A 101,749-nucleotide genomic window follows, 5' to 3' on the forward strand; every position below is an offset into this window, starting at 1 on the left:
CCAACACTCTGTAACCAAGTCCTCCAGAGTCAACCTCTTAAATTGATTTTTTCATTCTGACCTCTCCTCCCTTTTCTCCTTCCCACCACCTGATACAGCCTTGTTCTCTTATCTGTTCAATTCCTGCGGAAGCTTCCTAATCATATTCCCCACTTCCAATTCCATTCTCCTCTAATTCACTCCCCATTTTACTGCCAGGAAGAGCTGCTCTTATTCCTCCCCTCCATACAATACTTTAGTGTTCCCATCATTCCAGAGGTACACCTCCATTGCATGTATGTGTTTAGATGTTCATTTTCTGCCTCAAAATGCAGGCTTTTACAGAGTAATATACATGTTCTATTAGTGGAGACCAACAGCTAGAGCATCTGTGAGATGTTAGTGAGGCATTCAAGGCCCTTTGCCTCGCGGCTCCCAACTATATCTCCAGCTTACTCCCCACCATACACCCCCTTTCCCCCAAAATGCAGTTCCTCTATGAGCCATGCTTTCTCACTTCCATGCTTTGCCTGAGCTTTGGAACAGCACCCACCCACACCCTCCACCTTCTACCTCCCCTGACCTCATAGTTCCTACCCATCCTGCAAACTTAGCTCACCATCACCTTCTGCAGGAGCTCTTTCTCCATTTGTTCACTCCACCCCAAAGCTGGCTCAGGGAGCCTTCTTTTTGTTCCCACTGCATTGAGCTCTGTCTCAGCACTTGTCAGGCTTTGTGACAATGGTTTGTTACACCAGACAAAGTTACTTGAGGGTGAAGACTGACTTCCAGTCACCTTTATGTCCCTGGAGTCTGGCCCAGTGCCTAGCACATAGCAAGTATTTAGTATTTGCTGAACCAGTGAAATCTGCATCGTACAGAGGCAGCAAACTGGCAGCCTGCAGGCTAAATCAGGCCTGCAGGCTAAATCAGGCCTGCAGACAAGTTTTATTTGGCCCACACAGTCCCTGGCTGAGCTAGATCAAATAGGATTGATTTAGGTTACAGGGCTGGTGAGACTGATGACACAAAATTGGCCTCTATTCTCTTCAGTTGACTGTCTAGCCAACCAGAGAGATGAACTCAGGCAATGCACGAGACCAAGGATGGGAAGTGACCACAGCTCCCTGAGGTATCCTCTGTCCCTTACAACAGAGATGCACCTGGAGCTCGGAAGTCTCAGCAGCCTCTACAAAATAAGGGTCAGTGCACTGGACCACCCCGGGCTCGTCGCATTTTATCCCATTCCTGAAGGACTGAGGTGAGTACTCCTGTACCAACAGTTGTATTCAAGCTGTATACTCAGGAGGTCCGACCATGGCCACACAAGACTGTCTATAAATCAGAAATTTCACATATACGTTTTTAAAATCCAGATGTCTTCTCTTGAAAAATCCACAGATCTGGCAACATCAAGCCTGTATCCTCTCATGACAAGTCACAGCTTTCCGCTTTGGACAAAGCATATGCTCTCTCCAGTGTGCCACAGTCCCCCACCTGTCTGGCCCAATGTGCTAACTTCCATTACAGCCTTGCTTCCACAGTCATTTGGGTCTAAAACTTCTAAAGTGCTTTGAATCATCCTATACTATTCTATTACCTTATCTCATTGCCCCACCCCACCACAGTGGTAGGCCTGCAAGTGGCAGGCCCTTCAGAGGTGAAGAAGTTGAGATCCAGAGAGGAGGATGACCCTGGTAGGTCACACAGCTTGTTAGCAGTTAAGGCAGACCTTGGGACATTTTATTTTTCACCACCCCATGCCAGTTATCACATAAACAAACTGCTGATTGCTTTCTCTGAAGTATTTCACTTCTGAAAAAATTGCTGTAAGGGTTTAACTTTGCTGCTGTAAGATTGTTAGTAGCCTACAGACAAGTTTAATTTGGTCTACATGCTTCCCGGCTGAGTTAGCCAAACAATGTTGACTGGTGCAAAGCTGGTGAGACTGATGGATGGCGTCGACTGATGGCCCCCATTCGTTTACTCCTTATGACAATCCCATAAGGCGGGTACTCTCATCCCCATTTTATGAGTTAGGAACTCAAGGCACAGACAGGTTAGGTGAATGCAAGACTGACTCTCTGACAGTATACACTACTTTGGTTCTATCAGTTGTTAAAATAATGCCACATTTCAATCACAGTCGGCAAAGAGCCCCTGCCCAGAGCTGCCTGGAGTGCCCTTCCCACCGCCCTGGTCGCTCCCCAGGGTCTGCAGTCTAGCGATGAGAGGGTAAATCCTGTACCTGCCACAGGAGCTTGTGCCAGCCCTACTTCCAGTGCTAATTCTGATTGGTTGGTGCCTGTGCTGAGGAGTTTGCATATTTCACCGCTGAGTGAAAGGTTCACATTTTCAATGGTATACAGTTTTAATGTCACAACAAACGAATGGACTCTGCCAAGAGCCCAAAGAGCTAATCAGTAGAATTCAGCCATCTACTTTGGGAAGTGGAAAATTACCAGCTGGATGTAAGAGGAGAGGTACTACCCAGCACTGCATAAAACTAAGGTCCTAACATGTTTCCTGCCCCAGCACCCCTGAAGGACACCACAAACTCTCAGCAGTGACAGTGACTCTCAGGAGCTGGCAACCAAGAGAGAGCGTGGAAGTAGTTCCAGCAGAGTCTCCCAGGGGGAAGGGGCATGTCCAGCGAGACACTGCCCCCACTCTAACCCCATGTGACTCACCGCTCAAACGATGCAGTCAGGGCCACTCTAGCAGGATGTCAGCTATCAGAAATGGTCTCTCAGGGTGGCTGTAAACTTTCTGGGCAAAAACCAGGGGCAGGTCCCGGGAGCTCACAGGAAATGGTCCTGACCTTGCCTTGAGGGCAAGCACTTACATTTCAGTGGGGAACGGTTGGTTTCTTTCTGAAAAATCTTCACCCTCAGCAAGCCACACCTCTCTCCACGGAGGGTAGATCCCCTCCTAAAGTTGCATCTCAGGGTCAGGGCAGGCCACACCCAGTGAGAAAGTTGGTCGTGCCTGGCTTCAATTACCGTCATGTTGGTCTCCTGAGTCCCTTTTCATAGCTGGGTTGAAACTTCCTCATTATGCCCCAACTATCTAAATCCATTTTCTGCACCGTGTGGCACCCATTCATGCCAAGGTATTAGCAGCTTAAAGCATGGTACCCTGAGGTAACTGGTAATTTTTTTTTTAGTAACAGCTTTAGTTAGATGTAATTCACATACCATAAAATTCACCCTTGTAAAACGTGTAATTCAGAGTGCTGCACCATCACCACTATGGAATTCTAGAATATTTTCTTCACCCCCAGAAGAAACCTCTTACCCATTAGCAATCACTCCCTCCTTTCATCTCCCCCCAGCCCCTGGCAATCATTATTCTTTGTTCCTATAGGTTTGTTTATTCTGGACATTTTCTATAAACGAAAGAATATGTGGTGGTCTTTTGTAACTGGCTTTTTTCATTTAACATGTTTTCAAGATTCATCCATGATGTAGCATAAAGCATCATCAGCTGATAAGACATCTGGGTTGTTGCCTCCTTTTGGTATTATGAATAATGCTGCTATAAACATTTGTGTACAAGTTTTTGTGTGGACATATGTTTTCGTTTCTTTTGGGTGTATACCTAGGGATAGAATGGCTGAGCCACATGGAAACTCTATGTTTAACCATTTGAGGAACAAATCGTTTTCCGAAGCAGCTGGACCATTCCCACCAGCAACGTATGAAGCTTCTGATTTCTCTACTTCCTTACCAACAGTTGCCGTTATTTGACTTTTTGATTCTAGTTATCCTGGTAGGTGTGAAGTGATATCTCATTGTGGTTTGGATTTGCATTTCCCTGATGACTAATGATGTTGAGCATCTTCTCATGTGTTATTGACCAATTGTGTATCTTCCTTGGAGACATGTCTACTCAGATTTTTTTTAATTGGGTTTTTTGTCTTTTATTATTGAATTGAAAGAGTTTTATATATTCTAGATACAAGTCTCTTATCAGATATAGGATTTACAAATATTTTGTCCCAATTCCACAGGTTGTCATTTTACTTTCTTGATGGTGTCCTTTGAAGCACAAAATTAATTTTGTTAAAGCCCAATTTATCAAATTTATTTTTTGTTGTTGCTTATGATGACATATCCAAAAAGTATTGAGGGCATCTAAAAGGAATCAGCTTCAGATCTTACTCATTTCCACTAATATCACCTGGAACGTCATAAAGAGCTTTTATTCCTTCTGCTTGAGACAGAGAACAATTTTTATTATGAAATATTTAAGATATACATAAAGGTACAAATAATAACATACATCTGTGTCCCCACTACCCAGCTTAAGAAATTTTGCCAGTAAAGTTGAAGTCCCCGTGTCCCCTCCTTACCTCCCTCTCCAGAGGCAAACATTACTCTGAATTTGGTGTTTATTGTTGTCATGCATTTCTTTATACTCTTATTATGTGTGTATCAATTTTTTACCAATATGTAGTATTGTTTTGTCTTTTTGAACTTCATATAAATGGCATCATGTAGTACAGATTCTGCAACTTGCTTTTTTTCCACTCCACAGTGTTGAGGTTTATCCATGTTGATATAACTAATATAAGTGTATAAATATTGCTCTAGTTCATTAATTTTCACAGTGGCTACACCTTCTATAAACACAATGTTTATCCATCCTATAGATGAACATCCATGTTGAAATAGCCAAAAACTGGGGAAAAATGACACTAAACATTTCTGAGCACGTAAACCAGTTTCTCTAGAACCAGGGCTTTCCATATCTTTTTACTGCAACCCACAGTAAAAATAAATAAAATACATTTTATATCTTGACCCTATGCACACATACATATGTTTGTGTGTAGATGTTTATCAGTATATAACAAAAGTTTCATGTAACAATATTGTCTCCTGTTGTTTCTATGTTGTTAATATTTCCTTAAATAAACAAAAGATGGTTTACAGACACTGAACTGATTTCATGACTTCCCTACCTAGGCTACCACCACAGTTTAAAAGTTGCTCACGGGTATCATCCCAGATAGTGTAACTGCTGGGTCATGGGTGTCTTAGTCAGCTCCGGCTGCCACAACAAAATACTACAGAGTAGATGGCTTAAACAACGGGCTTTTTTTTTTTTTTTTCCTCACAGTTCTGGAGGCTGCAAGTCCAAGATCAGGGCGCCAGCATGGTCTGATTTGGATGACAGCCCTCTTTCTGGCTTGCAGACAGCTGCCTTCTTACTGTGTCTTACATGTAAGGCTGAGGTCTCCTCCTCCTCTAACAAGAGCGCTAACCCCATCATGGGGGCTCTGCCCTTAGGATCTCTTAATTACCTCCCAAGGGCCTTACCTCCAAATAACATCACACTGGGGAGCAGAGTTTCAACATATGAACGGGAGGGAGGGGAGACCCAAACCTTCAGTCCATAGCTTGAGGTATACACATATTCAGCTTTTTACTAGACAATTCCACTGTTTTCCAAAATAATTGTAGCAAATTATGCTCATACAAGAAGACAAGTGAATTGCCATTGTCCTGCCTCCTTATTGTATTTAAATGTATTCCTATCTGATTCTGCCTATGTGAAATGGTGTCCTGTAATGTAAGTTTGCATTTCCATAATTAGTAGTGAGCCTGAGCATCTTTTTTATGTTTACTGACCATCCACATTTTCCTGTTCCATAAACTATGAGACAGGGAATCTATCTACGGGAAAAGTTTCCAAGGCCATTCCTGAGTTGAGTTGAGAGGCATATGCAGGTGTGTGGCTCTGATGTTTAAATCTGTGACCACGTGCCCAAGAAAAAAGGGAACCAATCAAACATTACCTTCTCAGGAAGGCTTCTTCCAATTCTTCTCAGGCCAGAACAAAGTAGAATCAGCAGCAATAACAATGAAGGAAATACCAGGTGGAAAAAAGAGGTTTTGTTTTCCTTAAAGCTAAAAAGTCCTAATTTGGACCATAGAAAAAATCTACTCTTGCTAAGTCGAGCTATGTAAATCTGGATATGTTATTCTTCTGTTCTCAGTCTTCCAATCTGCAAAATCAGGATAACAATCTGTACCACTTCTTACCCCCATGTGAAAATTTTGAAATACATATTCTTTTAAAACTTTGAAAATAAAGAATTTGTAGAAATTCAAGGTTTTGTGGGCGTTAGTCATCCAACGCCTTCCAAAAGCTTAAGTGAGATGATAGAACTGTAGTCCTTTAAACAGCTTTCTGGAGTGAGCCACTCTCCTCAATTCCTGCCTGAAAAGCGACGGCTCTGCAGAACAATGAATTATTCCCTAAAATAACACAGTCCTGTCTTTCAGTCTCCGAAAGTAAATCTTAGAAATTCTCCATTTTAAGGCATAGAAATCAAATCCCTTAGCGGTCAGATAGTCTTTCTCTGGAGTCTCCTCCTCTCTGGTTCAGGCTTTTTAAACATCAGTCCCTCTACCCTGTGGTCTGATTTCCCTCCTGTTGCAGATGCCAGGATCCATCCTAAAGTCACACTTGCCTGCTTTAGACTCAAGCACAAGAGTGAGGGCTCAATGGTCCACAACACTTCACCCTCCCACTCTTAGGACAGAGCAGCCATGGAAAGGAAACAAATGACTCCTTCGAGGTGTCGATTATCAAAGCACAAAGGAAAAAACTGGTACCAAATAGTTTCCTTTACCAAAGAATAAGAAGTTAGATCAACAGAATTTACAACCAAGAGGTGTTCCCACCCTGAAGGCCAGGACCTATGAGCAGATCACACAAGCTGCTGCCGCCACCTTCTTTCTGAGGGTTGACTTCACTGCCAGCACTCGCTCTCATCCTTTACTAACATCCACCTACCAAATGGGATCTCAAGGCTTGGCAGAAAGGAAAGAAAGAAATGGTGAATCCTCATCACACAAAGGGATCCCTGCCTAAAGCCATCTCCACCTAGAAGGCATGCTACCCGCAAAGTAGTGCAATGGCAGTGGAACTGAGCCAACAGTGTCACAGCCTCTGTTGGGCTAATGGATGCTCTTTCCACATCACTATCATGTTCATGACCATCACCCGCATCTTTTTCTGAGCGCATTGCTCCTTCCAATATTTGACACTGCCTTCTTTTGCGCCAGGCATATTCTCCCAGCCAAAGCTCCACTGTATAGCCCAGGAACTTCTCTAATTCTGTAAATCAGTGCTCTCAAACACTGAGTCAAGAAAGTAAAGAAAATCATAACTACCAGTGACCTAGGAGGATCACTCCATAGATCAGCAATATGGTTAAAACAAAACCTAAACCTAGAAGAAATTCACCTTACTTCAATTGCAAAATTGGAGCTGAAGAGATGTTTATATATTTTGTAAAGATTTATGTAATTTTTCTGTTTGGACTAAAGTTATAAATAGCTGTCATCTACTGTGAAAAACATACAAACAAGGGAAGGCAAGGCCAAAAGCCAGCAAAGAATAGAAAGAGGAAGCCAGAATGAGATTAAGTACTAGCCACAGATTATTTTACTTACTCATGCTTTGTCTATTCTTCAAAAGCAGCATCCAAGGGCAAAAGGGTTCAAAAACAAGACCCTAAGTAAAAAATTTTCTTCTAGAGCCCAAGAAAAGAAGTTTCTCATAGGCACTAACATGTCTAGGTCTCAGATACAAAGTAGCATAAAAGAACCATTTCCAAAAACTAAAAACACTTCCTAACTGTTAACAGTGTACTTCCTAATTGTTAACAGATCTCTTTCCAGTGCAGGTAGGACTAAAAATTTGATGAACATAAAGAGATCCAGGAGTGAGTATTTTAATAAACACAGGCTTTACTCTGTCTGGTTCCTCATTCTCCTTTACATGAAGTAAGTTACAAAAGTCATGAGATGTTAATGCAGTAGTTCCTGTCATTTTGATAACCAAATAAAAAACCTGAAAATAGAACCAAATTAGGAGGAAAGTTCTTTGGGCTATTTTTGAAACACCCTGTATTTGCTTCAACCACGAGCAAAGTGCACACAGTCACAGCATCTTACCCTGGCACGTTGGTCTCTGGGAAGTAACTGTCAGCTGAGTTTTGTTCCCAGGAGCAAAGGGGCCTAGCACTAGGGAGCCTTTCGCCAGCTTTGAAATCTCACTGGTTCTAACTGGAAAGGGAAGTGGGGGCTACAGGAAAGCTAATGCAAAACTCTTTTTATCTAAATCTAACACACTAAAGGCCACCTGCAAAACATTCTAGGAGTAGGATACAGCTGTTGCTTGGAAAAAATCAGGCAACTTTAACAATAAGATCTGATAACAAAATATAATTCACTTTCACATCCAAAAGCTAACTTGGGAGCTGCTCCAGGCACCATCTAATTAACTGAAGCAGATAGAAAAAAAAAATCCTCAGAAATTATCTTTGTTTAAATACACTCTATTTTATTTTGTCTTAAAATAGTTTAACCTTTATGCTACAGACTTATTTCAAAAAACAGAAAATCTTATCTTGCACCAAAAAATATATATATAACACTCTGTTTTATTATTTTTTTTCTCCAAAGACCATTAAATACTAAATGGAAACAAAAACTAAATAATGAATGTAAAGAAGAACCAAATTTTGTTTTAAAAACTAGAGTCACACATTTTAAAACATTAATTCTAAGCAATGATTTGTCGTCACTGCATCAAGTCCACGCTCACACTCCAGCAACAGCAGATCTGTTAACCACCAAGTGCATTGGTTCCTAGCCATACAATGGCTAACATTTCATTTTCACGGTAAGAGGAGCAAAAGGCTTCAATGACTTTTGTACTCTTTAAACAACAAAAATATTTCCTAGTTATCCAGTGATTTTTTTTTTTTTAAGATCACTACCCTTTAAAACTTGTTAAAAGAATAAGAAGTACGTAGTGTTTTAAATAAAATGAAAAAATACAACAGCATTGGACTAAAATACGTGATTATTTTAAACAAACAGTGCACAATCTGAGGAAGTTTGGTTAGGGCGCAATCATTTTTATATATACATGGAAGTCGCATCATACACATACTGAAAAACAGGGATGGAGGGGAGCTCTTTGCCTTTAAAAAAAAACCTTTAAACTGAAAGACAATACTGTGTTCCCAGCTTTTTCAAAAACCTTGTGACACAGTATAAAAAGCAGGCAACAAATTCATTTTTAAATTGCCTATGGTGCTAATCTGCTAAAAGTAACAATGAAAAATTGACTAAATTAGCAAATCAGATGGTTCATATTCACAATTGATAATAATAAGAGCAGAGTTTATGGGATGCTCAATTGTTACGAATAATGGAGTCCATTCAGTCCGGCCCCTTCCATCAAAATGAAGAGACAACTACTGGCGAGCAACAGCTACGTATCAATATTGCTGTACTGATGCAACAGCTAAGTTACCGCTCTGTGGTTTCAAATTGGGGGAAGGGGGGCACTTAACCAAGTTAGTGCCATAAACCAATCTGCGACCCAAGTGTACCATTTTAGTGGAGATATTACTTTGAAGAGACGGTGAAGCATAAAGTGTCTATGCTACCAAATGCAAAACTTTGGTTAAAAAAAGACCCCCTTAAAAGAAACTTTAAATGTCAGAATTTTAAATTTACCACAGAATTTTATCATTAATACCTTGCCAGAAACCACATCCCTACTCTCCTGGATCTGGCAATGAAAGAAGAGTTGAAACATAGTCTCTCTATAGTTAGTTAGTAGGTGGAAAAGTCCCAACCTAGTAGGGAGAAAAGCTATCTCTACCATCCCTTCCCCTCCCCGCTTTTTGCATATTAATTTTTGTTCTGGTGCATCAAGCCAGATAGTCAGGGTGCTGGAAAAGGGACAGGTGAGGGCAAAGTGTAACCCAATATAAAAGCAAAAGGCCAGAAAAGAGCTTGGTTACAACTCCGCTCTCCGCTCCCAACCCACAGTGCACACAGCACACCCAAAGAATTCTCCTTAGAGGATGACTGTTAGGGACTAAAGAAAATATGTCCTGGGAAATCCCCTGCTATACGGAATTGGACAAAACATACTGCTAACGTAAGAACAGGTAATGCAAAAATGTTCTTTAAAATGGGGCTCTGCCCTGATAGTGGGGGGGAAAGTAAGCTGCAAAAACTTCAAGTCATATAATCCACTCTATTCTTTCCCTAATGATTTTCCTGGAAAATATAGACCAGAAATTGTACATTTCTGCTCTGTCTAGCATTTTAATTCAAGTCAAAAACAACGTGTAACAGTAAAATTCAATAAATTAATCCTAAAGTAAAATGTGAAGGTCCAAGGATACACCAGTAGTGAATCTGCAGAAGGTCCTATTTTGCTCTGGCCTCTGGGTCTTTGGTTTTTGTCTAGAATTGTGGCCACGTGAGAGACTTGAGACACGAGGTGCTAAAACTGGAGATTCACGATCTCTTTAAAAGCCTGATCTATTAAAAGCAGAATGACAGGAAAATTAAAAGCTGATGAAGAACAGAGGCCAGATCAAATGCGATGTTATCAGAGAAGGTGGAAGAACACATCCTTAAATACACTCCCATGGAAGAGGTGTACGGACGAACTAAAGCAGCAGGAAGAAGGGTAAAGGAACAAGCGAGTCTTTACACACACAGGAGACAAGGCCAGGCAGCCGGAGCCAGGCAGCCGGACGCACGCACATGCGGTGGGTGTCCTGTTCTCTGCAGCAGCCCCGCAGCACCACCACAGCGCCTTAGGCAGAACAGGCACTTGGTATAAATGTGTGTCCGCTGAGTGGAAACTGAAAATGGTAGTTCTCATGCTCTTATGATAAGGAAGAGCCACCAAGGCATTTGGGAAGGGAGGCAAAGGGCTACAGCCCCATTATATGGTAAAAATGGAAACAGAAGCAAACAAAAAAGCAGACAAAAACTGTGGAAAAACAAAAAGTGAGGTCTTCTAAGCCAGCATTACTTCACTCCTCCCTGTGCACAGTACATAGTGTTCTAATTCTAGGTATTGCTTGTAAAATAATTCACTAGTAACTACAATGTTATAGTAAAAAAGGTAGTAACTAATGCCACAAAACTCCAACACCGGCATTTCCTGAATTCCCTGATGCTCCTACTACCCTTTGTTATTCCTGTTAGATACTGTAAAACCTACAGGGCCATTAATGTGTTTTGCATCTGGTTTCTTATGATGTATTTTGAATTTTCCACTTTTAGAAGGTAGAGGAGAAAAATACCCAAATATAGCAACAGGTCAACTTCAACTCAAGTATCAAACAGTTGTCATTACATCCTTTATGGAGAGACCAGCTATAGAAGAAGGCACTGCCCTCTCAGATTTTTCAATTGCCCATAGCCTTAGAAGCCACACAACTTTTCATATGCTACCTAAGTAACAGGTTCTATGTTTCTCCCATTATTTGAAGAAACCAGGGGGAGAAAAGGGATCTCTCAATACTCTCCTCAGATGCCCAAACCTCATGGTGGGTTATCTATCTGAAATGCCTCTGCCCCACAAGGAGATATTTTCCAGAGTTATGAATTATTGCAACAAGGAGATCAACTAAGTCACCTTAGCAGTATTTATAAACACAAAGGGTCATGTCAATTATTTGTGTTGTGGGAATTCAGCCAGGAGCAAAGTCAGGAAAGAAGGCAGAAGACTTAAGCTAAAAGAAAAGTAACACTTCTGTCTTCTATTTTTAAGGACAGGTTTTCAATGCACATGCCCTACTAGGTGCCAAAAAGGACCTGACTAATATGTGTGCAAATGCCCTAAGGTAGGAGTGCCAATGGGTGGGCTGACAGTGGTCAAGTCTACATATTAATTTTATTACACAGAAAAATAAATACAAGGTTCAAAAACTGAAATCCATTTCACCTGGTAATTAAAATATCATTCTAAAAGGAAGGCAGTTTCCTAAGATTGAAAGTCACCAAGTAAAATGAAGTTGTCTAATAAAATTCATCATTCTCAGATTCCTACTGAGGGAAAGAAGAAATTCTTTTCTCTGTGATAAGTTACTTTCCTAAGTGACTTCTTTTAATTTAAAAAAAAAAAAAAAAGGAAGGGGGCAATTTTCCATGAGTTTCAATTACACAAATGCCACAAACAGCTTCTGAAGCTGAAGCTATGACAATGAACTTCCATGTCACAAAGAGGAGGAGGAGTAAGTGGAAGGGAACAGGGCAGAGGAAACACAGTGACACTGCATTACAGTAGGTATTTGCGTCTGCTATCCTCATCCAACGTAAGGTCAACAACTTCTGCAGGTGACGCCCAAGTCTGCTGGGGAGTCACAGCAGTCCATGACTGTGTTGGCCGGGTGCTAACATACTGCGTGCCAGAGCCATGCTTCCATGAAGAAACACTCTGAATCACACCTCCTCGAGGATGAACACACCTGCAATTGAAATGAAGAGCAAAAGCATGGTTAATCCTGCAGAAGGCAATATAACTTCAGTTGTACTGACCAATACTTTTACTAAGATAAGCCTAATATGCAAGTTCATCAAACCCATAACCAATATCCTTCCCCCTTTTCCTCCTTCCCTCCATGTCTGTCTGTCTGTCTGTCTGTCTCCCCACCTCTCTCAGTTTAGCCTTAAAAAGGCCAAGACTCCTGTCTCAGCCACAAAGTCCTGAGTTATGTCTAGATCTGTTACTGAAAATGGATAAGATGATGCTTCTCTGAATTCATTTAAGCCTCTGGGGTCTTCAGGATAAGGCAGCATATAAATCCTGAGCAAAATTAAGATGCCCAGACAATCTTAGTCTCAGCTAATGAAACAGTAAGAAATACAGATGAAACTTGTTCTTAAAATAAGTTCTGTCCCATATTTGTTAATAGTACTTTCAAAAACAGAAGTAGTTAATACCCCTTTTACAGATTAGATGTCTAAACGTCTTTAAGTACTAGGTCATGAGTTAAAGATCAATTTCCCTCAACCTGAAGGTGACAAGAGAGAAACACCTGGTTAGTTCATCACAACCACTTATGCTTTAGTTCAGTGAAAATAACAAGGCTGAAGTACTCAGTTTAGATTCTCTAAAAGTATCCTATAAGAGGGACAGAACTGCCTTGCTGACAAATCTCATGAGTTCATTGTTTGGGAGAGAACTGTTTCAGAAATACCTACATGTTGAATTCTACATTCCAGTCAAATGATAGAACTGTGAACCTCCAGGATGAACCAATGAGTAAGTTTTGATTCATATGAGAGGAAGGAAGGCAGGCAGCTCAAGCTATCAATTCTCCTGATGTCCACACATCTAAATTATAGACCTGTCTCCATGCAGCATATGTGAGAAGTGACAAGTGGCATGACTCTAATCACACAAACTACTACAATGGATCATGAGCAGCTGTTCTGACAACAGCTGTATATGCTGAGTGATGCTGAATCACCTAAGAACTCCAGCTTCGACCCCATGCTACCTGAACCTCTAGGTTCAAAAGAAAACATCAGAGTAACAACAGACAAGGCTTAGCTGCAGAACTGCCCTTAAGAACCCTTAAGCTTATGGAAAGAGGCCCTGCTCCTACAAAGGCTAGCCTGAAAATGACTCCCTTACCAAGAGAGGTGCCGAAAAACAGATCCCTTGGGGCCAGAGTAGGGGTAGGATGCAGATTTGTTACAGTACCAGAGGGCCATCATCTTTTCAGAAATGGGCTAAGAGTAGCTACTAACCCAGAGGCGACCATATTTTCAAAATTAGCTAGTAAAAAGCATTAAAATAAGACACACAGGGACTTCCCTGGCGGTGCAGTGGATAAGAATCCACCTGCCAATGCAGGGGACATGGGTTCGAGCCCTGGTCCAGGAAGATCCCACACGCCACGGAGCAACTAAGCCAGTGCGCCACAACTACTGAGCCTGTGCTCTAGAGCCTGTGTGCCACAATTACTGAGCCTGTGTGCCGCAACTACTGAAGCCCACGCGCCTAGAGCCCGTGCTCCGCAACAAGAGAAGCCACCGCAATGAGAAGCCTGTGCACCACAACGAAGAGTAGCCCCCGCTCGCCTCAACTAGAGAAAGTCCGAGCGCAGCAACGAAGACCCAACGTAGCCAAAAATAAATAAAATTAAACCTCTAAAAAAATAAAAAGGAAAACAAGTCCAAAGTCTAATCCAAATCTGTCCACCCCTTAAATACACTCAGATTAAATGACCAAGCAGTCACAGAACAATGTCAGCCAAACGAGTCCATCCAACATTTTAAAGAAACGGTTTTGATGACTGATGACAACAGAATACTAAAATTATTAAGCAGTTTCTCCTCATCTGGCACGCCCGACAGACCTATGAGGTAGATGTGGAAGTTCTTATCCATACTCTGACAGGGAAACTGAGGATTAAAGAGGTTACATGACTTGCCTAGGGTCATACTGTTTGAAAGTATAGGCAAAGGAACTTCAGGCCAAGTCTGATTTCTGGTCCAATGCTTTCCACATCATGTTGTTGCTTTACAAACGTGTGTATTAAATGCGGTAAGGAAAAACACGGCAAGAGTCAGCAGAGTGCAAAGACAGGCCCAGAGCAACAATTTAAAAATATAAAGTTCTTCAACAGTTCAAAAGCTCATCTGTCAAGTAGTTACTGAAGTAAAGTTGGTTAGAAACTTAGAAAAATCAGGGACTGAATGACTACCAAAAAAAGTCAATGTAATCATTGACAGAATTCCTAGAAATAACTCTGAAATAAAAGCAGTATTTAGTCCCAATTGTTACTCTGCACTGCTCCTTAAGTAATCATACAATGTAACATCAGGACATCAGATAGTGGCTTTAAAAGGGATCTGATCCAATCTTCCCATTTTACAGAAGAGAAAACCAAAACCAAAAGACAACTGCCCAGGGTCTTAAGAAAGTAAAGCATGGAACCAGAACAAAATCAGGTCTCCACTGGGGAGTTTATTTCCAACTATGTGTTTCTCAGACTGCTCCCAAAGTACTATACACTATGTTTGATTGTAAGGGGAACTGCCTAGCCCCTGGGGGTAGTACAATAAAGAGCAAAGCAGATTCTAGAAAGTGTCCAGAGTAGGAGAGTGAGAGGTTTAGAGATGGTATTTACTAATAAGGAATGGTTGAAAGAGATTATAAATAGTTCCAGTTACTGGAAACCAAACTGGGCTACGTTAAGCAAAAAAGAAAATTTACTGGAAAAGCACCTTTACTTGAGTACCTCAAAGAACCTAACGATGCTGGAACAACTAGGCCTCATTCATTTGACTCAAGCCCCAATCCTTAGTCTGTTTCTCTTCAAAATTTTAGATTCTCTGGAGAATGTGATGATCCTATCTTTGGTCAAAAGCATTCCTGTCTCCTATTAACTGCAACTGGAAGGGCAATTGCCAAAGAAGTGAGAATCATCATGGAAGGCAGCTCCTTCACCAGTACAGAGATCTTGAGAGCAGAATAACAACCATGAATCAGTTTCTAGAAGGCAACTTTTGGATGATCATTACTACACAACAATTACAGCCACTACAAAATAGAATAATCTGCCTTTTAAACATTCAAGCAATTGCTGGGGCATCTGTCAGGAATGTTAGTAAGATTCTGAATACAGGCAAAGCTATCCTGTTAGAAGTCAGGATAGTGGTTACAGGAGGCAAGGTGGAGCCAAGAGGGACTTCTGTTTCTTAATCTGAGAGCTGGTTACTTGGGTATGGGTACAAAAGCTAAAGCGTACACTTATTACTTTTCTGTGTGTGTTATAAGCCAATAAAACATTCAAAAATTTTTTTATGATTTAATGACCTCAGCCACCTTGAATAAAATGATAGCTAGGAGATGGATGAGGACAGAACAAGGCTTTTAACACATTTTTTTTAAGTACAGGGGAAAAAAGGTCGAGCTCTATTTTATAAGATGGTACATTACAGAATAACTTATACCAGATGCAGAGGGGGAAAAAATTTCAGGAGGAAATGGGACTACAACAATTGTTATAAGCCCTACAGAGATGCCCTATAAAGAAGGATGTGAGAGGCTCAAAATTTTGTAAGGCAACTAACAAAGCACAGTTTCATGCATTATCACATATCCTTTTTCTATTATGAAAGATATGGGGTGGGAACATACTCAGCTGTTTTATAATTGGTCCAACAGATTCTAGTGCAGACGCAAGCTTTTTTCTCACAAAGCATTTAATCTGCATATGACTGGCAATAGGTTTGCACAACTAGAGTCACATTTTGAGTACTATAACCAAGAAAAACTGCTTAGGCCTCACTTCCATAGACCGCCCCCCCCCATCCACTATTTATAAACAATAAGTTTTGATAGAATAATTTCCTGCTCTTCATATATTAAAACCAAAAAAAGGAGACTTCAGAGTAGAAAGGAAGAAAAACACAAAAAGAGGGCAGGCTCTGATGATCAGCTGTTGATACAGTTAACCTACTATTCTAAGAAAACAACATTAAAAATTAATCACTTTTGCTCTCATTTACAGATTCTGAAGGTGACCTCTTAGATAACATTCCTACTTATTTTTCCTAACTGAAGGTAGAGTGAACCCTTGTAGCTTCAGGGAAATGCTTATCTGCCTCCCTTGCTTTTTTTAGGGTTAATGTTAGCAATTGGTTCTAAGCAGCAATCAGTCTTAAATGCAAAAGCCTCCCCACATCAATTCTTCTGCAGAGGGGTGAACCAACATTACCCAATGGACCATAGGACCATGTGAAAGGAGGTTAAGGGTCTGATTATTCATAAAAGCTTCAGAGAACAGGTACTGAAAGAACTGTTCAGCACAGTTCCACAACATAAAGATACATGCATTCATCTTCCTAGGGCAATTACCAATGAAGCTTGCAGAAGAAAAGAAGGAAAACGGAACAAGGATAAAGACAAATATTAGCAACAGGGTCATAAGTTAAAACTTATGGCAAAATTAAGTGGGCACAGAAGAACTAGAGATGATGGAAAAGTCTCCATCTCACTGGCAAAGAGCATCTTGTGAAACTGGACTGTCCAAAAATTAACACCTAGAAATGACATCTAGGTAATGACAGGAGTTCATCACAGCAATCCAAGGCAGCCATAAAAGATGCGTTCAACCATTAGTTAGGAAAGCATGCCTTCTAGTTTATGACTAGAAGAAACACAGAAGCTAAGTGAACATATCAAAATCTAAAAGAAAAGAGCAGGGGAAGATGTTAGCATGCAAGAAAAGAAAAACAACTGTTTAACAACAACAACAACAACAAAAGAGGCACATCACAACTAGAATTACTGATGTAAAGGTCAACAAACCGGAATGCCTCCAATATGGAAAAATGGCACCCAAACGCAAGTCAGAGCAACCACAGTCCCCAAGAGAACAACTCAAGAACCAAGTCTGAGTTTTTTGAAGCTCTCAGAAAGCCCACAAGGTAGAATACCAAAAGGAAAAATAAGAACAGGACAACTAAATCCAAACAAAACATCTATGCATGCAAATCGAATTAGAACAAAAAGATGCGGATCAAAACCTAAAACCTTCTTCCAAGCGATAACCCTGCCAGAAGCCCATCAATACTTCATAACTGCAACCCTAGACCTGTAAAAGAAATAAATTCCAGATGAGACACAGGCAGCTAAAGGGGCAATTCCAAAGCAACCAACAAGAAAGGCTCTCCCCCCGACCTGCTTCTCAGCTTTTTAATCTCAATGTTTGAAAGATTATCATGCTTCTACTAAAGAAACTGCTGAAAAATTTTTCAGAAAGACACAGCAGAGTCAGTGAGATCCTACTCAGTCCTACACCCAAGGGCCAAAGTATAAGATCCCCTCAAAATGACACAAGAGTCCATTCAAAGTACTCCAACAGAATTTGTCAACTCTACATTCCATTTTATTGACAGTTATTAACCACCACTGAGATTTCAAGATAGATCTGTCACCTCCAAGATATGATTTCTACAGGATTCAAATTAAAGGATCAGAACTAAAAAACCCAAAAAAACACATCTTTATGCTTCAGAACCTGTAAGAAAAAGTCCTTGAAAGTAACGTTATAGCATGTTATTTAAGATGTACCCAAAGTCACCTGACTTAGTTAAGAGTGAAACAAAGATGTTTATAGGGTAAAATGACAATCTGGATAAAAGACTTTAACAAGTTCAGAGAAGGGTGTACTAGAGATAATCTGTGTGCATGTGTGTGTGCTGGAGGTGAGAGAAACTTGGAATTTAAATTTCCAAGTTTTAATGGAAATATAATAATTTCAACTCCAGATAACAAAAATATTGGTAGACAAAGAAGCTCAAGATATCATTATGGAAGGAAAGTTTAACAAAGAATCTGTAAAGAAGGGTAGCTCACTCTGTAACATTTCTAGGCACAAGGAGGCAATAAAGAAGAGCGAGTCAGTAGGAGTTAATAGAGAACTGGACCATACATATCACTGATATGTCTCAGAACAGAGTAAGAGATTAGACAGACAACACAGGTTATAACCTATTCTTTCCTACTTAAATAGGAACACATGAGTAACACTGAATTAAAATTTGAAAAGTTAAGTCAAGAGGAAGTTGGTAACTGGATAATGTGCTCCTGGCACAACTGAAGATAATTTACCTACATCATCTATCAGTCAATATGCAGAATAAGTTTTATAGTACACAGTCTGAAATGAAAAATACTGTAATATTTTAGAAAGATCTTGGCATGGGGCTTAAAAGTATAATAATGTCTTCTATACTTATATAATGCTGAAATAAAATAATGACAAACGTATACTGAAGTAAAGGAAAAAAACAAGAGTTCTATCTTCTTCATCTCATGGATAAGTCAGCTTGAAGGAAATAGATGGGAAAATGAAAGAGAACTTAATAGGAAAAAGTTTTTGACTACGGCAGAAAAAAAGAGAAAAAAGAATGAGGTAAATGAAAGATTAAAGAATGAAAATTCTTTCCCACCAGAATAGGGGAAATAACCACTTAGAAAGAAAAAAGGAAGCAGCTATGCAGGCATACTTACAGCATAAATATAGGATAGAGGATGAAGTACTGGGACAATACTAGTTCTGATAAAGAATTAGCCACTTCTGGGGAGATGGCATGTTAAATTATGACTTAAATCTACATCCTTAAAGTCCCAATTGTTTAACTAAAAAATGCTTTCAGAAAGTATAATCAGTTCTCATTAGAAGAAGGCATCCTCAATTTATGTGCATGTGTATTTTGCCCCCACTCTCCACTCCTAAATTCACTTTTTAAATAAGCAACAGAAGAATGCTGGTGAATGTCTTATTACCTGCCTAACCAAAGATTAAAATCAGATCTAAGAATAAGGTAAGATACGATGTTATATACCTACTTGAGGAAATCACAAAATCACAACTTAACTCTTGTGGCATAGGAGAAAAATTCTACATAGAATACAGATTTTTCCAAAGACTAGATTTTGTTGTGTATATATGTGTGTGTGTTAAATGTTCCTCAGGTATACCTCTGAGAGGGGTGTAACTAATTCTTAGGACTGTATCTTAAAGCAAAGGTCAGTAAATTTTTTCTGAAAAGAGCTAGACAGTAAATATCTTTGGCTCTGCAGGCCCTAAGGTGTCTGATGAAACGTCTCAATTCTGCCACTCGAGTGCAAAACAGCCATAGACAATACGTAAGTGAACAAACATGGCTCTATTCCAACAAAACTTTATTTATGGATAAATAAATTCTATTTGAATTTCATATAATTTTCACGTCACAAAACATGTCTTCTTTCGATTCTTTTCCCCCAACCATTTAAAAATGTAAAAACCATTCTTAGCTTGAGGTCCATATAAAAACAGGCAGCAGGCCAGATCTGGCCCATGGGCTGTAGTTTGCTCACCACTACCTTAAAGAATGACAAACCTTATAAAATTATTTCCATAATACTGTACACTAATTTGATGTCTTGTGGCTTTTTTAAAAAATTCCTAAGAAACAAGATTTCCTAAATCACACAAACATCACTAGAAATACACTATTGGAACTGACCAAAGTAACTTGCAACCTTTCATGAAAGATAAAGAGAGGTGCTCTACCAGGACATGGAAGCAACCTAAGTGTCCATCGACAGATGAATGGATAAAGAGGATGTGGCACATATATACAATGGAATATTACTCAGCCATAAAAAGAAACGAAATTGAGTTATTTGTAGTGAGGTGGATGGACCTAGAGTCTGTCATACAGAGTGAAGTAAGTCAGAAAGAGAAAAACAAATACCGTATGCTAACACATATATATGGAATCTAAAAAAAAAAAGTTCTGTAGAACCTAGGGGCAGGACAGGAATAAAGATGCAGACGTAGAGAATGGACTTGAGGACACAGGGAGGGGGAAGGGTAAGCTGGGAAGAAGTGAGAGAGTGGCACTGACATATATACACTACCAAATGTAAAATAGATAGCTAGTGGGAAGCAGCCGCATAGCCCAGGGAGATCAGCTTGTGCTTTGTGACCACCTAGAGGGGTGGGATAGGGAGAGTGGGAGGGAGGTGCAAGAGGGAAGGGATATGGGGATATATGTATACATATAGCTGATTCACTTTGTTATACAGCAGAAACTAACAAAATAACGTAAAGCGATTATACTCCAATAAAGATGTTAAAAAAAGAGGTGCTCTAGGAAGAGGTATGATGTCGAATGCAGATTTCTCAATTATTTGCTCCCAATATATTTCAAGATAAAGTGAAAGGCAAGAAAATATGGATTGGGGGTGGGGGGGAGTAAGGTGATACTTATGCCATAACAGAAAACTCAGTCAAGCCACCTAGACATTTGCTAAAAATAAGAGACAAACATTAGTTCTGGTTCACATACATGTTTGACCGAGATGTTCTTGATATAAGACAATATGCAACACATTCTGAAGCTCATACGTGTCTATAATCAAAATGTATTTCTTAAACCACAGGAATTTGCGAAATAGCCCCACCATTCATGCCAGCCATGCCATGGCATGCCATACCATTTTCTTCTCTCCAATTAATATCCTACCTTGCATGTTCCTGAACTCCCACAATCTCCACTTCACTATCTGAAGAAGCAATATTAATTTCTTCATTGAGTGGTGCATTGCCAGCAGATGTTTTGTCACTTGCTAGGAATCCTGGATCCAAATGACCTGAGAGAGAAAGGGAAAAAAATAAGCACTACATTTTGACTCCTTATAAGCAGCAGGAACAACTCACTGACAGATTTCTCCTCCCAGTTTAATCACTGAAACAGAATCTCCTCATGAAAGCTTGCCTCCGCGAAACTGTTACCCATGTCAAGGAAACTGGGCAGTGTTCTGTTAAAAAAAAAAAATTATTAAACAGAATACATGCACATTGTTAAATGAATGTTGAAACAACATGGACGTATATAAAAGTAAGAACTTCAAGTCTCTCACTTTCTACTCGCATCCCTTAGGAGAAAAAACTTTGGAGTACTCTGACAAATATGTATATCCAGCTATAGGTATATATAAACTGTAATTATACTCTACTTCATTCTGTAATGCTTTTTGCATTCAACTCTAGTCTGCTTTTAAATGACCTGCATATGACAGGTTTGCCACCACTTAGAGGTGTCAATGGGGTTCTCTACTGCTTATCATTTTAATAGAACAAAATTCTAAACCAGAAAAGCTCAAAAGGGGACTTCCCTGGTGGCGCAGTGGTTAGGAATCCGCCTGCCAATTCAGGGGACATGGGTTTGAGCCCTGGTCCGGGAAGATCCCACATGCCATGGAGCAACTAAGCCCGTATGCCACAACTGCTGAGCCTGCGCTCTGGAGCCTGCGAGCCACAACTACTGAGCCCGTGCACCACAACTACTGAGCCCGTGCACCACAACTACTGAGCCCATGCGCCACAACTACTGAAGCCCGCGTGCCTAGAGCCCATGCTCAGCAACAAAAGAAGCCACTGCAATGAGAAGCCCGCGCACTGCAACGAAGAGTAGCCCCCACTCGCCACAACTAGAGAAAAGCCCACGCGCAGCAACGAAGACCCAACGCAGCCATAAATAAATTAATTAATTAATTAAAAAGCTCAAAGGCACAAATGGAGTAAATAACAGAATCATTAATATCATATTTATACTGGGATGCCTTATGAAAGACTTTACAATCTTCTCTCAATTTTAACAATTTTCTCTTAAGGAATGTAGATTTGACAAAATCGGACCCAAGGGAGTTCTCTGGCAGTCCAATGGTTAGGACTCCAAGCTTTCACTGCTGAGGGTGTGGGTTCAATCCCTGGTTGGGGCCAAAAAAAAAAAAAAAGGGTTAAAATTCAACCTATGTACTCAGCTCTTGAATGTTCTGACTTAAAAGGATGAATTTTAGAATATCTAGGAGTTAACATGGAATAAACAGAGTTGCAACAGGTACAAATTTTCATTTACTCTAAAGGCTATTTTTATTTGAATATATTGTCATCTGATACAAAATTATTTCTCCCTATTTAAAAAAAAATCCCTTGTGACACATCATAAAAGCTAAACCAATATAAATAAGATTTTATGTACACAACTCTCTCTTCCGCTCTCACCTCACTCACTTCAATGCTTCAAGGTCATTAAGAAACCTTGTACTTTCATGCTCCTGCCAACTTCTAGCATAACCCTTTTGGAAAACCATGGACATCCCAAAGCAAAAGCCTTACAATTTTTACACTCTCTGACCCTATAATCCCATCTCTGAGAATTCAGCCTAACAGAAAAAACTTTAAATAAGCAAAGTGTCATGATGTCAAACAATAGTCACTGGAGTGCTATGTAGAAATTTGGGAAAAGTGTATGTACAGCATACAAAGAGTTACATATAACAAGATAAAAATATGTATGGGCTAGTTAAAAGCTATGAAAAGTAATCAAATTTGAATATGATTGTGGGTCTTTTTTACAATTCTTTAATATTATTTTTACTTTTTTTCTTCAATTGAAAATGATGCACATATGAGAAAACAGAAGATTAAAAAGGCTTCTAGGTACAACTGGTGATTGAGATTGTATTACAGTCTGCATAGGCTTGTTAACCTTCTGTATTAAAAAATAATCTAGATAGGATTCTACGTGGTGTGGGCAGTGGTGTTGAACCCTACAAGCATAGAAAAGGTGGCATCCACCAGACAAAACCCAGTTTTGTTAAATCTAGGGTGGTTACTTAAGTGGAATTGGTTAAGTCTGGATTTGGTATACCTAGATTCTTGCTCTGACTCCAATACTTTGCTTGCGGCCAAGTCTTTTATCCAATTTCTACTTCAATGTTGTAGTTAAGACTGTCGCCATGCACATGGTTCCTACTGCACTGCTATGGAGGAATACAAATTGATAGACTCCCTTTTTCCCAAACCTTCAACCTCTCCATATTCAGTATTTCGAGCAGCCTTGCTTTGCACAGCTATAACAGTCTACTTTATCTATTTGTTTCTAAAATAAATAGTTGTTTATGATATGCTGTGCACTGTGCTCAGTGCCAGGAATACTACAGGGAATAAACAAGGGAGGCAGTTTCCACCCTCAACGAGCTTACAATATAGTCAGGGATAATAAAAAAGCAGTCCATTGCATTATGGCTTGAAAACTAGTCTGATAGGAGGTAAATAATAATGCCCTGGGTGCACAGAGAAAACGAACGTTTCCTGGACTTGAGGATAATCAAGGACACTGAGCTCTCGGGGAAGAGTAGGCACAGGTGAAGGGAAGTACCATAAGCAACACTGTGTGCTCTTGAGGGTATAGAAGTTTGGTGAGATTTGGGATAATGGTAGTAAAAAAAAAAAAGTAATGAGAAATGAGCTGGCAAAGTCAGCAGAGGTCAGATCATGGGTAAGGAGCCTGGACTTGACCTTGAGAAGTAGGAAGCCAATGAAGGATTTCAGCAGAGGAATGACATGATCTGATTTTGTATTTTGAAATTTTTCCTTTTGGAGTATGGAAATGGAACCAGTAGCAGGGCAAGAAATACTGGAGGCAAGGAAAACAGTTAGACTGCTATAGTTTCCTGGGTGAGAAACGACTATGGCTGAACTAGAAAAGAAACAAAAGGAGGAATATTGTGTTTCTGTAAGTACAAAGGGTGAGTAATGTTGGGAATCAGGCAAAGTAAAAACGATGCCTAGGTTTCTGATTTAGGTAACTGGATACAGTGCCATTCAGTGCACCAATGAACATGTGAGGGTGGTTGCTTAGGATGATGATGTGCTTTTGAGATGTCCAATAGGCAGTTGAAGGTACTACCGTTCTAAAGCTCAGGTCAGAGGTCTAGAGAGGAAATAACAGATTTGGTAAGTCCTCCCAATAGGTGGGGAGATAAAGGTCATCCAGAGGAGTGAAGGGGGCTTAGAACAGAACCTTGATAACACCAATAATTAAGGGATGGGCACAGAAAGAGGAGCTCACCAAGGTTCAGCAAGAGACAGAGAAAGAAAATCTGAAGATATGAAGCCAGGGCACCATAAAAAGAGCATTTCTAGGAAGAAGTGCTTAACAATGCCCAATACAGAGGCACAATAAGAGGAGGAACTAAGTAGAGGCCACTAGAATTGGTGATAAGATGACCATACATGACCTTGGCCAGGGGAACCTCAGAGGAATGATGGGTCTGAAGCTAATGTAGCAAAGCAAGCCGAAGAAGGACGGAAGGGAAGGAAGAGCAGACACATTTTAAGAAGTCTGGCTATGGAGGAAAAGGCAATAGACGGTACTGAGAGGAATATGGGTTTGAGGGAGGGGGATGTGTATGTGCATGTAGTATTTTTACTGGCCATATTTAGAAAAAAAGGCAGAGAATAGCTTTGATGGCAGAAAGCTGAGGTAATCTTGATCTGTAAAGAATGTAGAAAGGCCATCTGCAGAGCACAGGTGTGGGTAGGGCAGCAGAGTTGGTTTAGAAAAGTGAAGTAGCCACTGTGAAGAAAGAATGCTGCCTAAGGAAAGGGGGAAGGTGCTGGGCAGCACTGAGAGCCAGGATGAGATTGCAGATTAAGAAGTTAATATGACCCACAACTTTCCAACTACATGAAAAATCATCTCCAGTGTGGATAAAGGCTGTGAGTGTGCATCCAGAGATCAGACGTGGCCAGATGGGTACAACAGGAAAGCCAACTATACGAGGAGCTGAGGATATCGGTAAAGGAGAGTTGGGCTTAACATATGCTAGATAGGGAAAGAAATGCAGCTAGGGGGAGCTGAAAAAGGACTGGGTGATAGGTTCAATGAGGTAGAGGAATAGTGCAGTGGAAGTAACAGTATGAGTCCAAAAACGCCACCAGTGCGAAATGAGAAAGCATTAGGAAGAGGTAGGAGGAAAACCAATGGTTATGAGAAGTAAAACGTACTTCCACCCTCCTCGCCACCCACAAAATATACAACCCTCTGGGACCATCCATTTGTCTGTCTTGTCCCCTACTCAGTTGTTATTCTCCTTTGCTCCAGCCACCTACTACTCCCTTCCTACAATTTTTCCACTCCACTGCCCTCTGGAATGCCAGGTCTATGGAAAACGGCACTGAACCTTCTCTTCACCTCCTTGTGGAAACCTGACTTTCCTGAAAATGCTGCCTCCCCTGCAGGCCTCTGACTCCTATACCTCAGGTTGGGGATCAGGATCACTTACAAATTACTGTCCTCCATCCTCATGTACCAACACCAGCAGTCCTTATCTTCCAAGAAGTCTTCCTTTCACTCTAGAAGTTTCCCTCAATGTGAAACATTATTGGCACTTAGTTTCTTTCTTTCTTCCACCTCTCTCCTTCCCCTCTCCACTTTAAGTCCTGCTATCACTATTACTCATTATTATATGAATGCGCATTATTTGTATGGACAGCCACCCCCAAGCTCTCCATGCCTACTCACTAAAGCAAAGAGTAGAGAGCCCCAAGAGACACTTAAAACCCCCTGTGGTAGACTCACAGCAAGGGGCTCAGCCCTAACCAGCCTAAAAATAAAGAAGCTAATTGAATCAAACCAAACTAAAAAGGCAAATTGTAAGAAGTCATGGTTGCTATAACCAAACTCTTCTTCCTTGATTATTCAATGCTTTTAAACAACAGAAATTAAGAAAACACAACAAGAACATGACAGAATTAGTTAATTCCTAGTAGCTCTGTGCCCAGCTCTATTTTCACAGTTCTAATTTATAATTCCAATGTGCGGAATGTTCTGTGAAATGTCTCAGTCATCAATATTTCCAAATAACGAGTCTTCATTGATTAGGCCCCTCATCCTGACCCTATCACCTACATAGCCTCATTTCAGATCAGGAAGTATCATCACTCTGCCTTTTTCTTTTTTAAAGAGGGACAAATTGAAAAATTACTATGCTACTTTTGCTCATAATTTTGTATCTTAAGAAAAGCCATCCCTGGTGGCGCGGTGGTTAAGAATCTGCCTGCCAATGCAGGGGACATGGGTTCAAGCCCTGGTCCGGCAAGATCCCACATGCCTCGGAGCGACTAAGCCCGTGCACCACAACTACTGATGCGCTCTAGAGCCCGCGAGCCACAACTACTGAGCCTGCGTGCCACAACTAGTGAAGCCCATGTGCCTAGAGCCCGTGGTCTGCAATAAGAGAAGCCACTGCAATGAGAAGCCTGTGCACCACAATGAAGAGTAGCCCCCGCTCGCCGCAACTAGAGAAAACCTGCGCGCAGCAACGAAGACCCAACGCAGCCAAAAAATAAATAATAATAAATAAAATAAATATTTTTTTTAAATCTTAAAAAAAAAGGAAAAGCAAGTTAACTATCACCAAAATTTAAGATTCTTCTAACTTTATTCATCCATTATGTATTCAGAAACTAATAATTTACATATTGCTTTTACATTATCAGATCAATCCAAACCATTTTGGCGGTGCAATTTTGGCCATAAAATTTATAATCCAAACTTGCTGGCATTTAGTTTTGTTAAAGAACCTGTATGATGCTCTAAAACTGATCACTTAAAATCAGAGTCTGCTCTTGTAGCCATTATCTTTATTGCTTGGTCTAAAAGTCAGTATAAGATAAAACAGGGGAGGCGGGCAGGGCGGGGGGTGAGATGGAGTGGGAGGGTACAAATTTCCTGGTGAGTGTTAACAACTCTAGACTAATGATGTGAGTGTTCTACCACATTTCCTCTCAGAGCCATTAAATAAAATGTGCCACTCAGGTAACAAGTCAGCTGGGATCCACACCAAATCTGGGGGATCCCATGCTCTATAAGAGACACCATGGCATTCTCCAACAGCCAGGAATGCATCCCCTCCTCTATTTCAGAGCCAGGACAATTAGTCCTTTTCTCTCAATGTAACCCTCTTCAGCAAGTCACACATTCTTTTGGAAGCTCTAGTGCAGAGCCCAACACTCTTCTGGCCTTTGGGCCATACCCACACTGCACCAGCCTCCCTTGACCTGAAAGGAATCCAATGGCAGAGCAGTGCCTAAAGCATACACAAAAGCGAGTCAAAGATGTCATAAGGTTCTTCAAATACTGTCAGTGGTAGCAATCTACTCCTATTCTAGAACAAGAATAAGCTCTGTAGAAAAAGTGTAAACACCACAATTACCATATATTAAACTGAAAATAAAGCAAAGGATTTATATTTAGTTATTGTGGCAGCTGGTTGTCTCTGTGTCTTTCCCTGTGTAGCTCTTTGGAAAGATAACTGCTTTCACTCTATAAGAAAATTCTAAATTTTTGTCCTCCCACTACAGATCTTTTCAACACATAAATAAATCAAAAAGTAGAAAAGGTAGTGATTAAATTATCATGGCAAACATTTTCTTTTTAAATCATATATCTACTAAGAACTAGTCCTAAGACTATTTGAAGTATATAAAATTACTACATACTGGATGACAGTGGCATGCTAGCTATAAAAAAGATTACTATCTTAAATCACTACTCATTTAGCTTTAAAGCAAACAAATTATTACCGTGTTAAATTTTTTCAACAAAAATATTAAAAACTTTAGAAAGTGGGAGAAAAGGAGATCAGAAATCTAAAATCTTACAGTCCACATGTGCCAGCTGAACAAGAGGAAACTTGATCTCCTTCACAAGACCTGATACAATGATTTTAAAGTGCTAACAATAGAGGGCTTCCCTGGTGGTGCAGGGGTTAAGAATCCACCTGCCAATGCAGGGGACACAGGTTCGAGCCCTGATCCAGGAAGATCTCACATGCCGCGGAGCAACTAAGCCCATGCACCACAACTACTGAGCCTGTGCTCTAGAGCCTCCAAGCCACCACTACTGAGCCCACATGCCACAACTACTGAAACCCGCGCACCTAGAGCCCCTGCTCCGCAGCAAGAGAAGCCACCACAATGAGAAGCCCGCGCACAGCAACAAAGAGTAGCCCCCACTCACTGCAACTAGAGAAAGCCCGCGTGCAGCAACGCAGACCTAACACAGCCATAAATAAATAAACAAACATATTAAAAAATAATAGTGCTAACAATAGAAACATGGTCATTCTGGTCTGACCATAAAAAGCCCTACTCTAAGAACAGGAAACCCAAGATTTTTTTCTCTTCACTACAACTAAGCTTGTATTACGGACAAATCAAGATTACCAGACCTATTTTAAGGATGGGGAAAATGCTCATAGTCTACCTTCTTAATAAGAAGGCTGATGGAAAAAATGAGATCATTTGTTTAGAATTTTTAATTTCCAGGGAGGGAGGACCTCTAAATAAATTTAGTGTAATGATTATAAGCCTTCCACACCAAAAGTACTTCAGACGTCTGCTTCTTTTGGCCTCATCTACATTTATGTTTACAGTGAGCTATTATTAGCAATAAACAAAAATTAAGCTATTTTCAGATATACTGGTACAGTTTCCTAAACATGTCCGATGCAAAAGTTATTAATAACAGATTCCCAGACCCCATTTCAGATCTATTTACAAGATTTTCAGGGAGAAATCTAGGAGTTTGAATATTTATAAGCACTCCAGGTAATTTCTATGCTCAGGCAAAGTTTAGGAAATACTGCACCAAGAGCAACTCATTCCAGGGCAGGAGAATAAATTAGAAATCCACTGACTGGGTCCATTAATCACTTCCTTAGTCCACTTCAGCCTAAATATATTAACATAATGCCAGTTAGCATTCCTGAGGGCCTGCTGTGTACTTCATCCTATACGAAGCACATTATATGTTATTTCACGTAACAGTATAATAACCTCTTGGGGTGGATACTAGTTTTATCCAAGTTTTGTAGATAGGGAAAACTGAGGCTCTACATAATTTACCTGAAGTCACACAGTCTGCAAGTGGCTGCTGGTTCAAAATTAGGCTGTTTGCTGGCAGCAGGCTGCCACCCACTATACTGTCCACTTCTAGCATCAAGTGAGAAAGAGTAAACATACGGCAAGAGCTGAAATGGAAAGTTCAGAAAGTTTTCTGGGTCAGAAAGATTTCTTGACCAATGGCTTTCCTAATTTCAACTCTTTTTCCTTGGTTTAAACTAAAACTAAACAGTAAAAACTATTTTGCATACAAGAACATCATCTAATTGCTTAGAAAAAGAGATAAGCTACTCTATCCCTAATGATTGCTTATGTGATTCTAAATGGAGTGGGACTGTAGACCTGGTCTGAGATGCTGCTATCAATTAGCCACTGCTGCTATTAATTAATTAGTTCAGTGACTGGGTTTTTATTTTATTGGGAGGGAGAGAAGGAAGACTCGGATTAACCATTACAACATTTATCTTAAACTCCAAACTCAAGAATGACCATCTAATTGATACTAATACTCCAAGTATCAAAACTATAAACTGGCAATTGAGAATAAATTCTATGAACATTTTGTTATGATATGGTAAGTATATTCAAATTCACAAAATGGGTTCCCACTATGACAATTACATCAAGACTACAGTGTATTATTAAGTTTTATTTATTACTCACAGACCTGCATGTTAGATATAAAAAAAAAAAAAAAACTTTGAATGAGCCAATAAATGGCTTCATAAGAAAATATCATGGGGATCTCTTGAACAGTGATGTCCACGTCCTACAATATACAAAAATCTACACATGATTTGTAATATAGAGAGAAAGCACACACATGTGCTTTCTCTACACATGTACCAAGATACATGTACAGGAAATGTCAATGGCAGCATCATTTGGAATAGTACCCTAAATGTCCAAGAAAAGATTGGGTAAGTCTATTATGATATAGTCATACACTGGAATACTAAATCGCAGTAAAAAGTAAATGAACTATAGCAACACATCAACAAGAACAAACTTCACAACATGTTGAACTAAAAAAGCGAGTTGCAAATGATTACCTTCTATGTAATACTAATTAGTATTAAAACATGCTTGTTTACAGATACAAAACAAATGCAGTAGAAGTATGGAGGAATACACAGGAATATCAGACATTAAATAGCAAATTCAGGGGAGCTTTGGAGTAGAGAGGGGCTGTTTCCCTCCTCAAATATTTTTGCCATGTTTCATTTCTTAGAGCTTAGAGCTAAGCACCAAAGCCTGGTGGTATTTTTAAATAATCAAGCTAACAATTACTTGAATCTGAAAATGTGATGCTCCCCCCACCCAATGCTAGTGACTTTAATGATACTGTAACACCCCAAACCTTGCACTTTTAGGTTAACTCATATTAAACTGCTAAATTTGTTGTAGATGAGAAAGTCAAATATTAACAATCCTATATAGTTCAAACTAATATTAAAATTCTCTGTATGAAAAGAAAAAAACAAAAAGTATTTGTTCATATTTTTCCTAAGAATTTACTATAAAGTGGTCTACATCTCATGGCAAGACTAAGGAAACAGGGTAGTAAAGATGAAGTAGAAAGGATCACTTAACTGTCAATGGATGAAAATTAAGATAAACTACTCCCCTTTGATATAAAGTATTACTACTTAATTCTTTTCAAAGTACTTATACACATTAATAAATACTTAAAAGATCCTTGTTGGGCAAATTAAGTATTTATACATATAAAAACTGAAGTCCAGAGGAGAATCACCTTATCCAAGGTTAAATAGGCAGTTAGCAGTCACAACACAGTTAAAACTAAATCCAGGTCCTGTTCCAAAATTAGTCACAATAAATTAATCAGAAGCTCAACAAATAAGAGAAACTTTTTTATTCAGTTTCAATCAAAGATTATGAAATGAAGAATTAATGACAATGATCTGTGGAGTTCTGTCTCCCCTTTTACTTCCTAACAATTTCAATATAAAAAGTTCTAAATTATAACCCAGTTATTTTTGTAATACAAAACTCATTTCCCATAAAAATAATATTTTAGGTAGTTATTAAGCCAACACAATTTATAATTTAACTAGTAAACTATAATCTTTCTATGACACTAAAGAAAATACACACTACATGAGCAGTCTGTCTCTCAATCCCCTCTACCTCTTTTCCTAAACTTTTCTAAAAGCACTAGTACTTTTAGAAAAAGGTTTAAATTAGAAAGAATGTTGGAAGAAAGAGTTTTGAGGAACATAATGAAGGAGACTTGGAGGCACTGTGCAAGGTTTTCAAAGGTAACAGCAATAGGTTTCTTAGAGAATAAAATATCACTCTTAAGAATCATCACAGAAGCAAGATAAACAATGCAAGACAGAGAGAGATTTTCCTGAGATAACAGAGACAGCAATGGAAAGAAAGGAGTTGGAAAAGACAAAATGAGAACAACTGTAAAGGAATTAACAGGGACACTGCACACTGAGAGACAGAAGAAACAGTGCAGCACTGCACTGCAACAGCCTCACAGGGCAAATTGTAACAGCTCCCTCCCCAAACTACAAGGTCCATAAGCGAGTGAAACCACTGAGAAGTGGGGATGGGATTGCGGGTGGGGGTGGGAGGTAGTATCAGGTCATCTGGGTAATTTTTACATGTTAGGCATTTTTAACTCAAGAAGTACATATACTGAAATCTACCGATGCCTACAATTTGTCTTAGATATTCTCATTTTTGCTTTCTTGTGATTAGGAAAGACGAATGACATGCTACCCAAATCTTTTCTGTTATAAAGGGCACCCTGGAAGCCACAATCATCTAATGCCAGATGTCTCTTAGCTGGCCTGCTCTCCTCAGCAAGGAAAATAGCTGCCAGGACACATGCATACTATACCATCAGAGAAAGGGGTGAGGGGGAAGGGAGACCAACCTGCCTCCGCATTCAGCTCCTCTAGAAGCCCGCTGGTCCTCCAGGTAGCTCCTGTGTCCTGGCCTCCTACAGAATTACTGTGCTCTTGAACTACTGCAGCCGCCAATAAATTGTCCACATTTACCACTTCTGGCTCAGAGCTGGTGTCAGACATATCATAATGAGCTACAACTGGAGGTCCATCTAGGGAGGAAAGAAAATGTATACTTGTATCTAACTTGTGGGGTGAAAAATACTTCTGCAACTAAGAGCCCCCTAAATGCCAGTTGTCTTTATCTTATGATTCTACATGGTCAGAAAAGCTGCACTTTATACAATCTAATATTTTGTACATGATATGAAAATGAAAGAGATAACCCGAGCTTACAAAGATGAGGGACACATTTGGGAAGAAGGAAAAAGGGTGTTATTATGAAGAACAAAGACAAGACTATACTGAACAAAAGTTACACTGAATTCCTGTCATTCTCCTAAAGAGCAAAAGATTAAGAAAAAGGGGAAGACTCTACAGAGAAAGTGAAACTGATTTTTTAAAGAAAAACACTGATGCAAACTATTAAGCTCAATTTATATTTTTAAGAGAATGAATCTAGTTTCTTCCTCTTAGTAGCTAATACTAGAAGTCCCTAATAGATTCAGAGAAGAAAATCAAATATATATTTTCCTACTTTAAGAGCTCTACTTGACCGACATCTATTTCCAGTAAAGCTCTTTTATAATAATAGGGATGTTATGCATCTTACAATATTCTACAAAAAGATAATGCTCATGAAATCCATCTTCAGGATTTTGCTTTGGATGTCTTATGAGGGATATTTCTATTTTCTTTTCCCTGAGAAAAACAACCAGTTCACACTCCAAGGAAATGATACACAACCTTATGGGTTATTTGAGAGGAAGATATTAAAATTCTTAGAAAAAAGAGATCCCTTCTACCTCCAAATCACCCTAGCTAGCTGAAAATGGCAGCTGAGCTCTGAAGTAATTACACTGCAGTGATTCATGCTAAAATAATTCAATATTCATGCTTGTAGAATAGATACATGCTTTAAAATGCTACCCTTTTCTAATATAAAAGCAAAAATAAAGTTTTCAGTCAACTATGAAACACATCCCTTACTACTGCCATTTTAAAATAAAATGCTTTTCCTCCCCCAACAGCTATTTATGAAGTGCAAGCAAATCACTTATTTCCATAAAGATTTTTTAATATCATCCAACAAATTAACATTAAACAGACCTATTTTATTAAACTCTTGACTATGAAGGAATACATATGCCAACGAATCATTAAAATAGAACACAATGAAGGATTACTGTTTTAATACAAACATCCATTGTGTAAACTGTCACTAAACAAAACATGGAACACACACTTGGGGTACTTATCCCTTAAAACTAAGTTCCCAAACCACAGGTTTATGTAGCAACATTTTTAAAATAAAAAATGACCAAACATAAAAGTAAATGAGTTGTTAAGTGCCACCGTATAAGGAACAGACATATCACAATATGAAATTCTGACGATCATGACAATTTCAGTTGACTACTTAAGAATAATTTCCAATTCCCAAAAGGGTAAATCATGTTCATAAAATTCAACAGTGTGGCCTCAGTATCAGTTAGTAATGGGTTTTAGATCAAATAGCAAAACACTGGTTCATGTTTGAGGTTTTTCTTTTCTAAAAAAGAAAAGAAAGCTGTAACATTTATGGAGTTCTCGTCAGAGTTCAAAATGATTATTATGGAATCAAGATACTGTGTGATGTCCAAATATTTGGTTGCAGAAGATATGAGGGTCAAGTACAATATTGACTATTTGACCAAATGTTCTGTTTTTAAAAGGGCTTTATTAAGTGTTTTGTGTTTGAAAAAAAAAGTGATTTATTTTAAAATTTATATCACAAATACCATTCACAACCTCTTGCCCTCACATTCCCCCCACCACAACCACCAAATTGAGGCAACAGGTCAACAGTCAAGTCAAAATTGTACCACTCCTACATGTGAAATCATGCAAAAAGTATAAGTGTATATGTACATGCAGAGTAACATCACCTACCCATGGAAATAACTTGTCTGAAAGTCTTCATCAGTAGGATATACAAGCATAAACTTGTTATCTGGCTTCATTCTTGTATCTTCCATATTTCCAAACAGCACACCTTATAGCTTAGCTTAAATTTAGTATTCATCATAAACAAAGACAGTAATATTTTCACATTTTAATTATACTTAAAAATTAAAATAAATTATCACTGTCAATTTTTATATCTAGTATATTCAAACAATGACAAGTCAGTACTAAACCAACTTTAATAAAGTAAAGGAAAGGCTGCCTTTCCAACTCTGCCTTCCAACAAGAAACCACAATTAAGGATCTTGTTTTCCAAGGTCACCTTACACTTATTATTAGCAAACCAAAATTAAATATGTTTAAAGCACTTAGCCTCAGGGCTTGGACTTTGAACCACTAAGTGTGAATATTAGCTAACTGATGGGGACAATTTATGATATCCTTTTAAAACACGATTCTTGCTACACAGCAGAATTAAGAGACAGGTAAGATCCTTTTAAAATAAGTATCTCTTGAAGGAAAAAATAAAATCAAACCACTGAGGAGGAGCTAGAAAAACTCAGCATATTAATAACAGAAGCAGCTATCTACACTTCCAGTTTGACTCTACCAATTCATTACAGGATGGAATAAACATGAAGCTACTGTGTCCTTCCTCTCGCTGATTGTTAAAACAACTGCGCCGCTACTAAGATTATTTTGACTTTCAAAAACATCAAAATAGTCACTTCAAGTAAAATTACACATGGAAACATTTCCAATTTAAAATGTAGTCACTAAGCAGTCCATGTTTACAACATAAAAGGTTATCCAAACCGTACATTCTCCCATTTGGTATCTGTCAATCCTACAACATCAATTTATAATGATGAACTTACTAGTTTTTCTATAGTCATTAAGAGCATCTCTCTATAAAGGTAAATTTAACACAATTATTTAATAACTACTTGGTCTGTAGTTAATCCAAGTGCTGTTTCTTCTCCTGATTGAAATATCTTGAAATTTTTGCTGCTCATTACAAGGGAAGAAAAATAAAAGGTCAAGCAATCCACCGACTATGTTTTATTTAAGAACATCAACTTGTCTATATTATGCTAGATAGGTTTGTGTCCTCTCTCTGACCTCCTAGTCTATAAACAGGTTCTAACTTTTCAAATACCAAAATACAGATGTATCTGTTCATCACACATTCCTGATACAGTGAAGTTTACCCCTGTGTGACTTTAAACCTTCTGTATTATTATCGAGAAATGTTTAATTTTATGAATTAGTTTCCTTTTATTCAAATATGTTCTCTTCTAAATCTCATGGAAAAAATTTGAATCACAAAAACAAAAAACAAACCAAAACAAAGCCTAACATCCTCTACTATGTTTATCTCTGACAAATCCCTCTTTTCAAAGTTAACAACAAAAAGCACAGAATTTTAGAACTATATAATACATAATTTACCAGTCTCATTTTACAGATGAGAAATTTGAGTCCTCGGTAGCTGAAACCAGAATAGTTTACAGTTGTTATCAGTGGTGAGGGAATGGGAAATATACAGGATGAGACTGGGAGCAGCATAGGAAGTACACTGATTTTTGGCAGCAAATACGTAGGTTAAAGTTCTGCCTACTTCTTAACTGTATGACCCAGTTTGTGCACAGGGTTATGGTGAAGGTTAAAGACATAACACAGAACACAATAGTTCAAATACTGGTCCAATGCCCCACCTTTCCATTATAATTAGCACCTACCCTATTTCATTATTTGCTTGCTTATCTTTGTATGTAAACTCTGCTGTACACAGCCTGCATGCAAGAAGCTTTGAGAAATCATCACTGACTGGGCTGGTGCCTTCTATCGGTCATAGATTAACCCACTTGTTAAGTAAATGCTTTGCTGGGATTAATGAGGTCATCACACACGTGGCTTTCGTATTTTTATTTTTGTTTGAAGTGAAATGTCAGCTTGGATGTATTTATATGAAAGTGTTTCAAAGCCAAATAGAGATCATTTGGGATTATTTCATATTTGGCATCATTCTTGCCTACAGAGAGAGCCCTTCCACTAACACAAGTTTTGTCAGTCTCCCAGTATGAAATCTAATCAGATCTAGGAAACAGGAATTCCTCTTGTATCCCAGAGACATCTGGAAACATCACTCCTCCTTCTCTCTCTATTGCTAAGTCTTAGGCCCAAGAAAAGATGGGGCAAATGGACAAATACAGTGTTTGCTCATTCAATTCCCATTTCAATGGCTATAGTAATATACAATAAAACCCAGAATAAATTCCTTCTCTCCTCTTTACTACAGCCAATCTCCCAAAACCCCTCACTAGGAGAGAAAAAAAATCGACCTTGCTGCAAAGGACCCCATAGAGGTTCTGTTGCCCCAGTCATTAAAGGGCCTAATAAACCCAGTGCCATTATCTACAACATCTAGAGAGAGTGGGAGGGGGTGGAAATCACACTCAGCCTCAATCCAGATAGTGAGATTCAAAAAAAGTTACATCTGAAAGAGGAGTTCTTAGAAATTACCTAGCCAAGGAGTCTAAGAAGGAGGAGCATGTGTGTGGTGACCAAGTAAGGAAAAGAGGTGTAGGGGAAATAAGGTGTGGGCCTGAGGGACTGAGAGAAAGGGGAAAACCTCAAGAGTTGCAGAAGGTAATTTGCATTTTGGTAGAACCCACCCAATAAGAAAACAGCTTTTTCATTACACATCTAAATATTTACCAAGATGAAAATTGATTATTTTGCAAATGAGAAAAAATACTTGAGAATACATATGCTGTATTTTATTACTATCAACCAACATATATATTAATATATATACACACATGGAGAGAGAACAATTTGAATAAAAAGAAAACAGTTATTTTCAAAGCGTCTCTTGGAAAAGATAACTACATCAACCAGAAAAGACAAAAAATCTATACAGAAAAGGGCCATCTCTAGAAAAACAACTTTAAATACCAAAAACTGTGTATCTTTTCTTTATAATAGTATCATAAAGCTATTTTAGCAAAAAGAAAAATAAGAAGATAGTGCTAAATGAAAATGAAATGCAGCAATATGCACTGAAATTTTATGTTTAAGAGTTAAAAAAACATTTTAAAAATAAAACCGAGTCAATAACTATTCTGTACTTTTCGCATTATATTCATCTCAATTATTAAAAATTTAGATGTTATAGTTTCCAAGGGAGGAATAAAGTTTTAAGGATTACATCTGTTCTTACATCATACTGACAAAAAACAGGTCATTTTGCCCACCCAGAAAAGTTACCTATGATACTGATGAAGAGTTAACTTTGAAAGTATCAAAGAAGAGGTAAAAGGAAATATTCAAGATTAAATACAGAAAACAGGGCACTTGAAGAGGTCACCATCTTTCAATTTATCTTTGTATTTCAGGGACAAATCCACAACCTACTGCTTTGAGGATTCAGATCTATAGAGAACAAAACTAAAATATCTGCACTACATACACGAAGGAAGAAGATGAAAATTAGATATGACTTTAGCTACATCCTCATGTCTATGTACCCTGCAAAAGACACATCCATTCCGGCTTTTTGATTATTCCTCAATGTAGTCTAAATTTTGATATTTTCTAAATATTCCTCAATTTTTAATAGGATAACTTAGAAGGACATATAAAAGAGAAGAATCTCCACCTTTTATGTTAACACTGGTATTTCGTTATTTTCTTTTTTGATATACCAACTACAAAAAAACCTGAAAATTATCCGAAAAACATCATGTAAAATCTATTATTAGTAATACCTACAAACTAATGCCATTCATTTCTTATGGAAAAGCAGGTTTCCTGACTCAGGAACACCTAATGTGAATTAACTGGCAGGGAATCACTATAACTAATGTAATATGATCCTAAATAGAGTAACAAGAAACATTTCTTTTTTAAAATTTTTATTTATCTAGGTTAGTTGATACACTTCAAATGCAGAGATAGGTAAAAGATATAAAGAAAATGCAGTAAAAATTAAAATCACAGTAATTTGATAACATTCTTCCCAAATCTTAAAATTATAATATGAATACCTTCATTACCAAAGAATACATTTCCTCGTGGATTATTATTCCTTCATTTCTTAGGATATCTTCTACTTTAAGTTGTAGTAATTTAAGATACCATGAAAAGATCTACTCATTACTAGTAAACTAACAGTTTGGTTTCAATCCCCACTAACTTTCCTAAACTTCAGAGAAATTAAAAACAGAAATCAAGAAAAAAAATGAAAAGTATAGAACTCGGAAGTTATTCACGTTGATTACAATTAATGTACTCATACAACTGTTCTAGACAAATTAAAAAGACAAGTTTCTTATCTGTACAATGATTGAGGGCATATACACCATTTTTAGAGAAGATTTTGAAAATTATTCTTTGAGAACAATTTTTATTAGAACAAATTTAATATAAATTAATAAATTTTCAGTTTAATAAATTTGCTGAAATTGTTTTGATACTGTATTTTCTGACATGTGGAACTCCACAAAATCTTTTTCATTGTGCCCTCACTGTACCGTTTAAATAATACAAACGGAAGAGAGGAAATCAATACAAGTTAAACAAAATATAACAGGTAATTATTTTTAAAAGTCACCTTCTGTGAAATAACTTGCCTGTAATATGTTACTCTAAACAAATGATGATACATAGCATGAAGTCTATTCACCATCTTTCCTATAATTTTCATATAACTGTACCATCAGGCAAATTTAGCTGTATATTAAAAATGAAAATTATCAGTAATATCAATCTGGGTGCTTTGTTTTGCTCAACAAAAGGAATCACTATAGCATTTCTTTCATTAACAGCAGATTTAATACATTTAAAATGACTTCATTTCTAATATTCTGACTTGCATACAAATTTTAAGTAATAAATCTAATTAAATTGAGCTATACCTTGACCCAGAGACCAGAGTCTCTGCTGTTAAATATACCTAACACTAAGGAATGACAAAAGCAGTGATGCAAAATAAACTAGTTCATGTATATTCTTTTACTCAGTCGGCTAATGAAACAAACAAGCGCTCCAAACCTTTACTTGATAATCTAAGAAGTAAATTTTTCCCTCTAACTTTATCACCCTAACTAGTATGTGGGCAACTTTTTTTTAACACACATTTAGGAAGCAATAAATGGATATATTAATGACCTGAATCCATTAAAATCCCTGTAGACTATTGCATAGTTATGTCTCCAGCAACCTGCCAACTATAACATTAATAAAAATACAGAATTAATTATTTCAAAATTCTGAAGGTGGGTACACATACACGAGCACGTGCACAAACATACCCTCTTGAGACTAGGCTTATTCCTTTGACTTGGTAACAAAAAACAGGCTTTTCTCTTGGGAGTCCCAAAATGACAGAACCTTTATTCTAAATTTAAAAAAAAAAAAAAAAAAACACTTCATGCAAAATATTGTTTTAAGATTTTTATTTTACTGAACTGTGTTCTAAATTAAAATTTTATTTGAGCTCTTATTACACTCAAGTTTTAATAAGCACACAAAGTACACATCAATATAATTAAAAGTTATCATCTAATGAGTGGCTCGAATAACCTGATAATTCTAACCTGCTGAGTAAATTCTCTTAAAATGATTAGGAATCTAACGTCCTAGAACACTGAACTAGTATAAACTAGGCAGAAAACAGTCTATAGACAGATTATTAGAAAACACATTTATCTTCACTGCCCCCCCCTTTTAAATACCAGCAACTAAATTCCATATGTACCCATTAGAGATGACATAATCCAGATACGGGATTATATTCTTAAATAAAAAGCATTTGGACCATGTCTAGATTAATGCTATAAGTTGAAAGAAGTTTCTGTCCAGCATTAGCCCTTTATACACTACAGAAAGTCCAAACAGGATATATTTCTTATCCTTCTTAAAATTCTAGGAAAATTAAGGGAATTAAAGGGAAGTTAAGGGAAGACCACTAGGCACTTCTAAAACAATACCTACATAAAAATGCCACCACATAATCCAAAAATAATTCCCACTTCTTTGTATTAGTACATATAAGTACTATAATCTTAGGAATACAGACTTTGCCTCAGTGAAAGAGAATTCAACAATCCACAACAGCAGTCAAGTTTTTTAAAAACTATTAAAACTACTTCAAATACTTAATACTTCTTTGTCCAAAATACAAAAAACAAATTTTTCTGAAAGAAGAATTTTTAAATTGTGCAATCTGGAAAAGGTATAATCACTTTAAAGCACAGCTCATATAAAAAAAACTACTGTTTTTCAAAACAATACTCTATAAGACGACAACACATTTTCAAGGCACTGTGAGAAACAGAAAATCAGGGGGAAATCTGTATATATGTTTCTGCTATAGAATTATTCTTAAGGTTAAACTCTCCAAACCACAAAATGTCAATTTTTACTTCAGAATAAATTTTAATATTTTGGCATATATTCTATGAATTAAATCAATATATTCTGGTGTTCCTTTTCTTTCCATCAAAACCTCTCTTTCCACATCTTTATCCAAAATTATGTAGAAAAGGCTTCCCAAAATTATTAACACCTTCTCAAATATTCAAAATAGTATTTTTACCTTGAATATCAATTATTAAAACCTATGTTTGATAATTCCATTCAATTCACATTTTTCTCTAAAAGGCAAAAAAAATCTGTAGACCTCCTACTCTGTTACCTAATAACAACAAGAATTAGAATATATCCCAGTCAATACTAGGAATATGTCTATATGTTATTCTTAAAGGATTCATTAATTATTTTCTATTTTAAATTAAAAGGCATTCCACTACATGCTTAATATATGAAATATTAAATCATGAAACAAAAAAGAAACCTGTTAAGTGCCTGAAGCAGTTTATACATGCACAGAAAAGCAGTCATGTTAACATGCTGAAATTAAATTAACATTTTCTTATATCTAAGAGTCCATGTCTAGTAAAATCTGTGATCCCAGGGAGAAGTTGAAGACAGAACAAACTTCCCTGAAAACATCTCAACTACAAGTAAAGATCACAGATTAGTTAAAAACCTGTCAGTCACCCAAAACCAATCTGTTCTTCCTGTTGACATAAAACTTAATTTAAAAAAACATTGGCTGAAGTAGTTTACAAGTGTTGCACTATCATTTCAGAGAAACTCCCAATTCTCATATATCAAGTTCTAAAAAGAAAAAAACCACAAGTCATTTTTCACTTCAAAACTAGAAAAGCAAAATAAATTGACTCAGTCTATTACAGTTAATTTACAAGGTATAAATGTCTGAATACAGAACTAAATAGAAAAAGTGGTGACAATTTTTCTGAGTAGTTACTGGTAAATTACCAAAATAAAACAGAGGTCTTTATTGTTTATACAGTTGACCCTTGAACAACACAAGGGTTGGGGCTCCCACCCGCTGCACAGTTGAAGAAAATCCACATAAAGTGTTACAGTCTGTGGTTCTGCATCCACGAATTCAATCAAGCTCAGATCATACAGAACTACAGTACATATTTAGTGAAAAAATCTGCATATAAGTGGACCTATGCAGTTCAAACTCCTGTTGTTCTTGTGTCAACTATACATGAAACTCCAAATATGCCACCTATCTTTCCTCTTGCAAAACACAGAATTAGGTTTTTTCCAAAGTTGCAACTACATTAAATATTAAAATAATTAACCTTACTCATATTGAGAAGCTATTAAGTTATAAATTTGAAGGGAAAGACTACTAAATTTTTATTATAAGTAAACCCAGTACAAAGTACAATTAAAAGAAAACAGGTAATGTTAGCAAAGTTATATATTCCTACTGAAAATTTTCTTCCTAATTTAGCTTTTTCTCACAATATTCCTACCAACCCAGAAAAGATAAAATACCAGTATCTCCCAGTCCTAGGCCACACATTAAAAATCTATCATGTTGCAAAACCTTTCAATGCTGTGCTATTTTCTCCCCTTTGACACACTCCATGGGCTCTTTAACATGCCATTTATTTTCAGTCCAGGGATTGAAAACAAAATTAAATTGGTAGTACATTAGCCAATACACTTAGTCACTAGTAATTTAAAAACCAATTCAATACACACCCTTAACAGAGTGATCATTTCATCTGTATCCTCTAGAGGTACCCTTTACATCAGAGTACCAAACAATTCCACTGGATGATGTCTCCCAGGTTATTGGCTCAGGCACTGAGCTTTAAGTAAAAGCTCAAAATAAAAATTTATCTATGTAACAATGAAAACTACTACTTTTCTCATGCATGAAATCAAACTCCTTTCTAATCCGCTTTCCCTACAGTATCTTGCATAGTAGGTACAGAGCATTAATTTGCTTGAAAATTCCTTCCTGCATACAAAGGCTATTTAATATAATTCATTAAAGACTAGCAACAAATTAGTTCATTAAATGACATACGAAAGAATGATATAAAAATGTTCATGCAATATATTCACTCATGACCTCCAGAGTGGGATTAATTACATCATTCCTCCTATTGGAATCAGAAGGGAGTCAACAGTGTTTGTAGAGAATAATGCTAAGAGACTCTCAGGGAATTAACTACTTACCTACCTTGGATTCACTAAGATTCCCTATTTTATATTTTATTTATATTTTTGCATGAAAAAAGCATAAAGATGAGGATCACTCCTACCATCGTATAAATATGGTTCTATGTTCCAACCACATGTAACAAAACTCAAGCTAGAATTTATCAAATTCTGTTCTGAATATCTAATTTTTTAAAAAGAAACTGTTTAGTATTATAATTTTTAAAACATCATCAAAAGAAACTTACAATGGGCAAAAGCATATTCTTTTTTACACAATTCAAAAAGCAGATAGTTAACACAATTTTGTGATAGATTCAAAGGTTGTTATGTAATATTCCCATTTTCAGCAAAGTTAATTGGAAAACTGTAATGTCTTTGAGAACTCTAAAGTACTGTCAACATTGTGACAAGTCACAAAGGGCTGCTGTGGCAGTTCTTGGGAATCAGGCATCTGCATGTAAGCACCTGATTGGGTGACAGGGGAAATTCTTTGGCCAACTAGTTGCATTTTAAGTTCCCTGGGTTCCAGTAGCTGCTTGTTCTCTTCGCCAGTGTCAAGTAGAGTTAGCTTTTCCATCCACATTAGGAACTTCTCCTCTTTCTGCCTCTGCATCTTGGAAGAACAGCTCATGGCCTCTTCTAGGACACTGCCTATGCAGCACCTATCACACACAGCACCCCTGTCAAGTAATCCTGGAATTTCCCTGGGCGCTCCTTCAGATCTCCCAGCACAATTGAAGTCAGCTTTAAAGACATTGAGGCCATTTGATAAAACATCGTTAAAACAGAAAACTGTATTTTTATTAAGACATGCTTATTCAGGAAAATGGCATAAGCATTACTAAGAACAGCCATATAGGTATAGCACTCATAAGGGGCACTTAAATTAATTAACCAAACAAAAGTAGGTAATTCTGAGAAACAAAACACGATACTACCATTTTTCATAGCTTCACTGAATCTGCGGGGGATTGTGTATTCTGTTACTATACAACTAACTATTAATCTGTAACAGTGGTTTTCAACCTTTGCTGAACATAAAGACCTGGAATGGTTTAACAAATACCAAAACCTAGGTGGCTCCCAGACATTAGAGGTTTGTTTTGTTTTAAACTCCCCAGGTGATTCTAATGTACAGCCTTGATTGAAAACCACTGCATCCCTGAATATTTTCACACTATGACTTTAAAATTCTAAAAGTTGTTTTGACAGCTGACCCATAATAAATCAGTATACAATAATTGTCAGCTAATTGATTTTTATCAAATGCTCTTGTTTTAAGCTAAAAAAATTTTTTTCCTTATGGAAAAACCACATAGAGGGGACTTCCCTGGTGGTCCAGTGGTTAAGAATCTGCCTTCCAATGCAGGGACATGGGTTCGATCCCTGGTCGGGGAACTAAGATCCCACATGCCGCAGGGCAACTAAGCCTACGCGCTCTAGAGCCCACGCGCCACAAGCAGAGAGCCCACATGCTGCAACTACTGAGGCTGCGCACTCTAGAGCCTGAGTGCCAAAAGGAAAAATCCCGCTTGCCACAACGAAGATCCCATGTGCCGCAACTAAGACCTGACTTAGCCAAATTAAAAAAAAAAAAAAAACCCACAGAGGATATGCATAATCCATGTATACCTCTGGGTCAGTTTTTTATAAACCCTGGTCTGTGCAAGGTGCTAAAAGGTATGCCTCAAAAAAAAAAAGTTTTGTGGTTAAGTTTGGGATACACTACAAATCATATCCTCCCCACTTTGGAGAGCACATTAACGGCTCCGAGTTGTCCTGCAGTAAAGAAATCTGCTTCCACATGATCCAGCACTTTCCAAATGTGTGAATAGTGTACAGCTATTAATAGCAAGTAGAACAGTGGTTTCATAGGATTCTAGTTTTAGGATATGCTCCTCTACATACAGTGTTTTATCCTTGAACTAGGCCAGATCAGCTTTGGTTTGGGTCCCATATACTTTGGGTTTCCAATAAAACTAATTATACTGAACTCTTCATTTCTTCAGGGAGCTATTAAAAATGTTACCTCCTCAGACCACTCTTGACTACAATATCTAAAATAGCTTTTCTACCCCATCCTTAGTCCATCTTTATCTCATCTCTTATATCCTGCTTTATTATCATAGTGTATATCCCTACCTGATAGCATATGATGAATTCATTTATTATCTGTCTCCTCAGAAAAGATTAAGTTTCATGAGGGCAGGGACTTTTCATTCACTATTGCATTCCCAATGCTGCATAGTAGGTGCCCAAATATTTGCCGAATGAATGACTGATGGAATCAATCAATCTTGGCCTTATACCATCTACCTATACCAAGAAGTCTTATAAAGAACTACCCTATGAAATGCTCTGTTGTATTTATCTCAGGGTATTTCTGAAAATATGGTTTACTTTATCTCATAGTGATTTTTTATGAATAGACAAAAGAAACATTTCCCAGGTCTCAGTATCAAGAAAAGAAGTGTTTCTCCTAGAAAATGAGAACTGCTTATGTCATGCCACCTCTTTTCAATGCCTAAAAGACTATGGGACAAATTTTTAGCCCAATTCTACATAGCAAACAAAAACCTCACGAAGTTTATTGTTATCAACTTTCCCTCTAACTTCATTTCATTCCTTCTCCCCTGATTACTCCATTCCATCCCCTTTCTTCATATTAAAAAAAAAAAAAACAAGGGCTTCCTTGGTGGCACAGTGGTTAAGAATCTGCCTGCCAATGCAGGGGACATGGGTTCAAGCCCTGGTCCGGGAAGATCCCACATGCCACGGAGCAACTAAGCCCATGCGCCACAACTACTGAGCCCGCACTCTAGAGCCCATGAGCCACAACTACTGAAGCCCCCGTGCCTAGAGCCCGTGCTCCGCAACGAGAAGCCACCGCAGTGAGAAGCCCACGCATTGCAACAAAGAGTAGCCTCCCCGCTCGCCACAACTAGAGAGCCTGCACACAGCAACGAAGACCCAACGCAGCCAAAAATAAATTAATAAATTAAATTTATTTTTTAAAAAACCACCTTATTTATAAGTAAACTTCCTCAAGAAGGGCATACCTTTCCCCAAAGTGTAACATATTTAGCTTACGGGAAGTCTAAATGGAATTTAAAGAACACTAAACTTTCTTTAAACAGTTTATCCCCATTATAAGTGCTGGGTAAACTGAAATGTACAGGACAGGAAATGATATGACTACTTTGATGTTTCAGATTCTGGCGCTGCTTATTTTTCAACAAACACTGGAAAATGAGTATTTAAAAGCTGAATTCAAAAAACTGGTGTGAGAATACTTATGCTAAGGACAGTGAGATAAGTTGCAGCCTCATAAAGATGACTACCAGCAATAAATACTGAAAACAAGACATTTTGAAGTCTTAAAAAGAGGACCCAATTATACGTGTCAAAACCCACAGAATGCACAACACCAAGTGTGAACCCTAATGGAAACTGTGGACTCTGAGTGATAATATGTCAATCTAGGTTCATCGATTATAAGAAATGTACCTTTCTGTGGGGGTGTTGATAGTGGAAGAGGCTGTACACATGTGAGGACAGGAATAAGTGGGAAATCTCTGCACCTTCTGCTTAATTTTGCTGTGAACCTACAACTGCTCTAAAAAACACATTAAAAAAAACAAACAACAACCAGGGACCATATTCTCACCTTAAACACACATATGTCCTTTTATTAACACTAAAATATATCCTACTTTGAGAAAGACATCAAAAGCAAAGCTTATGCTTTTGCATACACAAAGTTTTTAAAGGCACTCACTTTAGGAAATAAGCTAGGAAAAGCAGGCTGAAAATAATACCTTGGTGCTTTAACGTTAGAGATTGCCAAAGGATACCCACCAGTAAGATTTCAAAGCTTCTAAATTTAAGGTAACATTATCCAGACACTGTAGCATAGAGAAAACCACATTTAAACAATGCATGCTTTTAAAATAATCACTTAAATGGAGTAAAATTTAAAGGTGCTTATGTTTATTAATTACTAATAACATATTTAAAAACTAGATGCCACTGTTCAGAACTTAACTGAAGCGGACTACCAGTTTTACAATGATTTTTAGCTATAGGAGACTTAACATATCACTTTGATTAACTGAGTAGTTCTCAGTCTGGCTGCCCACTGCCATCTCCTGGGAGCTTAAAAATGCTGGTGCCTTTATGCTAAGTGAAATAAGTCCAAGAAAGACAAATACTGTATGATCTCACTTGCATGTGGAATCTTAAAAAAACCAAACTCATAAAAACACAGAGCAGTTTGGTGGAGAGTACGGGGTGCAGCAAGGATGAGTGAAGGTGATCAAATAGGACAAACTTCCAGTTATAAGATGAGTAAGTTCTGGGGATGTAATACAGCATGGTGGCTATAGTTAACAATACTGTATTGTATATTTGAGAGTTGCTAAGAGAGCAGATCTTAAAACTTCCCAACACACAAATTATAACTATGTGAAGTGAGAGGCGTGTTAACTAACCCTACTGTGCTAATCATTTCGCAATATATACATTTATCAAATCAACACGTTTTATACCTTAAACTTACACAATGTTATATGTCAACTGTATCTCAAAAAAGCTGGGAGAAAAATGCTGAAGCCTGGGTCAGATCCAGAGATTCTGATTTAATTGGTCTGCAGTGGGGTCTGGGCATCATAAGTTTTAAATGCTCCCACCCCCCAACAAGTGATTCTAACATATAGCCAGACTGAAAACTGCACAGATATTACCTGCTTTGTTTGCATTTACTAATCACTTTTCAGGCAGTCTTCAACTGATTACTCAGTCTCGGTGTCTTGTTATCAATGTATTTAGTGAGTCCCCTAAATAGCTACCAAAATACAATCAGATTACAGAGGCTTAAATTGGGGACATGGGGCTTTTAGTCACTTCATATTCAATATAGGAAAAAGGTCATGGAATTCCTAACATGGGTTTGGGGGTCTTATCTTCTACCATGAGTTGCTACTGCTTAAATTAATAATAATATTTTTCAAGTAATTCAATCCCCAGTAGGTTAAGAATCCTCACAAATCAATTAAAAAAAACAAGTGTAGCAAGAGGAAAATGTGCAAAGAACATGAATAGACTGTTTACCAAAAGAATACAAATGGCCAATATGATTTTTCAACTTCATTAGTGATCAAAGAAATGCAAATTAAAACAAAGATACAATTCATCCATCAAACCAGCAACATTTTTATAAACACTCAATAGAAAGAATATAATGCAACAAATACTCAAGCTCCTGGATGGAATAAACTTAATAAAGTATTAAAAAGTAGTTTGGCAGTATGTGTCAAGAGCCTTAAAGTGTTCATACCCTTCCTCATAATAGCAAAAACTAAAAACAGCCCAAAGGGCCAGGAGTAGGGAAGTTATTTTATAGTTAGCTAAATTATTCAAAATCCATACATGGTTTTAGGGAGACTATTGTGTTTTGGCTAAAGGCTCAAAATGCAATGTTAGAGGGAAAGAAAGAAGTATACATAGTATGATAAATTTTGTTACATATTATGGAAGGCAATATACTTAAATGTTAACAAAAGCAGGATTTTAATCTTATACATCACATTTTTCTATTTTCAAAATTTCCTACAAAGGATTTACTAAAGAAATTTTTTTCATTTCCAAGTAAGAGTTAATTGATCAAGCGTGGTAAGTCTCTACCTCAGAAAAACTGTAAGGTAAAATGATAGCTTATCATGAGGAATTTCACTGTATAATTGTGTGTGGTGAGTAGTGAGTGCTGAGATCCTAGCTTCAGTAGGACTGAGCTGCGCCTGGCCACATGGATTGAGGATTCAGATGATCTTAAACAGGTGTCCTCAACAGCCTCCTTGACATTCTCCAACAAAGATCGATTAGATTTTCTAAAATGCAAACCAGCCAAGACAACTGACCCTTACCTACCAAGGTGGATACTATTTTTGGAACCTCAGTCTGAGTGGGCACTTGCATGGTGGACTATTAAACCACACAAAAGCAGGTCATTATAGCCAAGACAAGATGAAGCTACCCTGAGGTTTATTCTATGCTAAATATTTATGAAAAACAACGGTCACTGGAAAAACTCTTCCCTGCTGCCCACCTACCATGATGCATGTAATCTGGTCTGTTCAGAGAATTTTTGAACTGAAGTCTGATGTCACAGACTTATTCACATTCACTTAATCAAAATTCCCTGCAGGGAATTCCCTGGCAGTCCAATTGTTAAGGCTCTGAGTTTTCACTGCTGCAGGCCCAGGTTCAATCCCTGTTCGGGGAACTAAGATCCCACAAGCCGTGTGTCATGGCCAAAAAAAAAAAAAAAACTACCTGCAAGAGCAGCCTTTACAGCTCTAGTCTCAAAGTGATTTTACAGAAAAACTGACCCCTCAACCCCCGAAGAAATAATGCTCTAATAATAAAGTACGAAGATTAGTAATACAAAAAGATCATCTATAAATGAGACACTTAATAAAAGCCTTGAATACTCAAGACTACCACATAGTATTTTCACATTAATATCCACTACAAAATACTCTATTTTTGCTCATCTCTAAGTCCCCCAAATGAAAGAACTGCCAGAATTATCTTGATATGATACCTCCAGATTCTTAAAAGAGCAATATAGTTCCAAAAACTTCAAGGAAAGAATGATCTAGTGTGGATACTAAGCTGCCTGTCAGTTAACTGTTAACTAAAGCAACAACAAAACCACTTCATAAACATCTATTGTCCAAATGTCAAACTCAATTTTTAAGCATCACCATGCACTATATAAGTCTGCAGCATTAATTATTTCCACTCTATAAAAGAAAATGCATTAATTGTTCAACTGTTTGGCATAAGTGAATATTTAGCAAAATTCCTTCAATGTTTAAGCTGCTGCCAAACAAAAGTTTATAAATACAGCAATTCTGAATTACTAAATTAGTTGTACCTTGATGAAAGCATATAGCAAGAATCTCAGTTTTTACTTTTCCTCTTGGTTTCCATTCTGTATAAACAGCTGGATTCAAATTTCAAATTCCAAGAGATTCGCTGTTAGGTACATCCAGTTTAAGTTCACCTGAATGTCCATGGTGTTGCACTCATCTTCTAAGTCAGTTCACAATTTATCCTATCTTTACAATCTATACAACTTTTCAACAACTGCCTTGCTATAAGGTAGAGTGTATCCCCTCTGCCCCAAAGTTATAATGTGATTCAAGAAACTGAGGTATACATAATTATGACATCAGAAATGAAAAATGTCAAAATTTTTCGGGGTAACAATGTGGATAATTGAAGTGAACTTCCTAATATTTAAACTTAGGATATTCTATCTTTGCTGCTTTGCATAATTCCAGGAAAGACCATTCACAGCTCCTTATGTGTACAGCGCCTTCTGAAACTTTGTGGTGCACAGCCTAGGCAGTATACAGTGGCCCTGCAGCTTACCTCCCATTTGATTCTCCATGATTACCTTAGAAAATGCTACATATTTTCAAAATCCACCAACTTATTAAGTGTTGTGCACAACAGAAACTAAATTACAGATTCAGATAATTTACTTTGGTGTTTTGGTTAGTATACAATTCAGAATAGACAAGAAACAGAAGACTGATGTTTTAGAAGTTTTAGACACTGGTCAAGGTAGTCAATTAGCAAAGAGGTTTGGAAAATATGAACAAAGCACACCTAACCTATTTAAGCCAAACAGGGAGAATGCCCATGAAGATATTTCTCATGCCACCTCTACAATGGGGTCTATCTTCAAAGAGCACTTTGTTCACCCACCTTCTCCCTTTCCATAAAAAGACAAAGTATTGGGCAGTTACATAAAAATCTATTTAGTGAGTGGGATTAAGTAAGCACTATATCAAGAGATCTATCATGATCCTGATTAATATATTAGAACAGGACATAAGAATGCATAAACAATTGTATAGGTGTTAATATAGCTTTCTTTAAAATATTAAATGTAAATCTGAAATACACCTAGAACCTGCCTTAGAACAACCCCAAAGTTTGCTTCTCTCATGCAGTCATCTGATGAGCTTCAATTAAATCCCCTCCCCCAGTAATTTTAACATAAGGAACTACCAAAGGAATTCAATAGACATTAAAACAGTAAGCATTTCTAACGATTGTTAAAAACTCATATTTAATATACTATATGGATGATGCTTTTATTTTAAGTTGAACACCTATAAAATCATTCTTGTTACTGAGTTTCTGTAAGTTTGGTTAGCTATAGGTTTAATTAACCAATATGATTTTTCTTGAAATATTCTTTGTATATCAGCAATATGCTGACGTATAGAAAAAGAACCATTTCAGAAAACTAGGAGGAAAAAACACAGTCACCCATAAAACTTTGAAAACCAAAACTTCCCCCTTTAACGTAGCCATAAATAATGCTGTCATGATCTATTAAATGCCACGTACTTTACAGAATGTTCCTAATTGAAAGAGTCTCTTCAATAACGAGAATTCACCCAAGAACCATTCAGACCTCATCTTTCTTCCACTATGAAATCTCAAGACTGCCTTCATAGTACATACAACAGTACCAGACGTAGTAATATGGAGAAAGCAGATGTGTCAAACATGTAATAAATTACAGACTCTTATACCAGTAAGAGGTGGAACAGCAGATTTTTCTGTACTTTTTAAACTTGGGGGCGTTAAGGGGGAAATTTTGCAAAAAACATTCCTCTCAATGCAAGTGACAACTAGCTAAACATGCACTGAATTGGGGGGGGCACATAAAACTACTGTTTCAGGAGGAATAGTTATTAGAAACCTTTAACGAAAGGTAGAACATGTTATTTCAGACACCATAAGCTTGAGTGCAGTGGCTATATAATAAAGGAAGGTGCCTATTCCTGAGGAAAACGTACTTAGTAATAATGCTGAACAGTGAGTATTAAATCTAAGTAGTGCTAGAAAGGCAATGATGGGAATTCAGGTAATGTGTTACGGAGAGAAACTTGTGAGAAATTCCATTACTTAAAAATAATGCTGTCCCTATCATTAAGTATTTTTTTTGGCTGACGTGCTAAAGTGCACTGGAAACCTCAGAACAGGTTTTTAAATTGGCCATGTCTTGTTAATACACTGCAGTCTTCAAATTTACACAGAGCTGCAGGTCTCCTGGATTTTTTCAAGTGTCACTCATCTAACTGAGCCTGAGAGCTGAGAAATGCCATCAGGTGCTCTACAGTCAGTTTAAAAAACATCCTCTACCTGGTATCTCTGCAGTGATTGTCTTGCTGCTCCCTGAAACTTCTTCATCATCATCTGATGAGCTCGTGCTTGAGTCACAAGTCAGGTCACTATCACTGGTACTACTGTCCTGCAACAAGTTGTATTTCTTTCGTGCAGCAGCCTCCCGTTTCTGCCTCAGTAGCCTGATTCTCTCCTTGTGCTTTTGGCTCCGATGACCTTTAACCTTGGCGACTCGGCCATTCTGTTTATCACTGGATTGCCGGTTTTTCTTGGCAGCCATGGTGGATGTTTCACTTTCAGATCGGGACCGGCGAGACTTGCGCCCAACTGTGGCACCAGACACTCCGGAAGGGTCTCCTTCTACCGCTGTTTCTGCCTGGGAGGGTTCATTCTCCTCTGCAGAAGACAGTGTATCTGAATCGGCCAGGTGACCACTAGAGGAAGGGGAAAGCATGCAGTGGTTAGAGGAGTCACTCTCATAAACTCGGCCAGTTGTCGGCTTGTCACTCTCCGTCGATGCTAACTGAGACTCAGAAGAGTCCCTTCTCAGTTCCATCAACAAGCAGGGCATTGAAGAAAGAACTGTAGAATCCACCACACCATCTTTCGGAACTTGAGATTCCAGTTCTACAGATCCATCTTCCTCCTTAGCTGTCTCTTGTTCAGATGTTTTTGGTGGGACTTCAGACTCAATGAGTTCTTCAACTTTTCCCACTGCCTCCTCCATCTTCATGTCAGACTTTCAAGTTAAATCATGGAGCAGAGTCTAGGAAACTACGTCAAAGATGCAACGGGAAAGCAACCTGTACAAAAACACACAAAAATCAATAAACAGAAATGGCAGATTATTTAATCAACACAACATTCCTACCTTTCTAAGTGGGCAGCAGAAGTTACCATCATATAGGCCTTTAAAATACATGTATCTATTATTTGCTTGAACAACAGTCAAATTCAGAGGACTTAATACGACCAAAATACTGGCATACACAGCTACTAAAAATGGCACAATATTAATCTTCTATTACTGAACTTGCAAGACCAGCAAGCAACCAAACAAGGATTTTCAACTTTAAAACTTTATTTAAACTGTTCAAGAAAAGGATCCTCAAAACTTTGATATAGTTAGCATGTATGTTAACTTTAATGTAAATGAAAAAGAATGCTCCAAAAAAACTGGTCTACAACAAGTGAACTGGAATGATTACTTTTACATTCAAATCCTCAAAGAAAGGAAGCAAGGGAGTGAGTTACAGTGGAGTGACATCAAATGTACACTTATGTTAAAGGGAAAAAAAACCCCATCAATTACGTGCATTTGGCAAGTGAGCAACAAAAGTAATTACATGCATCAAAGCTGTCATTCCTCTCAATAGGAGTTGCTCTAGAGGGGCATTAAGATGAAAAACCTGAATCTGCTGTTTCCTCAGTTCTTCCTAATTCCCAGAAACCTCTCATCATGCTGAATATGATGAGTCTAATGTTTAAACATGTTTTGTTTCATAAACAATAGCCACTAAATACAGATTAACTACTTGTGAACCCAGAAAACCTAATACTCTCTATTCTGTGAATGACTTAAGGGGTTTAAAAGAAAACCCCCTACACACATTCTCCACCTCCTATGCTAACTTTAGAACCTAATATCCTTCCCCCACTGTGTGTGCTACAACTCCACTTAATCACAGAGAAACAGGACATAATCTTTAACCACAAGAGTTGTGACCTATGCAGTGCAAACTGGTGGTTTTTTAAGAGGATGCTAACAATGTGCAAAGCAAGTAAATACCTCACCCTGAGCAACTGATGTTAAAGAAGGCAATGATCATAATGTGCCATAAGTCACAGACAGACACAAACATTAAGCTAGATGGTATGTCAGTAAGGTACGATGAGACATCTCCGGCACTTCATTCCATCAAGTTACTTAATAGTTCACTGTATGATAGACAGCAACGAGAAGATATCTGAAAAATCCTTTTATTGATCTAACATGACAAGCCTACATTTGTGCTTACTATAAACATAAATGTCCTATATATCTGGGTTTCTTTCAGGTCCTGTTCTCAGCTGCTGATAAAACAGGCATTCTGATGAAGTTTCCTTAACACATTCATGAAAACCAGAACATTCATGGCCACTGGAAACATAAGTTAAAAACAATCTCATGGAGCTTCCCTGGTGGCGCAGTGATTAAGAATCCGCCTGCCGGGCTTCCCTGGTGGCACAGTGGTTGAGAGTCTGCCCGCCAATGCAGGGGACACAGGTTCGAGCCCTGGTCTGGGAGGATCCCGCATGCCGCAGAGCAGCTAGGCCCGTGAGCCACAACTACTGAGCCTGCGCGTCTGGAGCCTGTGCTCCGCAACGAGAGAGGCCGCGATAGTGAGAGGCCCGCGCACCACGATGAAAAGTGGCCCCCACTTGCCGCAACTGGAGAAAGCCCTCGCACAGAAACGAAGACCCAGCACAGCCATAAATAAATAAATAAATAAATAAATAATTAAAAAAAAAAAAAAAGAATCCGCCTGCCAATGCAGGGGAAACGGGTTCGAGCCCTGGTCCAGGAAGATTCCACGTGCCACGGAGCAACTAAGCCCGTGTGCCACAACTACTGAGCCTGCGTTCTAGAGCCCCCGAGCCACAACTGAAGCCCGTGAGCTAGAAGCACCTAGAGCCCGTGCTCCGCAACAAGAGAAGCCACCGCAGTGCGAAGCCTGCGCACCACAACGAAGAGTAGCCCCCAGTCGCCACAACTAGAGAAAGCCCGCACGAAGCAACGAAGACCCAAGCAGACATAAATAAATAAATAAATAAAATTAAGGGGGGAAAAAAATCCCATGTGTAGTCTATTTCATAAGCGTATTTGTACCATTACTAATTTTTGAGCTAAAAGAAAATAAGCATAAACGTCATTCCAAACACCATTCCAAAAGGAATGGAACACCACTGAAAGCCAACAGACGGAGTAAAAGTTAAACCAACAAACTGCCAGTGTCTTTTTTTTTTTTAACTTTTTTTTTTTTAAATTCCTTTATCCTTTTTTTTTTTTTTAATATTAATTTATTTATTTATTTAGGCTGTGTTGGGTCTTCGTTTCTGTGCGAGGGCTTTCACTAGTTGCGGCAAGTGGGGGCCACTCTTCATCACGGTGCGCGGGCCTCTCACTATCGCGGCCTCTCTTGTTGCGGAGCACAGGCTCCAGACGCGCAGGCTCAGCAACTGTGGCTCACGGGCCCAGCCGCTCTGCGGCATGTGGGATCTTCCCAGACCAGGGCTCGAACCCGTGTCCCCTGCATTGGCAGGCAGATTCTCAACCACTGCGCCACCAGGGAAACCCTGCCAGTGTCTTAAATAAAGCATGTTGACAAAAAAAAAAATACAGGAAATAAAATATTCGTAGATATGCAATACCCCCAGGTATGAGGAATAAAACAGATTTTCTAACTGAATAAACATGAGAGTTGATTCTTATGTAGAGAATGAAGTTATATTCTGGAATAAAATTTTTCTTAAAGCTGAAATGTCTGAGAAATGTACTCAAATGAAAAATTTGTTAAAATGATCCTTAAAACTCTTGTTTCTTCAACTAAATAAATTATGTGAGTAGCACAAACGAATCTAGTCTGTTTTTCCTTTAAGAAAACATGACAATTATCAATGTCTTTCAATATGACACGTCAATCGATTACCTTTCAACTTCCTTAAATTTAAGTGTTGAGATTTACAGTGACTTCTGCTGCCTAAAAAACAACCAGTATTGCAGTCAAAACCACTTAAATATGCCCATATCAATCACAAACACTGGCATCAACCATAAATAGGACATCAGTTAGCTCATCATGGTATGCCCATACTATGTGGCAAAAAAGAATGAAAAGGTTCTCCATATACTAATATGGAGCAATTTCCAACACATAATGTTAAATGAACAAAAAAGATACATTATACCGTTTGTGTCAATAAAGAACAAAATTATATATGAGTTTGTCTATAGATGCACAGAAATCTCTAGGCGGATACTTAAGAAAATGGTAACACCGGCTGCCTTGGCAAGGAAAGCGAGTGAATGAAGGAACAGGAGTCAAAGACTTTTTACTGTATATAGTTTTGTACCTCTTGAATTCTGTATCCCGTATAAGTTATTACCTATTCAAAACTCCATTCTAACATAAAAGTCTACTGAAAAGTCTTCTGAAGAAAAAAGGAGTTGTGTTTTTTTCTGCTCAGGACAGCAACTACTATTTAGGTCAAATTTAGTCAGTGAATTCTATTAGAATTTCCCCCCATAGTGGAATTTTGTTGTAATTCATAAAACACAAGAAAAAAAAAAAGTCACAGGGAATAGAAATACAAGCTCTGACAAAACTCCCTGCAATGGAATAAAAATGAAGTACAGATTAATCTTCCCAAACAATCAGATTATGTACTGCATATATTGTTTTTGATCAGGGGGAAAAGTGGGATGTTCCTGGTAGAGGTAGTCAAATGTAGTTGGCAGTAGAAATGATAAAACTATCAAATGGGAGCTGCATCCTTGAGATAAAAGTCTCTCAACCCTCTGGTTTAATGTTCACAGTGAATTTACATTCAAGTATGAAATATACAAGATAGCATTTATCCTATTAGAACAGCATTTCCTCCCATGCTGTTCTTCCCTCCAATCTAAAGGCAATCCCCTCTTGTGTATATGTATATATGCGTACATGTATATGTTAGTACAACTCATCCCCTCATCTCCCTAGAACCTTACATTATTGATTATTCCTTGGCACTCATCAACCTCTCACATTCATCTAGACCATCCATTCATTCATTCATTCACTCATTCATTAAAAAATTTTAAAAATCCTCCTTCTATCTACTACTTCAACCTCACATCTCCTCCTCCGGGTACTATTCTCTTCTTTCACAGCCACCCTTATTAAGAGAGTTGTCTAACCTCCCTTCCTCTATTTTCTTACCTCTCACACTCCCTCTCCAACCAAATCCCACCTGACATCTACATCTATCAAACTGGTAACACAGTTCTTACCAGGGTCATTGATGACTCCCATATCTCTAAATCCAACAGACAGAGTTTGGCCTTCATCTTACTGAATGTCTAAGCAGCATTCTATGCCTAACCACACTTTCTCCTCCTTAAACTGTCTTTCTTTGGCTTCCAGGTTTCCCTATTCTTCTGACTGCTCTTTCTCAGCCTACTTTGTAGGCTTAACACTCTACCAAACCCCTCAGTAGTTAGTCCTTGGGCTACGTCTTCTTCCCACCCACCAAAGTGATCTATTCTCCACTCACAGTTTCCACTACCATCCCTATCCTAGTGATTTTGTTTCTCCAACTTAGACTTTCTCTGAGCTTTATACCAGTCCACTCAAATATCCACTTGATGTCATTTAGATTCACAAAGACAACCAATTCACCACATCAATCTTTGAACTACCCCACTCTGCTCCTTCTCTAGCTTTCCCTAGCTCAGTTAATAGCACTACTATTATCTCAGTTGTTCATGTCAAAAACCTAAGGGTTATACTTGACAATGCCTTCTCCTTTCCTCATTGCATCCCATCAATCACTAATTCCTATCAATCCTACGTCCTTAGATTTCTAGCTTGTCCACTATTCTCTATCTCCACTGTCAACCACTCTAAACACAACCTCCATCACTTATTTTTCAATGGAATGACTGAGAGTCAACTCCTGTCTCTCTATATTCAGTCTTGCTCCTACCCACCAACCTGTTCTCCATAGAACAGGCAGAACAATACCTTTACAAGGCAAATATGACATGTTTATATGAGAAAGTATTTTTTTTAAGACTTCACATACTTTCTGTTAAGTATTTTTAAAATGTCCTATAAGGTTGGGGGTGGGAGTTGACCAAGAGGAGAGAGTAGTTAAAGGCAACTTGAGGGCTTCCCTGGTGGCACAGTGGTTGAGAATCTGCCTGCCAATGCAGGGTACACGGGTTCGAGCCCTGGTCCGGGAAGATCCCACATGCCGCGGAGCAACTGGGCCCATGCACCACAACTACTGAGTCTGTGCTCTGGAGCCCGCGAGCCACAACTACTGAGCACACGTGCCACAACTACTGAAGCCCGTGCACCTAGAGCCTGTGCTCTGCAGCAAGAGAAGCCACCTCAGTGAGAAGCCTGCGTACCACAACAAAGAGTAGCACCCTGCTCGCCGCAACTAGAGAAAAGCCCGCATGCAGTAACTAAGACCCGATGCAGCCAAAAATAAATAACTTTATTTTTTAAAAAAAAAAAAAGGCAACTTGAGCTTTATCTGATGTTTTTCTCTCTCCCTTTAAAAGAATTATATGCAGACTTCCCTGGTGGCGCAGTGGTTATGAATCCGCCTGCCAATGCAGGGGACACGGGTTCAATCCCTGGTCTGGAAAGATCCCACAGGCCGCGGAGCAACTAAGCCCGTGCGCCACAACTACTGAGCCTGCTCTCTAGAGCCCGTGAGCCACAACTACTGAGCCTGAGCTCTAGAGTCCACGAGCCACAACTACTGAAGCCTGCGCCCCCCAAAGCCCATGCACCACAACTACTGAGCCCACGCACCACAACTGCTGAAGCCCACACACTCCAGGGCCCACGTGCCACAACTACTGAAGCCTGCATGACTAGAACCCATGCTCCGCAAAGGAGAGTAGCCCCCACTAGCCGCAACCACAGAAAGCCCGCCACAGCAATGAAGACCCAACGCAGGGAAAAAGAGAAAAAAAGAATTACATGCAATAATTTTCAAAACCTGGCTGTCAATTCTGGACAATGAAAATGCAGCGTTTTATTAGTCCTGTAATAATTAAGAAACTAAAACAACAGAATTTGAGGACAGGAAGAAAAGTTAAACCATGGTAAGGAAGCAGTACACTGCCTGCTCTGAGGAGATAAGGAAGTGGTAAGTATAAGAGTAAATTAGGCTACTGGGAAAATCTGGAGGGAGTTTGTATCATATCAGACCTCCTTCTTGGTCAGCAAAGCATAATACAAGGTGAAAAATAAGGCAGGTTTGGGGGTTTGTGAAAAATGGAAAAGGGTTTAACATACGCTACAGAAAATCTGACAAAGAATAAAACTGCTAAGTACAATGATTTACACAGGGTTAAAAAGAATTCACAATACTCAATTTCTAAACTATGTAGAAACCATTAACAGAAACGAGGTAAAATGTGATTGCTCTACCCCGCTCAAAACCTCTGTCCACATCTCTAGTTTCATCTTGGGCCACTCACACCCTAGCTCTCTTTAGCTACAAAAACTGTCACAAAAACAATTTTTTCAGATCTCTGGCCTTTCACACTCATTTTGTGCCAGACCTCTTGCTGGCTACTCTTTGCAGGTGATCAGAATAAACACTGCTTCCTTGGGGGTAGCGTGGGTACCTTACAGACTAATAAGATCCCTGTTATATACATATTACACACCTATTTTCCTTCAGGACACTTTGCATAACTGTAGTTAAGTAATTGTGTCATTGTTTAATGTCCATCCCCCATACGTAAGGACATACAAAGGTTTAAAGGAAAATAACAGAAAATTATATAACCACTCCCCCCCCAACTGATTTGCCTGTATGATTAACAGGCAAAAGAGACCTTAGGGCTTCCCTGGCGGCGCAGTGGTTGAGAATCTGCCTGCCCATGCAGGGGATGCGGGTTCGAGCCCTGGTCTGGGAAGATCCCACATGCCGCGGAGCAACTAGGCCCTTGAGCCACAACTACTGAGCCTGCGCGTCTGGAGCCTGTGCTCCGCAACAAGAGAGGCCGCGACAGTGAGAGGCCCGCGCACCGCGATGAAGAGTGGCCCCCCACTTGCCACAACTAGAGAAAGCCCTCCCACAGAAACGAAGACCCAACATAGACAAAGATTAATTAATTAATTAATTAATTATTTTTAAAAAAGAGACCTTAATGCAAAAATTATCATCAAAACAAAAGGTGTCATTCTAATCTTGCATGACCCAAAGATAAACATAATGGGAATCTGTGGAAGTTTTCTTCTGACTACAAGTTTCTCCAGAAAGTAGAAAGCAAGGTCATCAGTTAAGAGTGAGGATAAGTAAGATGGTGGTGAGGCTGATCAGAGGACCAAGTGTGAAACAATAGTGAGAAAGTGAAGAAACTAGGCAAGTACAGTATATGATTTCCAGACAATAATAAGGGCCCACTCTAAGGGCTACAGCCATGAATTTAAAGTGCAACTGGTATACATGGATGTGTCTCCTCCTTTCAAGTTCAGCTGTATAAGTCCAAGTGCGGAGGAGGTAGACGTTGGATTTAACCTGAACTGTAGTTTTGCCAAGCAAGTAGAACAAAGCAAGAAAAAGCAAGTGTGTACAAGAATATGATTTAAATGATCACATTAAGAAGGTATAGGGTAGTGAAAATGTGGTAGGACCAATAGAATGGACATCCCAGTGGAGTAAGGGTATACACTGAACTGGAAAGATAGAAAGTGGTAGAGCACTGTGAATGAAATTGAGATTACAGAAGGGTTGCAGTTACTGGTAACTAACAAGATCTAAAATAGCACTCAAAGTGCTGTCCTTGAATGACTGCCTGCAATGAGGGAAGTGTAGAAATTAAGAGTAACTGATTAGAAATTTACAGCAATTTGATATTGTCCTGACAACCAAAGAGCATTTCGATTTCCTAGTATCTGATTTTGACTGTATTTTACCCCAAAAATCCACCAACGATGGATTGTAAATAAAAATGTAATGGCCCTTTACAACAGACAGTTCGAGAAACATAGGTTAGAGTATGACTATGGAAATACATGGCTGAGGTAGGGAAGAGAACAAAACCATTATGGGAACTGAGTGGGCAGTGTCAGAAGACGCATCTGTGCGTATATTGAAATGACCAAGAATTAAGACAAAAGTAATAATGGACAAAATGACACTAAGCAAGAAACAAAAATCATCACAATATAAGGGGTCAGTGGCGGGACTTCCCTGGTGGCACAGTGGTTAAGACTCCACGCTCCCAATGCAGAGGCCCCGGGTTCAGTCCCTGGTCAGGGAACTAGATCCCACATGCATGCCACAACTAAGAAGTCCGCGTGCCCAGCCCACATGCCGCCAACTAAATGATCCCCCAGCCACAACAAAGACCCGGCACAGCCAAAATAAATAAATAAAATATATTTTTTAAAAAACAAAAACAAAAAAGAAAGCACAGCCACCCCTTGCAAGGTGAAGCAGTGCCCTCAGGGGAAAGCCAGACTGTTATTAGTATCAGAAGATAAAGGGAAAGTTCAGAGAGGAGGTTGAGAATATTGGTGACTTTGCTGATGATAAACCAAAGTGGAAGGAAGCTGAAGACGGAGGGGAAGAAACAGAACAGGGAATGTGCAGCGCTTTCTGGAGATTAGAGTGCAGGAAACGGGGTGACTAAGAAGTCTGGAGCTTCTTGTGATATTCATGAAACAAAAAACTTATGTAAAGCACTCAGATATTTTCTTTCCATTCTATATAGTTAAAAAATTTGGTGCTGGTCATGACTCAGTAAAATGATTTCACAACTAATAGTTGGCAACCTGAAGCTTGAAAAACACTGTCTAGAGAAACATATGTGTCATAAAAGCACTGTTTTGTGATAGACAAAACAAAAACCAAACATCTATTAACAACAGAACGGTAAAATAAATTGTGGTAAATTCCTCCAATGAAGGAGCATATATAGCAGTGAAACAAATAAAAGACCACTACACAACTATATCAGCATGGATGAATATCAAAAACAACAGTAAGCAAAAAAATAAAAGGAAATTGCAAAAAAAACTTACAGTATAATTCAATATATAAAGTGCAAAATTAGACAAACTGAAATGACATATTATATATGGATACTTAGTTGTGCAATAAAACTACTTTAAAAAGCAAGGTAATTGTTACCAAGATATCAGGACAGTGGTTACCTCTGAGTGAAAGAGATGTGATGGATTATGAGTACAGAGTTTCATAAGTATTGTTAGGGCAAGACTTCTGGCTATGTGCAAGTGATGGGGTCAGCAAATCTCCCCAAAATAAAACTATAAAGCAAGACAAAATTGACAGAAACAGCCAATTCAGTGCTCTGGAAATCACTCAAAAAGCATACACAAACCAAAGTGTTGATGCTTGAAAACCTGCAAAATTTTAATTAAGAACAGTGAAAATCTGTCTTGCCTGAGGCTGCTCCCATTTCCCCCCACCTCCCAGCTCAGTAGGTTCTACCGATTGAGATGGGGCATGCCCTGAGGATCTGCCAGTTTGCACTAACAAAGGGGCCTCATTCAGTTTGGAGTGGATGGCCACACTATGCCCTGGGCATTGTAGGTGCAAGTGACAATCTCAGCAGCAGGCAAGAAGGGCAGTAATGGGTTCTACTAACCTGAGGATGTAGTCATAAATGAGTCCAGCATATTCTTGGCTGAGGCTGCATGATTATGCAGAGGAGATGCCAAAGGGTCCAACAGAAAGTAAAAGCCCAGGCAGACTTGAAAATGGCCTGAACTTTAAAATGCACTCCCCCAACCACATATAGATCCATCAGCAAAGAAAAAAATCCTTCCTGGAATTAGGTGTTTGAGCACAACTCTGCCCAAGCATTAGCTGGCCAATAAGCTATGCTAGAAAGGACAAGAGCAACCACTAAAAGGCCAGGCTGTAAATTTTAAACAGGAAAAAACAAAAACAAAAAAGCAGAGACATAAGCAACAACACACTGCAGGAGAGACAGATTTCACAAATTTACCCCAGTTATCTAAACAAAGAGATAGCAACATTTTCAAAGGGAAAAACAATCAGAATCCAAAGTTGCTACAATATTATCTAAAATGTCCAGTTTTCAAGAAAAAATGAAGAGACTTTCAAAGAAACAGGAAATGTGCCCCATACACTGGAGATAAAAAGTCACTAGAGGGAATTCCCTGGCGGTCTAGTGGTTAGGACTCGGTGCTTTCACTGCTGGCCGGATTTGATCCCTGGTTGGGGAACTGAGATTCTGCAAGCAGCGTGGTGCACCCTTAAAAAAAAAAAAAAAAAAAAAGTCACTAGAACAATGAGTGTCCCCAGATGTTGGACTTAGCAGACAAAGGCTTCAAAAGTTATTTCAAATATGTTCAAAGATTTAAAGAAAAATATGATTTAAAAATTACAGGGAAGGGGCTTCCCTAGTGGCGCAGTGGTTAAGAATCCACCTGCCAATGCAGGGGACATGGGTTCGAGCCCTGGTCCAGGAAGATCCCACATGCCGCAGAGCAACTGAACCCACGTGCCACAATTACTGAAGCCCACGCTCCTAGAGCCCATGCTCCGCAACGAGAAGCCACCGCAATGAGAAGCCCACGCACCACAACAAAAAGTAGCTCCCGCTCGCCGCAACTAGAGAAAGCCCACGCGCAGCAATGAAGACCCACTGCAGTCAAAAATAAATAAATAAAATAAATAAATTTATTTTAAAAAATTACAGGAAAGTATGATGACAATGATTCCACAAACAGAGAACCTCAATAAGACAAGTCATTGAAAGAGAACCAAATGGACATTTTGTCCATTTGAAAGGAAAAATTCACTAGAAGGGCTCAACAGCAGATTCAAGATGGAAGAATAAAGAATCAGTGAGGGGCTTCCCTGGTGGTGCAGTGGTTAAGAACCTGCCTGCCAATGCAGGGGACACGGGTTCAAGCACTGGTCCAGGAAGATCCCACATGCCGCAGAGCAACTAAGCCTGTGTGCCACAACTACTGAGCCTGCGCTCTAGAGCCTGCTCGCCACAACTAGAAAGTCCACGCACAGCAACAAAGACCTAACACAGCCAAAAATATAAATAAATAAATAAATTTTTTAAAAAATCAGTGAATATGATGAGAGCTCAAAAGGAATTACACGATTTGAAGAATAAAAAAGATTAAAGAAAAATGAACAGAGCCTCAGAAACTTATGGGACATCAAGAATGCCAACATGTGTGCAATAGGAATCCCATAAAGAGAGTAAGAAAAAGATAGAAAAGATATATTAAAACATAATAGCTCAAAACCTCCTCTAAATTTGATGAAAAACATTATTCCACACATCCAAGAAGCTCAACGAATCTCAAGTAAAATAAACAGAGGTCCACACAGACACATCATAGTCAAACAAGTGAAAGAGAAAAATACTGAAAGGAGTACAAGAAAAGATAACTCATTATATATACAAGGAAACCACAATTAGATTAACAGTTGATTTTTCATCCAAAGCTCTGGAGGCCAGAAGGTAGCAGAATAATATTCAAAGGGCTGGGGGGAAGTGGGGGAACTATTAACTAAGAATCCTATACCCAGCAGAACTATTCTTTCAGAATGAAGGTGGAGCGGGGGAGGGAGGGAGGGAACAAAGAAAATTCACAGATAAACAGTGACTAAGAGACTTCACTGGTAGCAGACCTGCTTTACAAGAAATAATAAAGGAAAGTCTTCAGGCTGAAAAGAAATGACACCATACTGTGACTTAAATCCACAAAAAGAAATTCGGACAATGAAAAGTGATAACTATGTAAGTTAACATAAAAGGTTCTATTGATATAAATAATGCTTACTTCTCTCTTACCTTCTTTTAAAAAATACAAGACTGTACAAAGCAATGATTATAACACTGTACTGCTAGATTTATAATATACGTAGATGTTACATGTATAAAAATAATAGCATAAAAAGGAGGGAGGAGATGGAGCTCTCCTATACTGGGGTACTGTTTCTGTATATTGTTGGAATTAAGTATTAATCTGAAGAAGAATACAGTAAATGAAGATACACATGTTAATCCTCAGAGCAACCACTAAGAAAATAACTCCAAAAATAGTTAAAAAACACCCCCCCCCAAAAAAAGCAGTGAAAGTGGTACAGAGGAACAACACCACAAAAAGGAGACATTAGAAAATAACAAAATGGCAAAACTAAATCCAACCATATTAATAGTTACATTAAATATAAATGTCCTAAACACTCCAATCAAAAGGTAGAGATTGTCAAACTGTATAAAAAATATCTAATTTTATGCAGTTTGCAAAAGACATATCTTAGATTCAAAGATATAATAGGTTGAAAGAAAAGAATGGAAAAAGCTATACTATGCAAAGAGCAAGCATAGGAAAGCTAAAACATAACAACATCAGACAAAATCGACTTTAAGATAAGAAATATTGCTAAAGACAAAGAGGAACATTTCATAACAATACAAAGGAAATTATACCAGGAAAATATAAAAATTATAAACGTATACATTAATTATAAACATATATGCACTTAACAAAGGTTCAAAATACACGAAGCAAAAACTGACAGAATAGAAAGGAGATAATTCAACACTAACAGCTGCAGATTTCAATTCCTCATTCTAAATGGATAAAACTAGACAGAAAATCAGCAAGAATATAGAAGTTTTGAACATTATTCACGAACTCAACCCGTAAGACACACATAATACTCCACTCCTTCGGTGGTTACTGGCATATACAGCTGGGTACAGGGTAACCCCCAACTAAGACGCGGGCTATACGAAAAGTAAAAAGAGAAGTAATCAACTTTGATTTGAATTAGATAATGCTCATAGGAATACTGGTCTCAAAGAAAAAAAAACAGAAATACAAACTTGGACATTATCAATATACGCAGAGGAGACAGCTGAATATATCAGCTCATCCAGGGAGAAAACAGAGTGAACAGAGAAGAGACTTTAACAGTCTTTTTTAAAAATTGTGAACCAGGGGCTTCCCTGGTGGCGCAGTGGTTAAGAATCCACCTGCCAAGGCAGGGGACACAGGTTCGAGCCCTGGTCCGGGAAAATCCCACATGCTGCGGAGCAACTAAGCCCGTGTGCCACAGCTCCTGAGCCTGCGCTCTAGAGCCCGTGAGCCACAGCTACTGAGCCCGCATGCCACAACTACCGAAGCCCTTGCGCCTAGAGCCGGTGCTCCGCAACAAGAGAAGCCACCGCAACGAGAAGCTCACGCACTGCAAGGAAGAGTAGCTCCCGCTCGCCGCAATTAAAGAAAGCCCGTGAGCAGCAAAGACCCAATGCAGCCAAAACTAAAATAAATAAATATATAATTTTTTTAAAAAAAGTGTGAACCAGCTGCTTTAGTCTATAAACTGGTAGGTAAGAAATTATCTTTGGAAGAAAAAAAACCACAAAGACAACCATAAAACACACAGGAGAAAGTCTTCCTTCTTGCAGTATATTCTTGGATGTTTAACAACTTCCAGTACACTTAGAGTTGTGAGAAAGGGCCATGATAAGTGAGGTCTTATCTAAGATGAGACCACTATAGGGAACCCTCCTGAGGATTTTGACATAGCTATGCATAAAATCATTAAGCACCTAACATAAGAAAGTCTTGCCGTTCATACTTTTCAATTTAAGCCCCGTGAACAACCATCGTTAACCAGTCTTTAACACCACTGCATGAAATGACACAAAAATGAATGAATAAACTGACACTGTATTGTCCTTCCTGAAACGGCAAATGCAAACTGAAGTCATTTGCTGTTACAAGTTTACTGTTACTACAGGCACTTTTTCCGTTGAAACCACAAATTGACACAAGCACAGCCCACTAAGTGAAACTGCTTCTAGGCAAGATTTTGCTCGACAGTCTACAAAATGGGGAACTCCTGCATCAGTTTATTTCATATCACCACCCTAGAACTCTAAGAAACACAAGCAGGTAATGCCTCAAACATGAGCTAGATGAACCAGTTAACTTAAACTGTGCTTCCTGACATGTACAAGCCATAGCATTAGATAATTCATGAATTCCCACTTTGCTCTCTTGCACAAAACAAACAGCTTTCTATTTAGACAAAAAAGCAACTTTAAAGAGGGTTGTTTCAAGTTTGTCAATGTTTTACTGACAAAACAAGAATTCTTTTCTGCCCATTTGAGTAGAGGCTATAATATTTTCCCTGTCACAGAAATTTAAGTTTAAAACAAAAAGTCTTACAACTGATCCTGTCTATTCCCTTGCAATGCAGGATTGGTCCAAACAGGTGACCTATTGTCTTATCTAATCTAGCTTCAAGTACCAAGTGATAGAGCTTATACCAACCTCCCTTGAGAGATCACTATGTTCCAAATAGAATTTATAACGTTTTCTTCCAAGATTTAGTCTACTGAAGCCATTCATTTTATTTAAAATTGATACTAAAAAGCTATCTATATCAGTGACCCAAAACCACCCAACATAAAAACAGTCTACAAGAAACGCAATAAAGATCAATCTTCATGTCAGTCTGCTCTTAATTTCAATAGTTAAGTTTTTTAGTCACTTCTCTCCCCCCCAAAAACATCTATACCCACAAATTTTCAAAACTAGTACATAGGCATCAGACCACTAAAAAACAAATTTGGGTACTGGGTTCTCCGCTCTTTAATTCAAAGCAGTCAGACTCTCCTCTAAGTTTCGGGGCTTTTTTTTAAAGAAATATTTGATTGAAATATTTCCATAGAGGAGTGTACACATAAGCGTGCAACTTGAATATTTACAAAATGAATATATCCATGATCACATACAGAATATTCCCCCAATCCCAGAAGCCTCCTTCATGCCACCATTAGTCATTAACTGCCCCCCAAATGTAACCATTATTCTGACTTCTATCACCACAGATCAACTTTGCCTGCTCTAAACCTTTAAGATGATATAAACAAATGGGGGAATATTCCATGTTCGTGGATTGGAAGACTCATTATTGTTGAGATGTCAATTCTTCCCAACTTGATCCACAGGTTAAGTGTATTCCTTAATACACAAGCTATTGTGTAGATATTGACATATTGATCCTAAAGTTTATAAGGAAAGGCAAAAGACCCAGAATAGTCAACACAATAAATAAGGTTGGGGGACTGACATTGCCCAACTTACTATAAAGCTACAGTAATCAAGATAGTGAAGTACTAGCCAAAGAAGAGATACATAGATCAATGGAAAAGAATATAGAAAGTCCAGAAATGGACCCATACAGTCAACTGACCTTTGACAAAACAGCAAGGGCAATTCAATGGAGAAAGAAGTCTACTCAACAAATGATGCTAGGGAGGGATAAATTGAGAGACTGGGATTCACATACACACTACTATATATAAAGTAGATAACTAATAAGGACCTACTGCATAGCACAGGGAGCTCTTCTCAATACTCTGCAATGACCTATATGGGAAAATAGTCTAAAAAAAGAGTGGATATATGTATAACTGATTCACTTTGCTGTACAGCAGAAACTAACACATTTTAAATCAAGTATACTCCAATAAAAATTTTTTTTTAAATGGTGCTGGAACAATTGCACATCCACATTAAAATATAGATACAGAACTTACACCTTTCACAAAAGTTACCTCAAAATGGATCATAGACATAAATGTAAAATGCAAACCTATAAAACTTCTAGGTGAAAAAGGAGAAAATTTAGGTGAACTTAGGTTTGGCAATGAGTTTTTGTTTTTTTTATTTTTTAAATTTATTTATTTTATTTTATTTTTGGCTGCGTTGGGTCTTTGCTGCTGCACGCAGGCTTTCTCTAGTTGCGGCGAGCAGGGGCTATTCTTTGTTGCGGTGTGCGGGCTTCTCATTGTGGTGGCTTCTCTTGTTGTGGAGCACGGGCTCTAGGTGTGCAGGCTTCAGTAGTTGCGGCACACAGGCTCAGTAGTTGTGGCTCGCAGGCGCCACAGTGCAGGCTCAGTAGTTGTGGCACACGGGCTTAGTTGCTCCATGGCATGTGGGATCTTCCTGGACCAGGGCTCAAACTCGTGTCCCCTGCATTGGCAGGCGGATTCTTAACCACTGCGCCACCACGGAAGCCCTGGCAATGAGTTTTTAGATACAACACCAAAAGCACAACCAATGAAAGAAAAAAACTGATGAATAGACTTTATTAAAATTTAAAACTTCTGCCCTGCAAAAGACATACTACAACTGCAGCCAGAATTGTTTTTGTTTAAAAATGAAAATCTGATCTTGCTATACCTCTGGTTAAACTCTTCAAAGTACTAAAACCATTTTTAAAAGACGAGGACAGATGTTATTTAATTCAGCTAATATGTATTAAGTACTTATTGTGTCAGGCAACATGCTAGCTTTGGGATTACAAAATGAAAAAGTCACGGTACTCACACTCAAGTGTAATCAAAAATAAAGATCTGGGGCTTCCCTGGTGGCGCGGTGGTTGAGAGTCTGCCTGCCAATGCAGGGGACACGGGTTCGAGCCCTGGTCTGGGAAGATCCCACATGCCACGGAGAAACTAGGCCTGTGAGCCACAATTGCTGAGCCTGCGCGTCTGGAGCCTGTGCTCCGCAGCAGGAGAGGCCGTGATAATGAGGCCCGCGCACCGCGATGAAGAGTGGCCCCCACTTGCCACAACTAGAGGGAAAGCCCTCGCACAGAAACGAAGACCCAACACAGCCATAAATAAATAAATTTTAAAAATAAATAAAAAATAAAAAAAAATAAAGATCTGTTGAAAACCTACTATTCAAATGTTTCAGGGCAATTAAAGACAGTAAGTAGTTCACACAAATGAACTGGCTGAGTACAAGTAGGACAGAATTAAGTAAGTACTACAGGAAAGTATAAAGAACTCTGGACATTCATAAGATCAAAACTAGAAAAAGTGTCTACAAAGAGGATCATAATTTAACTGGGTTGGAAAAATAAGAATGATTTCAATAAATAAAAACAAGAGGGTTTCCCTGGTGGCGCAGTGGTTAAGAATCTGCCTGCCAATGCAGGGGACACGGGTTCAAGCCCTGGTCTGGGAAGATCCCACATGCCACGGAGCAACTAAACCCAGGCACGACAACTACTGAGCCTGCACTCTAGAGCCCGCGAGCCACAACTACTGAAGCCCGCGCACCTAGAGCCCATGCTCTGCAATAAGAGAAGCCACCGCAATGAGAAGCCTGGGCACCACAACAGAGTAGCCCCCACTCGCGGCAACTAGATAAAGCCCACGCACAGCAACGAAGACCCAACACAGCCAAAAACAAATAAATAAATTTATTTAAAAAATAAAAACAAGAGTAAAAGGGCTACTACAAAATCTTAACCTAAATTCCATAATGAGAGACATGAGGGAAAAAAATCAAAGGAAACAAGAAAGGTCAAACTTACTTGACTTAAAACCCAAGAAGGAACTTCAAAGTTTCATTTGAGTTACCTTAAAAGTTGATTACATTTAGATGACAGGTCTAGTCTGGCAAAGACAGTAATCCTACAGAAACAAAACTGCTGCCAGTTTTCATCAATGTCACTCTAAGCACTAACACAATATGGTAATAGTCATGAGATATGGTGATCCAATGTCTTTCAAAAATGAAAATAAAAGTTCATAAAAACACCAGTCTTAAGGTGAGAAAAGAGAAATGCTGTGTCCACTGGCAAACTACTGATGTTCTCTAACACTGGTTTTCCTTGTTTGTAAAACTTCAGTTCTTGGTAGGATGAAATAAATGACACTTAAAGCACCTAGTACATAACAAGCACAAAGTCAAATTTCAAGAAATAGTGTTTTTTAGTATTTTTATTCTCTCTTCTTCCTCTTTACTTCAAGTCCATCACAGAACAAACAAGTCACTTCTCTACAACCAAAGTCATGAGGATTCATTCAGGCTTTCAACACATATTTATTGAGTTCCTAGTGTTAGCTACTGTGCCAGGCACTGGGAAATATATGGTACATTCCTAATGGAACTTAGAGTCTAAGGGAGAGACAATCAAATAATCACACAAGTGAATAATCACGCAAATATTAAATTTATTTCTGCGATAAGTCCAGCAGAGAAAAGGTATGTTGGCACCATGAAAGGAGAAAGAGAAGAGGAATGTAACACAGACTAGGAGATCTAGGAAGGCTTCCTGAGGAATAAATAGGAACTCACTGTTTCAAATAGGGAAGGCAGACATAGATTTAAGCTGATTTGTACTTTAAAAAGACCATTCTGAGTTAAGAATCCGCCTGCCAATGCAGGGGACACGGGTTCAATCCCTGGTCCAGGAAGATCCCACATGCCATGGAGCAACTAAGCCCGTGCGCCACAACTACTGAAGCCCGCGCACCTAGAGTCGGTGCTCTGCAACAAGACAAGCCACCGCAATGAGAAGCCCGCACACCACAAAGAAGAGTAGCCCCCACTCGCCACAACTAGAGAAAGCCTACAAGCAGCAACAAAGACCCAACGCAGCCAAATAAATAAACAAATAAATAAATAAATATAAAAAGACCACTCTGGCTGCATAGTGGAGAATGGATGGAAAAGGTAAGAGTAAATGTCAGCTGAACAATTCAAAGGCGAGGCTAAAAATTTCAGTAACTCTAGACTGACTGCAGTGGCAACAGAGAGATATGAGTGAATATGAGAGATCATAGAGCAAATACGGGAGGTGAAAAAGGCAGGTATCGGTTAAGTGGCGCAGTGGTTAAGAATCCGCCTGCTAATGCAGGGGACACGGGTTTGAGCCCTGGTCTGGGAAGATCACATGCCGTGGAGCAACTAAGCCCATGCGCCACAACTACTGAGCCTATCCTCTAGAGCCTGCGAGCCACAGCTACTGAAGCCCACACGCCTAGAGCATGCCACAGAGCAACTAAGCCCGTGCGCCACAACTACCGAGCCTGCGCTCTAGAGCCTGCGAGCCACAGCTACTGAAGCCCACATGCCTAGAACCTGCGCTCTGCAACAAGAGAAGCCACTGCAATGAGAAGCCCACGCACCGCAACAAAGAGCAGCCCTCGCTTGCCGCAACTAGAGAAAGCCTGCTCACAGCAATGAAGACCCAATACAATCAATCAATCAATCAATAAAGGCAGGTATCAATGAAAAGTCCTTGGTTTCTAGATTCTGCAACTAGACAGATGGTAGAACCAATCACTAAGGGAACATGAAAGACCTGTGTAGTGAATGGAGAGGGGAAAGGGACATCAAGACTTTAATATTAGGCATAGGGAGTTTAAAGTTTCTTTGATATGGAGGTTCTTTAAAAAACTAAAAAGAGACTTACCATATGATCCAGCAATCCCACTCCTGGGCATATATCTGGAGAAAACTAATTCGAAAAGATACATGCACCCCAATGTTCACTGCAGCACTATTTACAATAGCCAAGACATGAAAGAAACCTAAATGTCCATCGACAGATGAATGGATAAAGAAAACGTGGTACACACACACACACACACACATATACACACAAATGGAATATTACTCAGCCATAAAAAAGAATGAAATAATGCCATTTGCAGCAACATGGATGGACCTAGAGATTATCATACTAAGTAAACCAGACAAAGATAAATATCATACGGTATCACTTATATGTGAAATCTGAAAAAAAAAAAAGATACAAATAAACTTATTTACTAAACAGAAATAGAGCCACAGACACAGAAAATAAATTTATGGTTACCAACAGGAAAGGTGGGGGAAGGGATAAATTAGGAGGATGGGATTAACATATATACACTACAATATATAAAGTAGATAACCAACAAGAACCTACTGTATAGCACAAGGAACTATACTCAATATTCTGTAATAACCTATAAGGGAAAAGAATCTGAAAAAGAATAGATATGTGTGTGTGTGTGTGTGTGTGTGTGTGTGTGTGTGTATATATATATATATATGTGTATATATATATATATATATATATATATATATATATATATATAACTGAATCACCGTGCTGTACACCTGAAACTAACAAGACATTGTAAATCAACTATACTTCAATTTTTTTAAAAAGTACCTTTGAGACATGTAAAGAAATGCTGAGGAGGCACTAAGATATTTAATATTTAGATCTAATGCTTGGGAGAGGTGCGGATGAATTTTCCTGCCAATAATACTAAAATATCCTTGGCATTCCTAAGAAAACATGAAACAAAATCATGAATTGGAAAAATTCAAATCTTTGAGAATCAGTACCATTTTCTTCTATTTCTCTGCAGCTGACTCTCATCATACTTAAAAGTAATGACAGATGAAAAATAAAGGCAGCAAAGTAGAGAAGAAAAATAATTTAAGAAACCTGAATTCTAATCTTAGGTCTACCATTAACTGCATAAATAAGGATGAGTATCTTTTTTTAGTTCCTAATCTACAAGCCTTAAAAAAGAAAAAAAGAAGAAGTAGGGAGTAAGGATACAGACTCTAATGGTTATTAAGAGCAACAAACATGTACACATGACAATGTTTACAGAATGCTTTAAAAAGCCTAAAGCACTACACAGCTCAGACACCTCTCAATATATACCCTGTATGTGTGTAGGAAAGCAGAACAGTTCTTTTAGTAGTATTTTAGTACTAATCTTACATTCTTGTAAAAATAACTGCAAATAATTCAGCCTTTGGCATGACTGGATCGACTGATGGCCAAGGATACAATGTATCTGTGGGGGGTGGGGGTGTGGATGTGTGCATATATGCTCAATAACTATTAAAATCAAGCACTCTCTACTCTCTAGAAAATCAGCTAAGCATAACCCACCCCCAATAATTCTGTAAGGTAAATACAGTTGACCCCTGAGCAACAGGTTAGGGGTGCCAACCCTACTCGCAGTCAAAAATCCAGTATAATATAGTCAGCCTTCCCTATACTCCTTTCTTCCATATCCTCGGGATCTCCATATCCTTGGCTCATGTAGTACTGTAATATTTACTACTGGAAAAAAAAATACCCATAAGTGGACCCACACAGTCCAAACTCATGTTGTTCAAGGATCAACTGTACTATTAACCCATTTTACAGATAGGTACAAAGTTAGGCAATTTGCACAAACTCACAGAGCCAATACTGGAGTCAGAATTTTAACCAAAGCAACTCCAGAGTCCAAGTTCTTCCCTACTCATCACTCCAAAGTATAACCCACCTAGCACTATACCTTAAAATAATATGCTGTTCAATAAATATTTACTATTGGTGATAGTAATAATCAAAAAAAAAGGGTGCTTCTGCTATAATTCTACTTTTAACACTGATTTTCAGCCAAAAATGCTTAAGAATATACTGCCAAAAACTGGAAGCAACCAAGACATCCTTTAGTACAGGGGTCCCCAACCCCTGGTACCGGTCCATGGCCTGTTAGGAACTGGGCCACACAGCAGGAGGTGAGCGGCAGGTGAGCGAGCAAAGCTTCATCTGCCGCTCCCCATCGCTCACATTACTGAACCATCCCCCCCACAACCCCATCAGTGGAAAAACTGTCTTCCACGAACCAGTCCCTGGTGCCAAAAAGGTTGGGGACCGCTGCTTTAGTAGGTGAATGAATAAATTGTTACATCTGGACAATGGAATATTACTCAGCACTAAAAAGAAATGACCTCTCAAGCCATGAAAAGACACTGGAGAAACTTAAATGCATATTACTAAGTGAAAGAAGCCCATCTGAAAAGGCTACATAGTGTATAATTCCAACTGTATGACATTCTGGAAAAGGCAAAACTATGGAGAGATAGTAAAACCATCAGTGGTTGCCAGGGATTCGGGGTAGGGACGGATGGATAGGCAGAGCACAGAAGATTTTCAGGGCAGTGAAACTGTAATTGTGGAAACATGTCATTATAAATTTATCCAAATCCATAAACAACACCAAGAGTGACCCCTAACGTCAACTATGGACTCTGGGTGATAATAATGTGTTAATGTAGGTTCCTCAGTTGTAACAAATGTACCACTGGGGGAGCGGGGGTGGGGGGAGAACGTTGATAATAGAGGAGACTATGCATGTATGGGGCAGGGAGTACACAGGAAATCTCTGAATTTACATTCAATTTTGCTGTGAACCTAAAACTGCTCTTAAAAAATTAAGTCAATTAAAATAAATAACTAAATAGTCTGTTTAAAAAAAAAATCAGAAGTTGCCAGAGGGTGGTGGAGAAGAGGGAGGAATTAATAAGAGGAGATCTTCAGGGAAGTGAAACTACTGTTAGATACTATAATGATGGATAGGCATTTGTCAAAACCCACAGAACTGTTATTTCGCATTATTCAACAGAGTATCTCTTTTTCAACACAGAGTGACCCCTAATATAAACTTGAACTTTAACAATGTATCAATATTAGCTCATCAATGGTAACAAATGTACCAAACTAATGCAAGATGTTAATAAATAACAGGAGAAACTGGGGAGGGGGGTTAAAGAAACTCTCTGTACTTTCTGTTAAATTTTTCTGCAAACCTAAAACTGATCTAAAAAATAGTCTATTAGGTTTTTTTTTTAATGCTGAGGAAACTTGTTGGCATGGAGCTGCTGGGGGGGCCAACTCTGTCCTCATGAGAGGAAAGCCTGGCTGGAAACGAAGCCCACAAAGAAAAGCAATAAAGAGCCAGTATACAAGAGAGAAAAACAGTGTCCAGATGACATCAAATGAACTCCTAGATTCAGCTAGGCCAGCTGCACACTGGAGTTACCACAGTTAAATTAACCTATTAAATCTCGTTTTTGCTTTTTAAAAAATGCGTATGATCACACACACATGTTATAGTCATCTCCTGAATAAACAGCTTCATAGGAACTAGGGTCACAGCATATAGAAAACCCTGTAGTTAGTGGCTCTCCTTGTAGACTTCATGGAAAAGTTAACATGAGCGCAATCTGCATTACCCTGGCCTTTGCTTCTCAGCATCAGAAAACTAGTGCCTCCAAGTGGCACTACGGGTGCTGCTGGTCAATTTTAGCCACAGCATAAAATACTCAACCATGAATTAGCCAAGACCTCAATGTTTTCAAAAAGTTTCAAGGATTATTTTAAAAAGATAGAGTCAATTCCATTTGAAAAACCCACTAAAAGAATGTTTCTTTCAGTCACTAATGATTTTTAAAAAGAAATTGATAAATGTTTTATTGCTTATTTGTAGGCTTTTATAAAAGCTGTAATTTAAAAAGATACACAGAATAAGTGGTCTACCCACACTGACAACTTACCTAAACAATTCTATTTAGGTTTTCAGAGCATTTTAATTATTTCTATTAATTATTGCTCATAGTTAACCTGAAATGTATAATCCTCATTTCTAAGAAAAGAATATGTAGGTCAATGGCCAAGTTATATTTAGATATATTTAGACAGATATATTTAGAACTGTTTCCAAATTTCCAACCTGCTTCTTAACCTAAGACTAGATCATGCTACACAAGTAGCCTCCTTTAACCGAAATAAAAGTTCTGAACACGTGGATCTTTACAAAAGATAAAGTAGGTTATATATTTAAAAGATAAGGTTTTAATACAGATTCCTTTAAATCAAGTTTTTGTAATATATTTGAAGTCTGATATTTAAAATTCATTTTTTGTTGCTAAACCATTTGTAGATGACCTGTTTCTGGGCAGCCAGAAAGGCCACCCATCACACACACACATTTGTGGGGAACCTGGTGCTAAAATTTGGTTTTGCCCACAAATATACAAGAATATATCTCCTGTGTAGGAGAAAAGACAGCCTCTTCAATAAGTGGTGCTGGGAAAATTGGACAGGTACATGTAAAAGTATGAAATTAGAACACTCCCTGACACCATGCACAAAAATAAACTCAAAATGGATTAAAGACCTAAGTGTAAGGGCAGACACTATCAAACTCTTAGAGGAAAACATAGGCAGAACACTCTATGACATACATCACAGCAAGATTCTTTTTGACCCAGCTCCCAGAGAAATGGAAATAAGAACACATATAAACAAATGGGACCTAATGAAACTTCAAAGCTTTTGCACAGCAAAGGAAACCATAAACAAGACCAAAAGACAACCATCAGAATGGGAGAAAATATTTGCAAATGAAGCAACTGACAAAGGATTAATCTCCAAGATTTACAAGCAGCTCATGCAGCTCAATAACAAAAAAACGAACAACCCAATCCAAAAATGGGCAGAAGACCTAAACAGACCTTTCTCCAAAGAAGATATACAGATGGCCTACAGACACATGAAAGAATGCTCAACATCATTAATCATTAGAGAAATGCAAATCAAAACTACAATGAGATATCATCTCACACCGGTCAGAATGGCCATCATCAAAAAATCTAGAAACAATAAATGCTGGAGAGGGTGTGGAGGAAAGGGAACACTCTTGCACTGCTGGTGGGAATGTAAATTGATACAGCCACTATGGAGAACAGTATGGAGGTTCCTTAAAAAACTACAAATAGAACTACCATACGACCCAGCAATCCCACTACTGGGCATATACCCTGAGAAAACCATAGGTCAAAAAGAGTCATGTACCAAAATGTTCATTGCAGCTCTATTTACAATAGCCAGGACATGGAAGCAACCTAAATGTCCATCGACAGATGAATGGATAAAGAAGATGTGGCACATATATACAATGGAATATTACTCAGCCATAAAAAGAAATGAAATGGAGGTATTTGTAATGAGGTGGATGGAGTTAGAGTCTGTCATACAGAGTGAAGTAAGTCAGAAAGAGAAAAACAAATACAGTATGCTAACACATATATATGGAATCTAAGGGGAAAAAAAAAAAAAAAAGGCCATGAAGAACCTAGTGGCAAGACGGGAATAAAGACACAGACCTACTAGAGAATGGACTTGAGGATATGGGGAGGGGGTGGGGTGAGATGTGACAGGGTAAGAGAGTGTCATGGACATATATACACTACCAAATGTAAAATAGATAGCTAGTGGGAAGCAGCCGCATAGCACAGGGAGATCAGCTTGGTGCTTTGTGACCACCTAGAGGGGTGGGATGGGGAGGGTGGGAGGGAGGGAGATGCAAGAGGGAAGAGAAATGGGAACATATTGTATATGTATAACTGATTCACTTCGTTATAAAGCAGAAGCTAACACACCATTGTAAGGCAATTATACTTCAATAAAAATGTTTAAAAAAATAAAAATAATAAAAATAAAAAAGAATATATCTCCTGTGTAAATCAAGGCACATCTACATTTTACACTGGAGAGGGTAAACAAGACTCCTCCTTGCTTAGACCCCCAGTTTCTTTATATACATTTCCTTACGATTAGAATAAAATTTGAATTTTTTTTTGAGGCTTACAAGGTATGTCTTGCTCAATCCTCACTTCAGCATCATTTTGTCTCTTTAGGCTCCAAAATCTTCAATTTTTCTGATTCAGGGTATTTTGCACTTGCTGTTCACACTGCCAGGAAAGCACTCCCCTATCTCTTTTTCAGGCTGGCTCTCATATTTCAGGTATCAATTCAAATTTACATTACAAAGGCCTTCCCTGAATGCATTAAGTGCATCCTCTCACCATACCCCATTATTCTTTTTTTTAAGTGTCTAAAATTATCTTGCTTATTTATGTGTCTAGGTTATTGCCTACCTGCTTCATAGAATATAAGACACAAGAGGGCAAGGATTTTGTCTCATTGATTACTATACTAGCACCACTAGAAAAATACCCAACACACAGTAGACACAATATTTCTTGAACATATACTTTTTTGGGGGGTGGGGGCTGTGCCACACGGCATGCAGGATCTTAGTTCCCCAACCAGGGATCGAACCCGTGCCCCGTGGAGTAGAAGCGTGGAGTCTTAAGCACTGGACCACCAGAGAAGTCCCGTTCTTGAACATATACTTACAGTCAGTATTTATTAAGCAAAAGACATTTTGCTAGGCCCTGTGGATAAGTCCCATATCACTTAAAAATTAAATGTTTTACTAAAATAGAATCTTAAGGACATATTAATTTTTTTTAAGTGGACATTTTAAAATCTCACATATTTGTTAATAACGTCCAAACCATTTAAAAATTTTAAGTACAAACTCTGCTACAGTGCAGTTACTTCAGCACTGACTTTAACTACAAACGCATCATTAGCATAGCATGTGTCCTTTCAGATATGCATAATAATGATACAAGGCTTTAGAAATGATTTATTTTTTCAAAACAGCAGCTACCAGATATGCAAATGCATGCCATATCTTTGCTTAGATCTATGGCTCAATTAGTACAAGCTAGAAATATTTAAATAACAAATACCAGGAATTCCCTGGCAGTCCAGTGGTTAGGACTCTGAGGAACTTCCATTGCAGGGAGCACGAGTTCCATCCCTGGTCAGGGAACTAGGATCCCACATGCCATGCAGCGTAGCCGAAAAAAAAAAACCCAAGCCACTCCATAATTTGGCTTTGCCCACAAATATACATCTTTTGTGTAAATCAAGGTATATCTACATTTTACACTTAAGAAGGTACACAAGACTGCTCCTTTGATAGTTCTCCCTAAAAACAAAACATCCATTGTTTTGATTCATCTTACAGAAACCACACAACCACCATTTCTTTGGTATCTTTATATCTGAAGAAAATGGTATAGTTTTCCATACGCATTTACTTAACGTTATGCCCAATGATGTGAAATGGTTAATCAATGAAAGTAAAAACTATGCCATGTAAGGAGGGAAAAGAGGAATTATGAAGCAAAGGAGTTGCAGTTTAAATAGCCTCACAGCAATCTAGTCTAAACAAATTTTTTATTTATTTATTTTTTAAAATTTATTTTCTATTTATTTTTGGCTGCATTGCGTCTTCATTGCTGAGCGCGGGCTTTCTCTCATTGCGGTGAGCGGGGGCTACTCTTCGTTGCGGTCCGCAAGCTACTCATTGCGGTGGCTTCCCTTGTTGCGGAGCACCGGCTTTAGGCGTGCGGGCTTCAGTAGTTGTGGTGCACGGGCTTAGCTGCTCCACGGTATGTGGGATCTTCCCGGACCAGGGATCGAAACCGTGTCCCCTGCATTGGCAGGCGGATTCTTAACCACTGCGCCACCAGGGAAGTCCCTACTTTTATTTTTTAATTTTTATTTGGCCGCACTGCACAGCTTGCGGGACCTTAGGTCCCCTACCAGGGACTGAACCCAGGGTCACAGCAGTGAAAGCACCAAGTCCTAAACACTGAACCGCCAGGGACATCCCTAAACAAGTTTTCTAAAATTTTTTTTTTTAAATAGGCTTAGCTTCAAAATCTAAAAATTGTTAGCTGCCTTACAGTTCAAATATTCAACTATGCATGTTTATTACTGAACTTACGATTCAAAAATGATGCACTCTCCCAGCAGTAAAAATCATATCAATTGGACTGTTTCTATACTTTTGTTAAAATATTTACTTCTTATAAGGATAAGACTTAAAGAAAGTCATGAAACCACCAATAAGAATGTAGCTAACTCTAAGATAACAGAAGTTCCTGCTTTCGCGACAGTTATGATATGAAACAGATTATAGCTTGCGTCTACTGCTAACTCATTTTTTTAAGCAGTAGTAACTTCCCTAGTATGTAACTGGGACCAAGGCTTAAAAAAAAAAAAATCCATGACAATCAGTCATGGGTTTTTAAAACCACTCTCTTAGGTTTTTGTCAAAATTTGCCTACTCTACACCAGAAACTTTAAAAAAAGTCCTGAAGAGTTCTGAAGTTTTGCTTGGTTTTGTTTTTCAAATATAAACAAGAACAGGAGACCAGGACCAGGACAAATTGCAACCTGTGAAGATAAAACTAGAATGAAGCAAGGCTTTCAAACAGTATTGTGTGCCTACTTCCTGCTGGTGTGGGCAACTGTCACAGAAAGGTTATAATATTATTCTACAGTGTTAGACAAGTTCAATATCAAAATAGACATTGTGACAATCTAATTCTAATGGTGGGAGAGAATCACAATACCAGTAATCATCAAAAAAATCAGCACCTAACAATTATTACCTGAATTTTCTAACTGTGGCACACAAATACACTGCTCTAAGAGGGTGATTTTTAAAGCAAACCACACACACACACACACACACACACACACACAATGACTGAGAACATTTAACCCCAAGAAATTAAGAGCTAACCTTATACATGAGGGAGAAGGGAAATAACACACCATGAGGAAAGCAATTAAAAAGATACAACTTATTGGTATAAATGTTTTACTCACCCTCCTCAGCCCCATTATATTACAATCTTCTTTGAAAACAGAGATTATGTTTATCATCTTCGGTTCGCTCACAGTTCCTAACACATAATATTTAACAAATATTGGTTGAATTGATGAACCGAATCATTTTTAAATATCACCAAGACCACTAATGAAATACATACCTTGTTTGCTTAATAGTACTAGTGACTTGTATATAAAAATATATTCCATTACAGGGACTTCTCTGGTGGTCCAATGGTTAAGACTCTGTGCTTCCACTGCAGGGGGCATGGGTTCAATCCCTGGTGGGGGAACTAAAGATCCCGCATGCTACGTGGCAGCCAATTAATTAATTAGTTAATTTAATTAAATAGGGAAGTTTTAAAAATATATATATTCCATTACATAGAATCAGCATGATTTCTGATAGAGTAACTCCCCTTTTATCTTTCCAGATAAAAACATAAGACAAGGGCTTCCCTGGTGGCACAGTGGTTGAGAATCCGCCTGTCACTGCAGGGGACATGGGTTCCAGCCCTGGTCTGGGAAGATCCCACATGCCACGGAGCAACTAAGCCCGTGTGTCACAACTACTGAGCCTGTGCTCTAGAGCCCGCGAGCCACAACTACTGAGCCCACGTGCTGCAACTACTGAAGCCCACATGCCTAGAGCCCGTGCTCCGCAACAAGAGAAGCCACCACAATGAGAAGCCTGCAGACTGCAACGAAGAGTAGCCCCCGCTCGCCGCAATTAGAGAAAGCCTGTGGGCAGCAACGAAGACCCAACACAGCCAAAAATAAGTAAATTAAATAATTAAAAAAAAAAAATCATATGACAAAACAGACACAAATGGGCTTCCCTGGTGGTGCAGTGGTTGAGAATCTGCCTGCTAATGCAGGGGACACGGGTTCAAGCCCTGGTCTGGGAGGATCCCACATGCCGCAGAGCAACTGGGCCCATGAGCCACAACTACTGAGCCTGCGCGTCTGGAGCCTGTGCTCCACAAGAGAGGCGACAATAGTGAGAGGCCCGCGCACCGCAATGAAGAGTGACCCCCGCTTGCCGCGGCTAGAGGAAGCCCTCGCACGGAAGCGAAGACCCAACACAGCCAAATCAATCAATCAATCAATCAATAATAATTAAAGGTGCTAAAAAAAAAAAAAAAAAAACACACAGACACAACTGCTAACAGCCTAGTAAAGCTGCTTCCTTACATTGAGAACACTATATAAAGTGCTTGTATATTTATAGATGCAAAACCAGAAACTATCTTAAGCTACATAACACAAATAATGTAAAAAGCAGTATCTTATCAAAAATCAAAATGAAGCCCCCTCTCCCCAGATATTCAGTTCTAGGAAGAGATTCTATGCATCTTTAACAGTGATGCTCTCAAACCGTCTGAAATAGAAAAATTAACCTCTTTTCTAATTTGTATACATAAATACTAAATACTTTGATGACAACAGTATTCTTATCTTAAATAAGCACCATCTCAAAACATTCTGCTTTCGAAGGTCTTCTTTCAATTATTTGTCAGGATTCAGGGTAAGTTTTTCCACTGAGAAGTTGTAGCATGGATACTGTGGACAATACAGGAATCAAAAATTGAAACTGAAATAAAAACATCTACAGAATTACAGTACAGTGGAAATAGCCCTTTTCTCCACAGCAACTCATCTCTTCCTTTCCCTTAGCTCTCAAAAGGAAGAGATTGAAGAGGCTATAACTATAAACAAGATAGAGTATAAAAGACTCAGAACTGGGAATGATGAAAGGCATTCAGAGTAAGGAATGATGAGTAATTAATTAATGGAGCAAGGCAATGAGCATCATCAGCTGCTAACATCACAGAGAACTAAACATTATGTGCCTTCTGATGCAAGCACTCAGCATCACCTATAAAGTATTTCTGCCCCCTCAAAGAAAAAAAATAAAAAACGAGAGACAATACATTATAGAAATCAAACCTGATCAAGCCTCTAAACCTAATGTCAATTAACAAGAACCCCAGGAGACTGGTACACCACTAGCAATGTTAACTGGAAATCCAAACTGTGGGAAAACTGTTTCTTCAACAAATAATTTGCCAGGAAAAAGAAATGGGGGGGTCACCTATACATTACAAAACAATGCACAGACCTTATTTGACTCAATCTGAATAACTGTAAAAACACATTTATGAGATAGGAGAAATGTGAACATTGAATATCATATGCTATTAAGAAATTTTTGCTAATTATTTTTCAGTGTGATAAGTTATTTTGTTTTTTCCTTCAAGAGTAAAGTTGACTAAGAAACTGGAGTGCAGGGCTTCCCTGGTGGCGCAGCAGTTAAGAATCCTCCTGCCAATGCAGGGGACACGGGTTCAAGCCCTGGTCCGGGAAGATCCCACATGCCACGGAGTGACTAAGCCCGTGCAGAGCAACTAAGCCCGTGGGCCACAACTACTGAGCCTGCACGCCTAGAGCCTGTGCTCCGCAAGAAGAGAAGCCACAGCAATGAGAAGCCCGCGCACCCCAATGAAGAGTAGCCCCCGCTCGCTGCAACTAGAGAAAGCCCGCGTGCAGCAACGAAGATCCAACACAGCCAAAAATAAATAAATAAATAAATGTATTTTTAAAAAAAGAAAGAAAGAAACTGGAGTGCAGAAGGGTTGGAGTACAGAAAGGGAACACTAAAACTTAATGCAGATGAATAGATGTGGCCTACCTGGAACTGAAATATAAATTGCAAGACTGCAACCACGGGAAGAGAGCAGCTCTGCTTGCCTGCCAGCCAACCTTTTCTCCACTGATATAAGCTCTATAAATAGGCCACGAGTGATAATGGCTGCTCAAATCACTTCATGTTGCAGATATTACTACTGACGAGTATCTGGCCTAGCACCAGGGCTGTGAATAAACTAGCATCAAGTAAGAAGTCAAGGAAGTTACCAAATGCAAAGAATGCACCGTTGCTAATGAGACTCAAAAGCACCATCAGTGTAAATCAAGAATAATTTAAAACACAGGTTCTAGATTTCCTCCAAGATTTCTCTCTGGCCATTTTCTATCTCCCTCAGAAGACATTACAAATAAAGAGGGGTCACCACATGCTGGGATCTGAGGTCCCCAAAATAAATATTGCCAAAATCCTATCCACCATATGTGCCCTCACCTCAGGCTCATAGCAAATTGTTTAGTGGATCGCAGTAGACATAAATAATGGGAAACCCTTGATGATATAATGCTGATTTAAGACTAAACTATGCTTCTATGCTAGGTTAAAACTAAGGCAGACAAGATACTGCTTAAAATCCTAACCACATGAGGTTTTTGTTCTTAGTACAGAAAGGAAAACAGTCCTGTTTTCCTAGCGTTTTAGTCCATACCCAACTTCCCTATCCCCAACAATACCTTTCTCTAATTATAAGGCACCTAACAAAATGCTGACTCTGAACATCATAGAAGTTATTTTTTTTTAAGCCAGACAACTCAGTAAAAAATAACTTCTACCGATCCCTTTTGTCAGTAGCTGGTTTCCCTATTGTTAACCATGCTAATGAAAACTTGAATTTCTAGATTAACTAAACACAATCCTAGTTTATCCACATTCTTGGGAATGGCTGCTATAATAAGTTCTAACATTTAATCTTGTTGCTCTTTGGACAACAATCAGAACTAATTTACTAATACATGGACTTGTATTCCAGGCAGAGGAAAAAGTTATTTCATACATGAACTGGCAGTACAAAAATGAACATTCAAGTCTCCAATCATTTTCTTTTAATCTTAGAGACCCATTTAAGAAAAAAATGCTATTTTCCAATACCTAATTTTAAATTATTTTATAAAGAAAACAACTAACTCCATACTCTAGTTATTTTGTACAGTACTTTTTGTCCTACAGCCTACTTTTCTTCTCCACATTTTAGAGCCGGAAAGAAACTTAGAAATCATCTGGTTCCCTAGATTTGAGTTCCTTGAGCAGAAATTTCTTTTATCTTTGTACCCATCTCCACCTGGGCACCTGAGTGCTCAGTAAATGGGTTTTTAATTTAACCAGGTATAACTGCCCCCACATACAAATTAAGTTCTTCGGATAAATTTCTACTTTTGATTAATCTTCACTTAACTAGAAAATACTCATCCAGGTAGTTTTTAAATTAAATAAAGTCAAATTAGTAACTTAGGACTTACACCATCTATTGGCTATTTTAAGTGACAGAATCTGAGCAAAGAGGTATGAGGTATCTATTTGGAATAAAGACATGAAAGAGAATAGAAACAAAACTTAAAACAAACACTGTAACAGAGAAAACAGACTTGTGGTTGCCAGGGCAAGGTGGCAGGAGGGGATGGAGTGAGATTGGGGTTATCAGATGTCCGCTAGCATATGTGGAATGGATGGACAATGGGGTCCTGCTGTATAGCACAGGGAACTACATTCAATAACCTGTGATAAGCCACAGTGGAAAAGAATGTAAAAAAGAATGTATATATATGTTCAGCTGAATCACTTTACTGTACAGCAGACATTAACACAACACTGTAAATCAACTATACTTCAATAAAAAACACTGTAAATTAACGCCACAAATTTTAAATAAGACAACCATCAAACCTGAGTCATACTGGTCACTTTACAGCATTTTTAAATCACAGTTACTATTATTGGCTTCTACTAATATGATAAATATGTACAATATATATAATACACATTTTCTCTCCTAGCAGTTTAGGAATATAAGAGAGTAGAACAAGCAAGATAATTTTAGTTTCACCCTGCTCCTTCCTTTCATCACAAGGACCGGTAGGCTGTGTGTGAAAACTGACTGAACATCAGTCCCACTTCTGCTAAGAGAAGGTGTCTACAAAGAAGCACAAAACATTTACTTCCCTAAGTTCCATCATTAGTGCTGAAAGAGTAAGGTAAGTAGTTTCAATTAAAGATAAAGGCTGGGACTTCCCTGATGGTTCAATGGGTAAGACTCCGAGCTTCCAACGCAGAGGGCCCAGGTTCGATCCCTGGTCGAGGAACTAGATCCCACATGCATGCTGCAACTAAGAGTTCACATGCTGCAACTAAGAAGTCTGCATGCCGCAACTAAGACCCAGAGCAGCCTAAATAAATAAATAAATATTTAAAGAAAAATAAATAAAGGCTAAAATAGGATTGAGAAAAGTTTCACGACACCAATCAAATTTAAACTTAAGACTGGAATTTGACAACTAAAGAAAAATAACTATCAAATTACTTTAGTCTGGCTATCAAGAATCAACCCATAATAAAGAAATAATACCAACAAAACTTCTACTCAGTGAACTTAAGGATAAAGAAAAATCTTTCAAAGAATGTCTACCTCATCCTTCATATTCCCCTTAAAGAAAAAAATTAATAACTCACTAGCAGACTAAGGTACTTCTATAAACCTGGCCCTACCTTCCTCTACCCCACAGAGTTTACATCTATCCCTCTGTAAACTCAAACACCATTCAAGATCACTGATACTCACAACTTTGTTTAGGCTGTTCCCTAGCCTGGAATGCCCACGTGGAAATATATCTCAACCTCCAGGTTTAAATGTGTAAGTTTCTTCAACCAAGATATCCTTCAGGAGGTGAATAAATAAATAAACAGTGGTAGATCCAGACAATGGAATATTATTCGACACTATAAAGAAATGATCTACCATGCCATGAAAAAACACAGAAGAAGCTTAGATATGCATTACTAAGTGAAAAAAGCCAATCTGAAAAGGCTACATACTGTATGATTCCAACTATATGACGTCACGGAAAAGGCAAAACAGTGGCAACAATGAAAAGATCAGTGGTTGCCAGGGGCTGTTGGGGGTAGGGTGGGGTGGAGGAGCGAAGGACAGGCAGAGCATTTTTAGGGTAGTGAAAATACTCTGTATGATACCATAATGATGGATACATGTCATTACACATTTATCCAAACCTACGGAATGTCCAACACAAAGCATAAACAGTAATGTAAACTTAAAATTTTTTTTAAAAGTGTTAAGTTTCTTTAGCATCAAGATCTGACAGTCATATTCACCACTAGAGCACCAGCAACTAGAGCACTATTGGCACACAGTAAGCAATCAATCAATTAGTGTTGTGAGAATAAAGAAGTTCCACCTGAATGTTTTGGTCTGTTTTCTCAATAGTTCTTCCCCTCTTCTATAGTCTCATAGCTTTTTACTCAGTTATCAATACGTCTATTTCGTTTTTACTTCTTAATTACACAAGAAACTTTATTTGGCCCTAAACTCTTTTCTAAAATAATACAGAATACTGAAATCAGTGCGGTTCAAAAGAAAACACAGTAATAGTACAACATTTTTCACCTTTTACAGATTTTCTTAAGTATTGTCAATTCAGTAAACATGACTATACACTGTTTTCATGTTGCTAGTTACCTGGAGGAAAATTAAGATGATTTACCAAAGTTACAAACATACGGTCTCGGTCTCTACTGTGTGTGTGTGTACACACACACAACCAGTTCCAAGCTTTAAAAAGAAAAAACAAAAACATTCTAATTGCCCATATGTCAACTCTATTCATGCACACATTAAAATAAAACCATAAGACTGAAGACACTGGCAAAACAACCCCTTGAATGAGTAACTACACCACCTCCCAGAAATTACTAGTCATACACTAAGGACACTTAAGGTACCAATGTCATATATGAAATAGAAATCTTTGAAGGACAAACATTGAGCACTCAGTTCTCTTAGAACTGCATTAAATTAGAATCTAAAGCTAAACCTATCTTTAATCATGAAGACTATAAAACAAAAAGCATTTATGACACTTTCATAAAAGCAATTAAGAGTAATATAAACTGAATTAGTGAGTAATATAACAACTACACTGTGAACTTAATATGAAGCTAACAATAGGGAAAGTTTCCAGTTTAGTCCATCTCATTTTTCACAAAATGATGTCAGAAAAAAAAATTTTCCATTAGGAAATCATATTTAGCTGATACCTCAAGTATAATTACCTTGAAGTTTCTCCCTTCCTTTCATATTTTATCACCTATTTGGAAACTTTGTTAACATTACAAAAAAGATATGGTTTGAAGTTTTAAGATTACTGAAAAGCACTCTGAAGGAATCTGATTTAGAAATGTCTAAAAATATTTTTATTTCTCATTTTATGGAACTGCATGAAATTTCATTAAGGTTCTTCATAAAGTAGCATACAGGTCATCACAGTAAATACCATCTTAGTTTCCTGATTTCAAATTTAATTCATAGTTTTATTTATTCGGCACCTACTGTGCATAAAGCACTCAATTAGGCATTTTATTAGCCAGATTATTTGGCCAAAATATTACACTTCCTACTAAAAAAGATCAGCATTGTGACTTCTCAGGACATCAGGTAATAATTGTAGGCCTCTAAAAATGCTTGTTAAATCAAAAGGCAATGCTCTTACTGAAGGAATCTTGATTGCCAGGATCAGCAAAACCGCATTATAAAGTTAATAGCCTCCATCCTTAAACTATCCCAGGAGAAGAAAAGGAGTAATTCAAACTGTTAACTTGTGCCCAACGACACTACACAATAACAGCCTAAGCAAAACTGCCAGATGTAATTAAAAGGTCCAACCTTGACAAAGTATCATCATCAGTGGGTTTTTCATCCTACTGGGTGGAAGGATTCAGAAAGCAGAAGCTCAGGCGAGAAACGAAAAGCACATCCAGCACAAACTGTTCAAGCGGTTCAATCTGGAACAAGTACAGACGTTCATTCCTTCAACCTGTGAGCATCTATTCTGTGACAGCGGAGAGGACGATTTAAAAGGGAGAATGAATGACGTGAGGTTCTGTTGGGGGTTGCTGCCCCAACAATACACTGAGATCGGTGCTACAATTAATAAAGTATAAAGTACGAAGTACTACTGGGGAAAAGAGAATTCTCTCTGAGAAGAGTCAGAGGAGACTATGATCTTTAAGCTGAGATTCGTCAGTTTACATCCTCGCCGGGTTTCTAAATAAACTTGACAAACTCGCCAGAAGATGTCAATTTTGGAGACTGACACATCCCTCCCATTGACCGGAGGCCGAAGGTAGTGGAAGCACTGCCGAAACGCAGGCGGCGCCACGCCGGAGAAAGCCTTCCTCCCTCCTCCTAGGCCTCGGCAGCCGCGGTGCTGGGGCGGCCGCCCGGGCTCTCGAGAGTCGGGGCAGGTGTCGGCGCCAGATACCGGCTCGCGGGGCCAACGCAGCTGGCAAAGCCGCCGCCGCCGCTCCCCGAGCGACCTGGGGCGCCGGAAAGTTGCGTGAAGACAACTCCAGTGCGACGAAGCCGCTCCCCCGCGCAGCCCACGGGCTGCGGCACCTCCAGCCTCCTCTCCGCCGCCTGGTAAAGGAACCCGCCGGGCCGGGGAAGAGGAGGGGGGCTCGACCCGCCAACTCGGCCGGGCCCGGAGGACGCGAGGGTTACCAGCGAGCCGGCGAGCCAACGGTCGGACTGTTCCGCCCCTCTCGCTGGCCCCCACCCGGGCCGCGCCTCCCGCCACGCCCGGGCTCAAACACCCGGCGTCCGACAGCCCTGCCCGTCACGACCCGGACGCCCAGACGCCGCAGAGCAACGCCCGCGGCCCGCACCCCTCCGACTCAACCCGACCCCTTCCCGGGAAGCAGCCCGGGTCCCGCGGCTCGTCCGGTAGCCGGGCCGCGATCCTGCGCCCCTTCCCGCCTCACCTGCGCTCCGCGGCGGCCCCGCACCTCCTCGCCCGCTCCGCGCGCCCCGTCGGGGCACACACCGACCCCCCCCGGGCCGGGTCTCTCCGGGCCGCGGCGACTCTGAACGTCACGGCCACCGCCGCCTTCTCTTCCTCGGCACAAGCCCCAGCAGCGAGCAGGGGGTCGCGGTCAGAGCCTCACCGGGGCCAAAGCGAATCTCACCGCCTCCGCAGCCTCCACCGCCAAGTCCCTTCACTCGTCCGAGCCGCCCGGAGAAAATGTCACCAGAGGCCGTTCCGCTCGGCGCCTCACTTCCGCCCGGAACCACAGAGCCTGAGCCGGTCGGCTAGAGGGGCCGCTGCGGCTGGGACCTCTAGGGACTGGAGCGGGAGGCCCAGAGAAAGCCAGACAGCGCCATCTGGCTGGGCTGACCCGCGCTCCTACAGCTGCAGAGCGCCGGGCGTGGGAGCACCGGCTTCCTGGGCTTCTTTCCCGCTCTCCCTTCATCTGCTCAGGCAGCTCCCTTCCAGAAATTTCCCAGAGGGTCGGAAAGCCAGTCAATACAAGCCACGGACAATGCCCTAAGAAAAGGACGTCGCTCCATTTTCCGTTCGCTGCTCAGTACTCACCCCTCCTGAAGCCTTCCCGAACGAAGCTTGTGGTGTCACTACAGGAGGGAGTGCGCTCCCTTCTCTCCCCACCTTTTCGCGGATGCCGACAGCTCGGCTCGGGGAGATTTGGTTGTGCTCCTCTCATGCAGTGGCATCAACATCCCGTTCAAGTTTCTGGATGAACCTTGCACGCCTCGCAGACAGATCGCCACCTGCTGGTGAGTCAGGGTCCCCCAGGGAGACCCCGCTCCGCCCCTACGCGCGATGCAGACGCCCCAAATTCCACCTCTGCAGTCACTCCTGATTTGCACCAGCGAGCCCTGAGTTTTCGACGCCCTTCGTTGAGGTCTGAGATCGTGAAGAAAACGTGCTGGACGCTTCCCCGGAAGAAAGGTAAGGTGGGCTTAAGAAGGAGAAAGAACAAACCTCACAACTCAAGATCTGGCCAAGGCTTTGCGCTAGCTAAAAGCAGGGTTTTGAGAAATAATTGAATACATAAGGGCTTGAAGAGAAAATGTAAAAGGTATTTACCTTTTCAGGAGCCATGCTGGGACCTGGGGTGACACTCCCCTAGAGGAGATTCTGAAAATCACAGCGCCGGCTCCACGCTCTCCTTAACATCAGTCTCCCGTTTAGATCAGGCCCCCCAGCTCCCCCATTTCTCTCATTTATGCTAACTGCCTACAAGCATGGGAATTTTCCATCCCTAAATGAGTAAAGTGATAAAATAGTTTTACAATTAATAGCTAACTTCTCTGAATGCCTATTATGTACAAGGCACTATACTATGCATCTAAGTGAATTCATTCATTTGATCCTCACAAGTCTATCTATGGGTTTGGTGGTATTCCTGGCCCCAGATGACAAAAGTGGAACCAGAGTGATAAAGTGACCTGCCAAGGCCACACATCAGTAAGTGTCAGGAGCCTGCATTCTCAACCACCACGACCAACTGCCTCCTTGAAATTCACTGAGAACATACTATGTGCCAGATAAACATTTTGTCTCTGTATGTTATTTCACTCATTTATTTATTTATTTATTTATTTCCCTGCTTCCTTAGTCCTCAAGGAATTTGAGAGTTTGTGGGGTAGTGACAAGAGCCCAGTCTCTTTCAGGAGAAAAAGAGAAAAGAAAAGAACTAACTACTAAAATCACAGCTGTCAGTCTGGAAATGAATGAATGAATATGGACAAATACATTCAGTTTTAAAATGGCCCCTCGATGGTCTTATCTCATCAATGCTGTAGAGATGCTGAAGTAGGACCCTGACTACTGAGGTACCATCTTGGCTCCTTCTGTTCGATAACAACAAGTCAATTCCCTACAGTAAATGGACTGCTTTTTTTCAGAGTCTGGGATGTTTGATATACTAATTACTAACATCCCTATTACTGCCATATTTAGATTGCTAAATAGGGCACTTGCTTTTTCTTCCCCTTCTGTAGGAGCAGGAAGGGCTGGGCAGTTGATCCTACTTCTGCCTTGGAATTATCTCCTAGAATCGCCTTTGCACTACATACTCAGCTCTCCAAGCCCCTGAAATCCCATCCCCATAAAACCAGCCCAGTCCAAATCACACCATCACCCACCCTCCATCCTGTTGCCTCTACAGAAATTTCTCTCAAGATTCCTCTGCTCACAGACACTGTCCTACCAACATGTCCACCCCTTGGCCTATCTGTAGTGTTACTACTGGATCATATCAGTGTTTTTATGCTCAATTTCTTTCATAAACCCTGGAGGCCAAGGCCGAGCCCATCTGAATCACCCTTCAGCTTCATTGCTTGCACCTGATGCACCACTGGGACTGGGGCTGGGCTTGCAGCAGGTGCCTGTGAGAAACCGTGGCCTGAGCAGTAGCATCACAATGTGGCTGGCCTTGCTTTGACTAGAGTCTGTTCTCTCTGACTGAGCAGGCTGCTTCCAAAATTTGCCCCTGTAAGGTGGATGCTGTTTTCAGAACCACTCGTTAGATAAGGAAAACGGGGGATCCAAGGGATGGAACCCTCACCTCAGCTCTAGGCTACCCCTCCCTCAGTATAACCACCCTCACCTCCCACCCGCATAACCAGCATCCACTACAATCCCCCAGCACCTGCTATAAGACAGTTGAACAGTTGAATGGGGGGGAGGGGTGATGTTGAACCTCTTGACCCTGGTGGCCACATAATTGCAGACAAGTCACCATGTCCAGAGTTAACATCACCTGTTCTGCCCCACAGCATTATTCCACAGAATTAAATTATGCCCTCCCTATGGAAGGCCATCCGGAAGCAGCCTGAGAATTCCAAGTAGTGGAAGGTGACATGATGTCCAGGACCGAGAGCTCTGGAGCCTGACAGATTTGGATTTGGACCGGGTTCTGCCTCCCTCAGCAGAGTGACCTCTGGGCACATCTACTGCCTCACTGTGCCTCAGCGTCCTCACCTGTCAAACACGGCGAAACCTGATACTACTTTGCAGGTTCTTGCGAGGGGTGAGGATGAAATGAGTTTGCGTAAAGCTCTCAGCACAACTCTCGGCTCAGAGAGAACACTCAACAAGGCCGTTGTTCTGATGGCAACACTCCAGGCCAGCACCTCCTACAAGCACAGACTCACACTGGTCAAGTACGTGTCCAGGGGCTCCTATTTCCAGAGCAACACGTTCACGCGGAACCAGAATGAAACAGGGCAGAAGGATGCCAGGAAGGTGGAGTCACGCGGCGGCCAGGGGTGTCTGGGAGCGGCACCACCTGCAGCCCCCCTACAGTTCTCTGGGGTGGATGGTGGAGGCGCCTCTGTCTTGGGCTCCAAGTTCCTCTTTCCAATCAGGTGACACCCCTTCTATATGGAAAGTCTGTAAGTCTATTAAAAAATGGAAATCAATGCAAAGGACAGTATTAAATTTTTCAACAAGTATGTGTATTGGCCTCTTTTTTAATAAAAGAATAGCTTTGTGGGACCTCTGGGGTGGGAGGGGTGAGGAGTTCCTCTGACACCCCATCTACACTAGCACCCACCACCCGTCACCACACCTGCTTGTTCCCCTCATAACATTTACCCTCCTTTGCACCTGTCACGCATATTCTTTCTCATCCATCTGACACACCAAAGAGTAGCAAGGGAGCCGGGTCATGTGGTCCTGCTCTGTAGCGGACACACTCAGTACACAGGTGTGGGTGGAGGAAGTCCATCTAAGCCTCTAGCTGGGGAGACACAGGAAACTGAAAAGATGTCAAAACAAGGAAGTGGCACCAGGTGCCAAGTGGGTGAGAGGCTGTGAGGAGGGCAGGAGGCCTGACAGACAGTTGTTGAAAAGGAAGAAGAGTCAGTGCCTCAAGGGCAAAGCTTAGGCAGTCCTCCCTCACAGCTCCCTTGGTGTCCAGCACAGGGAATGGCTGACAGAGCAAGGAAATCAATGTCTGTGACTGAAGGACAGCTGTGCAGAGAAGCTGACATTTGGGGGACGAGAAATAGAATCTTTCCTGCCATATCAGTAAACAAAGGATGTCACAGTCATCAGCAATTACAGCCACTGCCAATGGTGAGCTGGTGAGCCCTGAGGGAACTCAGGAAGGAAAAGAATACCTGCCATCTAACAGCCATCAGACTGCAGCCACTCCCTACGTTGTGCATTTTTTTTAAGTCAACAGGGAAAAGGAACAAGAGGTGGAAAAGCCCCTGGGATGTTTGAAGGACGACAATCCAAGGGCCCAGCTGCCTGTGACTGGACAGCGGAGGGATGAAGCAGGAGACGGCCGACAGGTATGTCGGGGGCTTAATGTGAGTGGAAGGAGTCTGGGCTTCATTTTTAAGCACTAATGGGGCAAGCAGGGTCCGAAGTTCTCACCAGACTTCTAGGGAATGTTCCAGTCAAGGCCAGCAGAAAGCATATTGTCATGGCCCACTAACAACTTGGAGAGGAAGGAGAGCACTGACCCCAGGCTGACCACAGCAGGAGACATGTGGACCTCCGGGAGGGGAGGGAGGGGAAAAGCGAGAACTGCCAAGAACTGCCGTCTGCAAGAGAGAAAGAAGGTGTTAGGAAAGAAGGGAAGGGCCTGCAGCCCTAGGGACCTTCCCTGTGGGTAGCAGATAGGATGCATTCCAAAGACACAGAATGATCTGGAAGAAAGGACTTGTAAAAGCTTCTGAGGAACACCAGCTTTGAGGAGAACATCTCCAGCCCTCCACCTTCTCCCCTGCAGCTTCAAAAACTGCAGTATTTAAGTAAGAACAACATCAGGGGATCTGTGTATAATTAAAAACATGTATTTGGTCTTTGTCCCAGGTCTCTGGCACAGAGCTCCTTTAAAATGCTTGGAATTTCCTGGGTGATAGGAGTGCCTTTTGTTATTTGCAAGAAACCTGAGTTTATGCTAAGGAGGTGATTCTTTTTTTTTTTTTTTTTTTTTTAATTGAAGTATAGTTGATTTGCAAAGGAGGTCATTCTTGATGGGCCCCTGGGGTAGCTTCAGGAGGGGGGCAGCTTCTCAGAGGAACTATCCTTTGAAGAGAGAAAGGGTTGGAACTTTCAGCCCCTCCCCCACCTCCGGGAAGGAGATTGAGTTCAGTCACCAATGGCTAATGATTTAATTAACAATGCCTACATAATAAAACCTGGATAATAACCCCTACGTGATGGAGTTGAGAGAGCTGCCAGGTTGGCAGCCCCCCTCCCACATTCCTCTTCCACAGGCTGTTCCTGGCTTGTTTCCTTTATAATAAACCAGCAATAGTAAGGAAAGTGCTTTCCTGAGTTCTGTGAGTCATTCTAGCAAGTTATCAAACTTAAGGAGGAGCCATGGGAACCCCTGAATTTATAGTCTGCAGAATATAAGTGTGGGTAGCCCAGGGCCCCTGCTTGTGGCTGGCGTCTGAAGTGGGACAGTCTCATGGGACTGAGCCCTGAACCTGTGGGATCTGCACTAATTCTGGGCAGTTAGTGTCACAACTGAACTGAATGGTTGCACACCCGGTTGTTGGAGAATTGGTGTCAGAAAAGAAACCACACAGAATCCTAAACTTTGACTTTAAATAAATATGTTACATTTGGTTTCAAATAAACATGTGACATTAAGCAAGACCAGTCCTAGGCCAAATCTCTCTTCAGACTCCTCACCTCCTTTCCCTGTGACCACGTCCATCTCTTTGCTGGCAGTCAATGCTGCCCACCCCCAAGCCTCTGAAAGGCAGAGTAGTTTAATGCTTGCCTCGCACAGTGGTATGGAAACGTAAAGGAGTGCCTCTGAGGAGGAATTCCTCTTTCCTGGTGGCAGTACAGGAAGCCAATGCTGGGTGGGGATGTCCTAGCATTCCTCATTGGCACTTGCACACAGTTAAGTGGGACCTCTACATGTCTTAGGAGAACCCAGCAAAGTACGCGTGCCATTCAGTCTCGTTCAGAAGACATCCATCAGAGGCCTGCCCACTAAGCACAAGGCGCACTGTAGGCCCTAAACGTGGTATTTCATGAATCCTCACAACGGTCAGCAAGGGGAGGGAGGTTTTACAGAAGAGGACACAGAGGCCCAGAGAAGACAGTGCACCTGACCAGGGTCACATGAGCTAAAGGGCAGAGCCAGGATTCCTGGCGGAGAACACGTCACCTCCCTCAAGACCATTGGTCAGTGTAGTAACAGGGCTCCATCTAGAAACAAATCGCAGAAGCAGAGGAGGGGCATGAGGGAGGGAGAAATTAATTCCTCTTCGAAGAGGAAGTTTTGACCAGGGCCTTGGAGAAAGAGCAGGGCTTCCCAGGACAGAAATGTAGAGAAAGGTATCCCGGGCAAAGCAGGTCCAGCTTGAGGAAAGGCTGGGTTCTGAAAGCGCAGGTACCACCGGACAGCAGAATAGGTGTATTTCTCACACAAGTGATATATCAGGTGTTGTGGTTTGGGCCCTCGTCCCCCACGCTCCAAAGTTGTTTTTATCTTTTTGCTGATTAATACCGTCAACGTACTCTTGTTTAGCGTTTACTTTGACCACTTCATAAGTATGACTCCATTAGCTCCTCCAAACAGTCCTAGAAGGTAGTGGGGCGGGTGTTGTTAACATTTTGCAGAGATTATATAGCAGACTGACACAAGGAGATTCTGAATAAATGCTTATTCTGAATGAATGACTTGCCCAAGGTCACCAGCACTAAATGGATGACCATTTAGTGCTGGTGACCTTGCTCTGCTGCCTCCAAATCCCAGACTCTTTCCACTACCCTTCATATCTGGAGGACTTAGCAGTGTCATTGTGTGTGTGTGTGTGTGTGTGTGTGTGTGTGTGTGTGTATTGGGGGGTGGGGAATTAGATTCATTATTGTGTTTTATAATGTGCTGATCATTTGAAAAAGGCTTGGGGCCTGAGAACAATACAGGCATTCATTACAGAACTTCAATAGACTGACAGCAGCAACAATAACCTAAAATTAAATGAAGCAGAGTATCTCATGTGACTCCTCTCTTGAGGAGGAGGCTTTGGGAAAACAGGATAGGGTCCCCGAGGAGAAAGACAAAGCAGAGATTTACAGAAACTATGGGGGTGTCAGCAGGCTGGGAGCGCTCCTACCAACCAGGCGGACAAGTCCCCGGGAGCACAGGACACCAGGCAGCTTCCAAAGGCCTCCCCCGTCTTGAGCAACTGTGATTCAGTGGGAACCACGAGTAACCACCAGGCCTAAGAAGGAGGCTTAGAGATTACCCTCTTGTTTTGCAGAAAACTAGTATATTTTTACTAATTATACTTTTTTTGGAAAAATGTGTTCCTTAAAGCACTTAGTAGAGCTGTTTTGGCTTTTTAATTCTGCTTGTGGTTTCTGCCACAAGTCCTTCAGAATCACTAGCAGGGTACGAGTCCAGCTCTGCAGGGAGGCATCTCAAGATCCCTTTCTGGGGCAATGGGGAGGCCTCACTGAGTGAAGCCGGGCCCACCACAAGTCCAGTATGTTTACAAAGTTGGAGAACAAGTGCAAAGCTGGCTCCATTCTTGTCACCCAAGAGAACATGCACCCATGTACTGTGGATCAGACTGAGGGATGTATACTGGCCATCCCTGCCCTCAGAGAACCAATGGATAAAACAGTGTCTCCTGAATGAGTTACCTCTGCTATACAGGCGGCCTTACAGAAGGCGAAACTATAAAATCAGTTTGTCTTTGGTGTGTGTTTACTCGTGTCCAGGACCCTCCCTGACCCAGTCAGTGCCTTTACCTCCCACCACTCAAGGCCTTAGGACTTTAGCCCTCCTTGCCTCTCTCCCCCACCTTCTGACACCCAAAACTTCCTGGTCTAGGACTCAGTCTCTAAGGCTTCTACTCTTTTTGTCTTAAAAACAATTAATTAAGGAACCTAATTCTTGCTAGAGTGGTAGCTGACTAACATATTACCCCTCCCAGGTGACAGAATACTTTGTCCAACTAAAATAAACACTTCTTGGGCTTCCCTGGTGGCGCAGTGGTTAAGAATCTGCCTGCCAATGTGGGGGACACAGGTTCAAGCCCTGGTCTGGGAAGATCCCACACGCCATGGAGCAACTAAGCCCGTGTGCCACAACTACTGAGCCTGTGCTCTAGAGCCCATGAACCACAGCTACTGAGCCCACCTGCCACAACTACTGAAGCCCGCGCACCTAGAGCCCATGCTCTACAACAAGAGAAGCCACCGCAATGAGAAGGCCGTGCACTGCAAGGAAGAGTAGCCCCTGCTCGCCGCAACTAGAGAAAGCCCACGCGCAGCAATGAAGACCCAATGCAGCCAAAAATAAATAAATAAATTTATTTTAAAAAGGTGAACGCTTAAAGAAAATAAAAATAAAATAAACACTTCTCTAGAAGCTGTCAGGAAGTGACATAAAAGGAAGGCAGGTCAGTTGGGGAGAGGAAGATATTTTTGGTTCACCAGGTTTTTCAGCATTCTCAAATCACAACATGCTGATGACCTGGGACAGCCAATCCAACAAACAGTCATCTGTGCGTTCTCACCGAGCCCCAAAGCCAACTGTTTTTGCATTCCCGGTATACCAGGAACCTGGGAAATACCAAGAAGCTCTAGAATTTACAATCCAAAAGATCAAAAATAACTCAAAGAGAAAGAACAATAGGAGGAGAGCTGAGAACTAAGTCTGTGCTATTGGTTATTAGTGCTATAACTCAGAGAAGGAAAAGATTGATGTTGTGTGGGAAGAGTCCCACTCTGTGGTGGGATGAGACTGGGTCTAAAGTGTAGGTAGAATACAAATATGGAATGTTCCAGGCTTTTTAAACTTCAGAAGTTTCAAGAGCCTCTCTCCTCATATCGCGCAAACTGGATTTCCCATTGCCACAAGGACTGCAGGAAGCTTGCTTCCAGGCTGGCCGATCACATCTTTTTTGTATAATCATGTGCCTTCAACTGTCCCTTGGGAGACATGTATTCTCAGCCAAAACCCTAAATTGACGTTGTTGAACTGTAAAAGCCAGGAACAGCTAGGAGAGAGCTTATCTTCCTGGGAGGCCCAAAAGACATTGCCCCTGTCTACAAGGGTGTGGGATGCTCAGTCACTGCCAAGGTGACCCTGTCCCTGCCAGAGGGCCTGCCAGAATGTAGGGGCAGAAGAGACTGACATAGAGGGCTCGCCCCAGCCAGTGCCAGTTCTGCTTCTCATGGGCTGCCTCTGCCCAGCTCCTATCTCTCCCCAAAACAGGGACTGCTCCTGTTTGTCCTGCCCTCCCCTCCCCACCACCAGGCGGTATGTCCCCAAGGCCGACCACCGGGGGGGGGGGCAGAGATTCCCTCACCACGCTGTCCCTGGGGAGCCCGGTGGCTGCATGGAGGGAGGGGAGAGCAGAGGGGACAAGGTGGGGTTGAAGAGAGAAGAGAGGTGCTGGCGGTTCCTAAGGAGTCTTAACTGGGCTGGAGGTGGCTCAGCATGGAGAGAGAGCTGTGCGTCTCATGGTCCCCGGCACCGTGCTCCCTGGAGGGATCCTCTCCCATCCTGCACAGCCTCCCCTTCGCCCCCCACCCCACCGGGCTCAGTCCCCCCCCACACACCCCGGGGGGAGCTTCTCCTCCAGCTGCTCCACTCTCCACCTCATTGAGGGGAAAATAGAAGAACCCTCCCCACTGGGGCCGAAACAAAGTTAGTTTCCGGCAGGAAACATCCATTGGCTGAAGGATTCTCCTGGGGCTGCCCCAGGCTACTGTGAGGGCACTTGTACAGTCTCAAGAATGATAACACACTCCCCAAACTGCCACATTCCAGGCAACAGGTAAGGGGACGATGAAGTAAATTATGGGCCAGTTCAGCCCTTAGCAAAATTTCCTGGGAGTTCCCTGGTGGCCTAATGGTTAGGACCCCGGGCTTTCGTTGCCGTGGCCAGGGTTCAATCCCTGGTCACAGAACTGAGATCCCGCAAGCATGCGGTTAGGCTGAAAGAAAAAAAAAATTCTGGAGTGGAAGATGGGGAAGGGGGAACAATATATCAGGAACTAAACAAAGGATCCAGAATTCATTTCTTTCTTTTTCCTTTTTTTAAAAAATGTTTATTTATTTATTTATTTTGGCTGCTCCAGGTCTTAGTTGCAGCACACGGGATCTTTAGTTGTGGCATGTATGCGGGATATAGTTCCCTGACCATGGTTCGAAACTGGTCCCCCTGCATTGGGAGCGCAGAGTCTTAACTGCTGGACCACCAGGGAATTCCCTCTAGTGGATGATAATCTAGTCCTCCAACTCAATTTCTTTTCCTTTCTTTTCTTTTTTGAGTCTTTTTTTTTAAATTGAAGTATAGTTGATTTACAATGTTGTGTTAATTTCTGCTGTACAGCAAAGTGATTTAGGTATACATATATATATATACATTCTTTTAATATTCTTTTCCATTATGGTTTATCACAGGATATTGAACATAGTTCCCTGTGCTATACAGTAGGACCTTGTTGTTTATCCATTCTCTATATAATAGTTTGCATCTGCTAACCCCAAACTCCCACTCCATCCCTCCCCCACCCCTCTCCCCCTTGGCAACCACAAGTCTGTTCTCTATGTCTGTGAGTCTGTTTCTATTTCCTAGATAGGTTCATTTGTATCATATTTTAAATTCTACATATAAGTGATATCATATGGTATTTGTCTTTCTCTTTCTGACTTACTTCACTTAGTATGATAATCTCTAAATCCATCCATGTTGCTGCAAGTGGCATTATTTCATTTTTATGGCTGAGTAGTATTCCATTGTATGTATGTACCACATTTTCTTTATCCATTCATCTGTTGATGGACATTTAGGTTGTTTCCATGTCTTGGCTATTGTGAATAGTGCTGCTATGAACATAGGGGTGCATGTATCTTTTTGAATTATAGTTTTCCAGATATATGCCCAGGAGTGGGATTGCTGGATCATATGGCAACTCTATTTTTAGTTTTTTGAGGAATCTCCATACTGTTTTCCATATTGGCTGCACAAACTTACATTCCCACCAACAGTGATGGAGGGTTCCTATTTCTCCACACCCTCTCCAGCATTTATTATTTGTAGACTTTTTTTTTTTTAAGAAACTAATAAACAGTAATTTATTTATTTATTTTTGGCTGTGTTGGGTCTTCGTTTCTGTGCGAGGGCTTTCTCTAGTTGTGGCAAGCAGGGGCCACTCTTCATTGCAGTGCGTGGGCCTCTCACCATCGCGGCCTCTCTTGTTGCGGAGCACAGGCTCCAGACGCGCAGGCTCAGTAATTGTGGCTCACGGGCCCAGTTGCTCCGCGGCATGTGGGATCTTCCCAGACCAGGGCTCGAACCCGTGTCCCCTACATTGGCAGGCAGACTCTCAACCACTGCGCCACCAGGGAAGCCGAAATATTCTTTTTTTTTTTTTTTTGGCCACACCTTGCAGCACATAAGATCTTAGTTCCCAGACCAGGGACCAAACCCGTGCCCCCTGCAGTGGAAGCACAGAGTCTTAACCACTGGACCGCCAGGGAAGTCCCTATTTGTAGACTTTTTGATGACAGCAGTTCTGACTGGTATGAGGTGATACCTCACTGCAGTTTTGATTTGTATTTCTCTAATAATTAGCAATGTTGAGCATCTTTTCATGGGCCTGTTGGCCATCTGTAGCCAGCTCACTTTCTTTATGTCCTATAAACCAATTTAATTTCTACTCTAAGTCCCCCATCTGGCAGGAAAGTCCATGTCAGTCATTGCTGAAGCTTCATTTCCCTTCCCCACTCAGGACCCACAAGTGCCTGGAAAGTTAGGATAGGGTCTGGTCTCCCATCCACATAGATCTGTCATTTGCCAAAGCCCAGTGGTGGGCAGTAGCTGGGGTCTGTTTCCATGCTATGCATGGGGAGAAATCTTTGCCAAGGCTGGATCCCCAAAGGCCTCCCACTCCACGAAGGAGAATGGGCCACCTCCATCATGGACAGCTGTGCAGGGAGGTCACCCACACCTCTCTTTCCTTCCAGGCCCCCATGATTTCTTCTCTCTCAAAGGCCATCTCCTCTCCCCCTACAACACACATGAAACCCAGTGAGTTTAGATTTTTTTCAGAGGACAAGAAGAGTCACTGACCTCAACCTCCTTCTGCTTTGCACCCAACCTGAATCACGGAAACAAGAAATTACCAACCTTGCTGTCTACTTGAAATGGAAGGGGCAGGCAGAAACACACAAATTAATATGTCAAAACAGCATCCTGGGACTTCCCTGGTGGCG

The 101,749-nt window shown here is 40.0% G+C and overlaps 1 protein-coding gene across 6 annotated transcripts; it reads right to left on the reverse strand.

Moving 5' to 3' along the window:
• Nucleotides 1–4,176: 4,176 nt before the first annotated feature.
• ARK2N (arkadia (RNF111) N-terminal like PKA signaling regulator 2N) lies at nucleotides 4,177–89,785 on the reverse strand. 6 transcript variants are annotated; one of them, XM_057526253.1, is made up of 6 exons: nucleotides 89,492–89,761; nucleotides 88,395–88,513; nucleotides 51,874–52,658; nucleotides 32,004–32,186; nucleotides 20,862–20,988; nucleotides 4,177–12,289 (listed from the first exon to the last, which is right to left on the reverse strand). In XM_057526253.1, the coding sequence occupies exons 3-6, from the start codon at nucleotides 52,586–52,588 to the stop codon at nucleotides 12,100–12,102; spliced, it is 1,215 nt and encodes a 404-aa protein (XP_057382236.1). In that variant the 5' UTR covers nucleotides 52,589–52,658; nucleotides 88,395–88,513; nucleotides 89,492–89,761; the 3' UTR covers nucleotides 4,177–12,099. The 6 variants fall into 6 exon arrangements, with proteins under 6 accessions (XP_057382236.1, XP_057382237.1, XP_007197252.2 ...); XM_057526254.1 differs by having other exon boundaries at nucleotides 89,675–89,759; XM_007197190.3 differs by lacking the exon at nucleotides 88,395–88,513 and having other exon boundaries at nucleotides 89,675–89,785.
• Between the last annotated feature and the right edge of the window lie 11,964 nt (nucleotides 89,786–101,749).

The sequence above is a fragment of the Balaenoptera acutorostrata genome, chromosome 13, assembly GCF_949987535.1.
Source record: "Balaenoptera acutorostrata chromosome 13, mBalAcu1.1, whole genome shotgun sequence".
NCBI classification, from domain to species: Eukaryota; Metazoa; Chordata; class Mammalia; order Artiodactyla; family Balaenopteridae; genus Balaenoptera; species Balaenoptera acutorostrata.

What these genes read in the sequence shown, in the direction of transcription:
- ARK2N (XM_007197190.3), bottom strand. Translation starts at nt 52,588, where the DNA reads ATGAAGATGGAGGAGGCAGTGGGAAAAGTTGAAGAACTCATTGAGTCT. An exon ending in AATCACTGCAGAGATACCAG is followed by an intron (nt 32,187 to 51,873) that starts GTAGAGGATGTT and finishes TTTCCTCCCTAG; the next exon opens with ATGGACCTCCAGTTGTAGCT. An exon ending in GGAGTTCAGGAACATGCAAG is followed by an intron (nt 12,290 to 20,861) that starts GTAGGATATTAA and finishes TTTCAATTGCAG; the next exon opens with GTGTGTTCATCCTCGAGGAG.